The 144,179-nt window shown below is 34.9% G+C and overlaps 1 protein-coding gene and 1 long non-coding RNA gene across 2 annotated transcripts; both read right to left on the bottom strand.

Annotated features, from left to right (window-relative positions):
* Nucleotides 1-44,110: 44,110 nt before the first annotated feature.
* Nucleotides 44,111-45,104, bottom strand: LOC128242722 (uncharacterized). The gene is made up of 3 exons (XR_008262683.1): nucleotides 45,019-45,104; nucleotides 44,594-44,683; nucleotides 44,111-44,322 (listed from the first exon to the last, which is right to left on the bottom strand). It is a non-coding gene; the product is annotated as an uncharacterized LOC128242722 (long non-coding RNA).
* A 23,744-nt stretch (nucleotides 45,105-68,848) lies between these two features.
* Nucleotides 68,849-143,910, bottom strand: LOC128242901 (mitogen-activated protein kinase kinase kinase 2-like). Its single transcript, XM_052960324.1, has 17 exons — nucleotides 143,822-143,910; nucleotides 131,225-131,266; nucleotides 118,012-119,998; nucleotides 106,905-106,990; nucleotides 105,842-105,885; nucleotides 98,862-98,967; nucleotides 90,521-90,670; nucleotides 89,706-89,822; nucleotides 82,809-82,861; nucleotides 80,993-81,075; nucleotides 80,179-80,323; nucleotides 78,806-78,957; nucleotides 78,267-78,415; nucleotides 77,721-77,846; nucleotides 76,873-77,002; nucleotides 76,094-76,277; nucleotides 68,849-74,429 (listed from the first exon to the last, which is right to left on the bottom strand). Exons 3-17 carry the CDS (start codon nucleotides 118,028-118,030, stop codon nucleotides 74,201-74,203), a joined length of 1,773 nt encoding a protein of 590 aa, XP_052816284.1. The 5' UTR covers nucleotides 118,031-119,998; nucleotides 131,225-131,266; nucleotides 143,822-143,910; the 3' UTR covers nucleotides 68,849-74,200.
* Between the last annotated feature and the right edge of the window lie 269 nt (nucleotides 143,911-144,179).

The raw sequence follows: 144,179 nt of genomic DNA, 5'->3' as shown, positions 1-144,179 counted from the left end.
ACAAATTCCTGTTTGTCGTTCTCATAGAATGATAGTATTAGAGAGAAATTGGCACAAATATGAAACGTCATAAGACAAACTAAGTAACTCGGACATGTGTACACACTCATCTGTTCCCGGAATTGGGCTTGTAAAGTTGACCGGAATGTAACACATTTATGCGAACATGCTGCATGTGAAGAACGAGGTTATGTTCGGAAATATTTGAATGAAAATGATGTTGCTGCATTTTTAACGAATTTCATTTTCGTCTAAATATTTGAGACAAAAACAGGCTTGCGTAGGATTATATGTTGCAAAAAATACACTGAACTATCACTTGGGTTACAAATAGCAGAATTTGAAGAAAGAGAGTACTAAACAACGTTAAGTGGTTTGTAGCATTAACACCGTGCCGTGTTTGGAAATATTCGTATAAATTGTTGATGCGGTATTTAAGACGTATTTATTGGGGTTCTAAATATTGGACAAAACAGGCTTGCGTAGGATTGTTTGGGGAGATGAGTTTTGTGGGCACTCCCTTTAACCGCCAGTATAACATTGTTCGCTTAAAATAAGATTGCGATGAAAGCACTGAAGATGTTCCGTTCAAGCAGTTTACCATTCAAATCGCCATTTTCCATAAAAAAAAACTCAGGTGTACGCCGGCACAGTGTTTTAACATGTTTGTTGTTATACGAAGGTTAAAAATTAATTGCCAGCGAAGTGTTTTATTACATAAATAATTAAGATTACCAAGAGTAAAGTCATTAAATTTGACTGCCGAATTGAAATAACTACGCGATTTACTTGCAGCGTAGATATATTTAAATATTTCTGACACTGTAAACCGTCCAAATACATCCTATGTGTTTTTATGCACTTTATCTAAGTAGACGATTAGAAATAATATAAGTTATTTCTTGTTTTCTAATCCTCGAACATATTGTGATGTATTTCATTTATATTCATATAACGTATGTTTGTATGCTATTTGTCGAATGAATAAAGTTTAAACTAAATACATCCGATGTTGCCGTATGCAAAGCTCAAATATGCGCAAAATTTTAATGTCAACCACTAAGTATTCAGGAACGGTGAAACTCAACTTCGGAGCTCCTCGGCCATTTTTATCGAAAACAATCTAGGATGTTTGCCGGTACATCAGTTGAAGAAGTTCGTAAGTTTTTTTAATTATTACATTAATTAAATGTAGTGATTTGGGGTAGTATTAATTGATTTAGGTTTAAATTGAATGCCAGTGAAATGTATTATGGCAAACATAATTAAGATTCCCAAGAGTAGAGTCATAAAGATTTAACTGCTAAATAAAATTACTACGCGATCTCCTTGCAGCGGACTTAAACTTTTTGAGTATGTAAACCGTCCAAATACATCCAAGGTTGTTTTCGATAAAAAGAAGAGTTCCGATGCATTCACACGTCCGAGGCCATTTTCTCTTTTGTGAAACCTTTTAAATCCTCTGTTGCGGGGAGAGGAATCACGTGACTTCAAAAGAGTCTGCACATGGTTCACCAATAGTTACAACCGATTTGAACAAACAGGTAAGTGGCGCTTGTTTCTGAATAACAGTTTGACAGAAAAGATATGAAATTATTTCTTAGCCGATAAAAGAATATGTTATGTTCTGCTACTACACGAGTGGACTGCTTTAGATTTGCCTGTGTTTATCAGATAAAAAAAACTATTTGCGAGATGAAAAGTTTCGATAAGGTCTTTAATAAATGTTTTTTTTCGCATTCATACGGGAACCCGATTTCAAAATGAGGGAGACTTGCATCCATTATGAGAATTACTGCAGGGAATGCGTTTGTTTAAAGATTAACACTTGCAACCTAAAACTTAAATCAGAAATGATTTTCCAACGACAAAATATGTGATACACTAACTTATTTGGTATTAATTGTAAAAATAAAGTTAACAAAAACTACAATTAACAAGTCTTTGTTTTTGTAACTTTATCGTACAAAAAAACACAACAGCGTTGGTTGGTTCTGACAATTAAGTCAAATAGCTTTAATGTGTAATTTTGATGAAAATATTAGTTGTATCCCATTACTTATGATACTTAAATAATACAGGCATAAATTATAACATATTGGTATGTGTGTTCTTTTGTTTTCGCATCACATTAGATCCCATATCGGATCGATAATAAAGCAAAATGAATAAATAGTGGGCGGATATTTGACGACGTTAATCACTTATATGCGCGTTATTTTTCAAACGTTATCCTTCAAAACAAGGGAAAAACAGTTCCTTCACCCACTTCGCTTATGATTGAAACTTCACGCTCGCGCTGAAGTTTTACATTATTCCGCTTTTCATATACACCAGAACAAAAAGAAAACATAATTGGTTGGACAGAATAATGTTAACTATTAATACTTCATACAGATAAGGTAGTGTTTATTTCAGTTGGCAAAAACTTTTTTCAATTTTGCAAGTTGTGATACACGCTTCACATTTAACTGGAATTCTTTATCTTCCGATATGCTTTTGTATGGTCGTTCATTAGATAGCCCCTTTGTGCTCATTTGTCTTTAATAAAATAGAATCCATCGCTTTGGAATAGCAGAAAAAAGACAAATTAAGGTCATTGTTCATTTTGCTATAAATTGGATTAACAACATTATCCCTATTATGTGATTGTATCTGAGACTGCCTGGTAATGAATTGTTACAATTATTAGGAAATCGTGACAAAGTGAATTATAGCGAGATTCAAGCCATTTTCGTTTTTTTTTTCTTGCATCGAGAAATTACTGTAACAGATAAATATCAATAAAGTTTAAGTACATGTAATTGTACCGACAACCCGAGTTTAAATTATACACGAGAGCTTCAGCGGTAGAGTAGTGGATCACGTTACTATTTTGTACCCATCAGTGGTGCCATTTTTCTTTCAATCGATTCAGTGGCCTCCTTCTCGACTGGAGCTTAGCCATTGGGCCAAACACTGTGATTTGTTACATGGATGGTATGTGGGATAGGTAGTAGATACATTAAGCCGGTGCTTTAGACGATTATTATTTTATACATGCGACCCGGTCTAGACCTTATCTTACTGACTTTAGAAGCTACGTATCATTATACTATTTTAAACATGCTCTGCTAAATAACTTATTAAATTAATTAAATAAATTATTCTATGTATTAAACGAATCATATAATTATGTTACCAGCCCCACAACCATATTCAATATTCATATTAGAATGTAGTTTAGGCCCAAAATTCTGCTCCAAAGTGAGCTGAGGCATTGTCACATCTCCAAAACACCATGAAATCAATTAGGGCTAAGTATGGCAATTTTCAATGCATGAAATGAGTTTTTTTCTGATCAGCTGATGATAAGACTAAACTGCATCCTTCTCTCTCGTGTTTGTTGAATTGGTAAGATGTGATTGTTTAGCATATATTTGCGCTAATTGCCGCTTTCGCCTCTCAGTTGTTTTTTTGAGTGGCATGATGTCATTGTGTAGCATTTTTTGCAACAGTTGATTGTATTAGCCATGGAATTTAACAAACTTTCAAGAAAAGCTTTATTTGGCAGGGAAAATACGTGTATCACATGTCAGTTCCAATTAGTTAGATTTGAGAGAGTTGATTTGTCCCAAATTAAGCCATTCTAAAACTATCATTGTCTTGATAAATTTTAGCTTATAATGGCTTGATTTCAACAACACTTGACGAAGTTAGCATAAGCCAGATAAAATGCACCCATCGTCAACCTATTTTCATCAGATATGTTTTTACAGAGCAATGGACCTAAACATGTGTAATAATATATTTGTATAAGAGTAAATCTAAAGCCATGACTGTCCATGCTATTACTCGACAAGAACTGGCTTTAAATCAAAGACATGTACACGCGTAATGATCAGTGCACGCCTGTCAACAAAGCTGGAAAGCACCAACTTCAAAACCAGAGGATAGGAAGATGAATAACTACATTATCGCCAAAGTAAGCGACGTATTGTTAAGGTAGCCACATAGCAACGCATATATAGGTTTAAATAGAGATATGTGTGTAAGTAGAATCTCCGAGAGCACAAGCAATCCAAAACAGAGTTACTTCATATGTTTTGGAGATGCCGTTATCATACATTCAATTGCCATTATACCAGCTATGTAGGTGTTAACTGTCCTATCTATAATACCTTTAAGAACTTTAGTGTTACCAAATGTTGTTTTCAGTTCATCAGATAATAGAAATTCAGTGAGAACATGAGTACAATATAAACGTGCTTACAATAAACAGTTTTTAATGAAAATACGTCTACCTATTAAATCAAAGTTGTAAAGTACGTGATAATTTTACCACAGTCGTTTTCTAAGAATGATCATCATCAAAGTGCCTGCAAACAACACATATTAAATTGTTGGCACTTTGGGAAATCACTAGGATTATTCTGCCTCTAGTATAAAAGAAATTACAGTAAATATTATTTCGAAAAACGGACGCCTACCGAAATCCCATATATCTCCTTGGTAATCCCTAATGTATTAATCAAAATATTGCCCTTCCTTTTATTGGAAAGATGACTCCATTTTACGTGCTCAATTTTCAATTTATGTCATATGCTTAACGTCTTTACTCATCAAAGGATTGTGTTAAAACAAAGCAGGAAATGATTCTGCAATCGCAACAATAGGAGGAGCCAACATTTGGCGTTAAAATGGGTAAGACCTGAAAAACGCTTGTGGCCCCACTCGCTAGAACTTAAATGTTTATTTTTTTTAACGAGGTAACGGGGTTGAGTAAGAAAATCGTAAGCAGACATATATCTTAACAAAAACAGCCAACAGTTGAATGAGTTCAGACCACTTGACCTGCACGTTATTTTTGTGCGTTCTAGCGAGATTTCACATACTTTAGTGTTACTTGAAAGGGAGCGAACGATCATTGTTAACATCATTGCTTGGTTACAAATTTGATGTTTTGAGAGAGGGCCGGAAATATTGGTATAACTCGTGACCAAATCCCATTTCACGTTTGATTATACATTTATTAAATTGAACTACTTTATTCAAGTAAAAATTCAGCAGAAAAGCAAAAAATAACGTATAAATTGCTGGAAGTTTACCAATAGAAGAAAATTGTGCTTGTAAAATATCCCTCCGCGTATATCATGAACAATTTCATTAGCTAGAATAATCACTTACTTAGTTACATTCCAGGTAAATACATTTACACCCGGGTTTCTGTTTTTCGCAAGGACGTATTTGAGTTACGTTGTCGAGTTTACATCTGAATCACAATTATGAAAACGTGATAGTCCCGCTTTAATTTTTTAAGCCAATCTTGAAGACATTGAGCATTTAATGTATTCATTCACTATATTTTCGCCAAAAGGAGAATCGTCATTTCTTTTTGCCAAACAATACAAAACACAAATTGCACAACTTCACATGCTGGTTACAATTTGTGTAAAGGTTTGTGACTATGGCCTAAATACATTTAGAGCTAAGCGCGACAAAGGCCATTCATTATTCATTACAAACAATGAACTCTGCTGAGCACAGCCTTATGAAAACACCACATTAACATGCTTATGTTTCTTTATGCCGTAAACTGTATAAAGTTTCATGACTCTGGCTCAAATAATTACTGTGAAAACGGTTGACACAAAATTCAATGGCAAGTAAGCATTTTAACTTAATCTAGAGCCATAACGCTACCTTTACTGCAGGGAGCCATACAACAGGTGCACAACTTCAGATGCTGGTTTACATTCTATATGCCATATTTTCAAAGTCACGGGCCAGAACAAGGCACGTTTTGGGAGAAGCTTCACACAAATTCCCAGGCGCACAACTTCATATTCCATTTAAGGTTTTTATACTTCGCATTTGGAGATACGCGCGACACATGATTCCAGGCTATATAGGCTAATTTATAACCTAGTATAGGGTCACAACTCTGCAGATGATTGGTTCAGCCACACACGAAACCCCAGATGCACAATTTGAAATGGTTTTTTAACATTACTTTACAGATTTGGCCTTCCGGCTCATACACTTTTAGAGATATGCGCGGCACTAGATGGGATGGCAGGAGAAGGAGAGACAACTGTACAAAAATAAACATTTCCCCATCCCTTTGGAGATATAGTTCAAATAGTGTATGCACCCTTCAACACCAGACAGATTATTTTAAAGCAGACACGATTTAAGCCGATGTCTTGACAACAATCTTTATGCTTTCACTTATCTATTGTAAGTGTTTGATTATTAATACACCCCGAGGAAAACTATAACAACCTTTAACACTTATCGCTGTTGTTTTTTTAAGCTGAACACTTTAAATGGTCATGAATAGAATATAATCGCAAGTATTAACACAATTATCTAGGAACATAAATATATATTTATAATTGTCTTAACAAAAGTACAGTGATAAACATAAGAACACTGATATGAGTAATGCGTAATCCAGTATATAAACCAAGGTATTGATGTCACAGATCGGAGGGAAAATTGGTACGAACGTAAGAATCGAGTCCAGATTTTAAAAGTATGTTGTATTTGTCATTATAAAGAGATGTCCATGCACATTGTACATTAGTCGGATGCTTCGCCGTTGTACGTCCAACTGTAATGGAAAGAACGGGATCATGAAGAGATCTAGAAAAAGTTGTTAAACTCGTCGTAGAGTACATGGCAGCGTCTCTTTCTGCCGTGGGATATTTTTACGTTTATGGCCACAAGGATCTAAATAGTCAAATCTAAAGAAAATATATAAGTGTTTCGGTTTTTTAATGGAAGTGTGCATATCAAATAAAATGAATGAAAAGAAAGAATTGCAGATATTTTTAAGTTTTTACATCAAATGACCAGTGAGATGCTTAAATTAGGTCAAAAGACTTAAGATCTCTAATGTCTAGAGGCCCTGGAATGTACGTACAAAAATAAATGTTGTACATATTTTTACATTAGCAAGGCTTGTATTTTGAATGTATAATTATTGACACATTTTGGGACATGTGTGAGGTTATGGTCATACAAATTAGTTTTAATCCCCCAGAAGGCACGTGTTCCAATAAACTCGCGGTTCACTGACCGTTCAACGGCGGTAATCCCATTTATCAGTATGGCTATTTTGATGCCTGTGTGGTCTGTCTGTGGCTTTAATGTGCGTGGTGTTAAGACGTTCGTGTCTCTAGTTCATTGTCGTTTGGACCTTGTTGTGTGCCTCTTAACATACCCCTTGTGAGTAGCCATGCAAAGTTTTGGTTGTTACAATCATGTACAGCAAATGTGGAATAGACCTGGCTGTTACAGTCGTGCATAGCACTCGTGGTTACAATCATGTATATAGCTCGTTGTTATAATCGTGAACATCCCTATCTTTTCACACACCAACGTAATAACCAAATATAACGTTCTATCCGATAGTTCAAAAAACAAACCGCGGTCGAAATAAATCTTCTAACCGAGTGTCAACTGTCTGATTAATGCATTCATAAAGCCAATGTTCCGCTCTTTGACTAAAAAGCTAAACCTCTTAAGGGAAACATTTGATAGACACGCCATTGGATAATTATGAGGATATCATGCGTCATTTGATAAAAGTGCACGGATATGACCATATCAATAATCGTGCCAAAGGCCAACAAAAATGCGTACATTTTGTAATTTTAAATGGATGAATTGTACACAGGGCAAATCATTTGAAAATTGAAATATTAAAAATACGTTCAATCGTTTGTCTATTTTATTTCACAAAGGGATATCAAATAGCAAGTCACGCAAAAATATAATTATGTTCGAAATCCTTTTGAATTCGAGTAAAAAAGAACGTATGACTGATAATTGTGAAAACGTGAATAATTCGTACACTTTTTCGATTTGTTTTCCATTCGCCTGATCAGAAATAACGGGAAGCTATAGACCTTGACTAGCATTGTGTATCGTAAAACAACGGACATGGCATTGCATTAAGTTAAGCGGACACCAACCCAAACATCTAGACAATTTATTTGACGTTCTCTTTACCCAATACATTCTTGTACTCTGTATGAGCCCCTAGAGCGCACGAAATGAGAGACAAGTGTTATGGACGAAATATGCCATTTAAAAAATGTATGATGTATGATAGTGTTTACTTTTCAGATAATGTCACAAAATACCTCATTTGCTTCAGCTTTACTGCAAAGAAATTATTTCTTTACCACTCATTTTGTTTTTAATTTTACGTCTTTTTGTTCCTTACTTACAGTAAAGAAGATTCCGATAAACATCTTATTGAAAGAAAAAAAAGGGTCGCAAAATTCTATGTCGATCATACATGCAGCCATGCGGAACGAATGGTCGAATTTAGGTGTTTTTACTTGCTTCTTTTGCTTACAACTTTGTTCATGTTTATTTCTCAAAGGATGCTGTTATAGTTAATAAATACAATTTTTATACGGTATTACATTTCGGCGCTCGCTACAAGACCTTTTAACATACTTCAAAGCGAAAATGTATTATTTTAAAATACCGGAAGTCCGGGACCTGTTTTCCGACGCTTGCTCTATGGTATCATGTAATACTTCAAACGGGCAGATTAAAGAAAGCCATGGCCGCCTCAAACACGCTAAGCTTACGATTGTTTGTATCAGCATGCAAAAAAACTGTCCGTGATGTATCAGGTTAAGCTAAACTTGTTTTTGATTTTGATTTTGATTTATCATTTATAATCGATGGTATTTCCTTGTTTCATTTGTTCTTCTTAAGTTCATATTAGACTTTTGAAAACAATGAAATTAATTGTGTGTCTTTTCACAGTGTGTCTTGGAGAGCTTAAGCGCCGCGTAGACAGAAAGTTTAATAGATAATTTCTTAGATTTCATCGAAAACGTTGCAGTTGGAGTTATACTTTATCTATGTCCCTTGACGATCACTTATCCACTATTGTCATTCAAAGCTTGCGCATGTAGAAAGCATACGCTATCATAGTACTGCTAACTTTGTGTTACAGATCAAGGCTGTTATGTATTAGAGTAGTTATAGGAAGAATGCATTTTGTTCTTTTTAGTCTGATATGGATTAAGTGTTATTCAAGTACAGCGGTAGACATATGGATGAGTTATTAGTATTTTATTTATGTGTATAATGAACAAATAAGTATGAAATGTTCAAAGACTAATAAGAACCTTAATTTAGATGGTGTCTTTTTAATCATTAAATTATTCAGTCTTAAGCCCTTGACAGTTACAAAAGGGAATACCAAACAACGCGTCGACCAGTGGTACAATAAATTATGAAGTACACTTGGTTGCTTTTCATACATATTTGTGATTTCAAACCCGCTTTCGTATAAAACAAGCATCATGCATCTTAACGTTGCTGATCTGTAGCTACATAATAGGTTCAGGGACACATTCAAGTGTTCTCACAGCGTTCTATATGACATTTAATAGTAATAATAAAAAATGAGATAAAATAAAAAAAAAATTATGTATATAGAGTATTAATTGAAAAGCAGTATAAGCATAGTTCAGGAACAGTGTAGACTTAAGAACACAAGTAACCACATTAAGTTTGGCGCATTTATGGGACGTTAGCGTATGATCGAATCTTTTTGAAATCGATATATTGAATCTTCGTTTTTGGTTCATGATATCATACTGATTACTAATATGTAAACATAATAAATTTACAAAACTACATTTTACATCACGTTTTTGTAATGTGTACTCTTTTCTACAGCTGGAGCCAGTACAGTACAATCGGTTATTTCGATACTTGCAGTTTTCGTATACAAAACTCGAGCATATTCCAATATCAGCAGACTATTGAAAATACCATGATCAGAATATGCATCATTTATGCTTAGCTATTTGTCCGGACGCACCTTGAATATGTTATGTTGCATGATAAAAGACAAATAACTCGTGTCTAATATCGTTATGAATAATTAACGTATCAAATTCCTTTTACATACAAATAGGCCCTAGTTGTAGTATTAAGATATGATTGGCGATATAGCTGATCAAGATTCTTAAAATATTATTGTTCTGTATTTAAATATTTTTTAATATAACTTCATTACAATGATAAGTTATTCTTTGCTTTTCAAAAACGACTTCTAGGAATGCAAAATAAATGTTCACTACAATATAATGGCAGTCATCGGTTGATATGGCAGAAGCCAGACCACGTTCGTCTTCCAACAAACCGTGGTAACAATATATATCTTTAATTCACGGTTGCAGGTGATAGACACTGAACATAAATCAAGTCCAATCTGCTGTAATTACTATAACTTACATTTAAATTGAAATTACACTTTTAAACTTCTCCCGTATGAAGAATGACGACCCTCCTCCAGTATGAAGTATATGGACAACGGATAGTCTGTTATTTTGTTTATAGCTATAGATAGACGTTCTCCCTGCTATGTTTTACTAAGTCCTTAATGCAGTACGTTTACGGGGTGCCCATTGTCATATTTTTTCCGTATAGATTGATATGAGGAATACATGTTAAACATAGTTTGTCTGAATGCGTAGCGTAAGTTTCTATCAGCTTTGAATGTACGTACCATGGTCCTCGGTTGTCAGGAATGGCTCAGTGGCTTTATTTCCAGACAAGTGCTCCTTTTTACAGATTGGTATTAAAATATTTGTTTATATGACTGCGGGTACTGCTAGTATGCTGTTCGTGGCTAAGAAAGAGTATTTTTTCTTCTGACGAACTGAAGTTGCGTATGATTTAATGCTTGTTGGGTATTTGATATTTGATAGTACGGCAACCTTTAGACAAAATGTGACATAGTTAATAAGCTAGATGATACTTGTAAAAGAGCAAAGCATATACCAGCATGTTTGGCAAAATCTGAAAATGCCGGTTTCAGATTACTTACGTGTTACGCAAGCTGAAATATCTGCGAGAGAAAGAGAGAGAGAGAGAGAGAGAGAGAGAGAGGGAGAGGGAGAGAGAGAGACACGGCCCACAATTTACTGTGTTACTTAAAAATTCTACCATCCTTATATGACCCATTAATCTTTATGTCGAGATCAAAACCGTTTAATCGAAGAAAGCCTTATCGGTTTTATTTCCCTCAAGGTTTTAAAACATTTAAAGTACTTTCTTTGGCTGCACATTCGCTCATGCAATGAAATTATAAAAATATTAGAACACACCTTGAAATTCACTGTTCTGAATAAGACAGAATTAAAAGAAACATGGTGGAATAACTAGCTTATTGGGCCTTTCACACAAGTCCGAACCAAATATAATCAGTGGAATATATTTGTGTTTCTTCTTAACATATTTGGTACACGCTCAGACGTCTTTCACATTTGGACGATGTTTAAAAGACGATACATTCGATTATTTCTTTGATATTTCCTTTGAGGACTGCGTATCAAGATGTTTGGAAAGAAGCCTCTGTCTGTCTGTCAGCTATCAAAGAGTTCTACAAGTGTGTTTTCTTCGACGAAGCCGCCTTGAAAACGTTCAAGAATCTTCATCCCCACAACGGTGCTACAATCTTAATATTGCTGAATATATAGATGAACTATACAACGCTAGCAGCACGACAACCTCCAGCAACGGTTCATATTACCAGAGACCATGCGATAAACGCACTATTTATTCGAATAAAGGATCTAAAGGTTTCGCATGTGTAACCGCGTATTGTAATTCATCAACGACGAATATTGCGAACGCACACTTTGCCATACAAACTGTCACAAGCATCGGCCGACAAAATCTTCTACAGTGTGACAACAGTTTTACTGCATTCAGACAAGCTTCAGTCACGTGCTTATCTTCGGGTAATTTTACACAAACGGACTTCAGATGTGCACAAAATTGTGAAGTTCCACCACTTAAGACCGGGGCAACGTTAATCAACTGGTATCCGTGCAAATTTACAGAGAATACAACGGCAATTTGTAGCTGTGGTGAAGGTTACTATAATTTATCCATCCCAGAAATAATTTGCTGGTCTGACGGACAATGGACTCCCTTTACCAGTACGCATGCGTTTCACTACTCAGCTGCACCCAATGTTTCAAACGGCTACGTGTACCAGGAACTTGGTTCACTGTGAATGACTTGGCTGAATATTCTTGTCATGATGGATACTATCTCTCTCAAGAATCTCCTTTCATCTCCTGTGATCAGTATGGTAACTGGAGTAGCCATCAAATGTCATGCTATACTTACTGCACGCAGGAAACCATACCTGTTTTGGCAAATGGGGATCCAGAACCAGGTGATCTTTACAAGTACACCATGCAAGCGGAGTACAATTGTTCAAGCGGCTACAATTTGTGTCAAGGTAGGAATGTTGCTATTTATAATAGTTTGTTACCGTATGATATACATGTATATACATAAAATAAATTATAATCGGATTATAAAACATTTGACGTGAAAATAAACGAATAAAGATGATTCAATGGATGGAAGGTTAGCATGAAAATATACGAATGAAAATGATTCGATTGATTGTAAACCTTTAACGCGAAAAATCAGAATGAAAACGAGTCGAACGGGTTATATATATATATATGAGCCTTAGCATAGGAACTTAAGAATAAAAACGATTAGAAACAAACATATATTAGTAATCCTTTTTATGACTTGTCTCAACGGTTTTCATACCTTTGGTGAATCAATCCTTCCCAAGAACCGATATAAATATTGTTTTATATTTATGAAGGATGGTTTTTCGTTTGATTTTCCTTTGTAAACTTGTTAGTAATGCTGGATTCAATAAAAGGAAGATATAGAGGATATTTGTTTATTTCAGTGTAAGATCGTATTTTATTTTACGAGTGTCATAGAAAAACATATTTTCACGAGTGGCAAAGTCACGAGTGAAAATATAGTTTTTCTATGATCACGGGTCGAATAAAATACGATCTTACACTGAAATAAACAAATTTTCTGTTTCTTTTATGCTTATTTTCGGAGTTTTATTAGTTTTTTAATTTATTTCTTAATTACCCCCTTTTTTGAAAAGGGTGTTATTTACGCCGCTACCCGTGGGGCGCCCCTGACGCAAAATTATAGCTGTCAACTCGTCTATTTCCGGTTTGTTGAGAAAATGTTCTCTGCTATTCATTCCTATAGTTTATTATTCGCTCGTTTTTTAAGTGCAAAGCTTTTATGAATAGTAATCAATGAAGTTTTATAAGTGCACATATGTTCCAAAAAATAACGAAAACACTTTATTTTAAGTGGGGCATGAATCAACCAACATACATAACCAAATTACTACGCCGCTATTTAATGAATGAACATTTAGAAGGCCAAATGTGTTAGCAAAACAAAAGCGGATACTCCTTGGATTTTAAATGTTCTTCTTAGATTACGACTGCATTAGTTTCATAATAAATGAATAGTCAGTCATCTTACTGTCAGAGACCAGTCTGTTTCGCTTGAAAACAGATTTCTTTTCCAGGTAAAGAGTGAATGCCACGCTAGTTTGTTGACAAATTTTGAGGCGTGGGTGGGGTAAAAATTATCGGATTATCTGTAAATATTTGTGTGAATTCTCCGGGAAGCTCATTTTAAGAATTACAATGACAAACAGTTCAAAATACATTTAAACGATGGTATAAAATTAGATTAACGTTCGACCATTTGTCAACGTTTGTTTTCGTATGTAATTTGTTTGGTGTGAAAGCAAATGTTCGAATATTCAGCTTCAATATTAAGAAAATGTTTGAAAATCGGGATAACCGGTAATAAACGGTAAGTTGTTAATTTCCAAATATATATTTATTTAAATTGAAAGAATTTCTTTAATTTTTAAACATTTTTTGCCAACATCTACTGGTTCAAAGTGAAGTGTTCTGTTTTGATCAAGGCAAGTATTAAACTACAAAGGAATTTAAAAGTAGTTCTGAAAGTTGATATTTTCACTCATTATTTTTCAGTGAAAATCAATGTTCTTATTTCACTGTTAAACCCCATATTTCATCGAAAAGCATGAAATAAAATATTTAATGCTGGATATTCTTCTGTCTAGGAAATCCCTTCGTATCCTGTGATCAGAATGGTAACTGGGGACGTCCACAAATCGTATGCCTTCTGTACTGCACACAGGATGCCATACCTACTTTACCAAATGGGCAGCCGAAACCAGGCAACCTTTACAAATATACCATGCAAGCCGAGTATAATTGCTCAAACGGGTATTATTCGTTAGCAGGTAAAGCAGCTAATCCAATGTGTTTAAATCATAGTTTAAGACAAATTGTGTTGTATAAACAATTTGAACAACAAAACAAAGCTTTAAACGTTTTCTTTTCGCAAAGACAGAATAAATACAATCAAATTTGTTGATGTATGAAGTTATGTCGGAAATATTTTAAACCTTTGTGGCCTTTACAACATGTGGTTCTCGTGTATTGCATGTGATAGGTGAGTATTGTGTGTGTGCCTAGTGTCTATTGCCTCTGTGTATCATTTTGTTTTTTCAGTGAATATCTTGTTTATATAATATGTAAATATTGTTAATTGCTTGTGTGTCGCTTGTAATTGCCTTGGTGTCATTAGTTAATTGCATATGTATTTCTTCTTTATTGCATGTGTGCCTTTTGTTTATTGCCACCGTGTCTCTTGTTGATTACCAGTGTGTCTCTTCTTTATTGCCAGTGTGTCTCTTCTTTATTGCCAGTGTGTCTCATTTTATTGCCTTGGTGTCTCTTGTTTATTGCCAATATGTCTCTTGGTTATTGCCTGTTTGTCTCTTGATGACTGCATGTGTGTATCTTGTTCATTGCCAGTGTGTATCTTGTTTATTGGCTCTTTGTCTCTTGTTTATTTACTGTGTGTATCAAGTGTTTTGCCTTTGTATTTATTGTGTATTGCCTGTGTGCCTATTGTATAATGTCTGTGTATTGATTGTGTATTGCCTGTTTTACTCGAATGTATTGTCCGTGTATTTCCTGAGTATTGCCTGCATGTCTTGTGTGTATTACTTCTGTTTTCTCTTGTGTATTGCATATGTATTTCTTGTGTTTTGCTTGTATGTATTGTGTTTATTGCCAGTGTATTTCTTATGTAGTGTATTTATGTTTTGTGTGTATTGCCAGTGTATTTCTTATGTAGTGTATTTATGTATTGTGTGTATTGCCAGTGTATTTCTTATGTAATGTATTTATGTCTTATGTGTATTGCATCTGTGTCTCTTGTGTATTGCTTGTGTATTTCCTGTGTATTGCCCGTATGTATTGTGTTTTGCCAGTGTATTTCTTATGTTTGCCTGTATGCCTTGTGTATATTGCTTATGTATTTATTGTATATTGCGTGTGTAGGTCTTGATTGTATTGCCTTTGTATATCTTGTGTATTGCCTGTATGTCTTGTGATATACCACACCGTGTCATAAATATAAATTTGGTGCCGTCAAAAGGGTTGCAGTCGAACGTATTATACACTTTTCATTCAATCAGTGGTAGGTATAACAACACACAATGATTGTGTCTATGCTGAGCCTGGAAAGCTTGAATATTATTATTATGGTAACCAATATGGTGCGGTATTGGTTCAAGGTAATCAAAACCCAAGATCATAAATATATGTTCAGTTTAAAAAAAGATGTTACAAGATATTGAGAAAGGACCGCGATGTTTAAATTGGTCACTTGTATTATGATTCTTACAGATTTTTTTTTCATGTCTGGCTATTTCAGGGTGTCAATGATTTCCCTCTATTCTTGTCGCTTTTAAACAGCGTGTTAGGGATATTGTATTCAAACCCTTACAGGTAGGATTAATGGCTCTTCAGGGGCAATATTTTTCAGAACTTGTTTCACGTTTGGAACCAACGTTCAACCATATTTGAACTGTATTAATATTGCGAAATACAGAATCTCGTTGATAAAGTTACAAATGAGCTCATAAAGATAAAATGTAGAAGTAGGTAAATGGAATAGAATACCTCTAAATGAAGAAATTTGTACAGTATGTTATGCGGTAGAAGACGAATTCCATTTATGTTTGAATGTCAATTGTATGCTGACATAAAAAAGAAATAAATACCTAGATACTACCATCATCGACCATTTGTGTTAAAAGTTATTCATTTTTTTCAGTCAGAACATACGTGTTTCCTATAAAATATAAGTATTTTTGTGTATAAGGCTTTTGAATTAAGAAATAGAAATACCTAGTTATAGTAATTATTGGTAATACTTTTGTTATATATAATACTGATTAGAGTGAAACTTAAATATTTATCACAGTAAAATTGAAATGAGTTATGAAACTGGTAAAATACGTTAATTTATTTTTTCACAATACATATGTCTGCTTACTTATAAACATAAATTTTCAAATGATCAAGGGTAGTTATTGACCTATTTCAATGACAATATTTGTTTGAACTGCTTAAAACGAAATCAACTTTGTTCTGTTCTTTTCTGTTCTGTATGTATTGCCTGTGTTTTTCATGTGTATTGTATGAATTTCTTGTGTTTTGCCTAGGTGTCTCTTGTGTATTGCCTGTGTATTTCGTGTGTAATGCATGTATGACTTGTGTATATTTCTTGTGTTCATCTTAAGTATTGCCTCTGTGTACTTGTTTATTGCAAGTGTGTATTTTGCTAATTTGTTGATTGCCTGTGTGTCTGTTGTATAGTACCTGTTGGGATCTTGTTTATTTCTCGTCTATTTCTTGTTAATAACCGGTGTGTCTCTTCTTAAATCACACCGGCTTAACTCAGTTAAATCAAGGAACGACGGAATATAATCTGTCTTTATACAGGAAGTCCATATATCTCCTGTGATAAAGATGGAAACTGGGGAAGCCCACAGATTGTATGTTATCCATATTGCACACAGGCGAGAATACCAACATTAGCAAATGGGCAACAAAATCCAGGTGACCTATACAACTACATAATGCAAGCGGAATTGTATTGTTCGAGTGGGTACTATCTGTCGCCAGGTAATATATTCTTTGGAATTTGTTATATACAATTATTACATAGATTCTTATGGTTCATATACATGTTATAGAGCACACATTTTCCGTTTTCGTTTCATTATTTTACAAATGAAGAACCGGTCAAAGTGTTTACCTGATATAGAGATAACACTATTTCATTTTCATTTAGCTTACTTAGTGTGGTATAAATACCTCACAAACAAATCGATTATCTTAAGTATCTTATTTGTGACGAACATTCACATCGAACAGTTTACTTGAAATCGCCACCAACGAGCCAAACGATTTTTCCAATTTCATGTTTGAGCAGTATATTCAAAAGTTCAATTATTGAGAATTATTCGCCTTCATATGCAGACATTTATCAATATATAGATGCAATCAAGATGTATTTGCATATCACACGCCTTATTGAAATCAATCTAAGTTGGTGTTTTATATGGTTTTAATACATTCACTTATTAAAACGTTGTTTTTTTTTCAAAAACGCTGTGTACAGTATAATGTTTGCAATTATAGCGAAAAACCATATGCATTAAGCTGCATCCTCAAAGAATGAGTGTTTGACTTCTTTTTTTACTTTCTAGTTTTGGAATTAACTATTCTTTGTGTTGGTCTAAATAACTGAAAACGTGTGATACAGCTTGTTTATTGTGATATCCATACATGACATACAAATCGATTTTAAAAGTATCTCATTTTGGATGAACATTTACAGTTTTTAGGCTAAGAGCGTTGATTAGGCTTTTAAAAAACGAGTCTTTCGGAATAAAACATCAGTTTTCAGATATGAAATACTGCGATCTGATCCCTTGTCAGAAGTTAATGCAAATAATTTTATTATTCTCAGATAAACAAAAATTTAAAAAAAAACGTTTTCACAACGGTTTATCAGTGTGACTGCAGCTATAAAATGATGTAGAATTTTTGGCGGTATGACCTAAATGGCGTTGTTACCCTATTCATTCTTGACGTACACTTTTCCTGTTATCCAGGAACTCCTTACATCTCCTGTGATGTGAATGGTAACTGGGGAAGCCCTCAAATTTCATGTTATCGCTACTGTACACAGGCGTCAATACCTGCTTTAACAAATGGGCAAGCGAAACAAGGCCAACTTTACAAAAACACGATGCAAGCAGAGTATTTTTGTTCGAGCGGTTATTATTTGTCTCCAGGTAAGAAATTATTCGAACTCAATGTATATAATTATTTTCTAATAAGAATTGTTATAATTCGATCACTTAAGGGATAGTATGCATTTACGTTGATCTATCTTTATAAATCCGAAATCTAAAATCAGAAAAAGATACTATAATATCGTTCGTATATGTTACTTGCTATTCGACAAAAAAGCGGCAATTGTTATTTCTTGCCAGCTGTTGTGGAAATGTGTTAGTTACAAATGGAAGAACAAGGCGATGTGGTGTTATGCCCACCGGATTTTGATATCAATTCGTGCAATTTGTGCAATCGGTTTTAATACACACAGAGCGTAAACAACTCTCACCTTGCACCCTACAGGTCAATGTCATTAGTCTCCGAACATGGATATCAAATAAGAAAATTTAGGTCAACCCGTAACCGAGTACTGGCGTAAGCAAGCAGTTACGTTTACTATATGCTTCATATAAACACTAACCTGGCGTTTCACTTTCAAACAGTCCCAATTGAACAATGAAGAATCTGACTGCTGTAGAACAATCCAAGACTCTAAATACGATCACCAAAAAATATTACGTTGACTTATTTCACAAATTTTAGCATTTCACAAAATTGACTAAAGATATATGACACATGAGTCAAGACGGAATAAGGTTAAACACAACCAATTTAAAGAGTTCCACGGGCAATGTTGTTTTTTTCAATTTATCACACACGAAACTGTCATTGTTTGCAATACAGTGTCTACTGGTGTTAAGTTATTTTCAAATAGAGCACCCGTTTTTTTCGTTCATGCAACATTAATAATACATTGATACTTGGAAAAAAAGGACTTTTTTCTGTGTGGTCTTAAGGGCTCCTCGACGGCGGACACAACACGTGGTTTAAACATCCTACTTAACAGAATCGTTATGCTTCTTCAAAGCAGTTTATTTCCTAGCAGCTAAACAATAACCATTGTTATTGTGTGTACATGGGCACATCATAAATAATTAAAGGATGTATGTGCCAATGTAACATTTATTATTGAAAATGACACAGCAAGTGCTCGTTCCACATATCTAGATCATTTCCCATCGATTTTGGCATAATTGACAGCACTAATGTCCAATCGAAATTGTGTTAACATTCGACGTATAATCACCTGATGTGTACACCAAGATAAAGGCATCGGCAATCAAAGAAACTCCCTTGTTTGTTAAAGATATATCGATCATGTTGACACATTTATTTCAATAATATATTTTAACTTTGAAATTATATTTGTGCAAGTTATTCAAAGTAAGCATATTTAATTTAACAAAAGAAATCTTTTTCGTGACAACTACGACCTAAGTTAATAAACCTTATTTTATGTAAATAGTAAATTTTAACCATTAAAAAGCTCTATGTTTACTGCTCGTGCGCCTTAAATTATGCAAACGTTTTGCATCTATGTATTTCACCACGACGGACTTCATTTCTCTTCTCCAGGAAGTTCATATATTCCCTGTGATGAAAATGGAAACTGGGGAAGCTCTCAAATATCATGTTATCGGTACTGCACACAGGCGACAATACCAGCATTACCAAATGGGCAACCGGAACAGGGCCAACTTTACAACTACACGATGCAATCAGAGTATTATTGTTTGGACGGCTACTATCTGTCGCCTGGTAAGAAATATAATAATGAGCCATCAATAGTGTTTTTTATCAAATAAAAACTATGTTTGTCAATGCTGGGTTTAACCATCGTCATCAATCATAAATAGTATTGACCAATGTTTTGGTTATCCAACAAATTAAATAATAAGTTATATGCATATACGCATGGATTACGAAACATAGTCATCAATGCAGAGGTGTCATCTTGACACGTTCAGAGCCCTGACATCGCGCATTGTATTGAACTATGAACAATTAGTATCTTTACATCATGTAGACTTCAGAATTGAAATGAAGGTATATGGAATCATGATACTTCCTGATAGGGACTTCGATGTGTCGTATCATTTATCCCAAATTATCTTGATCATTATAATTCATCTCCTCTAGCGATTTAATAATGCAAAGAAAAATACAGGGAAAAGTCAAGAACCCGGGAAAAGTCGACTAAAACATTATTTACGTTGAATAATGGAATATTTAAGATAATATAGTTACGCGAGAAATATTTATAAAAGCATAATGTACAATCACACTGTCTCTTTTCAGGGAGTCCTTTTATATCTTGTGATCAGAATGGCTACTGGGCAAGTCCTCAAATTAAATGCTACCCGATACGATTTCACTATGCAAGCGGAGTACCAATGTTCAAGCGACTTCTACATTTTTTTCAGGTAAGAAATGTTCAATGACTGATAGCAATCATGAACACATAAGTGTTGTGGCCCGTGGATGTGTATCTTATCAAATTATTGCGCTCAGAAAAATTAGACACATATGAAATATATATTTACTTTGGCCGAAAGTATAGGCTGTTATATTGAAAATGAGATTAACATAAATATTAAGTTAAAATTAAACCAGCCATATATCATCCATCTGATCAGAAAGCATAATAAAATGAGAACATAATACAATATTCAATATTCTTAAAACAATAGTGTAAAGAAATTAGAATTAACCAATGTAGCAAAGTTGTGATAAAGAATTTTTCCGACAAAAATAACTAATATTATAAGAACTATGTGGGAGGGAGAGTGAAAACACGCGTCCGAACCGGATTAAAACTAAAGCACAAATAAGGAAGGCGCCAAATGAAGGAGGGCAGACAACTGAACCTACGGCAATGAGAAAGAGTTCCCTCCCTTAAAAATTAATAATTGTTTACAAAAATTAAATGACAACATAATGCTCTGGCACAAATATGCCTACTTTAATCAAATATCAATAGCAAGACTATTTTTCCAGGAGACCCGTTTATCTCTTGTGATGAGAATGGTAATTGGGGACAACCTTATATTACATGTTATCCGTACTGCACTCAGGAGACAATACCTTATGTACCAAACGCGGAGCCGAAACCAGGCGAGTGGTACGACAAAAGCATGCAAGCGGAATACTTTTGTTCTGGTGGCTACTATTTGTACAAAGGTATGAGTACTTTGAGAAATTGGAAACTGAAACAATAACATAGGGTTATAAAACAAACATGAAATTTATTGAGTTGCTGTGGTGCCTAATGGAATTATTCGGCTGCTATCTTGCAATGATCCCTACAAATTATTGAATTCCAAAATAATAACATAGTTTTCACTTTATGGATACGAGGTGTACTTTTAAATGTACGTTTTTGATACGAAGAATGTTTGATGTGTAGTTTTTACATGTATATATAATAATCGCTCACGGCGTGAGGAATTTATTCCGTACTGGTTGATAATGTATCCGATAGCAGGGCACTGACGAGGAAAACCAGACGCACCCACTTAAAATAAACCTCTCGCGTAATACTCAGTATATTTCCTCATATGCCTTTTGGTGAAACATGGTGATTTATCAGATAAAAAACCCGCAGTGAATACACTTCCCTTTGCTCAAAACTTATAGAAACGGAGCACCGCACTTTCAAATAAGCATCGATACTAAAAAATGTTGAAAAAAAAGATTATTTGTTTTTAATTTAAAGCCATATAAAATTTAGTGACGTTAAATTTGGCAACTGATATTGGTCAAATGTGTGACTGATCACAATATATGTCCAAAAATGAAAGCATACATTCATGTTTACAACAGTGTTCTTCAACGGTTAATTATATGACGTCTTAACTTGATTTAAAACTTTGATTTTCAATGAACAAGAAGAAATACTTTCACCATGCGCGTTATTAGTTTAAACATATTAATTTTACAACGATAGTGAAACAAGTTATTACAATATATTAATCACTCTCGTTGGCACGATTTTACGCCAGCGTGTGGTCTTGTGTTGTGGGGGAAACTGTAGAAGCCGGAAAAAAAACACTTGTCCGGCTTGGTGACCACAAACAAAACTCACATGGCCCAAGCCGGAATCGAACCAGGGTCGCCTAGGTGAGAAGCGATTGCGCTAACTATTGCGCTAACCGGACAACCATGCGCGTTATTATGTACTGTTGTTTAAATACAAATAATTATTCGTTGTTTAAAATAATACCCATTGTATTTCAACTTTTTAAATCACCTAGGCCAGTTACAAACTGTACAAACAAATACTTGTGACTCGATTGTAAAAACAAAGAAAAACGTAACTCCAGAAACGTACTGGCATTTTTGCCTTTCCACCACTTAAATGCCGTGCCTGATTTGCTGAGTATGTAAACAAAGCAACATATTTTTCTTTTTTCATCCTTAATATAATTTATGTACAAAATTTACAAATGGGATGCTAAGTAAATTAACTCATGAACTGAACCAACACATTAAATTTTAATAATGTATTGTTGCATGGCACCGCAATTTCCAAACATCACAATATGATGAGTATCATGCACCAACAATAAAAAATATCCTTATATTGTAGGTTGGCCGTTAATTCAGTGCGATGCTAATGGCGTATGGTCAAGCCCCGAGTTCGTGTGTTTCCAACATTGTAGTGCACCCACACCCGTCAACGGCGTACCAATGGTAAAGTTTTAGATCTGTTTAAATGCCTTCAATCGATGCACTTAATTATATTAACCCTTATCGTCGTTTTATCTGCTGTTAAGGTAAATACAATTTAGAGGATTGGCCTAGAACTGTAAAGATATGGTCTGTTTTTGTTGTTGTGTGCTGTATGTGCTTTAAGGGGCTTATATTTCTAAATGCACTTATTGTAAGAAATAAAGTATGGCAAATGGTAAGGAAAGTTAAAAGTAAGAACTGAGCCCTTCAACAAATGTTAATATATGCTCAAATAGACCATACTTTTGAAGTTCGTTACTAACTCGATTCAACAAAAGTCTGTAGCGTGATTGGTCGATTGTAGTCATCACGTAATGCAACCAATGATTTAAATGATAGTTTAAATATCTATAAGCCTGAGTTAATCCCTGTGTGCGAGTGGTTACGGTATCGGGTTGTTTTTTCTTGACTACCGCCATTGGTTCTCACCCCACTACAACTAGTTTTTTTTATATTTGTTTTGAATATATTCTACAATTTCGGTGTCAAAGATTGAAATAATTATAATATATGAGTCTTCAGATGAAATACCGGGAAAATTATTGTTGGTGCTAAAACATAAAAGCTTCCGTTCGGGTCTTCTTGGACTATTTCAAACTCGGCTTAAATTTAACAGTTCGTTTTTTAAATTTATATTTCTTCAGGGATCGTGGTCAAAAGAATACGAGGATGGACAAACGGCATTTTATTCGTGCCATGGGGGTTACTACTTAGAAACCCAACTTCCGGAGGCTATTGCAACTTGTCACGTGGACGGAACGTGGACATATGACACGGCCTGCTTAAAGCACTGCAGTGAACCATCTTCCGTAGATAATGCAGAACTTACTATCCATCGGCCTTACCCCTACACGTTCCAAAGCATAGCGTATTATACATGCAAACCGGATTATTTTCAAGAGACACAGAATTTGAAACAATGTGACATAGACGGTAATTGGAACGGCCTAGTCGCATGCTGTCCCAAATGCCATGATTACTCGAATGGTCAATGTGTTATTAACTCAATCTCTTTGAACTGTTGGAATGACGTGTTCAGAAAATAGAACGTAATGCAAAAGTGGATAAATGTATTTCCTTACAGCCAGTGTCATACGCATGGTTGTTATATGCTTGATTTCAAGCTGATGTTTATTGAACTTTGACTTTGTAAAGTTAATACATTTGTGTCCGTTCCAAATCAAACCTGTGTTTGGCATCTCAAACAAACACCTGACACGAAGTTTTATTTTCGCGTTTAAAATTTGGTGGATTAAATCGTTTCCGAAATGACGGTAACAAGTCAAGATGCATTTTAAATAATTTTCTACTTAAAAGTAACAATATCATACACGTTTTGGCAAATGGTGTATAAATACAAGAAGGCTACAACCCTTCTCCCTGTATCAATGACAACTTGTCACGTGAACTTACGTAGACATATAACACGGTGTGCTATAAACACCGCGGCGGACTACCGGTTGTAACACTTGCAATATATGTATTCACCTTCACTTATGAAAGCAAAGCATATTATATTTTTTCTCCAAGATATATGCTTATGACAAAAGCAGTTGGTCGAATGTTGCACAGAGTGACGATTTGTATGTTGTAATTTGAGGTGTCAGTTTATATGTACGTTGTAGATCAAGGTGTCAGTTTATATGTACGCTGTAGATTAAGGTGTCAGTTTATATGTATGCTGTAGATCAAGGTTTCAGTTTATATGTATGTTGTAGAAAATGGTGTCAGTTTATATGTACGCTGTAGATCAATGTGTCAGATTATATGTACGTTGTAGATCAAGGTGTCATTTATATGTACATTGTAGATCAAGGTGTCAGTTTATGTCCGTGGACGTTGTAGATAAAGGTGTTAGTTTAAATGTATGGTGTAGATCAAAGTGTCATTAAGTTTGTACGTTGTAGATCAAAGTGTCAGATTATATGTATGCTGTAGATCAAGGTTTCAATGTCTATAGGTATGTTGTAGAAAATGGTATAAGAGTATATGTATATGTACTTTGTAGATCAAAGTGTCAATAATGTGTACGTTGTAGATCAAGGTTGCATTTTATATGTACGCTGTAGATCAAGGTTGCATTTTATATGTACGCTGTAGATCAAGGTTGCATTTTATATGTACGTTGTAGATCAAGGTTGCATTTTAAATGTACGCTGTAGATCAAGGTGTCAAATTATATGTATGTTGTAGATCAAGGTGTCAGTTTATATGTACGTTGTAGATCAAGGTTGCATTTTATATGTACGTTGTAGATCAAGGTGTCAGTTAATATGTACGCTGTAGATCAAGGTGTCAGCTTATATGTACGCTGTAGATCAAGGTGTCAGTTATATGTACGTTGTAGATCAAGGTGTCAGTTTATAAGTACGTTGTAGAAAAAAAGTGTTAGTTTTTATGTATGGTGTAGATCAAAGTGTCATTTAGTTTGTACGTTGTAGATCAAGGTGTCAGATTATATGTATGCTGTAGATCAAGGTTTCAATTTATATGTATGTTGTAGAAAATGGTGTCAGTTTATATGTACGTTGTAGATCAATGTGTCAGTTTATATGTACATTGAAGATAAAGATGTCAGAGTAGACCAAGATGTAAGTGAACGTGTGAAAGTGAAAGATTACAAGGGATTTTTTATTATTATTATGTCTTATAAACAGGTGTTGTCTCACCAATCATACTCTTAAAATACATATGAAATATAATAATAATAATCATGCAATCGTTAAAGTTATATTTTTGTATATAAGGTAGAGAAAATTCTTCAAGAGATCAAGAGGAATATCTGTTAATTGGAATCTATATATATATATATATAGCATCACATTGTTTACCAGTCTATTTCAATCATTTTATCAATAAAAAGAACACTATTATAAACTCCCGCCTGTTACATCTCTGTTCTGAATAGAAAGGTCTTTATAAATTAATGCGCTGTATTCTTAACACTCTCATGATAGCCACAAGCCGAATGGACGCAGAAATACAATTAGCGCCAGAAATCGGCCCATAAAATAGGAGCTTCGGATTCTGTAACCCTTCTCACGAAATTACATGGAAAAACCATGGGAAGATACAATAAAATATTCTAAAATAGAGTTTCTCAGAGATGTGACTTTTGTTCAATTTTACATTGCCTTAGTTTGCGAAGTTTGCATAATAAACAAGAGATGTTTGTCAAACACTATGTCCCCCTGTGCGCCACGTCATCATGACTATTTGGACAACTGAATAGCATATGCATGGATTTGACCTGATGACCTCAAAATCAATAGGAGTCATCTGCATGTGAAGTTTGAGGACCAAAGGTTTAAACGGTGTCCAGGTATCACTCGGAAAGGTGTTTCGCATTCAATGCCACTGTGACCTTGCCTGTGACATTATGACCTCAGAGTCAAAAGGGGCAATTTACTGGTCACAACCACAACCATCATCTCTAGGTTGAGAGTCATGTGTGCAAGCATTGTCGAGTTATCATGCGGAAAAGCTTTTTGCATTCAAGGTCACTTTGACCTTTATTTTTGACCTTGACCTGATGATCAATAAATCAATACGGTTCATCTACTGGTCGCGCCTAACCTCAAAGTAAAGTTTTAGCATCATATGTCCAGACATTGTCAGGTTTTAACTCGTACAAGCTTGTTTTGCATGTCACTGTAATCTGTAACCTTGGCCTGATTACAATTAAATCGATAGGGGTCATCAACTAGGCACGCCCAACCTCAAAGTCAAGTAGGAGGACCATAGGTCGAGGCATTGTCAATTTATTTATGGGACAAGCTTTATTGCATTTCAGGGAGCAGTGGCCTTGACCTTTGAGCCGATGACCTGAAAATCTGTAGGAATCATTTTCTGGTCACGCCAAACCTCCTAGTCACGTTTGAGGACCACAGGTCCAGTAATTAGTCGGACAGGCTTTGGTTACCGACCTTCCGACTGACCGATAAACTGATCGACATGTGCAAAGCGATATACCGCTTAAGAGTGTATTAAAATGAACAAGGGGATATACCTTCGCAATAAAGAACCTCCGAGTCATAATTATTGTAAGGGGCACATCTTCTTATCGGTATCTGTATATGTTCCAAGTTTCAATTAATTCCTTCAAAACGTTTTTAGTTCACCTCCGGACAAAGTTTGTTTGAAGAAAAAGAAGAATCAGACTTCGAAGAATAAGAGAACAAAGAGAAGAAGAGTGACTATTACAGTAAGTCTCCCTTTCAGTGTGTATGAGACACGATTTTCTTCACTAATCCTGGTATAAAATAATTTATGTATTGCCACATGAAATATTAAACACACAAGGTCCCGGATTAGAGAAGTCTGCTTTGTTATACAAAATAAAAATGTCCAAGAACATTCTTTACAAATTCCTCAAGAACTTTCCTTTATATTCTATAAATATATGTTTTGTTTATTCTAAAACGGTTGTACACGTAATAAATAGGAAATTCTAGAACATTCGAAGAAAGTATTGACAAAACCATCTTAAAAAGTAAAAACAAATCATGGGAAACATAGTCATTTTTTGCAGATGAAACTTATTCATTAATTAAATATAAAAGATAACCTAAGCGCATGAAAGAATGTTAATCCGACTTTTCAAACGTTGTTTTGGGGATTTTGTCTCAAAGATTTATTTTCTAAAATGTCACCATTTGCATTGCTCCGCTCCACTGCGCGATATGTGTATACCCGCTGTACACGGGAAGGTGTTTCGTACAAACGTATCACCACCTCTTACATTCTTTTATCATTTCGCTTTCATGTGTCTTTTGGTGTGTCTTTGTAAATATTGTGAACGAGAAAAGCCTGCACCACATTTTTCACAAATGTACGGCTTGTCGCCGGTATGAATTCGCTTATGATTCTGCAATTCATATTTTCGAGAAAATAAAGCTTCACATATCTCACATTTGTGTGGTTTTTCTCCTGTGTGAATACGCGTGTGTCTACCTAAATCCACTTTTCGTGAAAAGGATGCGCTACACGTCTCACAAGTGAATGGTTTCTCTCCTAAATGAGTTTCTGTAACATGAACCCGTAAATTATGTTTTTTTGCGAAATTAGCGCCGCAAATTTCACATATATGCGGTTTTTCTCCAGTGTGTGTCCGCATATGACCTTTGAGAGAATCACTTCTTGTAAAAGAAGTATTGCATGTCTCACACTTAAATGGCTTATCACCTGTGTGAGTGTGCATGTGTGCCTTCAAACTATTTCTATAAGAAAAGGTCATTTCACATGTCTCACACTTGTACGGTTTCTCCCCTGTGTGTATTCGCACATGACTGTTAAAATGACCCCTTTGTGAAAACGCAGCGCCGCACGTCTCGCACTTGAAGGGCTTTTCTCCAGTGTGCATTCGCATGTGGACTCGTGCAGTATCTTTCTGGGCAAAGGCCGCATCACATATCTCACACTTGAACGGTTTCTCCCCTGTGTGAGTTCTCATATGACATTGTAAGGTACTCTTGTGAGTAAAAGCAGCATGACATACTTCACAACTGAATGGTGTGTGTTTTTTGTGCAATTCCATTTGCATCTAAATGAGATCCTGTCCGGCAAACAGCGAATTTTCCGCTCGATAGTGATCTCACTTGTATATCTGTAAAGAGTCATAAAAGTGTTGAGTGTTTATAAGATGCTTATGTGGAAAGATTGTCAGCCTTTTTTCTCTCAATTTTGACCTCCATTTGATATCAATAATGATATCAGTAATTACTGATAACTTTGGTTTGTTTGTAAAAAAAAAAATATTCGAAACACTATGAATATGATCGTTCTCTATAGACTTTTAATAGACTAATCCAAAATGTAAACAAAAATCCAATATGGCTGCTACGCAGTGAAACTTCGTCAGATTTCCGAAGATTAATTTATGAAACACACAAACTGACAGCTTAAGATTGCTTGTGTACACCTTGTAAAAATAGGTCCAAACATTACAATGAATACATTCACTTCTTTTTCTTTAATATTTGTTAAAAAAACACAATACTTTTTAACATGGGAGTAGGTCCCAGTGTTGACAAAATTAGTGTTCGTGTTAAATTTCGTACCGTTTTGTTCTTAATGTATATCATGTCTATGTTTGATATAATACAGTCGTGATTATACAAAGATACTCTGATAAAATTGTCAGATTTAGGAAACATCAGTAGTTTTCTTAAACACTAACGTTGTTTTGCAGTGAGGAAATTTAATATAATTCATTGTTTTATCAATAAAATTGTTGAAAAACACGCTGTAATATATAACAAAAACTCACATGAATGTTTTTCGGGGGTTTTAGGATGTGCTTGAATAGTGTCATAAGAACAATTAATAGTGAATGTGGCGATATTTATAGGTAAGTTATCTTAAACATGTGTTAAAACACTATATGTCATTTTAACAACTTTTGCTTTGACTATGCATTTTCTGGAATTATTGTTATCTCTGAAAGGTGTATTACATGTAGCTTACGGAATGCATCAGCATGTTTTATAAGCTCACCTTCTGATGTTCATTTGCTATTTAAAGCACTGTTTTAAAATCGGATATTTCACAATGATATAACTATATATGCAATCTCTTTCTTGCAATTTTTGACAAATAAGTGAGTTCTCTTAATCATGTGTTTAAACCCTTTATACAACTTTTGCTTTGACTATTATTTTCTTGAATTATTGGTGTCTTTGCCTTTGTTTGTATTACAGAATGGTTAAGCATGTTTAAAAAGCTGCCCCCTGATGTGCTTATGCTACTTAAGTCACTGATTTTAAAAACACAGAAATTTCACATTAATATAAAGATGTAAATCTCTTTCTTGTCAATGTTCGTTTATAAGTGAGACATTTCTCTTAAACATGTGCACAAACACTTCTTTTCAATATGTCTGTTTTACAACTTTTGCTTTGACTATTCATTTTCTTGAATTAGTTGTGTCTGCAGTTGCTTGTATTACGAAATGCTTAAGCATGTTTAATAAGCTGGCCTACTGTTGTCGCTTTGCTACTTAAGTCCTTGTTTAAAAACAAACAGATAGCTTTAATGATATAGTTTAAGTATCCTAATACTAAATTGTTCTTGCACGTGTTTGTCCATTTTCTCTTATGACAAATGCTTTGCCAAAGGAATTCTACACAGGGAAAAAACAGCTGTGACTTTAAAGCACAAATTTTACTCCGTAATTATTCAGTTTTTATGTTTAAATGTATAAAAAAGCCCTTGGAACAGTTTTACAAGCCCAACAGAGGAATTAAAACCTTGGATAAGGATTGTGTGACGTGTTTCAGTTAAGAATTTTAATGGCCGCCAACGGTGGGTGAATATAAATTGCAATATCTTCACTTTCAAAGGAAACAATCCAATATTTTTTTGCATTTTTATACTCTGAAAAGATGTATCTTATCAGAAATGTACAGTTTGTCCATGTTCGATTTTCTAAAAATAAAAAAGCATGTTGCAATGCTATGTACAAGTATGTATATTGATTATTGCACTTTTTGAAATTAATTTACCATTGTAGCTTGTAAAATTGGCATTAAACCGTTCTTTATGCAATGCAGCATTAAACCTCTATGTGGTATGAATGTCATTGTAGTGCCGAATTTCGAACGTTACGATTGCGATATTTAAGAAAATAGATGATATAGATATTAATATGATTTAGATATTAATACATTCCTATCCGCTTTTATAAATAACACAAACGAAAAGAAATCTCTACATGGATAATATTAACATTTAACAGACATTATACCTCGATTTGTTTCACTGGTAAAATCCTTTCGCAATGGCTAAATTACTTCTAAGGGAAGTAACTTAATTGGAGACTTATATAAGCTGGTCCTGGGACCCGGGATCACCGGACCCGGAATTGAAATACTTTGCAATTGTTATGTATGATTTGTTACAAGTGTTTAAAATGGTAAAAGCCGGAAACAAACATAATCTTGGCATATAAATTACTTCACTGCATGAATTGTGAGGTATTTATGATACAAATAAATGTCTAAGTGTTTTGGGATGCTTTATTTTAATTGGACATATCGGAATTATTGAAAATAAAAGGACGTCTGACATTGAGTGTATTTGCAGGGAGTGTGAAGTCAAAACAAAGTAAATATTATGTCTGGTTACAACATAATCATGTTCTTTCTTTTACTCATATTAACTGATATTGTATTCATGTTCGGCTCCAAAAAGTGACCTGTGTGTTCACGATAGTAAATATTCTGGGTCCGTCTATGAACAAACCGGAACTTCTAACTGGCATCTGTCGGGTTCGCTTATTGAGAAACATGGAAACCTTACTATCGGAGCACCTCGGTCATTTTTCATGTGAAACAACATCGGATCTATGCCGGGGCATTAATTAAAGTAGTTCGTAAAATTAATTATAATTATAATTATTATACTTTTAACGCGTAATTTAATTTAATGAGTTAAAAATGATACCCAATGAATTGTACTATTGCATAAATAATTAAGATTCCTAACAGTTAAGGCCTAAGGCTTCAATGCTGGGTTGAAATTATAGGCGATCTACTTGCAGCATAGTTCAATGTAAAGAATTCTTATCTTGTAAATCTTCAATTTACATCCAATGTTGTTTTCAATGGGAAATGTCCGGGGTATTCCGATGGCCATACTAGGTGAAAACTGTCAATGGGAAAGAAAAGAGGGTTGTGTGTTGTGAACTGTATTTTTATTGGTTGTCGGTTGTGAACTGTATTTTTATTGGTTGTACGGGTGAACTGTATCGATATTGGTTGCACGAATAAACTATATTGGTATTGGTTGTGTTGGTGAACTGGGGCTCTTTTCGCCCCATACTGCCGGACTCGTATATCATCTTATTGCTAATGTGTTTATATCCACATGCTCTACTAGTCACTGGCTTTCACCCAGTATATCACACTGCTATGGGAAAACACGTTAAAGGCTGTGACACTAGTTTAAAGCTGACAATGCTTACCCGCGTTTTGCCTCCTGGGGCTCTTTTCGCCCCGTACTGCCGGACTCGTATATCATCTTATTGCTAATGTGTTTATATCCACGTGCTCTACTAGTCACTGGCTTTCACCCAGTATATCACACTGCTATGGGAAAACTAGTAAAAGGCTGTGACACACGTTTAAAGCTGACAATACTTACCCGCATTTTGACTCCTCGGGCCCTTTTCGCCACGTATTGCCGGACTCGTATATCATCTGATTCCTAATGTGTTTATATCCACGTCTTCTGCTAGTCGCTGGCTTTCACCCAGTATATCACACTGCTATTGGAAAACTCGTTAAAGGCTGTGACACACGTTCAAAGTTGACCATACTTACCCGCATTTTGCCTCCTGGGGCCTTTTCGCTCCGTACTGCTGGACTCGTATAATTATCATCTTCAATTTTATTTTAAATATACATTTCGCTTGAACTTTGTGGGGATAACGTTTAAAAAGTAAGATATGTCTGTTTTCGAGGACTTGTTGTACATATTCAAACAAAGTTGAATTGTTATGCTGATATAACAAGTTGATGACTAAATGTTTCGGCTTTAATTGCACGAAGTAATGCACCAGTCAATTGTAAACAACAATTTGAAAACGAAAATAAGCCTAACGTTTTCATAATCACTAAATTGATTTTGAACTGCATAATTTATACAATCCAATGTCATTTATTATAATAACAAGGGACGTGATAAAATAATAAATAGTGTTTCTATTTGTTTATATAATAATGACTCTCTGTCCAAAACAGTATAGATTAGTTTAGATGTTATAAACTTTAAAAAAATATTGCTATTATAGTTTTAATTCCATGATTCAGAGTACATGACGATGTTTCCGCATAGTAATGTATTTACACTACTGTACTGCCAGACTGCTAGACTGCTAGCTCCACATCCATGTATAGGTAGGTATTGTTTGTGTGGGTGAAATGTATTGGTATTTGTTGTGTGGATGAACTGTATTGGTATTGGTTGTGTGGGTGAAATGTATTGGTATTGGTTGTGTGGGTAAACTGTATATGTTTTGGCTGTTATGGTAAACTGTATTGGTATTGATGTAGTGTTATGAATTGTATTGATTGTGTGGGTCAGCTGTATTGATAGTTTCAGGTTCGAGTGGGTGAGAGTTACCCGATATAAAAGTACAAGACTTCGATTAGATCAAACCAGTGTATTTGTTTAAACAATGCTTGATTGCCTTTTTGTGTCCCCATGGTATTTCATTTAAATGATTTATTAAAATTTGCACGACCTCTCAACTCTAGCGAACAAGTCTTTACAGAGTCCGTTATTAAATTCCAGTGCTTCTTTTTCTGAATAACAAGCTTTAACGATGTTTCTTAAGTGATGTTTAACGTAACTTGATTGAACATTAGTTACTATAAAATAGTACAATTTCTTGATGTTTGACTCCTACTGCTAACCTTCCAAACATGTTTAGTGGAATATGTTTGTTGTGTTTCCTTGTGAATTTCCTTGCACAAGGTTGGACGTCATTTACCATAGGACGATGTTTAAAGCAAGATACCTTCGACGTGTTATTTGGCATTTCTTTTGAGGACTGCGTATCAAGATGTTTGGAAAGAAGCCTCTGCCTGTCTGTAAGTTACCAACGAATTATACAGGCATGTTATCTTCGACAAAACCACATCGACGGCCTACAAGAAACTACAGACCCCAAAAGGTGCTTTAATCGTAACATAGCAGAACACATAGATAAAATATATAGCTCAAGCATCGCAAATTCCAGTAATTCTTCCTATTACCAGAAGCCATGTGATAAACGTAGTATTTATTTGAATACAGGATCTGAAGGTTTCACATGTGTAATCGTTTATTGTTATTCATCAACTACGCATATTGCGAACGCATACTTTGCCACTCAAATTGTCACAAGCGTTGGCCGTCAAAATCTTCTCCAGTGTTACCACGGTTATACTGCATTCGGACAAGCTTCAGTCACGTGCTTACCATCGGGTAATTTCACGGAAACGGACTTCAGATGTGTAAAGGATTGTCAACATCCACCAGTTAAGGCCGGCGCAACGTTAAGTAGCTGGTATCCGTGCAGGTTTACCGAAAACACAACGGCAAATTACGTGTGTGGTGAGGGATATTACACATTGTCCACCGCTGAAATAGTGTGTGGGTCTGATGGACAATGGTCCCCTTTTGAATGTACGGCTGCTTGTCATCATTCATCTGCGCCTCGTGTCGAAAACGGCTACGTTTTGCCGGGAACTTGGTACACTGTTGAAGACTTTGGCAAATACACTTGTGTGGATGGACACTACCTTTCTCCAGGAAATCCAAGAATGTCCTGCGATGCGAGTGGTAACTGGACAAGCCCTCAAATTGAATGCTACCCGTACTGCCCACAGGCGACAATACCTGTTTTACCGAATGGGCAACCGAAACCAGGTGATCTGTACAACTACACCATGCAAGCTGAGTATAGTTGTTCGGACGGGTACTATTTGTCTCCAGGTAATGAATACTTATATATTGGTAGGTTTCATTAATAAATGACAATATATGAGTTGTTTATGATTCAATACCTTAAGGAAAACCTAAAACACATATTTTTTAAACGAACGTCGTTGATGTCGTTCCCTTCATATAAGTAGTCTGAGGGATCATTTAAACTGAAAGCGGACAAAAAGCAGGTACTGATTATACCAGTTCCATCTGTAGTCATAGTATCTATTTTGCGGCAAATGCTGATATGTACGGGTATTTGTATAAATCATGCTTTTTTTTAAAGAAAAAAAATGCCTGTATTGAAAAAAAATCAGAAATATTTTCAAATTTGGCCTACTTACAATAAATTAATATTTGAATGAAAGCAGTTTTAGACTTGCCACAAAAGTGCACGACTTCAGTTAGGTGGGACTTCATATTGACGCGGTCTGTAAAGTAACAGACAGTTGAACTAATATCCTTGTGCGCGGTTTGTGTTGTAACTGAGAATTTAACTGATATGTTTGTGCGCGGTTTGTGTCGTAACTGAGAATTTAACGCGAATTTAACTGATATGTTTGTGCGCGGTTTGGGATGTAACTGGGTGTTTAGCCGATATGTTTGTGCGCGGTTTGTGTTGTAACTGAGAACTAAAAGCGAACTTAACTGATATGTTTGTGCGCGGTTTGTGATGCAACTGAGTGCTAGCCGATATGTTTGTGTGCGGTTCGGTTTGGAACTGAGGGTTTTACCGATATGTTTGTGCGCGGTTCGGTTTGGAACTGAGGGTTTTACCGATATGTTTGTGCGCGGATTACGATGTAACTGAATGTTTTACAGATATGTTTGTGCGCGGTTTGTGATGTACTTGAGTGTTAACCGATTTGTTTGTGCGCAGTTTGTGATGTAACTGAGGGTTTTACCGATATGTTTGTGCACGGCTCGTTTTGGAACTGAGGGTTTTACCGAAACGTTTGTGCGCGGATTATGATGTAACTGAATGTTTTACAGATATGTTTATTTTCCATAGGCAGAAGTTGCATTTTAATGTGTTTGTTTGTGTTTTTTTGTTAAATATTAGCATCTGTACAACACATTGAAAATGGTACAAACACTTATAAACGCTACGGATCCTACGACTGTTGACTTAATATCACAATACCAAATCGTGCGATGTGGCATTTAAACTGGTCTAGAATGTTTTGTCATAAACTGTTGCACGAGCTGTGTATGGGAACCAACCCATACATGGCAGTATTCATCAGGAATGGAGATTTGTTTTATAAATACGAATCATAAATGGCATATGTCCCTAACCGATACGGCCACATTTGGACTTATCAACAAAAGCCAATTATGAACTCCCACACTACTTTGTAGGTTCACCGTTTCTTCAGTGTAAAACTGACGGTTCGTGGTCTAGCCCAGTCGTCAAGTGTTACCGCTTCTGTGCTATGCCAACACCGGACAATGGAATAGCAGTGGTAAAATTATTAAATATTATTAAGGAGCACCTTGTGTTGTGTTTTTATCGTTAAGAACCGTTCCTCATTTCAAGATACCCGTATGTAAAGAGATAAATATACTTAAACTTAGCAGGGGATCGTTTCAGTAAACGTTCTTTGTCCTTCTAAAATTATCTAAAACATGTATGAACGTCACAAATGGCAAAACATCGTGTGTTCATTTTTATTTCCACAACATTAAGTCCATTTGTTTTTATTTTCAAACTAATAAGTAGCTGAATAATGTAAATATGACTTAAACCCACTTAAATATTTAGTGAAACGGCCCCCAGGCTAGATTATTGTTACGCACCAATCAAAAATTGCTGATAAAATCTGGACCGTGAAATTACAAATGGCTTTGTTGAAAGCTTTTCTTTCATCTCAATCGCTTTTAGATCGATTTACAAAAAAACGTACTCTTGATCACGTGACATCACGACAAATAAAAGTACTGAAAGAACGGAAAGTACTTCAGGGGATGGTTGGAGAGGAGACAATCGAATAAAATCAAAGATCTGCCGGAGATGGTTGGAGCGTAGACAGTCGCAATTAAAAGCCTATCAAAAATAGTGTATTCTGGAATATCCTTATATTCCAGATACCACGAAGGCTTCTTACAACTCTTTCTTAAATGATCATCACAGATCAATATATAAAATAACATTACATATAATTCAAAACGTTACAAATCTTTTCGATGTTCTTGACAGAACTAAATGACTGATCGAAACTTTAAACGTTAAAACCAGTTTAGTAAATCTTGCTTTCGACAACAGATGGATTAGATTTATAAACCAGTTATCCGGCGGAACTATGTTTTTTTCGGTAAACCCTGTCGCGGAACTTGTTCAGGCTAAACTCCACAGCCATATTTCCACGCCAAATAAAATGTATTGTAATCGGGGTTATCGTTAAGATAAGCGTAACCCTGCATATATTTCAGTATATTTGGTGTGGAAGAGTGGTACGTTTGGGTGACGTCTGCATAGTATGGTGAAGACTGAATGATACTTTCATGTTTCAGGAATCAGGGTCACTTCAATACACGTCCGGACAGACGGTCGAGTATACGTGCAGGGAAGGTTACTACTTGTCGACGTTTCTTTCTGTAGCCAGTGCAGCTTGTCACGCAGACGGAACGTGGACATATACCGCCGTGTGCTATAAACACTGTGGGGAACCACCTGCCGTACAAAATGCAGACATAACTACTCTCGGTCCGTCTCCCTACACCATTCTGAGCCAAGCATATTATGGATGCAAATCGGGCTATTTTCTTGAGACACACACTGTAAAGAGTTGTCAGATAAGCGGCAGTTGGGTCGGTGTGGTTGCCTGTTGTCCGCGTTGTCATTTCTACAGTAATGGCCAGTGTAAGCTCAAATTATGGGATTGGCAGTGTGCCAGGGACATTTGGAATTGACTTATTATCTTTCAAGTTTGCATGTACTGCTATATATGTATATATATGACAAACGACTGATTAATATATCAAATTAGATATGCTATGTCGAACTCTGTTATCTCGATATTCAGGTTACATGTATTTCTATATCTATATAAATATGTGAACAACGACTGATTTATATATCATTTCGTCTCTAAAGTATATGTTAAATGTACTGTACACATATATTGAATGATCGTTTTCCCCAACAACTTCGACATATCAAAGTTTTACTGTAAATTAAGCGTCATCTGGCTGGATGATTTCAGTAGAGTAAGATTATGAAAAATATCTAAGTTATTGACGGTATATCATAAGTATTATGGCCATGGCCAAGTGGATTCGTGTTCCAGTGAGCTTGTGTTTCACTGGCTGTTCCATGTCCAAGTGGATTCGTGTTCCAGTGCACTTGTGTTTCACTGGCCGTTCAATGGCCAAGTGGATTCGTGTTCCAGTGAGCTTGTGTTTCACTGGCCGTTCCATGGCCAAGTGGATTCGTGTTCCAGTGAGCTTGTGTTTCACTGGCCGTTCCATGGCCAAGTGGATTCGTGTTCCAGTGCACTTGTGTTTCACTGGCCGTTCCATGGCCAAGTGGATTCGTGTTCCAGTGAGCTTGTGTTTCACTGGCCGTTCCATGGCCAAGTGGATTCGTGTTCCAGTGAGCTTGTGTTTCACTGGCCGTTCCATGGCCAAGTGGATTCGTGTTCCAGTGCACTTGTGTTTCACTGGCCGTTCCATGGCCAAGTGGATTCGTGTTCCAGTGAGCTTGTGTTTCACTGGCCGTTCCATGGCCAAGTGGATTCGTGTTCCAGTGAGCTTGTGTTTCACTGGCCGTTCCATGGCCAAGTGGATTCGTGTTCCAGTGAGCTTGTGTTTCACTGGCCGTTCAATGGCCAAGTGGATTCGTGTTCCAGTGAGCTTGTGTTTCACTGGCCGTTCAATGGCCAAGTGGAGTCGTGTTCCAGTGAAATTGTGTTTCACTGGCCGTTCCATGGCCAAGTAGATTCGTGTTCCAGTGAAATTGTGTTTCACTGGCCGTTCCCTGGCCAAGTAGATTCGTGTTCCAGTGAAATTGTGTTTCACTGGCCGTTCCCTGGCCAAGTAGATTCGTGTTCCAGTGAAATTGTGTTTCACTGGCCGTTCCCTGGCCAAGTGGATTCGTGTTCCAGTGCACTTGTGTTTCACTGGCCGTTCCATGGCCAAGTGGATTCGTGTTCCAGTGCACTTGTGTTTCACTGGCCGTTCCATGTCCAAGTGGATTCGTGTTCCAGTGCATTTGTGTTTCACTGGCCGTTCAATGGCGGATGTCGCAATTTTTGGTAATTTTAATTAATGAGTGGTTGATCAGTCTCTGTGTTGTTTGTGTGTGCGTATGTGGTGTTTAAAAATGTGTGTCTTTAATTCATTGATGTTCAGGCCCTTGCTTTTTGGACTACCATGCTTTTCCCCGAGGTTTTCAGTGTATAACTTAAACACAGCGATTGAAATAGTATAACCAAATTATATTAATCCAAGCTCCAAAGAGGAAATTTCGCTCATAAACGTAAGCAGAGTCTTTGAAATATGCTCTTTGAAACCCAACCCATTCCAAATATCTAACTCTGACCTCGGTGATAAATTTAATATACAGCATTATTTTATGGAAATTGCATGTAAATGAAAGAAAAAAAGGGAGCTAGGAATGCAGTATTAACACATTTCATAAAAGCAAATTAAACACCTGCTTTACACGAGAGTCTCAACACATGTGTACTCGCTATGGCGACCTATATTTCTTACTGTATAATGTGTATAGTCTCTCAGTGACGACGTCATGGCAAAAGTGACCAATCAGCATATGAAAGTTATTCTAGTGAGAATCGTCACAACTAATATAATATATTATATCATTCGTCTATATTTAAATGAAAAACTTCAAAAACAAGCTCAGTAGCCAAAATGTTAAACATATACACGCCGTTTAAGGACAAAGTCTAAACGCAAACGAAATATTACGCAAAAAAATCACGAACAAGAAACATGGGAAAATAGCACAACATTCCAAACACAACACAATATATATTTACTATATAAAAAACAAGGTGTGTTATCTAGGCTTTTAGTTACCGCCTTGAAACGGCCAGTAAATGTAAATATACTGGGGGTTTAAACCAGTTTGTGTGCACAACATCACTCTTATCCCAACAATCCCAAATAAAGTAAAAATGTAAATGGTTAATCTTATCTAAGTATGCATTTTCTTGAGGAAATATTATGTTTCGAATAAATGGCTTAATATCACGTCAAATATATTCACGCTCTAATGTTTCTGGAGACATAAACTTGTCAATCAAATTGCCATTTAACACTGCACTCTTTACACTCCCAAGACAACAAAAGTTTTTAAAAAAATGTCAAAAAGGTCAATCTGTGAGAGCACAGCTTTAAGGTATTGCAATCATCTTTAAGGCTATTTATAGTCACACTTTTCCAATGTAATGGCCTGTTATATTCCCATGAACTATTTATTTATTTGGTTTCACGTGCAAAGCAATTGGTTGTTGAATACAAATATATATTATATGTAATATATATTTTTATAATAATATAGATGCTTTGTGGTAGTGTAAATGAAAATTGTAATTTCCGATTATACTTTATATGCCTGATGGTGATACTTGTTCGAACACTTCAATCTTTTTAATTATATTTCTATTGTGGGCGAAAGTCAAATAGCCAATTTACAATCCTTTATTACCAATTTTAATGGATGGTTATTTATTAATAAAGTGTTTATTTAGTGTAGTCCTTCTTTGTAAGTTCCTTGATGTTCTTGGAAACTTAATAAATGAGCTGAACTATTATATTCATTCTATAACCGCACATAGTTAATTAAAATGAATCGTTTTACTTTACCTAAATTCAAATGATCCAGAAGTGTTCTAAATAAGCATTCAATAATTCATTAACACGTCTTTTGTTACGTTTATAGCTTTTGTCAAAATTAAACAAAAGTATAATTATAATGAACAATTTTGTATTTTACTCGACACATGATTAATCACTTCCTATTTCCCTAGCGGTTAGGTTGATGTATAGGCTTTTTACCATAAGTACAGTTCGATCTGACCAAGTGACACATTTGTTTGCGGACAACTGGAGCATGTGGTGGGTTCCTTAGTTGTGTGTTCATTTAACAAGGCATGGTAAACCAAGCTTTCACTGACATGGCATAGCAGTTTTCTTGAATACGCAACGATGATACGTGGAGCATTTTTGTTTTTCTTCTTAGTAAAATATATGATCCAGTGTGAAACGCCATTTACAATAGGCCGATGTACAAAAGAAGATTCGTTCGATGTGTTCTCTGAAATTTCGTTTGAGGAATGCGTATCACGATGTTTGGAAAGAAGTCTGTGCCTGTCTGTGAGCTACCATCGAGTCATGCAGGTGTGTTTTCTTCGTCCAAAACGCCTTGATGACGAACAGGAACAGGACATTAGAGCCCCCAAGCGATGCTTTAATCTCAATATAGATTATAACATTGATGAAGCCGACAATTCCAGCTTGACAAATCAAACAACAAACAGCAATTCTTCATATTACCAGACGCAGTGCGATGAACTCAGCATTACTTCAGATAACGGCTCAGGGAATACAACGTGTGCGACAATTTATTGTAACGCAACAACGCATATTGCGAACTCACACTTTGTAACCCGGAGTGTCACCGGCGTTGGTCGACCGAATCTGCTTCAGTGTGAGGAGGGTTATACTGCATTCGGACAAGCTTCAGCCACGTGCTTACCTTCGGGTAACTTCACAGAAACGGACTTCAGATGTGCACAAAATTGTCAAGATCCACCAGTTAAGACCGGCGCAACGTTGTATAGTTGGTATCCATACAGGTTTACCGAGAACACAACAGCAATTTATGTATGTGATGAGGGTTTTTACACATTTTCTGTTGCAAAAATAATCTGCGGAGCTGACGGAAAATGGACCCCATTTGAATGCACGCCTGCCTGTCATCACTCTTCAGCACCCAAAGTTGAAAACGGCTACGTATTGCCAGGAACATGGTACACTGTAAAAGACTTAGCTAAATACGCGTGTCACGAAGGATACTACCTTTCTCCAGGAAATCCCTTTATCTCATGTGACGTAAATGGTAATTGGGGATTTCCTGAAATTACATGTTATCGGTACTGCACACAGGAACAAATATATGTACCAAATGGGCAACCGAAACCAGGTGACCTGTACAACTACACTATGCAAGCGGAATTCTATTGTTTAAGCGGCTACTATTTGTCTCCAGGTAAGTCCTACTTTGATAATGGATTTTTATCTTTAATAAATATCAATACAGTCGAAACCCGTTGGCTCGAACTCCCAAGGACCGGCTAAAATACCTCGAGCCTCGAATTATCGAGCCAGGAGAAACGAGCTGCCTTACGTTTAAAGAAATCGGTCCTTTACATCAAGTTCGAGCCAACGAGCGAATCGAGTCAAGTGAGTTCGAGCCAACGAGCAAATCGAGTCAAGTGAGTTCGAGCCAACGAGCAAATCGAGTCAAGTGAGTTCGAGCCAACGGGGTTTGACTGTGTATGAGTAATATTTCAATTCCTTAACACAATGGAAAGGAGCAATACTAAAATATAACTTTTATCAAAAAAAAACTTTTAAAAGTTAACAAAGAACCACAGAGGAAATCAGAGCTGGCTCTTGTGTTATCCTTGGTATTTGGGAGAATGTCATGGGGATTTATTAAATGATATAGTAACTGATATCTAAAATTTATTCCATTCTACGTAATGTTGTGAACCTTCTGCTATTTTTTTGTTTCCATTGCCGAAATAAATGTATCCATCTTTCTTACCTTGTATTATTTGAGCGGCTATAAGACTCCTCTGCCATTTCCCATAAAAATAACAAAAAAAACCGCGGATATATATAGACGGTTTACAATGTCAGAATTCTTTACATTTAACTACGCTGGAAGTAGATCGTAGAGATTTTATATAACAGTTAAACCAAGGGACTTTTCTCATGGAGATCTTATGTATATATGCAATAAATACTTTATTGACAATCAATTTGAGCTTAGTAATACAAAATACACGTTAAAACACAATTAATTAATACTATAAGTTATTGGTTTACGGACTACCTCTACTGATAAACCGGCATACATACGAGGTTGTTTTCGACGGAAAATGGCCGAGGAGTTCAGATTGGATTAAGCGGCTGTTATTTGTCTCCAGGTACTCCAACGATATCCTGTGACGTGAATGGCTTCTGGAGGACCCCTGTAGTTCAATGTTATCGGTACTGTACACAGGAGACCATACCTGTTTTGGCAAATGGGTATCCGAAACAAGGTGACCTGTACAACTACACCATGCAAGCCGAGTACTCTTGTTCAAGCGGTTACTATCTGTCACCAGGTATGGACTACTTTTGGGTACTATATAATTATTGACTGCTTTGATATTTTATGTTTTCAATTAACGGAACAACTCGGTTAACATAAGCTTTTTCAACAGTGTTTGTCTAGGGTTGACGAGATGCAATACTCCCCTCACCCACTATCACCCCCACCCCAAAGGAAGTCAATATATAGTATGCTAGTTACTTTACTTGTATTAGTAAAATCTTTAACCGACTTAACAGCGCTTTCACTTTTGTTTAAAAAATATTCAAATGTTCAGAAAAAAAGAGAAAATAATATACTGCCATTTTGTAACCAGATCGTCTGGGCGATACAGGCTTACTCAAACAATTGCTGTTAACCCCGTATTAGTATCGTTCAGTCAATGGCGTCACTGTTAAAAATGATTGCACACTAAAGTTTAATATGCATTATATAGCGAATTAAAGGGGCTGTACTCCGTATGATAAAATAGCGAGAAAAAAAAGTGTCGAAAACTGACATAAACTTGGCATTGATGTGTACAATGCATTGAAACTTACTAACTGAAGTACCACATAGTTTACAATTTATTTAAGTTTTGCAGTTATTTCGTATTTTTCCATTAAAAAAGATTACTGGGTATGTATACCAGGTAGAATTCATTCCTTATGCGTGATTGGCTAGTCGGTGTTATCACGTGATATTACCGAGGTAGGTGCATAGCTTAATTATGTCACCTAATAAATTAGAGTAAGCCGTCGTAGCTCAGTGGATACGATGCTGGTCAGCAATTTTGGCGACACGAGTCCGAACCCGGTCTCCGACACATTTTTTTTACATTTTGGTACTTTTTTTTACAAAAATGATATCAAAGCGTAACACTTTCTATTAGATAATTGTCCTGAGGTTCGTTACAGACAAAAACTTGCTTTGGTGCCAATCTGGTGTACAGTCCCTTTAAAGGAGTTATGTATAATCAGATATTAAAGATATCCATTACAAACAGTGGAAGTACTTACTTGATATGTTTCATAATCTAATCTAAAATACTTTAAAGGTACCCATGCAATTTTCGTTTTTAGGTTATTAAGTCTTTTATTAAATGAATGTTCTTGTTAGGACATCGCCATCTGCAGCTAATTGTATAAAACACGGATGAGATGTACACAGGTTATGATTTGGCAGAGTTGCACGTTAAAATGGTTCGATTGGTGAATAGTATTGAATAGTATTGATTGGCAAATCAATAAACATTTTGGCTAACTTTGACCAAACCAAATAAAACACAAGTTTCTACAATCGACTACTCCCAGCAAACAATTGACGTTGAAAAGACGTTGTAACAACGTCAGAAACTGGCGTTGGATAAACGTTGTATATTGGTTGAAAATGAAAGTTTTTTCGACGTCGAAATCACGACGTTGAAACAACGTCGGAGTTACGACGTTGAAACAACGTCGGAGTTACGACGTTGAAACAACGTCAACGTCGTGATAACGACCTAAATCTATAGTATAAATATGCATACCACACAGGTAACAGGTAATTAGGAATTACCGCAGCATTCACCTACATTCATTAACAAACAACTCGGAGAATGTACAAGTTTTATTTTCACAGCAAATCTGTACAGACACAAAGTATTAAATGATAAAGGCACACTAAATTAAATGACACATGGTAAATTTATAAGTTTAGAGATGTAGGTTAATTAACTTGTGTAAATAGTTCGTCGTCCTCCACCTCCTTGTCTGTCTGGAGCGTACTTCAGACAGGATCCAATTGCCCCATCAACCTCATGTTCAGTAGCAGTAAACACAGTGACACTTGCTGAAATACATAAGAATCTTGTCAAATAAAATTATATTGACTTAAAACTGCTGAAAATAAAGTATTGATATCAAATTCCACACAACAAAATTTCTCCAATTTTGGTACAATATTTGCTTTTTTTATTATCTTTTAATTGTTTTACTTATTTCAGTTACTAGAATCTGTGATCAAAGAGGTGAATGCACAAGACTATACCTGGTACTCACTTTAATAATAACATAATTAAATGATTACTGTCAAGAAGCAGATTTGACTTGGCAATTATTACCTTGAACACCTTGAAAAACTGCTTTTGGAAAGTCATTTTCTCCTTTTTCCCTTCCCGATAAAGCTAGGCATTACATCATCCGTCATAAACCTGTCAAAAAGGGGTACATAATAATATGAATTTGATAACAATATGTATAATTTTGCTGGATGACATTGAATTTAAGATAAACAATGGTAAATAACATGGGCCTTTCGGATCCTGATCAAAGATCAAAATTACACAAAAACTACTAGTATTTAAAGACATTATTCAAGAGAACAATTAACATTGTTTTCTCATACAAAAAAGTACAAATCGGCGCGATGTCAGTTGAGGGCGAATCGGGTTGAATTACATGTATGCTAAAATTTCATTGAAACAACCTGGTAAAACACCAGAAAATTATTGCTATAAACTGTTAAACATGCATTGTATCAACTTACCTTGTTGTATTATTCAAAATATGAACCGTCGAGTCTCTAGAGGAGTATTTGACTTTTTATCTCTCATCAATATTCGTACACCTCATGAGCAATATGGCGGATCGAAATGGGTTCAAAATTGCGCGCGTCTATTTTAAGATAAGGAATTAAACATGCATTTTTTTCGGAAGTATCTAAATGACATGATTACAAGCTATCGATATAATTATTTCTGCTAATTTTTGTTTAAAGAAAAAAAATGCCTGTATTGAAAAAAAATCAGAAATATTTTCAAATTTGGCCTACTTACAATAAATTAATATTTGAATGAAAGCAGTTTTAGACTTGCCACAAAAGTGCACGACTTCAGTTAGGTGGGACTTCATATTGACGCGGTCTGTAAAGTAACAGACAGTTGAACTAATATCCTTGTGCGCGGTTTGTGTTGTAACTGAGAATTTAACTGATATGTTTGTGCGCGGTTTGTGTCGTAACTGAGAATTTAACGCGAATTTAACTGATATGTTTGTGCGCGGTTTGGGATGTAACTGGGTGTTTAGCCGATATGTTTGTGCGCGGTTTGTGTTGTAACTGAGAACTAAAAGCGAACTTAACTGATATGTTTGTGCGCGGTTTGTGATGCAACTGAGTGTTAGCCGATATGTTTGTGTGCGGTTCGGTTTGGAACTGAGGGTTTTACCGATATGTTTGTGCGCGGTTCGGTTTGGAACTGAGGGTTTTACCGATATGTTTGTGCGCGGATTACGATGTAACTGAATGTTTTACAGATATGTTTGTGCGCGGTTTGTGATGTACTTGAGTGTTAACCGATTTGTTTGTGCGCGGTTTGTGATGTAACTGAGGGTTTTACCGATATGTTTGTGCACGGCTCGTTTTGGAACTGAGGGTTTTACCGAAACGTTTGTGCGCGGATTATGATGTAACTGAATGTTTTACAGATATGTTTATTTTCCATAGGCAGAAGTTGCATTTTAATGTGTTTGTTTGTGTTTTTTTGTTAAATATTAGCATCTGTACAACACATTGAAAATGGTACAAACACTTATAAACGCTACGGATCCTACGACTGTTGACTTAATATCACAATACCAAATCGTGCGATGTGGCATTTAAACTGGTCTAGAATGTTTTGTCATAAACTGTTGCACGAGCTGTGTATGGGAACCAACCCATACATGGCAGTATTCATCAGGAATGGAGATTTATTTTATAAATACGAATCATAAATGGCATATGTCCCTAACCGATACGGCCACATTTGGACTTATCAACAAAAGCCAATTATGAACTCCCACACTACTTTGTAGGTTCACCGTTTCTTCAGTGTAAAACTGACGGTTCGTGGTCTAGCCCAGTCGTCAAGTGTTATCGCTTCTGTGCTATGCCAACACCGGACAATGGAATAGCAGTGGTAAAATTATTTAATATTATTAAGGAGCACCTTGTGTTGTGTTTTTATCGTTAAGAACCGTTCCTCATTTCAAGATACCCGTATGTAAAGAGATAAATATACTTAAACTTAGCAGGGGATCGTTTCAGTAAACGTTCTTTGTCCTTCTAAAATGATTTAAAACATGTATGAACGTCACAAATGGCAAAACATCGTGTGTTCATTTTTATTTCCACAACATTAAGTCCATTTGTTTTTATTTTCAAACTAATAAGTAGCTGAATAATGTAAATATGACTTAAACCCACTTAAATATTTAGTGAAACGGCCCCCAGGCTAGATTATTGTTACGCACCAATCAAAAATTGCTGATAAAATCTGGACCGTGAAATTACAAATGGCTTTGTTGAAAGCTTTTCTTTCATCTCAATCGCTTTTAGATCGATTTACAAAAAAACGTACTCTTGATCACGTGACATCACGACAAATAAAAGTACTGAAAGAACGGAAAGTACTTCAGGGGATGGTTGGAGAGGAGACAATCGAATAAAATCAAAGATCTGCCGGAGATGGTTGGAGCGTAGACAGTTGCAATTAAAAGCCTATCAAAAATAGTGTATTCTGGAATATCATTATATTCCAGATACCACGAAGGCTTTTTACAACTCTTTCTTAAATGATCATCACAGATCAATATATAAAATAACATTACATATAATTCAAAACGTTACAAATCTTTTCGATGTTCTTGACAGAACTAAATGACTGATCGAAACTTTAAACGTTAAAACCAGTTTAGTAAATCTTGCTTTCGACAACAGATGGATTAGATTTATAAACCAGTTATCCGGCGGAACTATGTTTTTTTCGGTAAACCCTGTCGCGGAACTTGTTCAGGCTAAACTCCACAGCCATATTTCCACGCCAAATAAAATGTATTGTAATCGGGGTTATCGTTAAGATAAGCGTAACCCTGCATATATTTCAGTATATTTGGTGTGGAAGAGTGGTACGTTTGGGTGACGTCTGCATAGTATGGTGAAGACTGAATGATACTTTCATGTTTCAGGAATCAGGGTCACTTCAATACACGTCCGGACAGACGGTCGAGTATACGTGCAGGGAAGGTTACTACTTGTCGACGTTTCTTTCTGTAGCCAGTGCAGCTTGTCACGCAGACGGAACGTGGACATATACCGCCGTGTGCTATAAACACTGTGGGGAACCACCTGCCGTACAAAATGCAGACATAACTACTCTCGGTCCGTCTCCCTACACCATTCTGAGCCAAGCATATTATGGATGCAAATCGGGCTATTTTCTTGAGACACACACTGTAAAGAGTTGTCAGATCAGCGGCAGTTGGGTCGGTGTGGTTGCCTGTTGTCCGCGTTGTCATTTCTACAGTAATGGCCAGTGTAAGCTCAAATTATGGGATCGGCAGTGTGCCAGGGACATTTGGAATTGACTTATTATCTTTCAAGTTTGCATGTACTGCTATATATGTATATATATGACAAACGACTGATTAATATATCAAATTAGATATGCTATGTCGAACTCTGTTATCTCGATATTCAGGTTACATGTATTTCTATATCTATATAAATATGTGAACAACGACTGATTTATATATCATTTCGTCTCTAAAGTATATGTTAAATGTACTGTACAGTCCAAACTCGCTTTTCATAACTCTATTATCTCGATGTTCTGGTTATGTCGAATATTTTTCGAATACGTTAAATGCGACATGTTTTGTATTTTGGATATATTGAATGATCGTTTTCCCCAACAACTTCGACATATCAAAGTTTTACTGTAAATTAAGCGTCATCTGGCTGGATGATTTCAGTAGAGTAAGATTATGAAAAATATCTAAGTTATTGACGGTATATCATAAGTATTATGGCCATGGCCAAGTGGATTCGTGTTCCAGTGAGCTTGTGTTTCACTGGCTGTTCCATGTCCAAGTGGATCCGTGTTCCAGTGCACTTGTGTTTCACTGGCCGTTCAATGGCCAAGTGGACTCGTGTTCCAGTGAGCTTGTGTTTCACTGGCCGTTCCATGGCCAAGTGGATTCGTGTTCCAGTGAGCTTGTGTTTCACTGGCCGTTCAATGGCCAAGTGGATTCCTGTTCCAGTGCACTTGTGTTTCACTGGCCGTTCCATGGCCAAGTGGATTCGTGTTCCAGTGAGCTTGTGTTTCACTGGCCGTTCCATGGCCAAGTGGATTCGTGTTCCAGTGAGCTTGTGTTTCACTGGCCGTTCAATGGCCAAGTGGATTCGTGTTCCAGTGAGCTTGTGTTTCACTGGCCGTTCAATGGCCAAGTGGATTCGTGTTCCAGTGAGCTTGTGTTTCACTGGCCGTTCAATGGCCAAGTGGATTCGTGTTCCAGTGAAATTGTGTTTCACTGGCCGTTCCATGGCCAAGTGGATTCGTGTTCCAGTGCACTTGTGTTTCACTGGCCGTTCCATGGCCAAGTGGAGTCGTGTTCCAGTGAGCTTGTGTTTCACTGGCCGTTCCATGGCCAAGTGGAGTCGTGTTCCAGTGAGCTTGTGTTTCACTGGCCGTTCCATGGCCAAGTGGATTCGTGTTCCAGTGAGCTTGTGTTTCACTGGCCGTTCAATAGCCAAGTGGAGTCGTGTTCCAGTGAGCTTGTGTTTCACTGGCCGTTCAATGGCCAAGTGGAGTCGTGTTCCAGTGAAATTGTGTTTCACTGGCCGTTCCATGGCCAAGTGGAGTCGTGTTCCAGTGAGCTTGTGTTTCACTGGCCGTTCCATGGCCAAGTGGATTCGTGTTCCAGTGAGCTTGTGTTTCACTGGCCGTTCCATGGCCAAGTGGAGTCGTGTTCCAGTGAAATTGTGTTTCACTGGCCGTTCCATGGCCAAGTGGAGTCGTGTTCCAGTGAAATTGTGTTTCACTGGCCGTTCCCTGGCCAAGTAGATTCGTGTTCCAGTGAAATTGTGTTTCACTGGCCGTTCCCTGGCCAAGTGGATTCGTGTTCCAGTGCACTTGTGTTTCACTGGCCGTTCCATGGCCAAGTGGATTCGTGTTCCAGTGCACTTGTGTTTCACTGGCCGTTCCATGTCCAAGTGGATTCGTGTTCCAGTGCATTTGTGTTGCACTGGCCGTTCAATGGCGGATGTCGCAATTTTTGGTAATTTTAATTAATGAGTGGTTGATCAGTCTCTGTGTTGTTTGTGTGTGCGTATGTGGTGTTTAAAAATGTGTGTCTTTAATTCATTGATGTTCAGGCCCTTGCTTTTTGGACTACCATGCTTTTCCCCGAAGTTTTCAGTGTATAACTTAAACACAGCGATTGAAATAGTATAACCAAATTATATTAATCCAAGCTCCAAAGAAGAAATTTTGCTCATAAACGTAAGCAGAGTCTTTGAAATATGCTCTTTGAAACCCAACCCATTCCAAATATCTAACTCTGACCTCGGTGATAAATTTAATATACAGCATTATTTTATGGAAATTGCATGTAAATGAAAGAAAAAAAGGGAGCTAGGAATGCAGTATTAACACATTTCATAAAAGCAAATTAAACACCTGCTTTACACGAGAGTCTCAACACATGTGTACTCGCTATGGCGACCTATATTTCTTACTGTATAATGTGTATAGTCTCTCAGTGACGACGTCATGGCAAAAGTGACCAATCAGCATATGAAAGTTATTCTAGTGAGAATCGTCACAACTAATATAATATGTTATATCATTCGTCTATATTTAAATGAAAAACTTCAAAAACAAGCTCAGTAGCCAAAATGTTAAACATATACACGCCGTTTAAGGACAAAGTCTAAACGCAAACGAAATACTACGCAAAAAATCACGAACAAGAAACATGGGAAAATAGCACAACATTCCAAACACAACACAATATATATTTACTATATAAAAAACAAGGTGTGTTACCTAGGCTTTTAGTTACCGCCTTGAAACGGCCAGTAAATGTAAATTTACTGGGGGTTTAAACCAGTTTGTGTGGACAACATCACTCTTATCCCAACAATCCCAAATAAAGTAAAAATGTAAATGTTTAATCTTATCTAAGTATGCATTTTCTTGAGGAAATATTATGTTTCGAATAAATAGCTTAACATCACGTCAAATATATTCACGCTCTAATGTTTCTGGAGACATAAACTTGTCAATCAAATTGCCATTTAACACTGCACTCTTTACACTCCCAAGACAACAAAAGTTTTTAAAAAAATGTCAAAAAGGTCAATCTGTGAGAGCACAGCTTTAAGGTATTGCAATCATCTTTAAGGCTATTTATAGTCACACTTTTCCAATGTAATGGCCTGTTATATTCCCATGAACTATTTATTTATTTGGTTTCACGTGCAAAGCAATTGGTTGTTGAATACAAATATATATTATATGTAATATATATTTTTATAATAATATAGATGCTTTGTGGTAGTGTAAATGAAAATTGTAATTTCCGATTATACTTTATATGCCTGATGGTGATACTTGTTCGAACACTTCAATCTTTTTAATTATATTTCTATTGTGGGCGAAAGTCAAATAGCCAATTTACAATCCTTTATTACCAATTTTAATGGATGGTTATTTATTAATAAAGTGTTTATTTAGTGTAGTCCTTCTTTGTAAGTTCCTTGATGTTCTTGGAAACTTAATAAATGAGCTGAACTATTATATTCATTCTATAACCGCACATAGTTAATTAAAATGAATCGTTTTACTTTACCTAAATTCAAATGATCCAGAAGTGTTCTAAATAAGCATTCAATAATTCATTAACACGTCTTTTGTTACGTTTATAGCTTTTGTCAAAATTAAACAAAAGTATAATTATAATGAACAATTTTGTATTTTACTCGACACATGATTAATCACTTCCTATTTCCCTAGCGGTTAGGTTGATGTATAGGCTTTTTACCATAAGTACAGTTCGATCTGACCAAGTGACACATTTGTTTGCGGACAACTGGAGCATGTGGTGGGTTCCTTAGTTGTGTGTTCATTTAACAAGGCATGGTAAACCAAGCTTTCACTGACATGGCATAGCAGTTTTCTTGAATACGCAACGATGATACGTGGAGCATTTTTGTTTTTCTTCTTAGTAAAATATATGATCCAGTGTGAAACGCCATTAACAATAGGCCGATGTACAAAAGAAGATTCGTTCGATGTGTTCTCTGAAATTTCGTTTGAGGAATGCGTATCACGATGTTTGGAAAGAAGTCTGTGCCTGTCTGTGAGCTACCATCGAGTCATGCAGGTGTGTTTTCTTCGTCCAAAACGCCTTGATGACGAACAGGAACAGGACATTAGAGCCCCCAAGCGATGCTTTAATCTCAATATAGATTATAACATTGATGAAGCCGACAATTCCAGCTTGACAAATCAAACAACAAATAGCAATTCTTCATATTACCAGACGCAGTGCGATGAACTCAGCATTACTTCAGATAACGGCTCAGGGAATACAACGTGTGCGACAATTTATTGTAACGCAACAACGCATATTGCGAACTCACACTTTGTAACCCGGAGTGTCACCGGCGTTGGTCGACCGAATCTGCTTCAGTGTGAGGAGGGTTATACTGCATTCGGACAAGCTTCAGCCACGTGCTTACCTTCGGGTAACTTCACAGAAACGGACTTCAGATGTGCACAAAATTGTCAAGATCCACCAGTTAAGACCGGCGCAACGTTGTATAGTTGGTATCCATACAGGTTTACCGAGAACACAACAGCAATTTATGTATGTGATGAGGGTTTTTACACATTTTCTGTTGCAAAAATAATCTGCGGAGCTGACGGAAAATGGACCCCATTTGAATGCACGCCTGCCTGTCATCACTCTTCAGCACCCAAAGTTGAAAACGGCTACGTATTGCCAGGAACATGGTACACTGTAAAAGACTTAGCTAAATACGCGTGTCACGAAGGATACTACCTTTCTCCAGGAAATCCCTTTATCTCATGTGACGTAAATGGTAATTGGGGATTTCCTGAAATTGCATGTTATCGGTACTGCACACAGGAACAAATATATGTACCAAATGGGCAACCGAAACCAGGTGACCTGTACAACTACACTATGCAAGCGGAATTCTATTGTTTAAGCGGCTACTATTTGTCTCCAGGTAAGTCCTACTTTGATAATGGATTTTTATCTTTAATAAATATCAATACAGTCGAAACCCGTTGGCTCGAACTCCCAAGGACCGGCTAAAATACCTCGAGCCTCGAATTATCGAGAAACGAGCTGCCTTACGTTTAAAGAAATCGGTCCTTTACATCAAGTTCGAGCCAACGAGCGAATCGAGTCAAGTGAGTTCGAGCCAACGAGCAAATCGAGTCAAGTGAGTTCGAGCCAACGAGCAAATCGAGTCAAGTGAGTTCGAGCCAACGGGGTTTGACTGTGTATGAGTAATATTTCAATTCCTTAACACAATGGAAAGGAGCAATACTAAAATATAACTTTTATCAAAAAAAAACTTTTAAAAGTTAACAAAGAACCACAGAGGAAATCAGAGCTGGCTCTTGTGTTATCCTTGGTATTTGGGAGAATGTCATGGGGATTTATTAAATGATATAGTAACTGATATCTAAAATTTATTCCATTCTACGTAATGTTGTGAACCTTCTGCTATTTTTTTGTTTCCATTGCCGAAATAAATGTATCCATCTTTCTTACCTTGTATTATTTGAGCGGCTATAAGACTCCTCTGCCATTTCCCATAAAAATAACAAAAAAAACCGCGGATATATATAGACGGTTTACAATGTCAGAATTCTTTACATTTAACTACGCTGGAAGTAGATCGTAGAGATTTTATATAACAGTTAAACCAAGGGACTTTTCTCATGGAGATCTTATGTATATATGCAATAAATACTTTATTGACAATCAATTTGAGCTTAGTAATACAAAATACACGTTAAAACACAATTAATTAATACTATAAGTTATTGGTTTACGGACTACCTCTACTGATAAACCGGCATACATACGAGGTTGTTTTCGACGGAAAATGGCCGAGGAGTTCAGATTGGATTAAGCGGCTGTTATTTGTCTCCAGGTACTCCAACGATATCCTGTGACGTGAATGGCTTCTGGGGGACCCCTGTAGTTCAATGTTATCGGTACTGTACACAGGAGACCATATCTGTTTTGGCAAATGGGTATCCGAAACAAGGTGACCTGTACAACTACACCATGCAAGCCGAGTACTCTTGTTCAAGCGGTTACTATCTGTCACCAGGTATGGACTACTTTTGGGCACTATATAAATATTGACTGCTTTGATATTTTATGTTTTCAATTAACGGAACAACTCGGTTAACATAAGCTTTTTCAACAGTGTTTGTCTAGGGTTGACGAGATGCAATACTCCCCTCACCCACTATCACCCCACCCCAAAGGAAGTCAATATATAGTATGCTAGTTACTTTACTTGTATTAGAAAAATCTTTAACCGACTTAACAGCGCTTTCACTTTTGTTTTAAAAATATTCAAATGTTCAGAAAAAAAGAGAAAATAATATACTGCCATTTTGTAACCAGATCGTCTGGGCGATACAGGCTTACTCAAACAATTGGTGTAATGTCCGTATTAGTATCGTTCCGTCAATAGCGTCACTGTTAAAAATTACTGCACGCTAAAGTTTAATATGTATTATATAGCGAATTAAAGGGGCTGTACTCCGTATGATAACATAGCGAGAAATTTTTTGTCGAAAACTGACATAAACTTGACATCGATGTGTACAATGGATTGAAACTTACTAACTGAAGTGCCACATAGTTTACAATTTATTTAAGTTTTGCAGTTATTTCGTATTTTTCCATTAAAAAAGATTACTGGGTATGTATACCAGGTAGAATTCATTCCTTATGCGTGATTGGCTAGTCGGTGTTATCACGTGATATTACCGAGGTAGGTGTATAGCTTAATTATGTCACCTAATTAGAGTAAGCCGTCGTAGCTCAGTGGATACGACGCTGGTCTGCAATTTTGGCGACACGAGTCCGAACCCGGTCTCCGACACATTTTACATTTTAGTACTTTTTTTACAATAATGATATCAAAGCGTAACACTTTCTATTAGATAATTGTCCTGAGATTCGTTACATTACAAACAGTGGAAGTACTTCCTTGATATGTTTCATAATCTAATCTAAAATACTTTAAAGGTACCCATGCAATTTTCGTTTTTAGGTTATTAAGTCTTTTATCAAATGAATGTTCTTGTTAGGATATCGCCATCTGCAGCTAATTGTATAAAACACGGATGAGTTGTACACAGGTTATGATTTGGCAGAGTTGCACGTTAAAATGGTTCGACTGGTGAATAGTATTAAATAGTATTGATTGGCAAATCAATAACCAATTTTGGCTAACTTTGACCAAACCAAATAAAACAAGTTTCTACAATCGACTACTGGGTTCCAACTAGTATAATATACAACAACGCTATCTCCTTCATCATTTATTACAATATGAGTTCGTCCAATTACATGATAAGTCTTCGACTCATTAGCCCTCCCTACCAATCGAAGTCATATGAAATCGAAATTGTCATGTTCTTGTCTTGAAGTTGGTAAGTTTAATCATTCAATATATCTTACCTTGCATTATAAATTATTGCGTACATGCTCAGGCAAATTGTTTAAAACAGCAACTATATATAGTGTATTACTATGTTTACAGGTTGGCCATTTATAATGTGTTTCTCCAGCGGCGATTGGTCCACCCCACTTTCCACGTGTTACCCATACTGCAGCGTGCCCAACCCGGGCAACGGAAAAGCCCTGGTAAGCAGCAACAATACAATGTTAACTACAGGAACAAGCACAGGAGCCAAGAGGTGTTATGAAGACCATGTTTAATGACACCAGCCCTAATTTCTCGATACTTTTTAAGTCCATTATAACACGATTAAGCTCATCTCATTATTTTTTGTTTCCAGTAAATTGCGTAATAACAACTTCTTAGAGTTTTTTATACTTTAGATAGAAATTATCTCTATGATAATCACAATACACCATTTTTCATTTATGAAAATTAAATTTAAGTCAGTATTTTGGCTGATTGAAATAAGCTACTTAAGCCAGTTAAGCTTCAGAAGTTTGGAGAAATTGGAGCCTGGTTAAGGCCTTACACATTCTTAGTTTAAACAGTATTTATTTTTTATAACAAGTAAATACTTACAACATACACATATAATATATTGAATTGAGGATAAAGCCATTGGCTTGTATGAAACCTCTTTTCTATTTTCTGTAAACAATACTATAAATAAATGAATTAATTCCAGCAAAACACGTATATAATGTGTAAATTGGTATATCGATAGTTAGAGAAAATGAGATAATGAATTATTAAATATGTTTAATATATAAGAAACTATATATGTCAGTATAAATCTAGATGGAGAGATAATAAGTGAAATTTAAGAAGCTAATCCATTGACAAAGATAGTTGCAGATACAGAAGGTTACTAGTGCAATTGAAGTCAGATTATCATGTTACAAAATTACATAATTATTATACAAAATGTATGTGATCGCGTTGCAAATGTACTGTAGTGAATTGCTGAAGTATTTCGAGTTGAAGTAACATGATGGGGCTCTGTTTGTTATTGCAGTCAAATATTGAGACAATAGGTAAAAAGGGAAAGTGAGAAGAAGATAGAAAGTAAGGTAGTGAGGTCGCCCAACCCAAAGAATCGGTGTAGGCCTTGATGGAAATTCAAGTCGCAGTAGTTATTAAGTAACATATGGGGTGAAACGATCAGTTGCTTTAATAAAACGATGCACTTCGTTGCAAATAGCCACGTTTGACTGCTTTAACGAAAGTCACAAATGACATATTTTGTATGGTTGGCGCAGTGGTTTGGTTTTCTCCAGATGCTGCGGTTTCCTCCTCTCGGGCAACATCGTGCCATCAAGAGTGACCTAGCATAAATACCTTTCTTTGCAGGCGTTTTAATAAAGTACAGTTTAAGCTAAAACAATACATTTCGTATATATATTTACCCGTGTCGTATTCTCGTATCCATGTATGGATACACAGACATAGTATAAGCTCCAAAGCTCTGTCTCGATTATTTCGTGTGTTATTTTACATATATCACTTGCCCTATCTTTAACGTATTGTTCAGACAGTATTTTTTTTCATTAGGCTCAAAATTTCTATAATTGAAACGTGTTATTGAAATCGGTAGCGTTAAAACCAATACAATGTGTTTACTTATTACCAGTGTGTTGGAGTTTGCAGGGTATATTTACACGTATTTATAAGTAATTATCATTGCATAGCCATGAAGGTACTGCTTAGTGTCCAAAATAGAATTGTCTGAAATACGAAAACGAAAATGAACGTTGTGACATAAGTTATGCTTATACCCGATTCAAGTACTGTAAAACATAATGCATTTTAAAGAATTTATGAAGTACAAGCAATACTTGCTTCTGTGTTAGTTTAGTATTCATCTTGTCAACTGTATCGTGTTTTCTGTGGATAATATAATTGTTTATATATACATTGGAACATATCAATTTTGTAAACGGCATTACCTAGGATCATTTTAATGTCAAGCACATTATTTATCTATTTATTTATCTATCATAAATTGATGCATAAAAAAAACTTTCCAGTGTCGGTATTTATAGAGACGCTTTAGTCTTTTCCATACTTAAGTCAATTTTCTAGTTTAAGTATCTCATTGGTCAAATGATTTAAAAACGTAATTATTTCTGAAATACAATATTTGTATTTAATGAAGTGAAAATAAAAATATGTTTTTATGTTAAGAACCCTTTTCCTTTAATTTGTCTAATATTTTAAGAAATCGAGTTAGTTAGGAAATTACTTAAATGGCTTTATGAATACGGCCATTGGAAAGTTTCTATGACGTATATATGACGTCAGTGATGATTTGCTTCAGGTAACAGGACCGGTACAATACAAGTTGGGAGAGAAGGCCGAGTATTCTTGTAATGACGGTCACTACATGTCAACCCTTTTCCCAATATCGACGGTGACTTGCAACGTAACAGGAACATGGATATATAACACAGAGTGCTACAAGCACTGCGGTTTCCCACCTTCCGCAGATAACGCAGCACTAAGTCACCATGTTTCTCCCTACACATATCAAAGCATTGCAACATATAAATGCAATCCGGGCCATTTCTTTGAGACATCAAAAGAGAAGCGTTGTAACACCAATGGTGCGTGGTACGGCTTTGTTCTCTGTTGTCCTTTATGTCATGATAACGAGGATGGTCAGTGTGTGCTTAATGTAGTGGATACGAACTGTGTCGCCGACCTTTGGAGAAAACGAAAATAGCTGATCGACAAACTGCCACAAAGACGTGAATGGTACAACTGTTTACAAATGAACTTAGCAAAGCGTTTTTGTCTATTGTGTATTCAGCTTCTGCCTGAAATGGTTTTGTAGAATATAGAATACAGAAAAATATGTTTTTTACTGATTTGGTAAGAAATATGTAAAGTTGGGTCAAATTATTCCTTCGTTTTAACACTACTTTGGCTTCTCTGAAACTGAATGGTATTACGAAATTCGTTCTGATTCTTGTTCGTAACTACAATAAACGTTCAAAATATAATATATGTATATATCTTTATATAGACCGACTTCTGAAAACAATTTTGTGACTGCATTTTAGCAGGTCACCATAAATAAAATAAGCAGAGTACGTATTCACTGAGTTTATTTGGTTGTCCTGTTAGCGCAGTTGTTAACAAGTTCTCTTCCCATGTACTCTTGCTGGCATGGGCGTGTGAAAGATTTGTTTGTAGTTATCAAGTCGAACAACTGGGTTTACCCGGGTACTCCAGTTTCCCTAACAACGCAAGTCCACTTTCACGCGTGACATCGTACTGGTCAACGATAGTGATCGATGTTAGGTTGTAATTCAGTGTTTCACAATCGTTCTGAATTAAATAAGTTAATTCAAATATAATATTTTACGCTATATATTGACTAAAACAATTGAAGTCATTTGGGTTAATTAAGTGTTAAAGTGACAGTCTTATTCAAAATCGATACATACATATATATATGTAAAACAAAACATCAATTTTGTCTGATTTATGGAAAATATTATTTACTGATAATAAGATTGTAACCGTGTATTTAATAGCAGAAAGCGCAAAAATATTAAATGATTGGTGAATGCTAAAAGATTTTATGTGATATACTATTGTCTAATAAGGTAGAAATACCTTGTTTTATGCACAGTTCTTTCAAATTTAACTCAGTATCCTTCATAAGAACCATTGTTTTCGACATCTATTCATCCTTTTTGAAATATTAAAACAATATTATTAAATGTGGTAAATCTTTATTAAATGTGGTAAATCTTATTTGGGAGTAAGAGTGCATCTTTAAAGTGTTTGCAACTATACATCTGATATCTGGGCACATTATAGTAGGTAACGAACTAACAAACTGTTTACATAACTTTAAATGTGTTTTGGCTGCAATTACTTTTTTGATGTAGTAGTTGTTGTTGTTGTTGTTATTGTTGTTGTTGTTGATGCATATTGTATTTAAAAAAATGTTGTACGTTTTTCATATTGACTATAATAACGTTTGTTTAAGGCATTTCCATACTTTTCAGTAGAATAATATTTTGAGTAACATTTTTTCTTTTAATAAGCGATATCATGCGATTGTTCATCTGACTTATATTTGCTCTGTTTTCTCTGCTTATGTTTTCTGCATTGGGGGACAGCGAGTGTTCTTGAATCAAAATTGAAGTTGATTGGTCTTAAGTTTTGGCGCCGTTATTTCGATTGATCAATAGCTACGTCATTACTGCTGATGTGTGTGTATTATATTACTGCTGCAAATTGAAACACAAAATGTATTATTTAATAAGGTGGTTGTCGTCCGTTAATTGTTTTAATTGGTTATTTATCAATTTCGGAGAAATGTAAGCTTTAATACTTATTTGTGTTCAACATGTATACTAAGAACATAATTGAACTTCTAGGGAAATGCGATAAACTCATTTGATTGAAAAGTGACCGAATACAGGTCGAACACAAGCATGTGGCTTTTTTACGGTTTTGGCGGTCAACCCAACAATATTCACTCTTGTGCACAGTGGTAAGAAATTGGCTTATGGGGAGCTTGAGAAGCATATAGTAAATTGAATTTTTTACCTTCTGCACCTGATAATACGGCAATAAATGTGTTACATTAAATTGGTATTTTGTCAGCATCTGCATTAGCTGGTTGAAGTTCTAGTACAAAGCTTGCCCCTGTTGTTTCTTTTTCCAGGGCCTCTAAAGTTTAGGGGCCGTATTCAAAATCGTGCATATCCTCACCCTTAATAGACACGCCTCACTGACTCCATTTAGTCCACTGGCCAGTTATTTTTACCGTCTAACGCAAAACTTGGATTTCACTAGAAATCTAAGGTGGTTATTGAATGCTTATAACTTCCGACTAACATACAGTTGTATAGATAGTGTTTTTCTCGGACATTTGCACCAAAACTGTCGGTTTCTTAGCCTCTTAATGTGACACTCTTATTCAAAATCAATACATAAACATATATAACAAACATCAAAGTCGAGTGATAAATTTTTAACAACTTACTAAATTATACATTTATGGAAAATATTAATTACTGATACCAAGATTGTAACCGTGTATTTAAAAGCAGAAAGTGCAAAATATAAAATGATTGGTGAATGCTAAAAAAAATACTGTGGTCTACTGTAGTGTAATAATTTGTAGCCTCACATTAAATTCGGTATCCTTCATAAGAACCATTGTTTTCGACATTTCTGAATCCTTTTTGGAATATTAAAATAATATAATTAATTATGGTTAATCTTATTTGGGAGTAAGAGTGCATCTTTAACCCTGCTTTGGGCAAGCATCTATCATACTCTAACAAACCCCCGACTGACTATTATCATCACCTGCGACAACCCTGATTATCTTTCTATGATTGATCTTTGTTGACCTAATATATTGTGAACCATGAATTATATCCGTGTGACATGATGTACTGATTGTTTATTTGAATAATTCAAGGACTTCATTCCGAGAAAACACAATAATAGTACAAAGACTACAATGGCAAGCCTTTATTGGGACAATGTTTCCCAATGGGAGATCCTCGCATACGGATTCAACCACTGGAACATATCTCAAACAACTGGACCAATGTGACATTTATTTATCTTAAATATTTAATGTTAAGCACGTATCGCGTATACGGGGAAATGAATAGACAATAATTCATTCTGGCTTGAATATTTCAATATTATTTATCTTTTTGACATTTACGTTCATTGAATATTTTCAAATCCCTAGGTTATGACTTCGGATATTCAGGATGTTTTCATAATGTAAATACCGATGAATGGTCGCTTAACATTTGAACAATAGTGCGATAATAAACAGAAATATTAAATGATAATAGAACAAAATGAAAGGAGTAACCCGATGACGATGGTAATAAGCTTTATACAATCAAAAACCATACCCAAACAGCTCACGGTTTACCATATGGTTGCACGAAAGATAATTATATAGAACATCGCATATAGAAGAGACATGAAATGGGCTGCGTAAAATTACCTGTCCATGTACTAGTAGATACTACAACTTGTCCGTATACAGGACATCACTTACAGAACAGACAGAATGGGGTGGGGGGGGGGGCGAAACATTGTCTGTCCATGAACGAGTAGCTACTCCAACTTGTACTTATACAGGTCAACACTTACAGAACAGACAGAATGGGGTGGGGGACATTGCCTGTCCATGTACTAATAGATACTTCAACTTGTCCGTATACAGGACATCACTTACAGAACAGACAGAATGGGGGGGGGGCGAAACATTGTCTGTCCATGAACGAGTAGCTACTCCAACTTGTACTTATACAGGACAACACTTACGGAACAGACAGAAGGGGGGTGCGTAACATTGACTGTCCATGTATGCGTAGCTACTCCAACTTGTACGTATACAGGACATCGTATGAGGAGCTATTCCAACTTGAACGTATACAGGACATCGTATGAGTAGCTACTCCAACTTGTACGTACATAGCTACTCCAACTTGTACGTATACAGGACATCGTATGAGTAGCTACTCCAACTTGTACGTACATAGCTACTCCAACTTGTACGTATACAGGACATCGTATGAGTAGCTACTCCAACTTGTACGTACATAGCTACTCCAACTCGTACGTATACAGGACATCGTATGAGTAGCTACTCCAACTTGTACGTACATAGCTACTCCAACTCGTACGTATACAGGACATCGTATGAGTAGCTACTCCAACTTGTACGTATACAGGACATCGTATGAGTAGCTACTCCAACTTGTACGTACATAGCTACTCCAACTTGTACGTATACAGGACATCGTATGAGTAGCTACTCCAACTTGTACGTACATAGCTATTCCAACTTGTACGTATACAGGACATCGTATGAGTAGCTACTCCAACTTGTACGTACATAGCTACTCCAACTCGTACGTATACAGGACATCGTATGAGTAGCTACTCCAACTTGTACGTACATAGCTACTCCAACTCGTACGTATACAGGACATCGTATGAGTAGCTACTCCAACTTGTACGTACATAGCTACTCCAACTCGTACGTATACAGGACATCGTATGAGGAGCTACTCCAACTTGTACGTACATAGCTACTCCAACTCGTACGTATACAGGACATCGTATGAGTAGCTACTCCAACTTGTACGTATACAGGACACTCCATACAGAGCGGACATGGGGGAGACTGCGGAACACTAACTGCACGTGTACGTGTATTTACTTTAACTTGTACTTATATATATACTGGACATTGCATACATAACTATTTCCTCGTGAGTAAGTATGTTTAAATTGTTTATATGTGAACGAGCCTGATCAACTATGTACGATGTAGCAAACACATGTACATAAGTTATATCCTCTTTATCGGCTAGGAACTATATACGTGACCTTGTACACATACCTGCATTACGAACCCTCAGCAAATATATGAATACAGCTTTTTGCAACCTTTCTATTACCGGAAATGAAAACATGTGCTTACACCTTTTTCTACTTAAAAAAATTAAGGAAGGTTGTTCAGACAATTTTAGACTCGCATGCGTCCATGTCGGGAATCCAGTCCGGATCGCCTTGCTTGTAAGTGAGTGCGCTTACCGGACAACATAACAACGTTTACAATTTAAGAAAACTACTTAAACTAAGCTTAAGCTGAGAAATAACTTCAGACGTTTAATGTTAAAAAACTGTCTTTTTTGACAAGTTAAATTCATATATGTAAATGTACTTACATGTTACATATAAGGAGGCCCTTTCAAAACATACGATTTCTGAATTAGTTATTACATCTCTTTATAGCGTTTGGTGATTCTTTTAATTAACCTATTCTTATTATAACTAGGTTATTGTTAGTAAACGTCAAATACAAATTCTGTTCCGTTTAATAAAACAGTTTCTCACTCAAACTGAGAATCGTGCTTCAGAAGGAGTTTCCAGTATGTACAATACCAACGTTAGAAATATGCTTTCGGAGCACCTCGTCCTTTTTCAATCCAAAACAAACGCGGGTGTATATGGGCTGTTTACAATGTCAGAAATCTTTATATTTAACTACGCTGCAAGTAGATCGCGTAGTTATTTTGATTTAGCAGTTAAATTCACTAATCAATGACAATTACTCTTGGGAATATTTATCATTTTTGCAATAAAACACTTCACTGGCTAAACTTAGTAAAACAAAATACACATTAAAACACTACAACTAATTAACACTACTATACAAAATTTTACGAACTACTTTACTGATATACTGGCATACATCCGTGTTAGTTTTCGATGAAATCCCGTATCGCACCGGCATACATGTACATCCGTGGTTGTTTTCGATGGAAATTGACCCAAGGAGTTCCGAGTGCAGACATATGTACGCATTCAACAATATGCACACGTTTAGTTATATAAGACATGTTCATTCATTACAATCTAACCAATCCCAGAAACACACGTACGTTTTGTACTTTTCGCAAGATCGTGTTTCATTTATTAAGCGTGCAAGAATATGTCTTCCTACGTTCAGCCAATGCATATAAACTAATATTTTCACGACCGCATTCTATTATAGGGTTGTCGCAAAGAAATGTCGGTGCATAATAACGAAAAGTGGTCTAGCAAATGAAATGCAACGGGTGCTGCCTTGAAAGTCGATTGGCTGTGACAGGAGGAAGTATCATGACCACTAGGTGTTTCGTATTTAAGTTAAAATGTACTGTGTCATATCTTAATGATTAAGAAGGGCGGGTCAAGCAAAGTTGGTTATTAAGATATTATATACACATCTTTACATCTTACACCTGCCAGGGTTATAATGTTAGCAGAGGTCGGCAGTGTTTACAGAGGGATGACGAGATGCACTGAACCCCGCAATAGGGGGAAGGTGGAGCAATAATCAGTATTTTATATCGAACAGAACTTACTTTATTTCTTTTATATAATCATTTTCCGCAAATTGTTACAAACCTCGCCATTGTCGTCTGATTATTTCCAAAATGTAATCAAAGCAAGCCCCTTAACGGCACAGACGAAACGGTAGAAGGTAAACCACGTATTGCATCGTACAATTACGCTAGTGAATAACTGTACGCTAGCGGGTATCAGTGCGGGGACATCTGTGACAATTGTTTGGCGCTGATGTTTACAATATATAACATAAGGAGTAAAGGGAATGAGGTATAATAAAAAAAACGTCCTAAGTATTCACGGAATCTTATGTCAGATGTACAGTGATTCCGTCTCAGGGACACTGCTCCATACAGTGGAAAGTTCAGGCATTTTAGAAATAATACATTGGGACCTGTACAGATTTTTGATAATGCCATCCGTTGTAAAAACACAATATTTGTTTATTCTTTTTTAGTGTATTATGTAATTAAATAGTTAAATGACATGAAGTAAATTCTTAATGAATACGAATGTGCGGAGTGAGCGAAAAGAACGAGCCATTCTTAAGCTTTAAGAAATTACTTCAGGTCATCTAACTGACTTTAACACAACCTCATTTGCTGATACATTGGCAGCGCAAAATGTATCGGATGAGAGGCAGTGGGCGGACCTTTAAACACCCGCGAAAGGTGAAAGTCTTAAATATTTAAATCCAGAATTTAATGAGTGCCTAATTGCAATTGCATTTGCTTAAAATGTAGGTTGTATTTAATATGATTGCAAGTAGAACTTATTCTTGCTATCTCATTCTTACAAATATTGACTATCATGATCACTTTCTGATTATCTGTTTACTTGCCTTTGTATGTTTATTGGACTGATTTTATTATTTGACCTTATTATATAATCAAAATAAATACTGGTTAAACCAAAGGCATTCACTATATAACAGAAACCGACTGCGATATAAAAATTAAACTCTATATGTTATCGAAGAAAAAGCACTTTGTAAAACGAAAGCTTTTAACGTTGAGCATTGACATTTACCAGAAGTCATACAAAGTCCCAATAAATACGATTTAAGAGGTCTAGAAACCATTTAATGATATTAATGTAATTTGTCTGAAAGATTCGTCCGTAGTGACCTTTATGTGTTATTTCTTATATCTGGATGAATTAGTTTGCCATTTACTGGTGTTTTGTATATTAAATTAATGAACTGAAAAGAAGTATTTACAGAAACCGTGTTTTATGGTATGTTCGTGTCGTATATTATATATGTGGGGTTCTGTGGCTCTTCTATATCACGGATACGAAGCAGTGGCTCCAGCTTTGTAAGGAGCTGTATATAAAAAGAGACAATGATTATGACACATCTGAGCTCCTTGGCTTTTGGCTCCAGCTCAACCCAGAAAAATGGTACTTATGCTTTTTCCGGCAATCAGGTGGTTATATTCATTTCCAACAAAATAAAAGTACTCGACAGTACTCCATTTATCTTATTGAAACAAGCTTCTTGAGTAAAATTCAGCTGAAAATTGATGAAAATGTTCAACTTTCGTTTGTAAACATGCACGTTCGGAGAATCGTTTTTATTACTCCATAAACCTTATGATGACAAAATATTCGATATAGGTGTGAAGATATTTATATGGCACTGCATTACCCGATTTCTCAAATAAGCCCTCATAATCGTGATATTAAGTAAACTGACGAGTCATACGTACTTTTTATAATGATGTGCGCACTTCTGCTCTAGCTCGGAAGTGTAATTGGCCCTTTTGTTTGTATATACAGCTCCCAAAAGAGCTGGAGCCACAGTTTGGGACCCATGTTTATGGAAAGCCAAATCTACATAAACTCAAATAATTAGAGGTCTATTCAAATAATAAGAGGCCCATTTTCACACTTAAACGGTCTTCAATTGAATTTGAGTTATTGAGACCTTCCCAGTTCAATTGAAGCTACATGTAATAATATCAATTAAAGTGCCCTTCAAGTAATTTGGGGAGCTATCTATTAATTGACAATCTCATTAGTTGATGTTCTTATGCACCAGTCAATTGTAACCACGCCCCCACCCCTCAAAGTCCGGGATATACCGGGGATACCAAGGGAAATGGGCGGTGTTTTACCTTCCAGGTGGCCCCGCAGTGCCGGGTGAATGCGGTGGTTTTGTCTTCACGCCATAAATAGCGGGGAATGGTTCTACCTAGGGTCCCTGGGGTGCGAAGGCTTTTGACGGAGATTAAACCAGCAGTTCTTCCCCGAAGGGCGGGGATTTTACCCGGGCTTGGCAAGGCCGAAAGTGAAAGTCCCCGCTAATCCTCGGACCTGAGGCATTAGACATACTTGTCGTATTTTGTGGAGGAGCCTGTTACCCGACAAACATTGCAGGCATAAGAAGTTTATGTTGTATTTTGTGGAGGTACATGCTAATCGACAAATAGTTCAGGCATAAGACATGTTTTGTGGAGGACATGCTACTCGAAAACCATCTCAAGCATTAGACGTACAAGTTGTATTTTGTGGAAGAGAATGCTACTCGACAAACATCTGGATAAGACATACATGTTGTATTGTGTGGAGGAGAATGCTACTCGACAAACATCTGGATAAGACATACATGTTGTATTTCTGGAGGAGAATGCTATCGAAAAACATCTCAGATATTAGACATATTTTGCGGCGGAGCATGCTACTCGACAAACATCTGGATAAGACATACATGTTGTATTGTCTGGAGGAGAATGCCACTCGAAAAACATCTCAGATATTAGACATATTTTGCGGCGGAGCATGCTACTCGACAAACATCTGGATAAGACATACATGTTGTATTGTGTGGAGGAGAATGCTATCGAAAAACATCTCAGATATTAGACATATTTTGCGGCGGAGCATGCTACTCGACAAACATCTGGATAAGACATACATGTTGGATTGTGTGGAGGTGAATGCCACTCGAAAAACATCTCAGATATTAGACATATTTTGCGGTGGAGCATGCTTTTCGAAAAACTTCTCGAGCATTAGAAATATTTTTTGGAGAAACATGCTACTCGACAAACATCTTAGGCATTAGACGTACATGTTGTATTTTGTGGAGGAGAATGCTACTCGAAAAACATTTCAGGCAGTAGACGTATTCTGTGGAGGCGCATGCCACATACCAAAGCTTGTATGCATTAGACATGTTTACATAGCAAACATATCAGGCATTTGACACATTTTGTGGAGGGGCAGGTAACGTACCTTACAACTAAAGCATCATTAATATTTTTGGATGAGCATGCTTCGTAACGAACAACATAATTATTGCACTAAGCATACTTTGTTGAGGAAAATTTTCATACCATACACCTAAGGCATTAGCCATTTTTTTTGAAGAGCTTGCTAAAATTTTACAAACGAAACATCAAAAGCATAAGCCTCTTTGTGGAGAGCATGCTACATACGAAACATCAAGGCTGCAAACATACTTTGACGAGACGAATGTTACGTACAAAGCATCTATGGTGTTAGACTAAATTCAAAGGCATTAGCAACACATTGTGGAGGAGCGGGCTACCTACCACACATTTTGACATAATATGTACATATAAGATATAAGGCATACATCTTGAGGAGCATGCTACTGAACTTCTGAACAGATAACTGAGGCATTTTACATACTTTGTGGAGAGACTTTGTAGAGGACATACCTTCGAACCACATAGAAAGTATACATACAATGTACTCTAGTTAGAAGCACTCTTCATCAAAATATTTAAAGCACTTTAACGCTTGGTATGCAGCATGGTTTTCCAAAAGGTATGTCTAGTGACTAGACATACCTTTTGGAAAACCATGCTGCATACCAAGCGTTAAAGCCATTTGAAATATGTTTGTAGGAGCATGTTACATATGAAACGTTTAAGGCGTTAGACATACTTTGTGGAGAAGCATGCTACATATCAAACCTCTAGGGCATTAGGAACTCTTTGTTGCGGAGCAAGTTACTTAGGCATTATGCAACTTTATTAAATGTAAAGTTTTCTAATCCTACATTAACTTTACTCGGTGGCATCAATGCCACGATGCGGAAATTGACAATAAAAATAACATGAGCTTACCTGGCATCAACAGTTCTCATAACAAGAGCACCACAAGAGAATAACACAGCTCGTCCATTTCACGATGATGTGGCATTGCTATGCCATGTATTCAACTAGCTATCAATAGTTTCGTTTTACAAGGATTGCAAGAGGATAACAATGCTCGTCCATTTTTAAATCAAGTGGCGTTGCTCGACCATTTAATTTACCAGGAGTCAACAGTTCTCACCACAAGAGCATCGCAAGAGATTGATCATGCTCGTTCGTTTTTAAATCAGGTAGCATTGATCAACCATGTTATACAGTTGAGGGATGTGCATGTCATATACACACATAGTTACAAGTAACACTTGTGTAAATAACTGACGGTTTGAGTTATGGCTAAACATAAAGATTAAGCACAAGGACGACACCAATGTTATCCAAGGCCTTGTTTAAGGAATGTTTGGCATGATAATCCCCTGCTGTGCAACTCCTGCTAATCGCAATGGTGTAACAGTAGGGGCCAATTTCCTGTGTATTGGTTTATTGGCCATTTAGGGTCTATTTATATAATAAAGCATCGAAAAATGCACAGCAGGCTACTATGATTGGAGATCTGATTGGCCAATAAGGCATAACATTTAGATCAATTAACATAGGTTGTGTACTAATACGCGGTTTTGAGGGGGGTGGGTGGGTGGGGTCACTTATAGAAGGCTTTAACTAGGCATCAAGACGTACAGTTTATCCACTGTACAGGCCAGCAAAAGGCAGTTAACTCTATATATACTCTTATATGTCAACTTCGAGTTTCAAAGTAATTTGAAGGCAAATGAACACTAAAATCATAGTTTTTAAAATATTTATTTTCAGTATTTTATAATGATATTTTTTATGTCATGGGTATAAAATTTGCACACATAACAAATATATTGATATACTCTTAACGGTTTGAAACATAATGAATCATGACCATGTCCTCCAAGCATCTCTGGTCGAGTTAACTGGCATAAAATATGAACAAATAATGACATCAAGTAGAAATAAGTAGAAATGTAAACAAACTATACACATAAGTATGTCTAAGATTTAAAATTTAAAAAAATAGCAAATCAGTTAACAACAAAATGAAAGTTTTGATTTTCATAATGAAAAGACATTGATTATTAAGACTTTGATCCTCAATCTACATCCATACTTTTTGAGGGTCTAATAGGTTATTCATTCTTCATTTTACGGAAGAAATTAACAAAATCTTAATTTTAAGCAATTAACAACATGAAAGATAGTGTTATGAAATCAAGAAAATCATCTTAAGGCGCCATAAATTTGTTTCTCCGTAAATGTAAAAAAAATATTTTTTTCATTGAAAATATTACAGAATTATTTTCCCGATTCACGATCCAAATACAAACAATAATTAAGATACTTATTATAAATGACTATTAGGGGATCTTTACCATGAGTGTACGCAAAAATATTGGAAGATCAAGAAAATCAGTTCAGTGTTTAGTGTGTTTCAAACATTGTTTAAGTTTTTTTTTTTTTAAATAAAATAAACTTTTCCTACACTGACAAAAAACAGCTCTTAAGTTTCAAATAGATCCTATGAATTCTCATCAATGTTAATTTGATGTGTTACGTGCATGAAAAAAGATGGGCCAATGAACGTTGCCATGAATGCGATTTTATATGTAAACTTTGCATACAAGTTTTGCACTTTTCCAGTGGAAATCAACTGTATAGCACATGATTTTGATTATGTAAACAAACTATGGTATAATTATAGAAAACAGTTTTAAACAGAAACAAGATTGACATCCAAATAGCACATATTAAAGAAAACTATAAGAAACTAACTGAAAAACACAACAGACTTAAAATTAAAAGCTCAATAAGAAGAATGCTGAATTTACATCAAACTTAAATAGTCAATAAGATTCTGGAAAATCATCATGAAATAGCTGAATATCATGAAATTTTATAATATCAAAATATCAATCAAATTTCTTTTCACAAAATGTTGGGTGGTATTCAGTAGATTTGCATTCAACTGTTTTTCAATACTAAATGTGTAAAGAAAATTCTTGTTAAGTAATAAGGTGTTTTAATTTGGCAGTTCAGGTAATTAAGGCACATAGTAAAATTTCGTGACAGAATAACTACCAACTAACAGAATTTGCATATTAAGTAAATGTTTCTGAGACTGTAACTTAACTTAGAACAAGAGCACTGCAAAGACAACGGCAATGCTTGTCTATTCTTTTTCAGTCAATAAAGAGACATAACTCAATATTCAAGCAAGAGTTATGGGCCTTGCTGTACATGTTTGTACTATCTCTGGCAACAAGTGTACCAAGTTTCATTTGAATATCTTGTACAATCTTTTCAGTTGTGGCCGATGTCAATTGTTTTGCACATGGACGCCACCGACGACATTAACGCCAAGGCTTATGACAATACCTTGACCTTTGTTCTTCAAAAAAGAGACAAGTAAACAACTGGTTAACATATGATTTGATTCATGTGGCTCATTTCAGACAACAAGTTGTGAACATATGCCTTCGGTCATTGAAATTCTTCATATCAATTCATAATGGATGCTGTGAAGAATTCAAAAATAATATACAAGCATTTCAAATTTTCCTACAGATAGTATGCAGCTATTCTCCTCAGATTATGATTGCAAGTATTGCCTGGTAATAAAGATTGTATTCGGGTCAGCACGCACAGGGCTGATTGCAAAACATTTCACCTCATTTTAAAGTCAATACAAATTTTGGTGCTCACTAGGTAAAGCATATTTCAATCTCACACTGAAATAAACAATTATCTTCTATTTACTGGATTTTTTTTTTCCCCACTGTACTTTATCTATTTTAGCATACTCTCTACAGTAAAATTCGGTAGCAAACTTCATCCATGTTGTATAAGTTCATTAATTTAGTCTAAATCAACATTTTGAACAAACAAGTGCCTCATTATGGGATCAGAATGACCTAAGATTACTATTTCAAATACTATTCTGTAACGGAAATTTGTACCTGCCAAAAAAATGTGCATATTTAATTACTGGGTAAATTGCATAGGATTTAATCAAGGAAGTGCAAAGTGCTCACCAACATCAGTACATTTATCACAGAGAGTTCGGAATCCAAACAAGAACTAAAGAAAGATAATTACTGATTTTATGAAAACCCAAATACAGCTGAACATAATATTGTGGGGTTAATGTCAAAATGTACCAATCCACATTAAAATATAGTATGTTTTGGTAACTTCTGGAATTAACCCTACATATTACACATGTACTGGTATGTTACATGGAAAATACTAAAAAAATCAATCATTTAAAAAAAAAAAAACAATAATCAAAAATTTAAAAAAAAATTAAGATGCAAATTTATTTTTATTATATTACAGAACTTTTATGTTCAAATGTATTATTGAAAACCATTATTTGTTTTTATAACAGATTTTTTCCCAATTTTATAAAATCATAACTATTTTTACTATTTATAGAAAAAGCACTTCTTTAAAGAAACACAAAATTCGAAATACTACTGAGTAATTGTATTTAAAGAAAAAAAATCACACTCATTCGCTAGCAGTATCATCAAATTATCATATAATGTTCCACTGAAAAATATCAAGCTCTGAAATGATCCATTAGACTCAAAATGCATGCATCAATATATTATATTATTCCCTTGAACAACTTCAATTCTGAAAGACATTACCAACAGCACATAGAAATTATTCTGTAAGTAGTGACAATCCGGTTATCCAGTCAACATGTATTCCACGCTAGAACTTGTATCATATACCAACAATCTCTTTTTGAAGAGTCCGCAAACCAAAATCACAGCACTTGTAAGAACTACATGTACACTGTCCATTTAAGCCACAGTCCAATATTTAATAATGTAATTTTTGGATGCTAGGTGAAGCCATTTTTTAGTATTTTGCTATCAGTTGAAAGGTGTTTATATGTAGAAATAGAATATGAAAAGATAATACCAAATAAAATACCACCAAGCTTTTTCGACCTTAAAACTATTGCAAAATAAGCCATTTTATGACCAATTTCAGTTTTCATCAAATAAATACCAAAAGTTACAAATTGCAATGATAGTATCTATACTGTATTTTCAGTCTTTTATACCACACACACTTGTTATTTATCAGCAAGCACTAACTTTCAAATGATACTCAAGTTATATGGGGTCACCAAGCATCATACTTCTACATTGTTGCAAATCGCTGATATTATGAGCAGTGTATTTGTAAGTCAGTTACCTGAAATTGTATTTGTTCAACCAAGGGCAACTGCAGACAACTGTATAAAACTGGTTAACTATTTGATTTGGTCAAACTTATCCGAAATGTTTCTTGATTGGTCAATATTTATCCAATAATAACTACTAACCAATCAAATCGTTTTAAATGTTTCTTGATTGGTCAATATTTATCCAATAATAACTACTAACCAATCAAATCGTTTTAAAAAGTCAACTAGCCAAAAGATAACCTGTTAACAAGTTATCAATTTTTTTTATTCCAAATGCTGCCGCAGCCAATTGAATAAATTGAGTTAACTCTTAGGTTTGGTCATAGTTAGCCAAAATGTTAAGATTTGCCAATAAAAACAATAATTACTATCATCCAATCAAATCATTTAAATGAGTCAAATGGCCAAACGATATCATGTGGACAAATAATCAAAGTTAAACACAATTAATTGCCAGGCTGCCACAGACAATTGAATAAAACGAGTTCTCTTATGTTTGTTGAAAGTTATCCAAAATGTTTATTGATTGGTCAATAGTTATCGAATACCGAATATCGTCCAATCAAATTCCTTAAATGTGCAAACTGGCCAAAAACAGCCTGCGGACAATTACCAGTTATATACAATCAGCTGCAGTTCAATATCTATTCAGCAATTTTGAATCAATTCCATGTTTAGTGCAAACTGGCCAAAGAAAAGCCTATGGACAACTTATCGAACAACATATCCCAGTTTATACAATCGGCTGCAGCTCAATGTCTTATCAGCAAATCAGTTCCATATAAGTGTTCCATGCAATAGACACTTAAGTAGTTGATTCAAGGCACATAAACTCACATTGTCCATTAAATATCGAAACTTAATAACCCTTCATTCCATTTCGAAATATCACATCACTCTCACTTCATCACAATGTTTACACTAATATCACTTCCAATTTCCTTCCAAGTTTATACTTTTCATTTCATTTGAAATGTCATCTCTGTTTGATAATATTTCTCACGAATTATGTCTCTGTTGGAAGCATATATGCGCTCATTCAGTTCAAAGCTATCTTATGCAATTTACATTTATACTACAGGATGTCAAAAGACAAGTTTATTGCAAAATTAAACAAATGAATGCTTCTTCGTTCCCTGTTCACCATAAAACCCATCACAGGCACTCCACTTAACTGGTTAAGTAATATTCCAAGTTTTACAAACCCACCCTGTCCAACATTCATTTCCACCATCTCTCCTTGTGAAAAACAATATAACCACTTCCTCATGCTGATGAGTCAGGATTCATCAAAATGCATCCCAGTACACCTATTTACCATATATCTATACAGATGAAAATGCTTCCCAGTTCACCTCTTTACCGTTTATGCATACGAAAAAAAAGCTTCCCAGTTCACCTCTTTACCGTTTATGCATACGAATAAAAACGCTTCCCAGTTCACTAATTTACTGCATACCCATATGGTTCAAAATTCTTCTGAGTTCACCTTTTTACCATAAATACATATGGATAAAATGCTTCCCAGTTCAATAATTTACTGCATACCCATATGGTTCAAAATCCTTCTGAGTTCACCTTTTTACCATAAATACATATGGATAAAATGCTTCCCAGTTCACTAATTTACTGCATTCCCATATGGTTCAAAATCCTTCTGAGTTCACCTTTTTACCATAAATACATATATGGATAAAATGCTTCCCAGTTCACCTTCAAACCATATATGCATATGGACAAATAACAATCACAGACACTGATTATGTAAAACTCCCTATTTTACAAGTATACGAGGATCACGTCAACACCAACACTTTCACTTCCACCACATATCATAAAGGAACCACTTCCCAATATAATTTTGTTCCAGTATAAATTAATTAAAATCACTAGACTTATGTTTCCCTGTTCACCTATTAACCATTGGGTGTAATAAAAGGTCCTCGGCTGTGGGTCTCTGTCTAGAATCACGTTTAAACACAAGTTTTAAGAAGTCATGCACATAGTCTGTAGTACTGTCGGGTAAACGGTACTTTGGGAAGTCCGCCGTTGCTATTTTATAAATGGCTGCCATGGTTTCAAGCTCAGGCCATGGAGGTTTCTTTGTCAACATTTCTACCACTGTACAACCAACACTCCTGAAATGAGAAACAAATTTAAGTTATGCAATAAAAGAAAGCAACTTCATTCCTTCAGTTCAAAACTTTTGCACTTAGGCTTAAGTGAAAAAAAAGAATTGTTTCTGGTTACAGGGTTCTCAATAAGTTTAGTTCAATCTTCTCAAATAATAAAGAAACCAACTACTTATTCTACTTAAAATCCATTCATTTTTCCCAAATTTGAACCAACCTAATTGCCATTTGAACATTCCGTTTTGGCCAGCAGCCTGTCTTTACAGAGAAAACTATGGTATACAGTCTGAATTTTTCTGACATGGCAAACAGTACCCTTCAAATTACACCAATTCTCATTTTAGGTCAGATTACCATTCCATTTGGCTGAAAGACTGCAGTTACCTCCTTTGATCACCTAATTCATTCATTAAAAATAAATAAAGTTTTTTTGAAAAAAACTCAAATCAGCAGTAACAAAAATTATTGTTATTTGAAACAAACCTATTTTTTTTCGGCCTTAACAGAAAATTAGAGACTTAGCACTTTCTAGTTACCTAAACAAGCGAATGCATGAACAAATATTTTTATATCAAGATTAATGTGTATGAAGATTATAGTATTGGAGTATTACTATACCATAAATGACTGGGTATTAGACACGTTTTTTCCCTCACTTTCCGATGCAAAAAAAATGCCTGCGTATAATAACCAGTAACAATTTTTAATTTTTTGAACTTTTTTTCTGAGGTCGATTTCAAGCCGAGAGTTTGTTTAGATTTATGTAGAAAGGGATGTTACTCGCGTCATATTGATCGATTATATACGGGTTAAAACGGCTGTTGGAAGATCGGTATACGGTATATCGTAAGACGTTTATAATTTTAACAAAAATATTTTTCGATTAAATATTTTTCGATTAAAGTTATTCAATATTATTTTTAATAATAAATTGAATTGAACAATAATTAAACTTGCATATAAGAAAGCAAAGTTGGGTACTGTCAAAATATTTTTTGTCAGTTGTATGATAAGGTGTGAAAAACTCGCATTGCCTTTTGTTCTGTTTAACATACCAATACTACAAATTGATGCGATAATGGTCTTGTTTTTTTTCACACATTTACGGGAACTTTATTTTTTTCTGTAGGTGTTGACATTTTAAGAACAAACCCGCACAATATAAGGTTTACAGTATGCATAACTTAACTTCATTCTCGACAGGTTATCGTTTACGATATACTGTCAAAAAGAAATCTTACATATTTTCATAAAGGGCACCTTTCAGTGCTACCCAGAAACAAATGGTCACAATCAGTTCTTTTAAGTGCCTTTCCTAACATAAAATGAATTAAAATGAAACACATTTTGCATTATCATTGTATGGTTTTCAAGATAACCATCGCCATTTTCACGAAAAAAATATTTTTCGTCACTGTCAACAAACATGGTGGCCGAAATTGAATGACGTTTTTGACATATTTTCTATGCGTCTTTTAACCAAAAACATAGATTAAAAGTTTTTTTCTCCAACTTTTCATAGAATTTTTTCCCTGCGTCTAATAACCCCTATCGTCTTATAACCAGTCGTTTACGGTAACTAAGGAAATAATTGTGAGACACAAATTACTGATTATTTCCAAAATTTGGAAAAAAGTTTGAGCAGAAAAGAACAACACGCATGTGCTTACCATAAGTCTGCCTTTCTGCCATAAGTCTCGCCATTGATCACTTCGGGAGCCATCCAGTACGGGGTACCCACGACCGTGTTCTTCTCCTGCATACCACTGCACGTGACAATTGTCTTCAACCGCTTACTCGTGCCAAAGTCTGCCAACTTTATGTTGCCAGAGTTATCACGTAAAATATTAGCACCTGCAACACATAGAATGAATCCATTAGTCTATAATTATAATAATAAAAAAGTAAATTTATGCTGAACATTCGTCTTGAATTTCAATTTGATATGTTATAATATATATATCAAGGAAAAGAAACATTTACTATTCTTATAGTTAGGTGACATGCTGTGAATGTTGTAGGAAGGTGAAGACATAAAATTAGAACAAGCATAACATTAGCATGGTTAAGAAGTAACAAGAGATCCTCGTAGTGAAAACCAATGCTGATCTTAGTTCGTTCAGTCAAGCAAGGGGCATAACTTGACAGATATTGAAGCCAGAGTTACAGGCCTTTCTTTACATATGTGCATTGTCCCTGGCAACATGTGTACCAAATTTCACTTGGTTCTTTTGAAAGGTTTCAAGCTATGTCCAATGTTAAAGTTTTTATATACTGATGCCAAATCCGACAAAATGGCATGCTATGACACTACCTCAACTTTATTTCTTCAAAAAAACAGACAAGTTGAAAAGACAGGCACATTTTTGGGTCTGCCAGACATATTCAAAGATATTAGCAACACCCCCACACCCCAATTATTCTACAACTACCCCCAGGCCCCACTCACCTTTAACATCCCGGTGAACTATGGAATTTTTATGTAGATATGCGAGCCCCTCGAGGATCTGTCGGGTATATCGCCCCGTGACCGGCTCTGTCAAGGCCCCATACTTGTTAATCACGTCAAACACAGAACCCTGAAGCAAATGAATTAGAATTAACATTTTGAGTACTAGATGGATAATGTTTGAAGCAGAAACAAATTACTTGGCTTGTTGATGCGCAATAATGGAGATTGGTTAGTTTAAATATTTTATATATTGTTTACACCGAATATTATTCAATTTTTCGAAACCATCAAATGATATTATTTCTACTAAACAACAGAACAAGAAAATGTTTACAATAGAAGCTACATTGTTTTGTAAAACAATTAGCAGTCATTTATTTCTGTGAAACATAATCCAGCAGATCATTGATAAAATAATAAAACTGCTAGGCATAAACAGTTGTTTTTTTTACCAAGCTAGCACCAGGTTTTTTAAGAGTGCATTAATTTTAGAGAACAAGCTACAGTCGAACCTGTTGGCTTGAACTCCTAAGGACCGGCGAAAATACCTCAAGCGTCTGAAATTTCGAGTCAAGTGGGAATGCTTACATAAAATATTAAGAAATTAGTCCTTTACATCCAGTTTGAGCCAACGAGGAAATCGAGCCAAGCGAATTTGAGCTAATTACTACTTTACAGGAATATCCATTTGTAATATCAATTTGAAAAAGTGATCATATCCTACAATCTCTTTTCAATTCAATATTACAAATAAATATTTCCGTGTAGTAATTATACTTTGGAAATTGTTAGAAGATGGGGCCATTCTGTATGCATGTGAATTTGGAAAGCTAAAGTACACTTACCCCAGCCATGTATTCCATAAATATTGTCATATCCTGTCCCTCCGATGAACAACCGTAATACTGAACTATCCGCTCATGAGCAAAGTTACGTAACAAGTTAATCTCATTTTCTAGGGCGCGAACCTCCTGCAAAGGATTATAAAGAAAGACATTGTTATAACTGTAATAAGGCATGTTGTACTAAAGGTAAACAACTTCTACACTACGTAATGAACGTTTGTATGATTTGTACAAAAAATTATTGTCGCTGCTGCCAGCTCCTTCACCACCATCATCATCTTTGTCATCATCATTATCATAGTCAGCACCAGCAGCACCACCACCACCACTTACGCTACAACCATCATCATCATAGCAGAAGCAACAAAATAATCACCACCAACATATGTATGGCTCACTAATAATCATCATCAGTAGCAGCCCAAGCATTATTGCCATAGTAACCATGTTCTATTTTGCAGCATCATTTACAACACCATTTCAAGTATCAAATACAATATAGATCTTTTAACTCTGTTTTAGTCCATCTCATAACAACAGACTCACCTTGGAGACTTCAGCGTTGACGGTGACCAGTTTGACCACCTTACATGCCAGCTCACGCCCCGTGTCATGGTCAAAACACAAATACACCTCCCCGAATGCTCCGCAACCCAGTCTGTTGCCTTTACGCCAGTTTCTCGGGCACTGGGGTGCTGTAATAACCACAGTGATAAATGGATTATGTCTTACATCAAAGGATACCTAAGCATCAGAAAATTGTATGGTAGAAAGGTTATGGTTCATATAAACCTATTCACAACAAAAAATACCAAAGCTCCACCTGACTTCATTTTTTATTGCCTTCTAGCATTTTTATTTTACTAGCGTTTTTTTCCATTCTGGTTCATCTTTTTGAAATTACAGTTTGTTTGTTTTTTATTTGGAAAGACACCTAAATGTATTGTTTGTAATTATTCGGTCTTGATTAAAATTAACAACAGCACACTATACAATCTTTGTATGGAGGGCTCTAGTTATTGTTAATCCAGACCAAATGAAGTTGTTTTGATGTAGGTCAATTCATTATCTTTAAGTTGACTCACATTTTGAGTATGCAGGGTTATACAATGGGCTCCCATCCTGACTGCTCCGTTTGAATAATCGGCCCTCGGGGGAGTCCTCGGGCTCTGGCGGGAAACCGGAACTACTGGAGCTTGTACTGAGGGTTCCCTCGCTGCCCCGCGACGCCAGAGATCTGAAATATAGATCATACAGGAGTAGCTGGTTATCTTTGAAAATCTTGTTCTTTGGTCAATAACGAACAATTAAGAGTAAGTTGCATCTTCATAAACAAGCAATATGAATTTGTTAAAAAAGCAAATCAGAAATAGTATAGTGAACATTACAGTCTCACTTAAACTTGAAGTTATTACTCTCTTGTTGTTATTTGTTGGTAATCATGTTAATTTATCTGTCCTGTTGTGCATCCTATGATGATACTATTCTAGTCAAGGCCATCAAACCCATAAACCCCATTATCAATAATCACCAACCAATGTGCATACCAAGTTTGGACACTATATACCAAGTTGATTGGAAATGCCCACAATTTTTCTTCTCAAGGTTACCTTGAACTTGACCTTTGATCTATTGCACCCCAAATCACTAGGGGTCAGTTATTGATCATGACCAAATTCAATTCCAAGTTTGAAGACTCACAAAAGTTACTGATTTGAAACGAAATTGTGATGCCGACATCGACACCACAGGACAAAGCAATCCATATGTAACGACCATGCTTTGCAGTGGAGACAAAATTGAAGCAAATCAGTGCATTCAAGGATAATGCATGTAAATGGTCAGATTTACAAGTCTTATTTATCATAACATTTGCTTAATAGATCCTACAATAATATCATGGGTAATTGCTTAGAAAAAAAAACATGGTTGAAAAATACTGACAAAAGGTAGATAGCTGACAGTTTGTTTACAAAAAGCAGATTGTAATTTGTTTGTTCCTTAAAGGCCTACAGTAAATAAGATTTTGAAAGACAGTGATGAATTACGACGACCAACACAGGTGAACAGCCCCTAGCATGCTTTCCATCATAGCTTACCACAAACCCTGATGATAGTACTTGCCACAAATTAATAAGGATATACTGTTTTTAAATTAAATGAAAATCGTTAACCATATTTTACCTCGAAAAACAAGACTAAGGGATGGATCAAAATTGTTAGAGATTTTTCCTTCCCTCCGTGGGAAAGAAAAATCCCCCCAAATTTTGATCCATCTGGCTCTAGTCTTTGCTTAATGTTTTTAAATATGTGTGAAAAAGAAAATTAAAGACTAGATTGCTTTGTACAATAAATCTAACTTATAACCAGGCATGTACTCCATACAATACAGTGCTTTCAGTAATTAAAGATATGGGGAAGGGGTACGGGTCCTACAGAAGAATTATATGTATGTTACCTGAGGGAAATAGTTTGAGTGTCCGTGCGCACTTTAGCGTTCATGGTCATTCGGGGATAGGTACGGTGGGATTCTGAGTTGGAAGCTGCAGCGTGGAACGGGTACGAGTTACGTGGATAGGTCCCGAACCGTTGATCCATACGATCTGAAAACAGACAAAAATCTTGTTTAATAAACATCGATCATTTTACTTTTCTGAATTATTTTTTTTTTAACAGATTTAATTTATCATTAATTATCAAATATCAATTGTTTATTTTCAGATATAACTATCACACTTAAAGCTGCAATCTAAAAGATGGACAGTTTTGACAACCTTTTTATTTTTTGTCTTAGAATGAGCCAATTTTAGCGTAAATATCTGGAAAGTAGTGATATAATACTGGTGACAAAATATCAGTTCAAAGCAACATTCTTGCTCAAATATCATTTAAATTTACACAAAAATGAGTCAAGGACATGGTCAAAAACATAATCCGGACTAAGCGAGAATTGGGTAACACACAAACTTGAAAAGTTTGAATTTATACAGAACCCGCATGTTAATTTACTAAGTCAGGGGAATTACAATCACGAATTTCACTCAAAATTTTACATCTTCATGACATTGTATTTTTAGGTTTTGTTTTTAAAGTTTCATACAGACATACATTATTTCTGATATATAAGATTTCTACCAAATGCATATATAATTTCTACTGATTACATAAGTAAATTTCACCGATGACGTAAATAATTTCGACCAATGACATTAGTTAATTTCACCCACGACATAAATAATTTCTAGCGCTACCCGCTTATCATAATCACATACCATACTCCTCTGGAGGGCCGTCGGAGAGAATGCTGCGCCGTGTGTCTCTTCTACCCCTGGGAAATGTCTCCCCACGATCACCACTGAAACAGACAAAATCAAATACAATTACAGTTGACCAATACAATAAAACATAGTTTGATCAGATTCATAATAGTCAAATATACTGCTGACTGTTCAGAACTTTGTTAAAGTTAACAACGCTGTAACATTATAGTTGTTAACTGCTCTGGAAGTTAAATGGAGACCCTTTTGATCTGCTGTGGTTCTAACAATTTTTGAGACAACTGTTTAAGCTGTTCTTCTTGACATTTAGATATGTTAACACATCATCATATAGTTCACGATTAAAAACTGGCAACGATGTCGTTAATCACGTTAACTTATACAAAGTTCTGAACGATCGACCCAAAAAGGCTTCTTTTCGTTATTTAACTATAATTAAGCAAGAAATTTAAAATCAAATTGGCTTTAACAATATAACACAATTTGCTTGAAGAATACCAGTTTCTGTTTTCAGTGCATGGCAACTTTTCTGACAAAAGTGGGTAACTGTAGAAACTTCTCCCCCTCAGTACTTTAATAGTTACCTCCCTTAGCTAAAGACACTTCACAATATTAGTCATTGTGTGATCATCCTGGTGATATATGACTATACTGGTGTCAAACTGCTTTTTTCCCCGAGCTGTCAGACTCTACCAGTATGGTTTATCTACAGATGTTCATTCTATTTTTTTTGTCAGATCCTTTACTGGTTCTTTATTTTTGTTTATTTATTTTTGTTACTTCCAGTTTCTAGAAATTTTGATACATTTCTAAAAACGTGTTGCGATTATGTTACTAACAGTTTCACACAATTCATGAAAGAAATGTTATACAAATAATTTAACAAGTAATATTAGAAGTAACACACTCAAAACGCTGTTGAATGACATAAATCTTAAATTGTATGCATGTTACAAACAGCATTCTAGCCTTACAGTAAATTAATCCCATGGAAACATTCAACATTAGTTCAACACACGACCTTGTCAACATAAATTTTTAGAATAATGGACAAAATATTTTAATAGCATCGCCATAATTAAAGACTTCCTAAAAGGATATTTCTTATTACAAGATGAATATAACAATGGTTGCTTTATTTTCCAGAATAAAGGGTAAGTCTTCAGTGATTTTTTTGGAGTAATTTACTGCCTCCTAAAGGCTGTTTCCCCTAGCGAAAGTGTTCATTTTTCCCACAAATTCATGATATTTTCCCAATTAATTAAATACAGATTCTGTGAATGAGTAAAACAGCAATGAATTTATCAAAAAATAAATAAAATCTTGATAAGACTAGCTCTTTTACTGCATAATGTATGCATACAAAGTAAAAACATGTATATTTGATATGATATTTGATATATATAGCATAATTTTGTATTCCCCCGCCCCCCCCCCCGGTCCAGGGAATAGCAGGAACTTTGACTTTCAGTCCAGCAAATCCCGGGTAAAATCCCGGGCCTGCATGGACAAACTACTGGTTAAATCCCCCCAAATGCCCCCTCAACCCAGGGACATCCTAGGTAAGGTCCATTCCCCACTATATTCGGCGCAAAAACAAAACCACCACATTCACCCAGCACTGCGGGGCCACCTGGAAAGCAAAAACATGGCTCCTTTCCCCCGCTATTCCCCCCGGACCTGGGGGGGGGGGTGCAGGGGGGATAGGTGGTTACAATTGACTGGTGCATTACTGGCAGCTGGCATAAAACTAGAGTCACCAACTGTCAATTGGCTTAACATTCAGGGACACAAAACTAGAGTTACTTACTGTGCACTGGCATAGCAACTGTCCAGGGAGTTGTTGCTGTCCGACAGTAAACTCTGCAAATAGAAAACAGAAATTATAATAGTGATAGTGAAATATTTTGTTTACCAACCAAAGTGAGAGATGCATTAGAAATAAGATTATGGCATCAGTTTCGTTATATTCGATATGTGAAGAACTGCACGTATTGAAATAGTGATAATGGAATTCCATTGGTGTTGACTATTATGACTGTCTAATATGTAATCACGTTTAATCACATTTAACCACATTTAACCACGATTGATATAAATGGGTTGACTGCAGTTAAAGGGACTTGTTCAAGTTTTACTTTAACCATTATATATTTTACAACGATTGTGAAGGAAGTTATGATTCCTTATACTATATCACTCTGGTTGGCACGATGTTGCGCGAGAGTGTGGTCTTGTGTTTTTGGGGAAAACGGAGTACCCTGAGAAAACCCACTTGTCCGGCTTGGTGACCACTAACCAACATCACATGCGTTGAGAATCGAACCTGTTCGCCTTGGTGAGAAGCGTGTGCGCTAACTGGACAAACGTTCACTCGTTCACGTTTTATAGTGTCAGACATCAGAAAAATAATTTGATTTGGAAAGGGAATAAAAAATGCTTGTAACAATTAATGATTTGATATCAACAAAATTTAAAAAAAATAATGATTGTTTAAAGCTGCACTCTCACAAATCAAAAAATTTGACATCTTTTGTATTTATTGTCTTGTGGAATCAGCCAATTTTTGTGTAAATGTCTGGATACTAGTAATATAAAACTGCTGACCAAAGATCAGATCACAGGTTTTCATATTGAAGTTGAAAAAATGATGTTTAATATGCCAAAAAAACTCATTTTTCTTTAGGCATATAAACGCTTTTAGCTATTAAACAATAATTGAAATATGATCTGATCTTTTGTCACCAGTCTTTATCACTGGTGTCCAGACAAATATTGGCTGATTCCAAAGACATAAAATAAAAGAAGTTATCAAAACTGTTGATCTGTGAGAGTGCAGCTTTCAACAGTTATTTAAAAATATGATAAAAAAATTCCCCATTTTGGCAGAAAAGAATTATTAAAGTAACACAATGACTTCAGGCTTGGATATACAAAGTTCTTTTCAAATGAGTATGACTGCCAGTTGCTATTTACTGTTGATACAAGTAAGTAAATTAACTCCATTTCAAACAAAATCATATTGCCATCATAAAATCTCTGAACGAATCCCTTTAAAATGTAAAGGTAACACCGTAACAAAGAATTTGATTTCCTCAAATAAATAATGCCATATTGTTTTTATAAATTTAAAACGATCTAACACAATCCATCTACCTGGATAGAAAAATGCTGTAATGAACAGGTTTCTCGGTCTGCATATTGTTTTCTTTCCATTTCCCTTAAAGCTTTACACTCCTTTTAACCACAAAATGAGGTTGATAGATCAGTCTCTAACATTTAAAAACTTCTTTTGTCTTACTGAAGCCAAACAATATTGCCTTAAAAGTGTATCAAAGTAGTGGACCTAAATTACCCAAGCGACAATATGGTAAAGCGAACATGCACAAAATACGGTATATTCGATGAAAATATGCAAAATTATTCTTGGGGGATGATTTCCAAACCCCCAAAATCACATTCAAAGCCTGTATATTTCTAGGTCTTGGGGATGAGAGGGCCCAATCTATGATCTTGAAATGGGGATGAGAGGGCCCAATCTATAGTGCCCCCCCCTCCCCCCACCCCCTCCCTCCCAAGGTATGCATCCTCTCACACCAAATCCTGGATCCTTCCCCACATGTATACAATGATGGCTGTTACTTGGTTCGAGATCAAATTGCCAGGTGAAATAACAAAATGTTTTGATATAATCACATAAATATTAAGTGTTATCATTATATATTACGTGTGTGTGGTTTAGTCCCATTGCGGTGCATTTATGTCAACAACAAAAACAACTCAATAACAAAGAGATAGGGTTACCAAACAAACTTACAATTACAAAACAAACTTGTAATAATGTGTGAAATTAAATTTTAGAATCTTTTTGGGCTTAGCTAAAATATATGACTATCAAATTTCATTGAAAGAGACTTTAATGAAATTTGTATTGATAAATAACCTATTTTTGTTTATATAAACATTTGTAAAATGAATAAGATGGTTATCAAAGTAAGATGTAAATTGTCTCTACCTCTACAAATAACTTGTTCCATCTATCTCCTAGTCCCGCATTGTAGAAGCAAGTCAAGTATGTTTTGTTTATTTGGTTCTGAAACGTCTTTATATTGTTTAAATGATAAATGTTTAGTTTTTGGAAGCCTTATAAATCTGATTTTTGTTGTTGATATTTTTTAAATCAAAATTGTACAACTTGAAAAACTTTGTGAAGAAGAAGATCGATGAAAATTTGTATGGTGTTAGAAAAACTCCCCCTGGACTCATTTTCACTGAGGATGTCATGTAACATATAAATAAGGCGTAACATTCTGTTCCCAGTTTCCCGACCAACCATTATTTTTTCCATCTGTAACTCTTGGATTTCTTTCTTACTGTTAATTTTTACTATTCTTGATTCATGCCTAAATATATTGTTTATATTATAAAAGAGCAATCTAGGAAACACTAATACAGAACGAATGTTTTTTTTAAGTGTGACAATCATATAAACATCCCGACCTACTGGCACTTGTGTCTTAAGGAAGTGGGAAACAGAAACAAACATTTTAATATTTTTCGGCCTTAAAAAACATAATTTCGACATATCTGACCGATACGCATGAATGCTACCTGCACTGAATAACAGAAATTACTAATTATTCTAGAATATTAATGCCAAGTTTATACTTAATTCATCAAGGTGTTTTTTTGGCAGATTATTAATGTCAAACGTATGATTATTACCATGATATGTATCATAATTACGAATGCTAATATATAACTGATGATGCTTGAATGTTAAAACATTCTGAAATAAATGTTTTTATACAATTTATTCAAAATTATAAAACAGGGCCAGTATCCACTTGTATGTTGAATTTAAGTTTTAATATCAGACTCAGAAAACCAATATTTAAGTCTTTTTTTGTACAAGTGCTATTATAAGAGCAAAGATATGATATAAATTTCTGTATCCATCACAAATAAACTGTTTTACAATTAGGAACACATCTTTTGTCAAAATTAGTTACATTTGAGATATTTTGAAACATTTAAGATTATGAAAATGTCTGAGCCTGAGTCTAAAACTAAGTAATAATAGACTCAAGACATTAGTGAATACACACCCCAAGTATGATTTTAAAGGGACTGTGTCACAGATTGGCACCAAAAAAAGTTTTGCTCTGTAACGAATCTCAGGACAATTATCTAATAGAATGTGTTACGCTTTGATATCATAATTGTAAAAAAAGTACCAAAATGTAAAAAAAAATTGTGTCGGAGACCGGGTTCGAGCCCGCGTCGCCAAAATTGAAGTCCATCGTCTTACTCACTGAGCTACAAAGGCTTATTCTTATCGGGTGACACAATTAAGCTATACACCTACCTCGGTAATATCACGTGATAACACCGACTAGCCAATCACGCATAAGGAATGAATTCTACCTGGTAGACATACCCAGTAATCTTTTTTAATGGAAAAATATGAAATAACTGCTAAACTTAAATAAATTGTAAACTATGTGGTACTTCAGTTAGTAAGTTTCAATGCATTGTACACATCGATGCCAAGTTTTTGTCAGTTTTTGACATTTTTTTTTCTGCTATTTTATCATACGTGAGACAGCCCCTTTAAAGGCTAAAAAGGTTGAGTAAAAAGAAACTTCTGCTGCAGCACAATTTCACACAACTCTCAATGTCAGTTTAACACTTTTAACCAAACATTCACAAAAAAATTCAACTGTTACAAATTTATGGCTTTATAGAGGTAATATGTATACTGAGGTATTCTTTACAAACGAGGCATTAATGATGGTAAAAAATATCAGCAATGTGAAATAATAATGTAATAAATATGACTTGGGAACATTCTCACAATTCAATATGCGTCATTTAAGACTACAAAATTTATGCAATATCATGCTTTCTCGTTTAAGGCCACATATTTACCAAATGGAGCAAAAAATACTTAAGTTGTACCTGGGAAGACTTTCTCATCCTTAACACATCATTTCAGATTTATCCAGGGTCTAATCGTGACTTCCGTAAAACTTTTGTGTGTATAAATGAATGATTTGTTTACCTCTGTTTGTAATTTAGATACTCGTTTAGGGTACTTGTCGACAGTTTTGGAGAAAAACATGCATAATTCAAAAACTATTAATGCAGATTACATATAAGCCTGTATTAACATGAATGGCTTCTATCAAAACAGTCAGTATCGTGAAACAAATATTTGCTCATACCAGTTTAAGAGTAAACATCGTTTTAACAGATATTTCATGCTATTTGTTTGACCAGAAATGGCATGATATCTCTTTTTAGTGCAGTTGTTAGCACATTTCTTCTTACTACGGCGTCCCTCTGGTTTCGATTCTTAGCCTGGACTTTGGTAAGTTTGTTTGACGGTCACAATGCCTGACAAGTTGATTTTTTCCAGGAACACCAGTTCCGAACACAAGACCATACTCAAACATAACATTGTGTTAACGAGAGTGATTAATATGCGACAGTTCTTCCCACAACACACGACCACACTCTCGTGTAACATTGTGTCAACGATTAAGACTAAGTGTTTAATAAAAACTTGTTTCACAATTGTTGTAAAACAAATAAGTTTAAACAAAAGCTTAAGCTTCTTTTTAAAGATATTGCAATTGTTTACTTAAACAAAATTCGGTACATTATGTCCTACATGTTCTATAACACATTAGTACTAGATTTGGAACACAATTTTCGAAAAAGGTTATAAATAAACAAAAAATATTGTTTCTGGTATATAACTTTCATTCCCCTATTTTTCCCATTGAGAGCTCACTCCTACGCAGTGCAAAATTATACACGCTATAAATCATAGGAGCACAAGGTCGGATAACAAATGGTGCATCGTTGTTTATCTTGACAACGCAGTTATTGTGTACGGAGATGGCTCGGGTACTGTAATGCTTACCAAATTAGGATAATTATCTCGTCTTTATATGCTGATATGTTTGTAATCTGACCCGATGTCACCCAGCGTCTCGACTTAAACCTTTATGTCACGGCGAAAACTTCTGTCTAGGACTCCGGTATTAAATGGTCATAAAAGAATGTAATTCAACTTCATTAATGTTCCATGTTCTTTAATTAGCCTAACTTTTTATTGATAGAATCCATCTACTTTTGTTTGTATACTTTTCATTTTGTAAAATTGTTATTGATAGAATCTATATCTGTTTATATACTTTTCATTTGTCTACTTTTTATTGATAGAATCTATATTTGTTTATATAGTTTTCTTTTGTATACTTTTTATTAATAGAATCTATATTTGTTTATATATTTTTCATTTGTTTAAAGTTCTTATTGATGTATTTGTTTAAGGATTATTAAGATATTATCTAGATTTTAGATTGACCTAAAATAAGAAGTGAAACATACTCTACAATAACTTTTAAAACCAATTACGCAGTTGAAACTGTTTATGTTCAACCTTACTGAACTTAGATTAAAACAAACATTAAACATCCGTCGTCTGAACGATTAAACATGTTTGAATTTCATGTCTTTAAAATGTTATGACCTCGTTGACTTTAATTTGGCAAATTGTCCAATTGTAACATTATTTTTGTATGTAAATTACTCCTGTTCTAGGCGATCTGAGCTTATAAAATGCCTCAAGTTGACACGGAAAGGAGTAATTGAAAATGTCATAAAATTTTGCATTATAGCAGAATGCTGTTACAAAATCATTAACATTTATCACTGGCGTCTAGGACATGCTTTTAACCCACCCCCGCCACCCTTCAGAATTGACTAGTTACAACTAGAAGTACTGTTGGTGATTGTATTAAAATTGCTTTTTGGTATTATGGAAATTATGACATACTATCAGTTTTCAATTTACGACTTCTATATTTCTGGTGAAACATACAGGTGTAAAATATTATTTTCGGTAACAAAAGTTTATTAACTTATAAATGTGAAATTTTATGTGTTTTGTATTTAAAGTGAAATGGAGCTCGATTTTGTCAGAAAGTTAAAAAAAAAACTGTATTTTCAAGTTCAGACTTGATAATATCATCAACATTTCAGTAAAATCATCCACCCACCTCTTGCATTATTTACACAGGTTTTCAAAACAAGCAACTAAAATGAACTTTTCATTCTGTTTTTTTTTTTTAATTTATGACTTTAATCAGATTGTTTGAAAATCGCATCTCACATCTATTATAAACCAAAACTGCAGTTTTTCAACCAAGAATATGAACAGCTAAGCAACACCCAAAAATACACATTCACAAGCTTTTTTGAGGGTCAGTATCATCAGTTAACAGTTGAAAATTCCCTTTTTATGTACATGAAATTATCTCCCAAGGATTCTGGATTAAATGCTCCAGTCTATTAGCTATTTCGCGCCCTTTAATCCACATCGGGCCCATTTTATCCATACCAGGCCACTATTATCAATATCAACCCCATAATATCTATATTGGACCCCTATTATCCATATCTGGCCCCTATAATTATCCATATCTGGCATATTTTATCCATAATAAGCCCCGATTAACCATATCGGACATAGTCGCTTACAATCAAGTCACAAGGAAAAAAGCACAATCACAGACCTACATGGATATGTTAAGACTAAATACGGCCTCAGAATAGAAATAAAACGGGAAATCCTTCGATCCGTCTGAAAATTATGCGGGCAATACCTAATACGATTATCACAGAGTAAACTTACATCTTTTTCTGGAATGAACTCTCCATCACTCGTGATAGAACTCGTTGACACGCTGTGATTATACGACCTGTCATGTTCCGGAAGAGAGCCAGGGGGAGGACTAGGGGAATCCCTGGTCTAAAAATAGAAACAAAGATGGTGGACTAGGGAAAGCCTGAATCTAAAAATAGAAACAAAGATTAGGTGAACTTGGAAATCTTGAATCTATCAATATAGAGTTAATATCTGAAATAAAACATTTAAAGCTAAATGAACTGTTCTGCCATAAAACATCAACATATGAAAAAGTTTTTGTCTACTGTTACTCTAACAGATACAACATCTTAACATGAAGATAGTTAATATTACAGCATCTTGTGAGTAAAATTCAGCAGAGAATAACGTTTTTATTTGAGATTTGTGAATATCTCTTATAACATGAAAAAATAATTAAATGCATATTTTAATAGTTTATGTCATTTTAACAAATGATGTTCCTTTAAAAGACCATCCCCAATTTCATCTATAGTTTGTCAGATTTGGGCAATAGAATAAGGAGTGAGCAGGCAAACTAAAATTAAAAAAAAAAAAAAAAAAAAACCAGGACAAGGCAATTTCTAACCTGCATGTTTTTGTTTTTTTTCATTTTTCAATTATATATGACATCAAAAGAAAACATTCAGGAATTTAAAATAAAAATAATTGGGGAAAATAGGAGTTGTCGCTTAAACCCTTCTATTTTTTTTGCACTTTTTGATGAAAAAAGGTCATGTAGAATCTGAAAAACACTTTCAACTTGAGTTGGCCTAATACTACGACTCAACATTAATATTTACATGATGAGATTTCGATGTTGTGATTCGATGGTTGAAGGGCGGAGATGAAGAGTTGGTGAGGAGGAGGCGGAGACTACTGATCTTGTCGTTCTTATCGACCACCTGTACTGCGGAGTCCAGGCTCCCTTGGTTCGTTATCTGGCCGAATATCTGCAAACATATACAAACAAGATTAAAATAAGTAAATCAAAATTACAATATTATTGTCATATGGCTGTCTGTGATACTTGATTCCCTGGAGATTATTGGTTCGAAAATGTTATCGTTTAGGCTTACCCCTGTGAAATATTAATAAATTGTTCATGAATGATCCATGTTCTTTTCTTGAACTGTTCATGAACCAAGTGCATGAACTAATCATGAATGTTAAATGGCCGCTTTCACAAAAATTCATGAAAAGATTAGTTAATGAATAATTCATGAATAGTTCATGACTTCATGGGTGGCCACTCTTACAGATTGACAGTTTTGACAAATTTTCTTTTTTTTGTCTTGATCTTAACAAAAGTGCCCTAGAGTGAATCTCAACGCCTGCTGGTTGATTTTTAGTCAAGAAGGGGCATAACTGTATCTATGAACATTTAAACAAAGTTTCATTTGAATATTTTTAACATTTTTTTTTTATTTAAACGTTGGTCGAGGTTAAACATTTTGCACTACAAGGCAGACTCTTGATGACACGTCAGAACAATGCTATTATAAATAACTTTACATTTTCTGCGTAAAACAATTTATTTAGCATGAAGAATTGAAATATATCACAAACTCTATCCCTTATATCATTAAAACAATTTAATCATCATCAAGGATCAATTTCCTTGGGCAATTAGACAGTAATATAAATTCCCAAAACAACATAATAGAAACCAAAAAATTTGGTTTTCAAGTTAAATTTCATCATTACTCGATCTCATCAATCATCATGATTTAGGTTTTAAATATTTTTCTTGAATATTAATATTTATAACAGAATAGAACAGAACAGAACAGAACAGAACTTTGAATTAAAATTTCAAGTTAAAAATTTTCAACATCGAAAATATTAAGTACCCTCAATTTTTTAACAAATTTATTCATTCATATTGCCTTTATTATTTTAATCTTTTCCTTCCCTTTTCCATATTTTTAGTGTAAAAACATAGTTTAAGTTTACTTGAAAATCAACTTAAAAAAATCACATTTTTTCACTTATCACTCAGTTGATTTTTTTCACTGACAATACTTATTTCTTGATGAATATATTGCCTAGGATCAAAAAATTTATTTGACTGGAGTGTAATAAAAACAGAAGTTCTCATGGCAGACATCACTCAAAGAAGAAAAACCTTTTGTGCTTTTGATATGAATGAAATTATTCAAATATTAGCTTAAATCTCATTCAGTAAGAAATGGAGCACTGTTAAATCCACGGTTATGATAACATGGAGCTTATGCCTACTATAAACATAAAATTTACATAATATTAAGTAATCATAACATACTTAAGACCATAAGTGGGGGATTTTTACCGACACATTTTGCCATTTTTTTTGGAAATCATCGCTTTAGAACAAACACAAGCTTTTAATATAAGTTAAGTTAAAAAAGGAGCCTGTGATATTGTTGCCCGAAAAATTACACAATGTTAAGCGCCGGGTTTTGAGATTTAAGTTAAGATCATACAGGTCTGAAGGGGAGGTAACTATTCAATAACAACAAACCCCTGCTATATATTCATAATATATCAATTTTATGATATTGAAATTCAACATACATCAATTTTACACAAGCCTGTTATTATGTGAAAGTCAATGGCTTTAGATTTAACACATGCTGTGCTGTTTATAAAAAAATGATGCATACCCCTACCACTACAAAAGGTGATATTATGCGGACCAAAAACATCCATCAAAATCCATATTAAATCTATTTTAAGAGCTTTTTAAAACTTGTCTTGTAAATGGAGCTATTCCCTTGAACCTTGTTCACGAATGTAAACAACAAACTTTACATTTAAGTAGTAATTGCCATTACTCTAGCTTAAACATTTGTTCAGTGGTCCCCCTTAATTAGTTTAAGGCCCTAACCCTTTGCTAATTATAATAAGTGCTCCCATGGAGTCAGCCGAGGAAGAAACAAAACTCAACAGCCTAATAGCAGAAATAAATAATAAAGCCACGCTCGTATTCGAAAATATTGGAAAATAATCGCTTTTTAAATTTATATGCTTTCGACCAATACTTTAAATGCTAAATAATGAGTTTAAATAACTGTTAAACTCAAAATTTTCAAATGATTCAACTAAATGTACATATGAAAATCCATTATTTTGTTCATGGCTGTAGCTTTTCAAAGGGGATTAACTTATTACTATGTATTTCCAAAAATCAATAACAAAAAGGGAAATAACTGAGTCATGGAAGTTTTTACCATCTGGGATACTCTTGTTCAAATTGTTCCTTTAAATCATTCTTTTAATTAACTTTAAGATACAGCAAATGTATATTTCAGTTTGTATCAAAAAATATATGAGGGGGTGGTAGATATCTTGCCAGGTTAATTGTGTCTGATATGAAACTTTTTTTTTCTTTTCTTCATAAACATATCATTACAACTGAAGCTATATAATTTATATTCCCATGCTTGTTAACAATGAACACTATTAATACATGTGTGAGTATCAAGAGCAATAACTCTAGCTGAAACATCTCGTACAGTTGTGCCCCTTTTTGACCTTGTTGGAATCCACTCTATTGTTGTTTTTTCTTTCATACGTTCCTTCAATTAACCTAAAATCATACTGCAAATGTAAATTTCAGGCCATTTCAAAAATATCTTAATTAAATCTACAAAATATTTTAGTTAACCTTTTGCTGAAAGTGTTATATAAACCATGGCAGACGTTAGGCATACACAGACACAACGTTTAGACTTGTCTTCCAATTAACCGAAATTCTTTCCCCACAAAAAAGGAAAAATAACACCAAAACTAAGTGATCAATTCGTATCCATTACCGTCAAAATTGCAGTATATACATATAAGCCTTCAAATCAAGGTCGGTGGTGCATGACATGCTTGTACAAACATTGCGAATAATATTTGTGTCACGTTTCCTTTTTTTAAGTCTATAGAATGTATTTTGTTGCAATAAAATGTAAGCAATCTTAAGTGTTTTACATTTAAACAGCAGTTTTGGGGCTGTATTAATTCAGCAAATAACCACCTTTAGATTTTACATAATTTTAAAATTGTATTAATTGGTCTGTAATGCACCGGTCGATTGTAAGCCCAGCCACCCCAGGTCCGGGGGTATACCGGGGGAATGGACAGTTTTTTTACCTTCCAGGTGGTCCTGCAATGCCGGGTGAATGCAATGGTTGTGTCTTCACGCCAAAAATATGAATGGGCCTAACTTAATAGTGTCCCAGGGGTGCTGGGGCATTTTACGGGGATTTTACCAGTAGTTCGTCTCCGCATGGCTGGGATTTTACTAAAGCTTGGCTGGACGGAAATTCAAAGTCCCCGCTATCCCCGGACCTGAGGGGCTGTGGTTACAATTGACTGGTGCATAAATATAACTGGCCAATAGACTGTATGGAATCACTAAGGTGTGTCTAAGGAGGACCGGGATGATACAGAATATGACCCGTTTTTCTTCTGGAATAATACTCTACATATACTATAATGCAAAAATACTCTTTATCTATAAATAAAATACTGAGTCTTATTAAACTTTAAAATCTATCATACTTTGGCCTAAAAGAAATACCTGTGTTAGGTGCCACCCAACCCTACGAGGCAATACCCCTCGACCCTAAAGTTTTATTACCGTAAATAAAAAAAAAATCAAGATTCTTATTTTTAGTTGATGTTGACCATGAAATTCATACGACAAAGTATTAATTATCTAAAGAAAGATCTACCGAAATGTCATGGTATTTCTTGCATCTGGAATTTTTTTTCAACTGTGCTTAATTTTTTATTTTTTTTTAAAAACTCTCTCCCTACCTAGCTTTTTGTACACCATTGCGCGAAATTCAGATAAAAAATTCAAGGGCCTAATCAAAATGTGTACTAAAACAGCAGTGCCGTAGAGGGAATGCCAAAGCTTGTCCGTTTATTTGTTCCTTTTTTTCAGTCGGACCTGGGGGCATAACATTAACATTATTACTGCCAATGTGTACAGTCGGACCTGGGGGCATAACATTAACATTATTACTGCCAATGTGTACAGTCGGACCTGGGGGCATAACATTAACATTATTACTGCCAATGTGTACAGTCGGACCTGGGGGCACAACATTAACATTATTACTGCCAATGTGTACAGTCGGACCTGGGGGCATAACATTAACATTATTACTGCCAATGTGTACAGTCGGACCTGGGGGCACAACATTAACATTATTACTGCCAATGTGTACAGTCGGACCTGGGGGCATAACATTAACATTATTACTGCCAATGTGTACAGTCGGACCTGGGGGCATAACATTAACATTATTACTGCCAATGTGTACAGTCGGACCTGGGGGCATAACATTAACATTATTACTGCCAATGTGTACAGTCGGACCTGGGGGCACAACATTAACATTATAACTGCCAATGTGTACAGTCGGACCTGGGGGCACAACATTAACATTATAACTGCCAATGTGTACAGTCGGACCTGGGGGCATAACATTAACATTATTACTGCCAATGTGTACAGTCGGACCTGGGGGCACAACATTAACATTATAACTGCCAATGTGTACAGTCGGACCTGGGGGCACAACATTAACATTATAACTGCCAATGTGTACAGTCGGACCTGGGGGCATAACATTAACATTATTACTGCCAATGTGTACAGTCGGACCTGGGGGCACAACATTAACATTATAACTGCCAATGTGTACAGTCGGACCTGGGGGCACAACATTAACATTATTACTGCCAATGTGTACAGTCGGACCTGGGGGCACAACATTAACATTATTACTGCCAATGTGTACAGTCGGACCTGGGGGCATAACATTAACATTATTACTGCCAATGTGTACAGTCGGACCTGGGGGCACAACATTAACATTATTACTGCCAATGTGTACAGTCGGACCTGGGGGCATAACATTAACATTATAACTGCCAATGTGTACAGTCGGACCTGGGGGCACAACATTAACATTATTACTGCCAATGTGTACAGTCGGACCTGGGGGCATAACATTAACATTATTACTGCCAATGTGTACAGTCGGACCTGGGGGCATAACATTAACATTATTACTGCCAATGTGTACAGTCGGACCTGGGGGCACAACATTAACATTATAACTGCCAATGTGTACAGTCGGACCTGGGGGCACAACATTAACATTATAACTGCCAATGTGTACAGTCGGACCTGGGGGCATAACATTAACATTATTACTGCCAATGTGTACAGTCGGACCTGGGGGCACAACATTAACATTATAACTGCCAATGTGTACAGTCGGACCTGGGGGCACAACATTAACATTATTACTGCCAATGTGTACAGTCGGACCTGGGGGCACAACATTAACATTATTACTGCCAATGTGTACAGTCGGACCTGGGGGCATAACATTAACATTATTACTGCCAATGTGTACAGTCGGACCTGGGGGCACAACATTAACATTATAACTGCCAATGTGTACAGTCGGACCTGGGGGCATAACATTAACATTATTACTGCCAATGTGTACAGTCGGACCTGGGGGCATAACATTAACATTATTACTGCCAATGTGTACAGTCGGACCTGGGGGCATAACATTAACATTATTACTGCCAATGTGTACAGTCGGACCTGGGGGCATAACATTAACATTATTACTGCCAATGTGTACAGTCGGACCTGGGGGCATAACATTAACATTATTACTGCCAATGTGTACAGTCGGACCTGGGGGCATAACATTAACATTATTACTGCCAATGTGTACAGTCGGACCTGGGGGCATAACATTAACATTATTACTGCCAATGTGTACAGTCGGGCCTGGGGGCATAACATTACCATTATTACTGCCAATGTGTACAAAGTTTCATTTGAGATGTTTTTTATAGTTCAGGCCATAAAAGGTTAAAGTTTTTTCCCATCAACAACAACGCCCACAATCATGACATTATCAACTACCTTGACATTTTTCATCGAAAAATAGATGACTTTGTAAAAACAAAACTACAATCTTTGAATTTATTTCTTCAAGAATATATCAATGTCTTGCAGCCTTAAAAACTTTATAATGTTTATCTGAAGGAAATCTTTTTATAACGTAATAGTTTAAAGGATTCGGAAATTACTAAATTTTACATTTAAGCCGGGCAAGTTTTTTCAATTAAATGTGAAATACAGTTAAACATTCACACAGATGTGATAACCAGTTACTAAATATATGTTCCATTCAAACCTGGCCCTCTAAAGAAAATTTAGAAATTAAAATCAACAAAATATGTAAAAAAAATAGTAAAAAATGCTATTATTCAAAAGGTAACTTAGTTCATATTGAAATCTGATTGAAGAGATCTGAGCTATTTATGCATCTTAGCCATCAAACAAGACAATTATGTGCACTGTTCATTATGTAGCAGTTGAATGAATTAATGTCAGGGGTAATATTTATTCCCGATTAAGAATAACATGAATTGGAATTTATATTTTCTTTTCAGTAGTTAAGCTTCTAAATCCAGGTATTCCTACATGGAGGCAAAAACTGAATCGGCATGCACCGAATTTTGCATCAAGATAGTACGCATTTATTCTCCTTAGAATATGATTAAAATTATTGCCTGCATACTTTTGAAAAATCGTATTAACGTTACAAATATTACGGACTTGAAATCAATTGTTCCACTTTCCAAGAATAAAGAGTTTTCACCTATTTTTTCTGACTTCTTCCCCCCACTTATTATCTATCCCAGTGTATTATCTGCGTTAAATTTAGTTTTATTTTATTGAATAATCTTGAATGATTTGCACCAAACAAGCAAAAAACTGATCCAGCCAATTAGTGCACATAGGGAAAGTAAACATACAAAAAACAGTTTATAAATCTTGATCGAGTTCAGCTTTGCACACAATTCATTATCTGAAATTCTGACTTAAATGACACTGTAATTAACGACATTCATTCATTTTTCTACTCATTTTTTTTTAACATTGAAAACCTGTCTGTTAGCAGGTAATTATGACATTCAAGTGCCGCCAATTGCAAATGCTATTCAGAAAACATAGCAACGACATTGCATATACACATATAAATGCAAACTTCCATTCCTTTTGTGAGATTATCAAGAGGGCAAAATTAAACAAGAGGACCACAATGGTCCTGCATCACTCATCTGAGATAGGTGATAAAAAAAGTCACTGCTTATATACATTTAATTTGAAGAATTAAATTCACAGAGTATGAAATCCCTTGAACCCTTATTATTTAAAAAAATAGACAATTATTCCAGTGTAAAAATATATCTGTGACATTCTAAATAATGAATTTTATAATGTAGCAAGATTTGCTCCCCTTGCTTCATAATTGAACTATGAGATTTTAGTGGATCTGCATGAAACTTATTTATTTTATGATTAAATCATAAATATCAAGTGGAAAAGTTGCTCACGGTTGAAGTTAAAGCAGGTATTGATGTTTTTTATTGTATCATTATTATACAATAGAAAAAATATTTCAGATAGATTTTTAAAAGTAAAACAGATATTTGGCCATTTTTGTAGTTGTTGTAGTTCAATACTTATAGTAAATTTGTAGATGGACACCCAAGCATTATTAGATTCCTGTGAAGTTTCAATAAATTTGACTTAGTAGTTTCAGAGATGACAATTAAAGCAAAATAAAAAGTCGGCCACTTTGGTGTTGTTGTTGTTGACAAATTGCAACATCTTGTATCTTTGTAGAAAGTCACCATTAAGGAAGCTTCCATTTAAGTTTTATTGAATTTGGCCTGATGGTTTCAGAGAAGATGTTATTCAAGCAATTTTTGACAGACATAGGGACATACGGACGCCGGACGAAGATCAATCCTAATAGCTCATCTAGAGCACTTCGTGCTCAGGTGAGCTAAAAAATAACTCAACCTGAGTGACAGGAATTGCTACACAAATGAATTATTGCCATTACTACCTGTTAAACAAAGTTTTTTTTGTTTAATTGACATTCAATAAAACCGTTTTTTATGTTTAAATATTTAAGTAAAGTTTTTACATGAAATTAACAATGACTACTTTATAATGACAACACCAATCTATGACAAATATTTTGAATCCAAATATAGACTTGCTATAAGAGCATTTAAGACATATCACATTATTTTCTTTTTGATGTCACATACCTCTCCATTAGCCTGTGTGAAGGAGATGTTGAGACGGCAGTTGAACAGCTCTTCAACCTTCGCCACCAACTGCTCATACGTGACTGGCCGATGAAGCAACACTTGCCTGCAAATAAAACAGTTAGAATTATTACCATTTTATAAGGTCAATGTTTATTATGCCTGTATGCATATTTCTTGAACTATCAGCCATTGATATGATGCTTTAGTGTTCAGCTCTTTCATTCACCAATGGAATCATGGGACACTGGTTCAAATTTAATGATTAGGAAATCTCCTAACAACTAAAAATCCATTAAGCAGATTACAACTGCCCAATTTCCGGTTAGTCAGTTAAGTCCTTAATTGGTTTTATTAAGTTGAGTTATTGAGAAGCTCATTCGTGTGCAATGGCTAAGATAAAGGCATCCCCGCATGTCTTTTCCCGCTGAACACTTAAAGAAGGTTTGCATTTAATTTTGGTCTTCAAAACGACCAGACGGCACCAGGCTGCCAACCTTATCAATTAGAAAACCAAAACTAAACACTACACTAAACTATTACTTTTTTCTGCATTTTCTGTAAATGTGGCAATTTCATAAATATTGAATGGTTTAATTTACATACTTATACTGTTCTATACTTTTCTATTACAAACAAAAACTAATAAATGTGTTCAGTTATACGTACCCTCTTAGAACTGTTAGAAAATCATTCGCTGAATCAGAAATTTCTAGTGATTCATTGCTGCGATTCAACGCAAATTTCTAATAAAAACATATTTTGTAAACATCTTTCCACTGGGGATTTTCTGAGCTGAATATTGGGCAAAACATTTATTTCATTGTCAGAGTGAGTCAAATATCTAAGACAGCCTTCGTAGTTTAAAAGCTGTCACTTCGGGTAGGAGGAAAATGTCACAAAAAAACATCTGTTACAGTTAGTTGAGGAACACTGTTTACAACCATCTAATTTAATTATAGGACTAAATGCCAAAAAAAAAAAAATGTTTGTTTTTGCATGAATTAACTGCCCCTGAAAAATAAGGTACGTAGAATTTTTGTTATTTTTAGGTAGTTACAAAGTGTATAAATATCACTGTCATATTCAAAACTGATCATATGGTCTTGATTTACTTATGTATGGCTGGCCTAACCATAACTAAAGAATGCTCGCTCTAAAACAAAATTCAGCGTCCAAAATTTTATAGGGTAGGTTTAAAAACTTGATTTTTAAAAAAAAATGTAAAAGCAGGGTGTTCTGGGTAGGAAATTTGTCACCTGGGCACACTTACTATTCATGTCTAGCAATTCCAGGTGTCAGTTTCATTAAGAAGTACTTTTCGGTAAGACTGTCTATAGCTGTTCACACACTGATTTTAGCTTAATTATAATAGGCTGATAGGAATAACACCTGGATCATTTTCTATGGGGAAACCAGTCAAGTCGATTTTGGAGAGGCCATGACAAATTGTACCTGGAGTCACAGGCTTGAACCCATGACTTTGATGATGGGCAGATGAACTCTTTCAGCGATCAGCTACTAGATTGGCCCTTAATTTTATTCTTGTTTTTTACAAATGTTTAATACTTCGTTGTCACAGACTGATAAAAATATGGGTCAGTTGGGGGGGGGGGGGGGGGCAGTTTGCAATACCCTATGGACACATTTGGGTCACCAAATTAAAAAAAAAAAATTTATATATAATATATACATTAGGGTTTATTAGTATTTTAGAAACTCTGTTTTGATCCTGGAGGTTGTATTCGACTCCTGTGGATGTTTGCAAATTTAGATTTCACGAGGCGCAATCTGAGTGAACTCAATATTTTGCAAAAATCCATGAGAGTTGAATATGACGTTTACAATCCAAACAATGTACTATTATAATCCTTTTCTTATATCATTACCTAACTGCAGTTAACTCACATACAAGACACAATATTTTCATAATAAATGTCATTTTAATGATGCTGACTCCTTTGTTTTGTGATGTCATGTTAACATCACGCAATGATACGCTTATGATGTGACGTCAGCAGTGTGGAATACGGCCGTATGGCACTGGATTGAAATACAGACAACCATATTTTGCAATATCATGTATCGCATGTGGTTTGATGACGGGTATATAATTAATAAATATATAAATTTAAATTAAATAAAAAAAAGAAAAATTATACTCACATGGCTGTAAAAAACACAGACAGGTCAGTCGGGTAACCCAAACCACACAAAAAACAATTTATATAATAAGGCCTAATAAGAGTAATTCCTGTTCCTCCTCAGCATCTAGCCAAGTATCAATCATGCACTTTTTGTTCTTGGTGCAATTTTCTGTGAGGATGTTTATATTTTGGTTAATCTAGCCAGGATAATCCCCCAAAATCCCCGGAAATATCCATCTTCTGTAATGTTATTGTTAATCTTTTTCTCAGTTAATCCACCCATCTCATGTTCAAAGGGAATTTTAACAAACTCAACACATGACAATAACATTTGTGCCTGCATTCCATCGAAACAAGAACAAGAGAACTGCAAACGGATGCCAACACCAGTCTGTTTTTTCCAGTAAATAAAGGGGCCTAAATTGGTTTTTATTCAAGCCAGAGTTATGGGCCTTGAACACCAGTATGTTTCCAGTGGGTAAAGGGGCATATATTGATTTGTATTCAAGTCAGAGTTATGGGTCTTGAAACACCAGTATGTTTCCAGTGGGTAAAGGGGCATAAATTGATTTTTTTTCAAGTCAGAGTTATGGGCCTTGAAACACCAGCCTGTTTCCAGTGGGTAAAGGGGCATAAATTGATTTTTATTCAAGTCAGAGTTATGGGCCTTGAAACATAAAAAAAATCATCTGCATATATTCACTGGTAGCATGTGTATTAAGTTTTGTGTATTTTTATAAGTTAATTGAAGCCTAGGATAAAATATTTGCACAACAATGACACAAGTCATGTGACAATACACCACATTGACATTAAGGCTATCACAGCATCTCAACATGTTTTCTTCAAAAAACACACCTGATATGCCTAATTAAGCAAATGCTGCATATTTTTTGCAAATTTAAAATGTTAAGTTTGCATTTTCAGTTGATTTTGTTTCAATAAGGTAATAAAATTATCACTTAAAGTCCTCTAGCTAGCTCGTTGGTGTCAACTGGTACATTATTATAAACTAACTAAGCAGAGGAGGAAGGAGACTGTTCATTGATTATAACTGATATAATTGATCAGACAGTTGCAGTTATTCTGGTAAATAGAAAATAGCATTATCATGACAGTTAGAGTCTGTGCTGCTTTGGTGGGCCACCCGACTGATATAACCACAGAAATATGTCATCAAAAGTATGTTTCCTGATGTAAGCATATTCTTATTAAGTGCATTATCTGCTTTTTTGCTCTGTAGGTCAGGCCGCACTAGGCAACTTCTTTCTTCTGCCAAAACTTTTTTCAACAAGGCATGTAACTTCCTCTGAATTTTAACTGCAGAATGATGTGACCGTTCAACATCATGTTTGCAATTTGTTACTTTCATGTGACATATATCTCTCAATGGTTTCTCAGTTACAGCCAACACTGAAAGTTGTGCTTGATGTACATCATAAGCTGCCACAACAATGAAAACCAATGAAACCTCATGCTATGATTTTAGGGGTGACACCAGGCTTAGGCGTTAAAGGGGCCGAACTACCGGGGCACAACTTTGGGACTGCTAAATTTTGCGAGAATAACCCCTCCCACCCTTAAATCGAAAGTTATATGGCTTTTAATACATGATGTAATAAAGGGTTTAATTGGGGGTCGTACCCTACAGATTTTTGCCTTTTTTAGTTTGAAATGATGCATTCAAAAATAATATATTTATATTTCTTCTCCAATAAAGACATTGAAATTTTCACAATGTAACCCCAAAAAACTACTTAATTTAAATGACAGACATCAGACAAGGCTAAGTCATTACAAAGTCAATGCATATATACAGCCAAGCATGCAAATTTTAATGATGCCACTTAAACTAATGACAAGTGCCTATATGCTCTTTATGCAATAACATGACTTTAAATTCCATTTTATAATTCATGAATCTAACATTTGAGGTTTATGGCGTTTTTTATGACAGCTATGAATCCTACTTGATCATCAGGAAATACAAAATTGTCATACGAAATATGCGACAAGACAATACAGAATCATGAATACCGAGTGTAACATACTAAATCATGATTAAATTTATGAATTACAAGCACTAAATCAATCATAGATGTCATGTCAAAAGAACATAGCTAAAATAAAACATGTTATTTTAAGAAACAGAGATTGTAAAACATCCCTAGACTAGCTCCAGGCATCAAATATGGTCTTCGCGGTCCTAAAATTAATCTTACTTTTAGGTTATTGGTTAAAAATAAAAGATGACAAGTAACTGATTATGGTGAAATTAAGTCGGATTAAGAGCATCCTCAATAATGACCTTTGTATATTAAAATAACATATAAATTAACATCATGTCAATGAAAGACCCATAAATGTTCAATGCCTTTTAAATTACCTCAACAAAAAAGGAATGGCAACATGAAAATGGTTGTCCAGTTAGCGCACCTTCAATTTCAGGCCTAGGTGCATGTGAGTTTGGTTTGTGGTCACCAAGCCTGACAAGCAGGTTTTCTCCCGTTACTCTTTTATTTCCCCCACAACACAAGACCAAACAATCACGTAATGTTGTGTCGTCAAGTTTGATTAATATGATGTTGTATTAACTTGTTTCTCAATTGTTGTTAATAAATTAATAAGTTTAATGCACTAGTCAATAGTAACCACAGCCCCCCCAGGTCCGGGGAATAGCGGGGACTTTGACTTTCGGTCCAGCCAACCCCGGGTAAAATCCCCGCCCTGCGGAGACAAACTGATGGTAAAATCTCCGCCAATTGCCGCCGCACCCCAGGGACCCTAGGTAAGGCCCATTCCCTACTATATTTTGCGCGAAGACAAAACCACCGCATTCACCCGACACTGCAGGGACACCTAAAAGGTAAAAACACAGCCAATTTCCTTGGCCATCCCCGGTATATATACCCCCGGTCCTGGGGGGGGGGCGTGGTTACAATTGACTGGTGCATAAACTAAACACTAAACTAAAATGAAAACTGTCGATGGATGCCAAACACTTGTTTTTATTTCATGTTTGCAAATCTCATAATGAAATTATAAACACAGGCTTAAACGCTTGTTTAAGTAACTCAGGTTGTGGGTGCAGTTACTATTACAAATACAATGGGCCCGTAACCCAGGTTACCATAACGTTTTTAAAGGTGTGCCATGTACCAACAATTTTTTGTTTACTACAAAAATATGACCGAATGAAATCCTAGGTCTTCCAAATATAACAGTAAAAATTAGCATCATCATCCTATTTGGGAGTTGAACATTAGAGACCATCCCTGAGAGACATCTAAATCCTCTATAAGACCATTAAAGCTGCATTCTCACAGATGTGTCTCCAAGAAACTTGGAGTAATATAAAATCAGATCACAGTTTTACATATTTACTGTCAAAAATTGATGTTTTATGCTGAAAATCTCATTTTCTGAAAGCGTTTAAATAACGCTATTAGCCAAAATACTTCTATTTCGAACATATATGTTAAAAAATTCAAGCTGATATTTTGTCACCAGTATTATATCACTGGTTTCCAGATATTTACGCAAAAATTGGTTCATTCCAAGACATAAATTTAAAAAAAGTGTGGTGCATAAATTGCATGAATGTGCGTGCTATGCATGCAGTTTTATGCCTGAGAACATGATTTGCTAATTAAGAGTTCAATTAACAGTCATGAAGCCTGTCTTGTCACTGCATGGTTTATTTAAGGAAGTAAGAATATTTATAAATAGATACGCATGATAACCAACTTATTTCTAGAGATACAACCGCAAGAGAACTTGCCTGATATACTTTTTTTCTTGCCGGAACCAGTGTTTACATAGCCCACATGTGCAGCCTGACAGACATAGTGCACACTGTTACTTTACAAGATGGGCTTTCTAATGAGACATCTATGAAACAGATTTATTGAATCAGGAACTAGAAAAAAATGGTAGGAAAATATCTGTCATTTGCCAATTTCTAAATGAATATCAGGCTTCATCACAATGATGTTCATTTGATGGATAAAACACACCAATTTTTCAGAAAATGCCAAAAAAAATAGAATAAACAAGAGTTGTCAATTAGTCACATCAAATGCCCCTGATTAATTGGGCCGTGTAAGATGGATAGCAAGTATTAGTGCATAAAAGCTGTTTGTAAAAATTATATGTCCCCCTTATGGCAGCCAATTTGTTATTTTGCATGAAATGTCTGTAGGCCAATTTAAGGTCATGACCAACCTCTCTAACCTGTTTGAGGACCATACTCAGGTTCTCTTAATATTGATACAAGATTGTTAAGTTCAAGGTCACAGTGTCTCTGAATTTTGATCTGCCGACCTCAAAATCAATAGGGGTCATCTGCTGATCATATCCAACCTCCTTACCAAATTTCAGGACCAAGCCTACTTCAGTTATCAATTAGACAAGCTTTTGTGTTCAAGGTCACCACGACCATGACCTTTAACCTAGTGACTTCAATAACACTAGGTTTCATCTGCTTGTCATAACCCCCCCCCCCCCCCAAACCAAGTTAGAGGACCATAGGACCAAGCATACTCCAGTTACCAATCAGACAAGCTTTTCATTCCAAATGCCACAGAAACTGTGACCTTTAGCCTAATGACCTCAATAACAATAGGGGTCAGCTGCACCTCATGACCTACCTCCCTACCAAGTTTGAGGACTCCACTCTTGTTATTCTTGTTATCAAGCGGACAAGCTTATTGTGTTCAAGGTCACCACATTTAAAAGTCAGCATATTGAACACTGGCATAGTATGAGCGTTCAAAACTGTGATGGATGAGTATTTCAAAAGATAAATTATGTTTTAAAACTTTAAATAAGTACCTTCTTTCTCCATTGTACTCAAATTTGATTCGTAATGTCTGCTTCTGAAAGAAGAAAAACAAAATTACCATTTTATAATCGTTAAATCACAACACTTCTCACATCAGGAGTAGTCAACATTTTTAAACAGCAGTAAATCTTTGCTAATTTGCGAAAATTACCAAAATTACGTTGGGAAAGTAATACTTTGAATTTTATCAACCAAATCAGTCATTAGCAAAACCTTATTATGTGAACCAAACTATATACCCTGCCTTTCATGGCTTAAGGTTTCACTTAAGAAGGATTTGGTTCTTTTAGCCCCACTTTCACTTATCGGTGATTGTAATGCTGATAAGTAATTAACTGGATATTTGATAAAAATAGTGATACTGCAAAGAACACTTATAAAACAGCATGATCGAAACATCAAACAACTAAAAACATTCTTGTATCTTATTATAAAGAATTTCCTTGTTTTCATCTACACATTGTTTAACTCTCAGCTCAGGACTGTAAAAAGTAGAACGAGTGTAACCATTCTATAACTACTGTGCACATTAATTATAATGCTGATCATTTACACCACATACTATTTATTGGAAGTTGTACATGACAACGGAGTACAAATAAGTAACACCCCCTGCAACCATTGCAATTGAAACTTAGAGCACTCATATTGACTAAAATAAAAATGTATATGTGTATCGGTCTGGTACTGTCCGGGAACAGTGCTTATTCATATCTACTGAACATTCAATGTAAGACTTTCACACGTAAAAAAGGAGAACTGTTACGATCGTGTTTGTGGTTCGTCTAGAAACACATGTATACTGTCAGCCCCTTATACAATTAGAAAGAGCATTAACAAATATTGAACGCTGTAACAGTCATCTAAGAAAAATAAAAGTTTCATGTGAATAATTCTAAGACATTTTTTTGTGTTATGGCGATGGTAAAAAGTTTTGGCTCTATGATAATGCTGCATCACCAAGACTCTATCAATCATGAGACTTTGACTTCTTTTTTCGAAAACGGACAATCTTAAGTTTAATGATTTGCAGTTGAGTTTATAGTGTGTTACCTTGGCGATATTGTGTTGTACAGCGCGATTTCCCATCTCCAAACCCCGCCGCAAACCCCTTGCAATCTCCTGAATGACATCTTCCGCTGAAATACACCGACATTGCATTTTAGTATACAAATTATGAATAAATATAAGTTTGTTTTTCCCATCACATTGGAACCAGGTCGGTACATTTCTTATTGGGAAAAAATTGGTCATTTGTCTAAAATCTTGCCTTAAAATGAACGAGAATACTATAGACAAGAAAAAATTACAGTGAGTCTGATATTTGTTTGTTTCTTATAAATTCGAGAATACACCAATTTATCCACACCAAAATATTGTTTGTTCCATTTTTTTTTTCATTTTGGGGAAATTAGACATGCAAAAAATTATTAGGGAATTCAAATTTAAATATTTAAAGTATGTGTTTTGGCCTTGGAAATGGGGTCATAATTCAGCCCTAAATTGTCCAGAAAAAAAGTATTCACTCCCTATAAATTATGTGAATTCCAAGGGTTTTTTCCCCGAAAATAGGTAGCTAGGTGCCCCTTCCCATAAGACAATTTTTAGATACCAACAATTTTAAGTTATTAGGGCTTAAAAAAATAATTTGAGTTAAGGGCTGTGGTCCCAAAGATGTTTACTGGTAATTAGGAAGGGACACAGTTTTCTAATTATTTTTTAAATCCATTTAAAAACAGCATGTTTACCATGACATTTCAGGCTTATAATCGTGTGTTAAATAATTATTTTTTATGTTTTTGTTTTTTTAATCATTTTATGGTTGTAATGTGAAAATTAACACATTAACATATTAAAATTATGGTCAATAACAACTCAAAATCGGAAATTTGAAAAAAAATATCTTGAGTAAAAAAACAAAAACAATCATGGTTGAGCCCTGTTTTGCCAGGTATGGCAGAGCTGCCCTAAACACAGGTTTTTTGGGTTTTTTTTGTCTTATAAGTACTAAAATTTTGATGCCCCAAAAACAACATAGTTTGGAGCTTTACAGCGGACCTGTTTTACCAGGTATGGCAGAGTTGCCCTAAACAAATAGGTTTTGTTTTCTTTTGCCTTAAAAAATCTAAAATTTTGATGGTCCCAAAACGCCATAATTGGAGCTTTACAATAATAAGGTACATGTTATTAAGGTAAAATGAAAAACTTTAAGGTGCCTTGACTTACTGTTCCAAGATAACTTGAACAATTCTCATGAATACTATTAGTTCAGAACAGTCACCTCACTGCATTTCTGAGTAATTTGAACAGATTTTTCACAGCCAAATTTACTTAAACATGCATTAAACAACAAATAAAATTCTAATTAAATTATATTGCAGAAATTAGCAAAATATCTTTCCGAAAATCGGTCAAAATTCATTATATGATTTAGTCTCTAGACAACCTGTCTGTGTTGTAAACATGGAGAGAACATGTTACCTTCATCTTAATGTAGAAAACACTTGCCCTGTACCTTTGCCACATCTGTTCAAATAATAACTATGAAACCATAGACTCTTATGGCAAAAAGTACATCAATAAAAAGCTGTAGAAAACTCAAAATTATTTTTTATTAAGGCCTCAATAAAACAAGCATTTTCAGTGAAAAGATATCCCCCGCCAACGATGGCTTGTTTGTGCTTGATGGCTTGTTTGTGCTTGAAGGTTAAAAAAAATCTCAGTAAGAATAAGATAAGCACATTGGTTTTACTGAGAAACGGCTGCAAACAATGATTTTTTAATAAATCAAGGGCAATAACTCTAAGGAAAATTGACCAATCCAAAAGAAAAATAGACAGGCATCATCACAGTATGTTGGTTCTTATTTATTCCAAGTGTCATGAAATTCTACCAGCTAGTTGCATAGAAAAGGCTGCAAACATGGATCTTTTAATAAATCAAGGGCAAATAACTCATATAGAAATTACACAATCCAAAATATAAATAAACAGGCATCATCGCAGTATGTTGGTTCATGTTTATTTCAAGTTTCAAGAATTTTAACCAACTAGTTACTGAGAAATGGCTGTAAATGAGTTTTTCAAAAAATCAAGGGCAATAACTCCAAGTACAATTAACCAATCCAAAAAAAAAAATGAACAGGCATCATCCCAGTATAGTAATTCATATTTATTTTAGGTTTCATGAAATTCTGCCAGCTTGTGACTGAGAAATGGCTGTGAATGTGCATTTTCAAAAAATCAAGGGCAATAACTCCAAGGACAATTGACCAATCAAATTTGTTTTTGGACGGGCATCACTCCAGTATAGTGTTTCATCTTTATTTTAAGTTTCATGAAATTATACCGGCTAGTTACTGAGAAAACGCAGGTGACGGACGGACGGATGGACGGACGGACGGACGGAAGGAAGGACGGACGGAACGAAAGACGGACGGAAGGACGGACAGACAACGCCATTTCAATATCCCCCTCCCTATTTCATAGGCGGGGGATAAAAAGGTTTGTTTCTGATTACATACCCAAACAGATTTGGTAGTGTGTTTTTTTTATTTTATTTTATTTAGTTAGTAATTTTTAATGAGGCATCTTAAATTACTATCTGAGGCTATTTTTGTTGTCTTATATTAAATGGAACATGTAGCATGTATCCACTGCTTAATTGTTGTTTAAAAACAATCTAGCGAATGCCATATTTACTGATGAACATTTTTGGAAATGACTTATTGGTGTTATGGGGTCAGTAGTGTATCCGGAAACAAACTATTTTTTGGCCTGAATGAACAATTGAATGGCAGGAAATTTATGAGAAGTGTGTAAATGAGGCACTTATTGAAACAAGAATGTTTCATAAGGTAGAAATACCATGTTTTCTGCACCTTATTAACAAATTAAACTTGGTGTCCTTCATAAGCATCATTGTTTTCGACATTTGTTCATCCTTCTTGGTATATTATAACAATTAAATTAAATGTGTTAAATCTTATTTGGGAGTAAAAGTGCATCTTTAAGCATTTTTCCAGATTCTTCTTAAACACCCCTGAATATTGTTAATATTGCTTTTCCACAAGTTCTTCAGCTGCTGTAAAACATGTATTCATCAAGTGGTAAAGTGCTATTTTCATGTGGGTTTTTTCCAATTTTTTTATATTACTCCCCCACAACCCCTTAGAAATGAATTGTTGTTGAATATGTAGGAGGAAGAAATTAAACTATTCCGTTATTAAGGTTTGGTTTCAGGCCAACTAATTGTTCTATTTTTTAACAATTTAAACAGTAAAAACAAAAGAGTAAAAATTAGTAAAAAGGGTCCAAAAAGGGATATGCAGTCTATTAGTAAAAAATAAATGAAAATCTGATATGAAATTATTAGAAGAATTAGTATAATTTAAAGGTATTGTTTGAGCCATGCTAAAAAAGAAAAATCCCACCTACTGCCGACCTATATTTTGTTCAGGCCGTATCCAGAAACAATCCCTTTATTAGGCCATAAATCATAAGGAGAGCTATAATATTTTTTGTTAGGCCGTAACCAGAAACAAACCCTTTTTTTAGGGAGAGCTAAGTATTATCTCACTACCAGACTGTATTGTTTTAAATGGGAAGTGTTTCATTAATATGAACATGACATCTGAGTCACTTTTGTAGACCTTGCATGAATGAAAAAGTTCAGGCCTAGAGTTACTCACTACAGTGAGATGAATGATTAATGTGCCATTATTGTATACTATTTATTATAACTTATTTACATACAAAGTGTCTGAGACCGTAACAGTGACCTGAACTAATAGTGTTATAATAAATTAATTCAAAAAAGTCACCTGGTAATGTATTTAAGGTGGGAAAAAAAATTTCCGAATTGCTCTGACTGCCCAAAAGTATAATACATTATATTATATATATAAAAAAAAAAAAAAAAATATTTTTAAAAGTTTAGTTACATTCTAATATCATTTTGACACAGAAATTTATTGCTGTTTTGCCAGGGTATTTTCACATCTTTTCAGTGCAAGAAACATAGGGAAATATATCCCATAAGGTTAAAAGAAAAAAAAAACTGTCACAAAAAAATGTCTGCTGGCAAACAAAATTTAAGATCAGGTGCAAGGTTTCCCGCAAGTAAGCCGGGAAAACAGAAACAAACATTGTTTTTTCTTCTGCCTACCTATCCTACCTGTTTTTTTTAAAGGATGTAACCCTAATACCTAGGGTTCTCAATAAGTTTCGGTTAAACCGTCTCAAATAGTGAAGTAACCGACCAGCTTCTACTTATTCTACTGAAAATTCATTCAGTTTTCCAAATCTGAACCGGCCCTATTGCCATTTGAACCGTCCATTTTGGCCGGCAGCCGGTTCTTATTGAGAACACTGAATACCAAACAATTTTTTTTGGCCCTATCTTTTTGGAACATGGTGACCTTAAATATCATATTCTAGCACAAGAAAAAAATTCTATAAGGGCTCATAGCATGTCAAGATTATTAATAATACCGGTTCATATTTCAGAAACTATAGAATATATCTGATGAGAAAAAAAATATATACCTGGTTTTAAAGATTTCCCCAAACACTAGAGTCTGGTCTTCGTAGTTGATGATAAATTTTGATTTATGACACATTTCTGGCAAGATAGCAGATTCAATTAAATTTAAATCATTTCTGTGGATAAATCTTTTGAGAAATGTAGGTTGAGTGAGCCTGCCCATCTTTATTACTGAGTAGCTATAATATAACCAATAGTTTTTTGCATCTAACACTTTTTCAATGAATTTATTCAAAATTAATACTGCCCACTCAAAGGTTTCGCCACTCAAATCAAAGTTTTTATGCAGTCATAATTTCTGTGAAGTTTTACAAAACTTGAACAAACATCAAAACTGTCCTTGTTTGTTTTCACTACAAGATAATATTTTGACTCCTACACATTTTGCAATCAAATTCATCCATTTCAAATATGACATGGAAAACCTATGTAACTTTTCATTTTAAGGATTACTCCCATAATTAGAGGGTTAAGTGCAAGAAAGTTGTACCTCCATATAGAATAAGAAGCTGTTACAAAAGTCTCGCCCTAAGCCCTCAAATTGTAAGACAAATAAGGCCATGCCATTTTGTTAAGCATCTGACTGTGCGCATTAAGAAACCAGTCAATTGTAACCACAGCCCCCACCCCACCCCCAAGTCCGGGGAATAGCAAGGACATTGACTTTTGGTCCAGCCAAGCCCGGGTAAAATCCCCACCCTGCAGCGACGAACTGCTGGTAAAATCTCCGCCAAATTCCCCTGCACCCCATGGACCCTAGGTAAGGTCCAAATATTCCCCGCTAATTTTGGCGTGAAGACCAACGCGTTCACCTGGCTCTGCGGGCCGCCTTAAAGGTAAAAAGATGACCCATCCCGGCTATCCCCAGTATACCTACAGACCTGGGGGGCCGTGGTTACATAAATTAACTGGTGCATTAGGCAATTGAAAAAATAAGTTTGGTTAGGGTTACATCATTTCCAAAATCAGGTAGAGTAGGTAGGCTTTTTTATTTATTTATTAGGCTTTATATAAGACCATAATTGATTAGTTGTCATTATTTGAGAATGGTGTAAGTCATTTTCTGTATTTAAGCTTTCAGGGTTTAAAACTACATATTGAAAAACACACACAAATAAAAATAAAAAGTAAATCATTTTTCATTTATTTTTTTCCAACTGACTTTAAAAACGTAGGGTCGGGTAATCGGCCAAGTTTATTTATTTTTTAGGCCTAAGTTTTGTGGTCTGTAAGAAATAAAAAAAAACATCTTCAGTTTCCCATGTGGTTTGAAAGATGTTTACAAACGATCCAGTGTTCAAACCCTATGTCGATAAGATTATTCAGATTTTCTATAAACCTCTATATACCAATGAAATGAAAAAAAATTAAGCATCGATTAAGTGATCAACTGATGATATCACAAAATTTTACTTTTTTACCATAACTTTACTATTGTAAGGGTACCATTTAACGCATGTACTTATAGGTTTTAATGTGAGGAGAGTCCTCATGGCAATCAAACGTATGATGTCTACTTCATTAAAACATCTGACATAGTACATTGTCTTATCAACTGAGTGAAATTTTGTCTTGTTGGGGGTGCAGGGGTGTGTGTGTGTGGGGGGGGGGGGGTCAAAATGACTGTTTATCTTTATTTTTCCAATAGGTAGATAGGTTTTGCGAATTAAGGTAGACGCTGAAAAAAAAGAAAAACAGTTATAATGGCCTAACAAAGAGGAAACACATAACATTTATAATATAATACTATAAACCAGGGCGATTGTGCTCAGAACTTTGGTAAAGATAATAACATTGTAAACGCCATTTTTCAAATCTGTTCTAATCACATGACCTTCACAAGCTAAATATACACACAATAAACTGGGAAACATCAATTATGTGCTATTTTTGAACCGCTAAACTTAGCTGATGTATTATCGGCCTCATGCGTATTGACAATTCTAGGCTTGTTTTGAGGAAATACGGTATTTGCCGAATTTAGGATCATCCAGTGTCTAGTCCCTTTAAACGTTTTTCTTAAAAAGATGGTACAAACAATTTCTTTAGCCACTTAACCCTTGCAATTTTGCGTTACTCAGAAGGTGCAGTTTCTTAAATATAACCATCACTTAAAACAGAATTTTGTGCAGAAGCAGAAGTAAATTAACCATATGTGCCTAACAGTGGTTCAATAATATGAATTATAATTATTTTATCTGTACAGATATCAAACCTAATCTTACAAATTGACAGCATTTTCCAAATGAATTTATTTAAAAATGTTATAATTGTTAGCTAGCAACCAATGTATTTTATGAATGCCTTTGATACGCAAAGAAGTTAAATCCGAGTAAATAATTTGTTCGTTCCGTAATTACTTTATCTCAAGTTGTTTAAGATATTTTTTTCATTTTGTTAATACAAGTTGTGTTTTTTTTCATTACAAACCGTCTACTACTATTTATCACAATGGACAAAATGCCTCCACAAAACATGGTGACATTACAATATTTACCTGTGACAGGCAACCAATTACGTAACCAGGTTTGAAGCGATAGTGTGGGAGTGCAGGTAAAGATCAAGATGATTTTTACAGTCCAACTTTTATGACTGACATGCAAGTAAAACTGAACAAGATCATTAATTTATACGACGTTTATTAGCTTCGTAATAAAGTGCGTAATTTGTCATGAAAAGTTTGCTATAACATTCCTTATTTGATAAAAAGTCTAGATGTCTAGCCTCATGATGTAAAAGGTATCTTTATCTTTTTATTTCTTTGAGAAGAAATACATCTTTATTTTTTATAATGTGTTTGATGAATAGAATGATGAAGGGCCACAAAAACGGTGGATTATCGTAGTATGTCTGCGTTCAAGGAGACACAAGAGCATTTGGAACGAATGAAAACGCACGTCTGTTTTTTTTTGGGTTAATCAAATAAGGGACATAACCCAACAATTATTAAATGCAAGAGTTATGCCCCTTCCTAAACATTTACTCATTGTATCTGGTAATAATAATACAAAATTTCATGGAAATTATCCCAAACAGGTAAATGTTATGACCATATTTATAAGTCAAAGTGAAATTCCCTGAACTTTTTTCAACAATTAATGGGCTTTTCAAACTTGACAATAACTCTTTAATATTAGGCCCTTACTATGTATTAATGAGCATGCTGTCAATAATTAAAATTAAACATGCGTAAAGTTTTATGTAGAAATCTCTCTTTAAAAACTAGACAAGCTAAAAATGGTATGTTCCCTTGTACATTGTTTTTTTTTAATACAATATATATATGACCTAACAAACAGGTCATTGTGGTCACAGTGGTTGGAGGTTTGGGCAACAAAGTAAACAATGCCACCAGACTGACCACAATTGTTGTAAACATCAAAGTTAATCATGTTTCTTTTGAACCCTTGAAGTTTAATTATAAACCATATATTAGTATTACAATAAGATTAACATTAGCTGAAAAGATAACTTAGTTTAAAGCCCTAAATTTCGCTCATAAACCGTGTCGTCAGTTGTTTGAGCCCCACATTCGGAACATCTAGTTTTAAAAAGTACAATATGGTATTATTATGGAACCCATTTGTAAGTTTATGAGCAATTTTTTATCGATCTATATCAAGGATGATAAAACCACAACTAAAATGCAATCCATTTGTTTAAAAAAACTAAACATGTACATGTGAATGACAGATATTTTAAACCATACTAAGATACTTATGTAAATTGCTAATATAACAATTATCATCCCACATTCAAAACGTCAATAACTCAATATGACCAAGCAAATTATTTGTTACAAATTTTTTATGTGATCAAGGGTCGAGGCCTTAATAAAACAAGTTCCGCTTTGTGTTGTCCTACCTGACGAAGCAGGTGCTCACTGTACTGTTTCCAGTGAATGTTGGTTAATTATATTTATTATTTTTTTAAATTGGTTATTATATTTATTTATTTTAAAAAGCGGTTTATTATATTTATTTATTTTTTAAATTGGTTTATTATATTTATTTCTTTTTAAATTAGAGTGTTTTTTTATATGTAGTTTAAAATCCTTTCAACCTTTATACTGAAGATTTCTTCCAGGCCGTTCCCCAATGATGACAATCAAGTTCTTCCAAGAAGCCCAATAAAAAAAAAAATGAAAAAAAGCCTAGCCACAGCACGTTTTGGATAAATGAGTTACTGTCAGAGTACATAAAATATGATTTTAGACTCATTGCAAGAGTACCATAAAGGCCCTAAATCGATCTCCTATCCTTAAACCACTGTGCATTCACTCTTATACACAGCCCCAATCTATAACTTGATGCAACATGCATTTCTAGTTCTGAATTATGTGTCAGGGGTATATAAAATATGATTTTAGGCTCATTGCAAGAGTACCATTAAAGCCCTAAATCGATCACCTATCCTTAAACCACAGTGCATTCGCTCTTTAATACACAGCCCCAATCTATAAATTTGATGCAACATGCATTTCTAGTTCTGAATTATGTGTCAGGGTATATAAAATATGATTTTAGGCTCATTGCAAGACTACCATAAAGGCCCTAAATCGATCACCTATCTTCAAACCACTGTGCATTCGCTCTTATACATGGCCCCAATCTATTATCTTGTTGCAATATGCATTTCTTATTTAGTGTTGAATTAGTTCTGAATTATGTTTCAGGGTATATGAAATATGATTTTAGGCTCATTGAAAGAGTACCATTAAAGCCCTTCCTAAATTGATCATCTATTCTCAAATCACTGCGTATATAATTTAGAGAACACTCTAAATATTTTGTCACTTAATGATTCAAATTCACTGTGACTCCGGTTCTACACTGAGTATCAGATGGTCCGGGCCAATGAGTAATTTACAATTAAACAACCAGTGTACAAAATTGTGTCATTTAAAAGATTATTTGTACAGAAACGTATCATTAAACAGGAATTTTCATTTTTTGAAAACTAGTTATTTAGTATCAAATGGACTATTAATTCTTTGCAAAAAAACACACAAAAGACATTATTAGTTGAACTGTTTAACACTTTAATTTTGTTCCATTTCGGCAGTAAAGTGGAACTGTTCGTAAAATAAATGTATCTTGCAATGGATTAAGTGAAGATGAAACACTTAAAAGGGATGGGAATTAATGGCTGAAATATTAGGTCCCTTTAAATTTAAGCTTGGGGGGTTGGGGGTCCATAGGGCCTTTTTACGTTATAGGCCCCTTGGTTGGTTCATGGCAGATACCTTGTTTGGGGTCACAGAAGGGCTTCTCTTTTAACTCCTGAGTTTGAAGCATTTTAAGAGCGTTATTATTTGCCTTAAAACTTTGTTGCTTAGAAGTTAATATATATTTCTTTTAGTTGTTAAATCTTGGGACATCTGCTTACAATTCTCACTCATGATTTTATCAGTGTTATGTGCAGATTCAGTGTGTTCCTTTTAATTCATAGCAGCATGCATTCAAGGATTTCTAGGGCATTGTTTTTGTTCCTACTTTTTAAATTAAACATGTATACATGATTGTGCTTAATTTTAACCTGCCACTAATGTACAATCATAAGGCCATGCATTTTTTTTTTTTTGCTTGCAGAGATTGTTGAAATGGAATTCATTCATTTTGAAGACTCCATTTTTAAAGCCTTTATATTTTTGTATGCACTGCACTGCTAGATTGAACAACTTTTTCATACATAAATCAATTGTTGTCAGCAGACAAATGTGAGAGAAAAAAATACAAAATATAAAATAAACCAATTTACAATGTAATAGTGTTTCGTTATTTTTGGTTTTCCAAACAATTCGTCAGCAATTTGCCAGGAACTTAGCCCTTTGCCAACTGATCGTTTAGTAAACCACAAATACAACTTTCTTAGTGTTCAGCGCAAAATACACTTTGAATGCCGTCTACACTAGCCTGAATAAAACAAATAAATGACTAAATAGAAATTTGACATTTAACTTGTTTCATTACTAAGTGGAAATTTGGCGGTTGTAATCTGCTTTATGGATTTCTGTTTGTCAGAGCTGTTCTATATGATTGAATGTAAATATGTCAGGCGATCTCATTGGTAGAGGCAGAAGCCTGACCACTTGTGTTGAGAATCGGTTCCAGTTTGACAATCGATGATCGGTTCCACTCAAGTAACCAATCATCAATCCGTTTTTGACAAGTACCTTAATTGTAGTGTAATTGTTGTACAATAACTCGTAAACTTTGCTTATGGTAGTGTACGTTTGAAAGTTATTTAGTGTTGTTGTTGTTTTCGGCCATTTTGTTTATAATATCCACTGAACACTTCTGAATGTATAAATGGACTCAAAGGAGAGCATTGGCCAAAATTACCTGATCTTAAATAACAAGAGGCAAAAAAAATACACCAGTTCAATTGATGATCGATATGACAAAAAACAATCGCTTGTCCCAGATTTTAGGTCTAACCAATCAATTTTCAATATTAATCGATCATCTAAACCCGCTCTTGAACACTATGTGCATTTTGAGGGATGAAAACCAAAAAGTAATACTATAAGGTGGAATTGAATGTTGAAACTGATAGATCTCTTTGTTTTTAATATTTAGAACATAAAACTACTAAATAAATCTTAAAAGCTTACCTGATTCCTGTCCAGCCATTTTGATATTGCGCAATGATCCGTCTTTGATTTAGTGATGCCTATGTACAGAGGTCTTTGACTTATATCCAGAGGAATCACGAAGCCTTCCTTTAACAATCCTGATAAAAAATTAGCACTTCTTTTCTGGGACTGGACACTGCACACTGATCTAAGAAATCCAGATGTGAATGGACACAATAAGAACACTTTACATGATTTCCAGATAAAACCATAATTTGATTATCAACACTGAGTGGCTAGAAAATTAGTTCAAGCAAAAATTGCGTTTTAATTCAATATGTTACCACAAAAACCGCATCATTGAAAAATAACTTGAAAACAACAGTAAATTACACGTTCAACGAATAAATCAATCTTCATTAACACATTCATGCTAAATTTCATGGATAACCATGATTTTAATCCATATATATTTTCATCTATCCAATGTCACCAAGGAATAAATAACTCTTTTTCTCCATATTTTTTCTCCGTTGTAATTTTATCACCTCTTAACATATCTTCAAAAGAGCATCCAAAATTTGAACTTCACCACGCAATTTCACTTAAATCCTCAGTGACTCAAGATTTTTTCACTGCCTCTGTCATATTAATTTTCATCCAAAATATCACAGATTTTGTAGGATTCTCCTTTTAAAAGGCTTGGTCAAGCTATTAGATGGTTGTCAACACTATGGCTTATTTCACTGAATGAGATCCTTGAAAATGTTACGTCTTAACCACACTGTTATATCCTGACCACAAAGTTTATATCTCCTACATGTAGTTTAGTTCAATGTTTGCAAATACCTGCTGACTTCAAAGAAGCGAGTCTTTTCTACTTTTGGTATGTTGAGTGACTTTCATATGGTCGAGTATCATCTAATCGCCATCCTAAACTATTGCGTTTTATCACTTCACTATATGGTTTATCCATTTAAACATTATCACACCATATATTTCTACGTTGATATTTTTTCAATGTTTTATTACTCTCCATACGACCTCAATACTGATTCATTCTAAACAAATACTAACAACTTCCATGTATAAACTTCCTTGCACCGTGCACTTCACAAATATAACACAGAATCTTGCGAAATATTTTCCTTCACATCTGATTTCTTAAAACTTTATCAAATGAAAAATAATCTCAACATCCATGTTTTTCATTCCAAGGATATCAGGATATCTTCTCAATTTCCGTCTACGAGACTAAATCAGTGTGTATATTTTCTTCTACGGTTACATCACTATCAAACCACATGGTATAAAACATTCTCCCTCTCGGACTTGTACAAATACAGCCACTTCACCAGTGATTCATATAAACCACACTGTTCAGCTTATAAAACACTTGTTGAAATAAAACCAATGTAGTTTCTTTTCGGTGAAAAAACCAGTGATCCGAAAACATACAGCTTATATGATGTTAAATCCAATGTTTTTGGTAATTTAAAGATTTTGCGGTAACAAGAAGATACGCATCCAATTGTTAAAAACACAAACAATTTGTTCAATTTATAGTGTCAATGCATCAAAATCCTTTTAAAGATAACATTGATTCGCAGAAATTAACTGATTATGCATGGAAATCAGCATACTATATTATAACTGCAGTTCAACTTGGGCTGTTTTCTTTAAATTCATCATTAAAAGCTACATTATTTCGTTATTTCGTCAATGACAACAAAAAAGTATATTCTTTCTGGTTCTTTTCACTGAAATCACACCAGTATTTTTCCCTTTTGTTTTCAGTCCAGCATTTCCTTCATGCTAATCTATGGCTCACATATTACCGTACATATGATACCTAATGTACTTTAGGTAACCACATTCGGTTAACTGAGAGGGCTTTATCTTTGTTTTATCACAGTCGCTTGTCTAACCAACGTCACTGATGGTGGGACAGCAAGGGAATGCTGATCAGCCTGACCGCAGTAGGCAAGATTGTAGGGCCTTCTTGAAAAATGCAGCGTAACGTTTTCTGAAAGTATAAAACAAATTATTGTTAAACATAATGCAAATGAAATCAATGTTCACCAAAAAAATGTAAATTCACCTGACTTGCAGTTTTTACACAGTCAGCATTGTGAGTTGGATTGTCTTACACACAGTTTAAGAAATATTTCCTGAAATGCATGTACCCAGTGTTTAAGAGTGATTCTTTTATAATGACTTTCATTAATAAATTTACTCCCATATATCAGAGTGGTTAAAAGATGACTAATCTGAATGAATAAGTCAATTGTAACCCCCCCCCCACCAGGTCCTGGGGTATACCCGGGATAGCAGGGGAAAAGGGCCGTGTTTTTACTTTCCATGCAGTGGGGTTTTTTAAGCCCCAAATATAGCGCGGAATGAGCCTTACCTAGGATGTCCCCAGGTTGCACGGGCATTTGGCAGGGATTTTACCTGCAGTTTGTCCCAGCAGAGAGGAGATTTTACCCAAATTAGCTGTCCGAAAGTCAAAGTCCCCATTATTATTCCCCAGACCTGGGGTGGAGGGTGGTGTTACAATTGACTGGTGCATAAGTATTTTATTACTAGCATGTGGGTAAATTACACTATTCACTTATACAGTATTAGCTAGTTATTGAATGTTGTATTGAACGTTGTCCTTGACATTACAAAGTACAAAACAGTCATGTCACCCACAACCTGAATTATTGAAATCATCACTCGCCCTGATCCGCTAAGTGCTTTAATAATTTAATTACACAGCTAGGTTGTGGGTGCAGTACCTCATACATATAACACAAGTTTGTTTTTGTTTTGATTTTGCAAATATCGGTCAGGGTCAGTTTTCCCTAAAAAATCTCATAAGTCATTTCCTAACTTAATTAAGTCGATTTCCTAATTCAAGTACCTCACTCATTATATTATATAATAACTCAACTTGTACTAGCAGCTCAACTTTGTACAGCTGTCTGCAAACAACAGCTGCTTCTAATAATATTATGTTTTGCTCTCGAAAAAAAATAAAACTTCTATTTTTATTATGAATAATTAGAGCTATCTCAGTTGTGATGAACTTATTACCTCCGAAAGCTGACTGGACACAGGAAGGGATAAATGTCGAGATTTGGAATTAAAAAATGAACTGTAAAAGCAATGGCCGGAGCACAACAACCTCATGATAACCAATAATAGACCGTCTCCGTGGCCCAGTGGTTAAGCGTCCGCCTACGGAGCGGGAGGTCGTGGGTTCGATCCCTGGCCGCGTCATACCGAAAGACGTTAAAAATTGGTACAAGTTGCTCCCTTGCCTGGCGCTCGGCATTTAAAGGGTAGTGCTTGGAAAAGTGGTGTACTCAGTACTCAGCACTCAGTACTGGTTAAACCCAGGAAAGTTGTACCCCTTGTATCGGTGCTTTACACCGAGCACGTAAAAGAACCAAGGGGTCTCTTCGAAAAGCGCTAGGGTATCGCACCCGGACTTCCTTGTATCCAACAACTCCCTCTTCAGCGTGCTGTCCCTTCAGTAAAAAAAAAAAACTGGACCCCGTTGGAAATAAGTGCTTGCATTTTCACAGGTCTAAAGAAATACATACATACATACAATATCTCTTATGATTTTTCATGAGTATAGGTGAAATTATGTTCTACAAGCTTAACACAAGATTTATTCAACATATTTTTCAGTCAAGGGCCATAACTCTTGTTAGACTGTTAAAATGGTTCAGAAAGGACAGGTGAACAACAGCCCATGCTGACCAACATTTGTATGAAGTTTTGTGAGTGCTAGGTATAATAATTTTGGCACTACATGTGGCATATACATTTTTCAGACCATTTTTTCACTAAATCATGGGCCATTACTCTTGTAAGATCAGAAACAAAGTAAAAGAAATGGCATTAAGTACACAAAAGTCCATTCTGACTTACATTCCTACGAAGTTTCAGGAGTGTAGATGCAATACTTCTGGTGCTACAAGCACACAATTTAGTGTTTTTTTAGATAATTGTTTACTAAGTCAAGGGCTATAACTCTTGTAAGACAGATGCAGAACAGCCCGTGCCGACCAACGCGCTTAAAATGAAGTTTCATGTGTGTATGTGTTATACTTTACAATGTGATGTGATGGGATGCAACAGAAAAAAATCCTATATTTTGGTATAATTTATTTCATTGCATACGGGGCTGATGAAAGAAGTGCCATGGTGTCATGAAAAGCAGTTGAAAACATTAAGATGGTGAATATTTAAATACATGTACTCATTCAAACTGGTCTTATTCTTAGAATCATGCAGAATTCCAATTTTGACAAGTCTTTACTCCCACCATTTTCATTCCATCTTAAATGATTTTAGCAGTAAATCTTCCTAATGTAAAGTGCAAGATCTGCTTCCCAAATTACCAAGAAAAAGTCCTGACATACCATACAATTTGTTTCGTCATCTGAGTGATTCATGCAGAATGATCATACATAATTTCTTCCTGAATTTTTGTATAATTCAATTTTTCATCATGCTGAGAATATATATAATGAGAGCTCTTGACAACATATGAATTATCTCTAAACTGTGATTACGTCCCAAGAGACTATCTAGTTTTATAAATGCTATCACTGATTCAATGAAATTTTTACCCAAAAGATTTTTGGTTTTGATTAGGGTACCCTGATAGTTCAGGTAACTCAGGTTGGTATTTTGTAAGGTAAGGACAAATATTGCGATGTGTTTTTTTCATCATATTGGGAATGGGGCTTAAGGGGCTAAATTTTAGATTGGGAATTGCATGATAAAATTTGACTTATTATGGGAATTTTGTATTAATTTTGCCTAGAAAAGAAATTGCTTCAGATATAGACAGAGAAGATAAAGGAATGTGATGAAGTTTGTTTCTTTAAGAATACACCATACAAAAATGATTTAGGGTTCATTGCAATATTTTTGTTTGGTATTTGTTCCAAACAAATTTGGGAATACTATTTTCTAGGGATGCAAACAAATGGCAAAATTGATATTCGAATATTCGGTAATTCTTTCGATCGAATATTCAAATACCAAAAAGATCCTTTAAGAATTGTGGTAAACAAATATTCACTAATGTAATAGCCAGGGCCCTTGACCCTTCTTTGTCGTATTAAGTATACATGACGGACACTTATTGTTCCACAAATTAGCCTCTGAATTTCCCTATTTTCAGAATATATCTCAAGAAAAAGCGATATATTTTAAACAAAAAAACCCAAACTATATCAATTCCTCTGCATTCACTTTTCTTAACAATGCAAAATAAGGAACACAGTTTAAAGCACATAACTAGCACATGTCCTTTGAATCATCAAGGCGATTTGCACAATATCGCCAAGCTTGCTTAGCAGTGAAGACAACACATTGGTATAAAGGCCGATCTAAATGTTCCCAAAATAATTGGAATGTGTTTGATGTCACTAATGTCTAACAGCCAGTAAATGCAAAATTATCGAAGATGACAGTTGTAGACAAAAAGTTTATTAATTTATTAATTCAACAAAAACATCGAATATTCGAATACCGATTTTGACATTCGAATATAAAATGTTCGATCGAATATTCGTTTGCATCCCTACTATTTTCACAATTAAAAAAAAAAAACAAGCAAATTTGTAAAAGTAGGTGGAATATACCTATATTAACATGTAATATGGCTGCAGTGAAATGGACCGTTATGAACGTTGGATATAAGTTTGAGTTTGTTTGGAATTATTTGAAATAAAAGTTTTGTATATAGATTTTTGTAAGATTTGACCTAGTGACCTAATTTTTTATCACATGTGACCCAGTTTTCTTTTTTTTTTATCACACATGACCCAGTTTTGAACATGTCAAAGAGTTCATCAAGGAAAACATTCTGATCACGTTTCATGAATATTAGACCATACATAATGCCTCTAAAGTGTTCCAAAGATTTTTCTAAGATTTGAGCTAGTGACATGGTTTTTGACCCCATGTGATCCACTTTTACAATCGGTCCATATTTCATCAAGGGGTACATCCTGACCAAATTTAAACATAATCTGACCAATCATTACCATGATATGGTTCCTGACAAAATTTTACCTAGTGACCTAATTTACGATCATAATGTGACCCAGTTTTATATACGTCCAAGAGTTCATCAAAGAAAACATTTTGATTAAGTTTCATGAATATTTGACCATGTATAATTGCCTCTAGTTTGTTCCAAAGATTTTTCTAAGATTTGACCTAGTGACCTTGTTTTTTACCCCATGTGACCCACTTTTCAAAATGGTCTAGATTTGATCAAGGGAAACATTCTGACCAAGTTTGAACATTTTCTGATCAATGCCTAACAAGAGATATGGTTCCGGACGGAAAGAATGACGGACAACGCCAAAACAATATCCCCCTCCGGAAACCTTCGATTTGGCGGGGGATAAAAATATGGTTTGCATTGGGAATAGGGTCACATGTCAGACCTGAATTGGTCTGCAAAAACACTCTCTTTTGGAATCATCAATGAGTTACTGATGATGGATTTGTCAAAGTGCTTCCACTGGATATGACACATTTTCAAAAATAATGCGGCAAGTATAACAGTGTATAATTATATATATATATATATAAGTATAAATATTACAAATAATAATGTTAATGAACAGTCTTTAAAATCTTAAGCAAAGGCATTTTTAATCTCAAGAAAAAATATACTTGAGAAGTAAATCAATAATAATAAATTGGACTCAGCTAACGGTTTTGCTCTAGAATAACTTTCATGCAATGATAAGTTGTGTATCAATAGAAGCTGAAATAAGAGAGTTAACGATATATGTTTTACTCCCTTTTCAAAAACATTTAGCTGTCGTTTTTTTCCCTGCAGAATTATGAGAATATAATGGCTATTTCCACATTTCAGTAACTAAGTAGTCTGCTGCACGAAGTATTAAAATGCAGTTAACTGCACATGAAATAATGCTGGATGCAGGTTTATGATGATTTATATTGGTGGTGAGAAAATGATGATTTAACCACTAAATACATGGGGTGCCGAAATCACTGGGTCTTATCTGCATTTTCAATGTGTTTACTTTGAAATAATAAATATCTTGATCAAGTACTCCATCATTTCTCAAAATGATAAGCTATATAACTATCTTTCAAAATGAACTTGATTTACTTTAAAGCCCCTTTAAATCCAGCCATCAGTCACTCTTGCTTAGACAACATGGAATTTGGTTCAAAATTTATCCAAGGGTAATGTCCAAGTGAATTTTTTTCTTAAAGTAAATGTCAAACATCAAAACAAATATTCTCATGTCTTACCATTTTAACAACTTTTTTATTTTTTTCTTATTTTTATTGGCATGAAATTAACCATTTATTATGTAAATGTTTGAAAACCAGTGATAAAAGAATGCTGAAAAAAAGGATTTGATCGCAGATTCCATATTTTTGATCAAAAAATGATGTTTTATGTTGAAAAACTCACTCTTCTTAAAGTCTTAGAAATGCTTATAGCCACTAAACATTAATTTTCGAACATAAAGATGAAAACTGCGATCTGATCTTTTGTCAGCAGTCTTATATCACTGGATTCCAGACATTAACACAAAATTTGCTAATTCGATTCAAGACAAAACTTTCAAAAGTTGTCCAAACAGTCAATCTGTGTGAGTGCAGCTTTTAATGTCCTTATGTTTTTACAGTGCTTTTTTTTACTTTAAAGGAACACAACTTAAAAACTACTTTAAACAATCAATATTGGGAAATGAGCATCTATCAGTATTAATAAGTGGTCAACATACTATTTGCAAATACCTTTATTTCAGTAAATAAACAGCCGTCCGTTAGTAATCTGCTGAAGTGGTAGTTATAAACAGTGTTAGTGGGTAGTTTACACAATATATTGTAGATCACTAAACTGTAAATGATTGTGAGTATGTTCTTACACAAAATAGATTGTTATGAGACAAGTGTGTTACATCAAACCATTTATTTTTGTAAGATCATACTAACAACCTTTAACCATCATGAAATGTTTTTACATTGCACTTTAAAAATAAATACTTTTTTACAATTGTTTGCATGGGTAAGCAATTACAATTGTTTGCATGGGTAAGCAATTAACTATCTACATAAGTCAATAAGTAGAAATTATAAATGGACTGATATTGATAAAGTTCACAGAAAACATTTGAAGAATTTTGTTTATCTTGATAAAATGTTGACAAGGTCTAAATGTATCAATAAGTGTTAACATCTGTTCAAGATAAAACTTTTTTATTTTAAACACAGGCAGATAATGTTTTTTTTACATCAAATCAAAATGAATGACACTAAGCTTTTTGACAATCAAGATTTTTTATTTTTTTTAATTATGGTATCAGACGTAGAAATAAGCCTCTCTTTTCAATGAGTCACTAAAAAGTGTAGGGTCGGGAGGATAAAATAGCGTTGGTCGGATAAGTGGAGACGAACTGGTTTCTTTACGCCTTACAACTGAACACTATAGTCTTAAGCTGAGCTAAAATTCTAGAAGGTGCCGTGGTACTTTCTGGAAATTAACATCACAATAATACAATAACCTGTACAATTATAATGCACAACCAATGCAGATATTAATTCTTTCTAAAAGTTGCTGCATCATGCTTACTAGCTTAATCGAATTTCAACAATGTCACCAAACTTTCCCTAATACTTCACTAATAAGACTGGAATTGAATCTATTAGACAAAAAATCACAAAAAAGTGCAATTTTCATTGAGAGGGAGATCTTGAAGTATTAGCTTAAGTAATTCTATATCATGAGTGTCCTTGGTTTAAATTAAATGAATTGTTATGTATTTTATATATTCTTATTGAGTTGAATAAGATACAGTCTGTGCATCGGCAATGAGAATGTGGGTCATACACAGACATCTGTGCGTCCCAAATGAGAATGTGGGTCAAACAAGGATGTCTGTACGTCCCAAATGAAAATGTGGATCATACAAGGAAGTCTGTGCATCCCAAATGAGAATGTAAGTCATACAAGGAAGTCTGTGGGTCCCAAATGAGAATGCTGGTTATACAAGGACGTTTGAGCATCCCAAATGAGGATGTGGGTCATACAACGAAGTCTGTGCATCCCCAATGAGAATATGGGTCATAAAAGGACATCTTTGCATCCCCAATGAGAATTTGGGTCATACCATGAAGAATTATGTGCGTCCCAATGAGAATCTGGGTCATAAAATTACCTCTGTGCATCCCTAATGAGAATCTGGGTCATACAAAGAAGTATGTGCATCCCAAATGAGAATGTGGGTCATACAAGGAGGTCTGTGGGTCCCAAATGAGCATGTGGGTCATACAAGGACGTCTGCAGGTCCCAAATGAGAATGGGGGTCATACAAGGAAGTCTGTGGGTCCCAAATGAGAATGTGGCTCATATAAAGAAGGTCTGTGTGTCCCAAATGAGAATGTGGGTCAAACAATGAAGTTTGTGTGTCCCAAATGAGAATGTGGGTAATACAATGAAGTCTTGGGTCCCAAATGAGAATGTTGCTCATAGAAAGAAGTCTGTGGGGCCCAAATGAAAATGTGGGTCATACAAGGACGTCTGTGTGCCCAAAATGAGAATGTGGGTCATACAAAGGTTGGTGTGTCCCAAATCAGAATGAGGGTCATACAAAGAAGGTCTGTGTTTCCAAATTAGAATGTTGGTCATACAATGAAGTGTGTGTCCCAAATGAGAATGTGGGTCATACCATGAAGTATGTGTGTCCCAAATGAGAATGTGGGTCATATAATGAAGTATCTGTGTCCCAAATGAGAATGTGGGTCATATAATGAAGTGTGTGTCCCAAATGAGAATGTGGGTCATACCATGAAGTATGTGTGTCCCAAATGAGAATGTGGGTCATACCATGAAGTATGTGTGTCCCAAATGAGAATGTGGGTCATATAATGGAGTATGTGTGTCCCAAATGAGAATTTTGCTCATACAAGGAAGTTTTTGTGTCCCAAATGAGAATGTGGGTCAAACAAGGAAGTATGTGTGTCTCGAATTAAGTATGTAGGACATATTATAGTAATGTGTGGGTCCCACAAATAATTATGTGAGTCTAATAGTAATGTGTGGGTCCCACAAATAATTATGTGAGTCTAATGATGAAGTCTGTAGGTCCCACTGTAATGAGATGGTCCTACAGACTTATCTGAGGGTCAATAAGTCTGTGGGTCAGACATTGTTGTCGTCTGTGAGTCATTCAAGTTATGTGTATTTATCACACATCCAATTTAGTAATATGCAGTCCTTAAATAAAGTAATGTTTGGATCACACAAAGTAATAAAATTTATGTTGGTCAGACAAACAAGTATCCTGGTCAAACAAAGAAATCATTAGGCCAAAAGAAGAATTTTGTAGTCACACAAAATAGTCTATAGGGTCACACACAGTAGTTTGTGGGTCACATGAAGTAGTCTTAGGTGCACAGAAAGTAGTCTATGGGGAGCATCAAGAAGGGTTACATCATTTTGTGGAAAACAAACACTCGTATCTTTAAATATATATTTTACCACAATTCTAAATTCAAGAATCGTGTGTTCATGTTGTGTCAATAATTATAAGGCAGTACAATAAGCTTACACTGAGCTTAAGTACATTTTAACCCTAACTTCTGTACAAGCTTATGTTCTATATAAACGAAATTAACAGTGTTAGTATTATATTGAAAACAAAGTTAAACAATATTAAGTGTAATTTAAAGCTGCTATCCAAACAATTTTAAACACATGTTTTAGCTGTATGATAATGATATAATTGTTTTCTCAAATTTCATACTGCAGTACAGAGGAATGTGCTGTAGATTGGTACAAATTCGTGCTGAACTTGTTTGTGGAATATTGTAGTTGTTTATACGTGGTGTATTTTCTGCAAGGTTAAAAATAAGGCCTTACTTAACTTTAGGTTTATTTCTGGTTAGGGCCTAAAAAGATTATGAGTCAATTGGTAGGGATTTTTCATTACCTTTTTTAAGCATGCTAAACATTTTCTTCGATAATATTAGTTCCTCATATTTCAGGTCAGATTAACATTTATATTTTGTTGACAGACTGCAAACCCTTTCGGACCCTTTTTGGAATCCATTTTTTTTTTTATAATTTTTGAGAAAAAGAAACTGGTTGATGATAAATGTAATTTAACGTAGTTGATTGGAAAACCGAAAAAAAACTCTATAATGCCTAATGATTATATAAAAAGATTACTCAAATCATAAATTTTTCATTTTACATTTTTCATTTTTATTTAGCAAAGTAAATATAATGTTTGTAATGCCATGGAGACAAAACAAGTTAATTTTGAGTTAACAAAAATAAATCCTCCCAAAATTACATGAGCTTACAGTAGTTTAGAATAAAGAAGTTGGTTTAAATAAATAAATTAGGAAAGTCTGTTGTAAATGTGCTGGCTAAAAAAAATAAGTATTTAAGTGCAGCTAGCCTTAAGAGTTTAAACTGATTATGAAATAATTCTGAATTATTATACATCACGCGACCTGCCCATGGTAATTTCTCATATACCCATCATGGGCAATTTCTTACTGTCACACTGACAGTACCATTTTGACCGGTTGACATTATTACTGTCACATAGCACGCGTGCCTAAAAATAGGCATGTGGGGTTTCCCAAGTCTGAGGTGGTAAGCGCTTATTAAAATGTGTTGTAAATCTGGTACCTTCCAGTGTTTGCCATAATTTCCAAACGACATTTGCAGAATAATGTCAGCTAATGTAAACAAACAATAATTACAGAATAAATTGATTAAACTTGAAAGTTGTGTAATGGTAAAAATCTTATATAATTATGTATATAAATGTAACTGTGTTCGGTATAATAAAATAAATAGTGCATGGCTTCCAGTGTGACAGTACAAATTGTCAACATTCAGGTAAATACTGTTACCCAAAGCTTCGCCTCGGGTAATAGTATTTCCCTCATGTTGACAATATGTACTGTCACACTGAAAGCCATGCAATATTTATATATTATTGACTTATCATTTTATCATGTGCTTACATACAACACTTTTACCAAAATCTTTTGTGAGAAAGTAATAAACATAACTTAAAAATTCAGGCAGATGTTGGTTATTATTATGTGACAGGGAATTGGGCCTACAAAAATGGTTTGGTTAGGGGACATCCTTTTCAAAAATAGGTAGGGTAGGTATAGCCTTTTTCTATTATTATTTTTTTTATTATAAGAAAGCCATTTTCAACATTGGAGAATGGTGTTAAAGTAATCTTCTGTATAAAACATTCAAGGTTATAAACAGCACATTAAATTAAAAAAAAAAAAATCTAAAAAAACGGTAGGTAGGGTCGGGTAACCTGAACCAAACGGGGTTATTTAAGGCCTTGACAGTAAATGACGAGCAACCATGCATTATATCATAAATACAGAAAGTACATTGCTTAAAAGCTTACATAATTTAACTATGTTTTTTTTAAGAATTACATCATGTGTTTGAATTATTTTGGTTAATATTTATTTTAAATGCTATTTTAAAATGGCTCTGTGTCTACATGAGTTCAATACATACATTTTTTAATGCTTGTATATCCAACTTTATGCCGTCATAAAATGATCTTCACATTATTATAACAATAAAATCCACTGACATTATTATCGTAAATTTAACATACATACCCTCAAATATATAAAATATATTTTGTTCACTATCATCTCATAAAAGCAACATGATCAAACGTCAAAAATAACTTTAGTTCATTGAAATATCCAGCAGCAAAGCAGGGAACCGAAGAAATGACTGTGTGACTCAAATTTAGTTATTTTATTGCTAATTTGTAGGTTAAAATGATATAATATATAAAGACCCACCTACTTAGATTAAAAGAGAAGATTATATATCACGGATCAGTTTGGGAGGGGGGGGGGGGGGCGGTTCAATGATTTGGCTTTGAGAGGGCATAATTTGACATGCATCATAAAAAATGTATGGTCCTTTCCCCAAATTAGCTGAAAAAAACCCTGCTTAAATCTATTAGGTTTTGGTTTCTTCCAAATATGGGTCAACTCATTTAACTGCGATTCAAAGATTGTTATGTGGTGATAACTTAATGTTGAGACATCTGAGCTTTAAACATTGTTGTGAGGTAATACCTTAATGTTGAGAAAACTGAAATGCAAAGATTGTCATGAGGTAGTACCTTAATGTTAAGACATCTGAGATTCAAAGATTGTAAGGAGGCAATACCTTAATGCTGGGACTGTTGTCTGTATGCCGAGTTGTATCATTCTGAAAATAAAAGAAAACTGTATCAATCGCTATACTTGGAAAGAGGGTCAACTGACCAATGAAAACTAAAACGTGATGAATATTGGTTTAAATAGCTTATAAAGTGTAAAGATGATGTAAACTTCTGCAGTGAAACAAAACAAAGGTTGCACTGCAATATTCAAGTGATTCAAATACCCATACGCCCCCCCCTCCTCCACCCCCACCTCCATCCAAGACATTTCCATCCTCTCCATGCAAGACATCCCCCCCCTCTCCATCCCAGATATTCCTCCATAACCCTCAAAGACATTCCTCCCCTTCCACCCAAGCGAAGGCCTGCATTTGTACCTGCACCCAAGCAAGACATTTTGCAAACACCCTCACTTCCTAAATGACAATTTTTACCCCCTTACCTCAACACACTTTCCCAATGATATTTTGCCTCCCCCCTTTTCCAAATAGCATTCAAACATAGCTTTTTATTTCCCAGAAACGTTGACACATATGAGTCAAGCAGTTTGTATCTGTGCACAGAAGATGTAATCAACACCTACAACATCAGCAAAATTGTGAGATTCCCCTACTTAAGCTTGGAAGAAAGTGCTGACACATTCCTGACAGTAACATCCATAGATTTCAGCATGCAGCATATCATGATGTTATTGATTTAAAGATTGATCATTTTTTCATGTGTTCATGCTGTTTGAATTCAAGAAGGCACACCAGCAAATTTCATAAATCTACTCAAATGCAAACTGGGCCTCACACAGTTTCCCTTTCAAAAATACCTCATATATGATTTAAAATACCATTTCCAAAGTACGTACAACAAAAAAGGAGGCCTCCAACTTTATGCTAATTATAATGCTAGGGGGATTAAAATTGTTTTGTCCGAGTTAATATTTAATAGGTGATTCATGCTCGGATTAAGACATTAAAATATATATCTTCACTTCTAATATTCTACAGGTTTGATAAAAATGAAAATGTTTGGGCAATATTCTCTTAGCCTTCAAAGAAACAGATAAGGGGGATAATAGCATGAATACATTTTAAATTTGCCAACAATGATATCAAATCTGACATCTGCTTGTATCAGTATAAACAATTTTTTTTATTAGAACAAACCATAACTTGGATAAAGTTTTTGACTGTTTTGAGAACTACTGTTTTGACCAAATCGAAGATCGTCGATTAACCAGTCTAGAATTAACTCCTAAGCAGTGATCTCCCTTGATGAGCATAGTGTTTTATAATGCAAAGGGAAGTATTAAAGCGCTGTGTGGTGTTTTTGATCATGTCAAGCAGATCGTTCATTTACGTGTATTGAATGTACTTAAATGTTCATTGAATATAATAATTGAAAATACTTTTATGTTTTGTATTCAATGCACCAGTTCACTTTAAAAATCCCCAATAAATTTCATTAAATGAAACCAAGGTGTAAAATACACCCTTAAAAAATTACACAAGTACACTTCAGTAAAAAGGTTATCTGTAGTTTAGAGACTTATGAAAGAAGTTGACCAAATAGCCCCCCCCCCCCAAAAAAATAGATACTTAAAACTTATACAGGGAGCTTTATGAATACAGTGTTTTAACGAATTGTCAGTCCTGAAAAAAATAGCCAGGGGTGACTGTTCCAGTAGGAGGGATTCATGCCCAAAGTTAGGGGTCAAAAGACTTAAACCCTTTTTGAAATTGATATTTCACTGTATTTGCTACTGTTTTTGATGCTTGTGTCCCAGCAAGAAAAACAAAAATCTTAACAATTGTACAATAGTCTGAAGTTAAATGCTTTCAATCAAGATTTCACGATTAATACTGAACTTTAAAAATCTATAATTATTACACATGAACAGATTAATGATAAATTATATTTAGAAAACAAACTGTCTGTTATAAGTGCAACTGCCAAATATTATTATTAATATCAAAGCTATCTTTTAATACCTGTAGAGTATAATAATTCGTTTGTTTAGTTAAAGTATGATATATTACTTAATTAGGAGAACTCCTGTATACCTGTACGTTCACAATACTGCAGCAAATGCAACCACAAACATCAAAGGTACAGAAATACACTAAGTATTTACATATCCTTAACACTAATATGTTTCCATAAATAACCTGATGAAAAAAATCTTTGACTATTCAACCATATCTGTATTACAAATTTATATCTTTCTTATGAATCATTCGCCTTAAAGGACACTGCCTTTTTTTGAAAACTAAGTTCAAAGTAGACCATCTTAAAGCTGCACTCTCACAGATTGATCGTTTTGACAGCTTTTTTTTTTTTGTCTTGGAATAAGCCAATTTTGGCATATATGTCTGGAATCCAGTGATTTAAGATTGCTGACAAAAGATCAGATCACAGCTCATCATATTTACATTCTAAAATTAATATTTTATGGCTATGAGCATTACCAACACTTTCAGAAAAATTAAATTTTCGGGAGTTTACCAAACAATTGGATCTGTTTTATGATGAATTAACTAATATGACTGAACTGTAGGCATTGATGCCAAAATCAGCCGAATCTGAGACAAATAATAGTGTCAAAACGGACAATCTGTGAGAGTGCAGCTTTAAAAAAACAGCATTCTGAAATCAAATTATGGTCAATGATCTCTTTAAAATGGTTATATAGAATTAAATCAAGCTTGATTTTTTTCTGATTTTTTGTAATATATGCCGTACATTTTAAGTTTTCCACATTTAGTCAGCAGTCATTTTATGAAGCGATGAACACTCGAACTCATTTTAAATTGACAGGCGGTTGAAAAGCTTCCATAGATTTCTTCACATATTTAACAATTACCATTTATCAAACATCATTATATAAATCACATACTTCAATGGAGACAAGTCATCTACCGAGACAATTCGTCTGCTGGGACAAGTGCTTTGACACAATAATCACAGACTCATCTTGAAATCATCATGATTTAAGATACTTTTTTGTGCACTTCATGTTTAAGGCAAATAGTTATTTAGGCCAATATAAATTATTTGCTAGATTTTCATCTAAAAAAAATTTTTTATTTGGGCAGGGGTTACCTTTTTTTCTTAGAGGACTGTTTCACAGTTGAATATGTGTTCATGCTAGCAATTAATTTATAGTCGCCTTATGCTCCAAATGCCAATAGGTATGGGGTTTTCCCAAATGATGAATAAAAATTCCCAATCAAAAAACTGTGTGACCTTGAACTTTGAGGTAGGTTCGAGGGTCTTGCAAAAACTCTGAGTGTGACCTTGAACTTTGAGGTAGGTTCGAGGGTCTTGCAATGCGATGCACCACCTTTATGCAATGAATGCATGTGTCGAATACTTTAAATAAAACCCCTCCCTGCATGACAAAGTTACAGCCAAGACAAAGAAAACTGGACGATCGGTGCAATTTTAATATGCCCGCCTTTGGTGACACAAAAAAACATATACATTACCTCTCCATATCAAAACTTGTACTTACTATTAAAAGTAACCCTATTTTATTACATGGCAGCCTGAGATTTAGAAAAAGTCCCAGGTTCTTTTCTGTAAACTTTGTAATGATAAATCTGACCCAAATTCATATCAAACCAGAGAAACAAAGCATATCAAAGAGGCCAAAACACATCAACAGTCTACATCTATAAAATTCCCCTACATTTTCTCATGATAAGTCACTTGGTGCTATGCTCATTGGCGTAGCTCTATCTATATGCACTGTAGTCAGCAATTACAACATAAAACAGCAATTTGAGTGGTACGATCATGATCTTGATATATCATTTTAAAGATTACATATAAGCTAACTCAAATATGCATATTTTTCAAAATTCCCTATTTTTTTCATAAAAAAGGCCCTTTGAAACGATTTTTTTTTTTAAATTGTCCAAAAACTTATGTAATAAAATGAAGCATATTATAAAAGTGTATGATTCCATGCATGAGCATTATTATGTAGATTTATTTTCAGTCCTAAAGATGCTGGAAGGTGGTAAGTTGATCCCTCAAATTAAAGGGGCATTCAACACTTCCCCCAATTTTAAAAAAATATTGTAAGTGTAACAGAATTCAGTATCTTATTTCATTCAGCTTTATAACTTGGTTAAACTTTAACTCATAAACCAAAACACAGCTTATCAAATAATTTCCTTAAACAGTTTCAGAACACGTCAAAATGGGAATACACAAACATTGAGCTGTTATATTGTTCCAGAAAATGGGTCATGAGAGTTCAAGTCCTTGTTCAATCCCCTCACTGAGGATCAAGAGCATTTGCCCCTGTTCACCATTCTGGCAGAATCAAGAGCAGTTGCCCCTGTACACCACCATCCTGGCAGAATCAAGAGCAGTTGCCCTTGTTAACCACCCTGCCAGATTCAAGAGCATTTGCCCTTGTTAACCAGCATGGCAGAATCAAGAGCATTTGCCCCCTGTACATCACCCTGGCAGATTCAAGACCATTTGCCCCTGTACTACACTCTGGCAGATTCAAGAGCATTTGCCCCTGTACACCACCCTGCCAGATTCAAGAGCATTTGTCCCTGTACACCACACTAGCAGATTCAAGCGCATTTGCCCCTGTACACCACCCTGGCAGATTCAAGACCATTTGCCCCTGTACACCACCCTGCCAGATTCAAGACCATTTGCCCCTGTACACCACCCTGCCAGATTCAAGAGCAGTTGCCCCTGTACACCAACCTGGCAGATTCAAGAGCATTTGCCCCTCTACACCACCCTGGCAGATTCAAGAGCATTTGCCCCTGTACACCACCCTGGCAGATTCAAGACCATTTGCCCCTCTACACCACCCTGGCAGATTCAAGAGCATTTGCCCCTCTACACCACCCTGGCAGATTCAAGACCATTTGCCCCTGTACACCACCCTGGCAGATTCAAGAGCATTTGCCCCTCTACACCACCCTGGCAGATTCAAGAGCATTTGCCCCTGTACACCACCCTGGCAGATTCAAGACCATTTGCCCCTCTACACCACCCTGGCAGATTCAAGACCATTTGCCCCTGTACACCACCCTGGCAGATTCAAAAGCATTTGCCCCTCTACACCACCCTGGCAGATTCAAGAGCATTTGCCCCAGTACACAACCCTGGCAGATTCAAAAGCATTTGCCCCTCTACACCACCCTGGCAGATTCAAGATCATTTGCCCCTCTACACCACCCTGGCAGATTCATAAGCATTTGCCCCTCTACACCACCCTGGCAGATTCAAGAGCATTTGCCCCAGTACACCACCCTAGCAGATTCAAGCGCATTTGCCCCTCTACAATACCCTGGCAGATTCAAAAGCATTTGCTCCTGTTCAACCCCCTAGCTGGATGAAGAGCAAGTGCCCCTGTAAATCCCCCCCCTAGCAGGATGAAGAGCATGTGCCCCTGGAAAAAACATCTTGCTGTACCCACAAGGTTTTATATTCTAAACATTTGAAACATTTCCAAAGCACTGTTTCTTTCAGTCTGTTTCAAAAACTGGCACAATGTTTAAACATTTCCATGGCAACTAGTTTCTGTTTTATATCAAAGTATCCTGTCATTTCCAAACTCTACGGCCAGAAACTCTTGTTTCAGTTTGTGAATTTCCTTATCGCGATATAACAGCATGCTTCGATAAAAATCTAACATGTGCTGTTACCATTCCAATTGAAAACTAATACATTCAAATCATATATCATTAAATGCCAGTAACAAAAACTGCTGTTTCAAATCATCAGCTGACGTTTCAGGTTAAAACAGCAACTGGATAAACTGAACACTAAATATGCTATTGAATTAATATCAAAAAGTTGGAAATTATTAATTAAACAAGACACTAGTGTAGATGTTTTTTCCAACCAATTTATGGCAAAAAATTGGCCCCATTCCCATTGACGAAACCTATTAAAAATCCTAAATGTGAAAATAAAACATTTATTTAATGTTTGCTTTTCAATTTATTTAAAAAAAAAAAAAACAATTTGGTGAAATGGAAGATTTGGTGATTTGGTATATTCTTGAAGAAAACTTTTTTATCACATTTTTTTCCCTTTTCTGCCAATTTTTTTAAGCATTCATGCTCATTTCTTGGCATAATTGGAATTCTGAATCAATGTTAAAATAATCTAATCCTAAATGCTCCGGCCATGTTCCCAAAATGGTGAGAAAAACATTGCACTACATGTATTTTTTTTAAATGAAAACTTATAACGGTAATATTTAAACTACAGTGTCTTAAGTTGCTTTAATTCAAAGACAATTTATCAATGTTAAAAATTTTACTTTTTTGAACTGTTGAGCAGTTGAATAGTGAAAATGTTCATGTCACAGTATGAGTAACCCTAGTAACATTGAAAGCCAGTACAGACAGAGTATGGTTCATATTTCACTTCAGATTTATAATACAAATTGTCAATCAATTGCATTTCTGATCTTTTACTTGGATATTGTAAAACAAATCTTTTAAAAGGAATGAAAGTATACCAAAACAAGAGCACCGCAGAGCGATGGTAAAAAAGGGGCATCATTCTACAATCATTAAAACCAGAATAATAAGCCTCGCTATACAAATGTGTATTGTCTCTGGCAACATGCGTACAAAGTTCCATAAGAATATTGTGAAGGACTTTCAGAGTAAAAGCCAAGTTTTTTCAAAATGTCGATTATGACAGCAACTACACAACAATTTGGTTTACTTAAACCCAACAATTTGTTTTACTGAAAATTATTTGAGGCAAATTATTAGCGGGGTTTAAGCACAAATATTCTAAGTGACACAGATAAAACCTTTCTGACTTCACCGCTTGTCATCAACAGTTAAGGAAAGACCAATATTAAGGAGGCAAGGATGAGTTAGTGCATTTTACATATTTACATTAACAATAGTGTTCAATTTATATTGATTAACCATTATATTATTTTTGCATGGATTAAGTTTTTTTATTAACACCATCATGAGGCTTCTATTATAATACGATATATTAAAGGGAGGTAATGAAACATAAAAATCTATTATTATAAAGCAACTTAATAACTTTGTTTCTTAAAGGGACTATACACCAGATTGGCACCAAAAAAAGTTTTTTTTCTGTAACAAATCTCAGGACAATTATTTAATGAAATGTTCTACTCTTTGATATCATAATTGTAAAAAAAATATACCAAAATGTAAAAAAAATTGTGTCGGAGACGGTGTTCGAACCGGTGTCGCAAAATTTGCAGTCCAGCGTTGTTTCCCATGTGCTTCGAAGGCTTACGCTAAACAGATGGAATTTTTAAGCTTAGATATACTAACTTGGTAATATCACGTGATAACATCGACTAGCCAATCACGCATAAGGAATGAATTCTACTAGGTAGACATACCTAGTAATCTTTTTTAATGGAAAAATATGAAAAACAGTGCAAAATAAATCAATTGTAAACTATTCGGTACTTCAGTTAGTAAGTTTCAATGCATTGTACACATCAATACCAAGATTATGTCAGTTTTCAACAATTTTCTTTTTTTTTCCTATTACATCATACGGAGTGCAGCCCTTTAAAATACATAATGTTAATCTAATGTAAAAAAAGTGAAATTTAAAAAAAAAAACTTACAATTTTGTTACTTTAAATAAGAGTTTGCCAGTAGCAATTTTTAGTACAATCGATGGATGGCTTACCTTAAACACACACAAGGAACAGTTCTTTGTACAAAAAAAATACCATTAATCTTGCTAACTTCTCATTCATTCCGTATTTTGCTTGAAGCAACTGTACATTCATGTTTTTTTATGACAACAGATGCATTTTTCATGGTCCAGATTCACCCTAATTCTCTACATAAATGACAGGATAACTAACTATTACACCAATCTTTCATTAATAGCTTATGTCAAGGCAATGTTTACTGCAACCACATGTTAAAGGTCTAGTAATTATGTTGACTTGCATTCAATACAGTTTTCATAGGTAATAAGCCTTTTTTCCCAAGGATTGTCACCATTCAACACACAGTACTTGTAATTATGAAAGGAATATCTTAATCCATTTTTGGGGCCAAATTATGCACCACAAAAAGCAACTTAAAACTGTCTAGACAAGAGCACCGTTCAGAACTGCAAACACTCTGCAGTTATTTTTTTCAGAAATAAGGGCCATACTATTTACAATTACTGCTGTCAGAGTTCAGTTTGTTTTCGGCCTTTTTGGGGCTAAAAATCGTACCCAAATCCCATTTTGAAAGTTATTACTTTTCCCCTACCCAGGTAAAAAAATCCCCTTTAAAACAAAGCAAAAACATTTTGGAGGAGAATTGACTTCTAAACATTTAGCAAATGCAGCATTAAGGTGGCATTCATGAATATGATCATAGGTCCTTTGAATAAAGGTTTGAAAACAAATTGATCATTATAAGAATCATGTTAGTATTTTTCCCCTTTTGGAAAATGGTGATATTTTTCTCTTTTCAAATGGCCCTGACACCATTCCCTTAAAAATGGAAAACTCAGTTGTTTGCCTTACTCTACAATAACATGTGCATAGTAGGCAAGATGTGTACCAAGTTTCAATTGACTTCCTTGAATATTTTTGCAAATTTGTTTGATCATTGAATTTGCAAATTTGTTGGATCAAAAAAAGGGGGCATAACTCAACAATTATCGAAGTCAGATTTATGGGCCTTGCTTAACATGTGTGTTTTATCATTGGCAAATCTGTTATAACTTTCAGTTGAATGTTAATTTTTTATAATAACAGCCAAGGTTAAATTTCTGCATGACACCTACCAGGATGCAGGCAACGCCGCGGACAACAAGGCTATCACTGTGACTGCATGTTCTTCGAAGAACTATAAATCAATACATTGAGCAGAACTTAAAAAAAAACATACTGTGATACATTATAAACATACTGTGATACATTATAAACATACTGTGATACATTAAAAACATACTGTGATACATTAAAAACATACTGTGATACATTATAAACATACTGTGATACATTATAAACATACTGTGATACATTATAAACATACTGTGATACATTATAAACATACTGTGATACATTATAAACATACTGTGATACATTATAAACATACTGTGATACATTATAAACATACTGTGATACATTATAAACATACTGTGATACATTATAAACATACTGTGATACATTATAAACATACTGTGATACATTATAAACATACTGTGATACATTATAAACATACTGTGATACATTATAAACATACTGTGATACATTATAAACATACTGTGATACATTATAAACATACTGTGATACATATTCCTTTTCATTTGATACGGAAGAAAACCCAACTCATTCAAAATTATCACTCTTCTATTTAACATTGCTGTTTCTCACAACGGGAATACAATGAACTAATAATACCTCAATTTCTATGTATAAATTTTTGAGTTTCAGCTGGAAAACACCCTCAAAATAAGATTCAGGTATCAGTTTGGGCACAGGACCCTTAAAACACAAAGTGATCAGATTTTTTTTATATAAAATTTTAAAAAATCTTTATATTTATGGTTTTAGCAAAATAGTTATGGAAGGGTGCTCCACCCTGTTCTATTTTGGTGGCCCTCTCTACCCTCATGGAGACCCGCATGGGCTCCCTCCTGCCGTCAAAGAATTAAATGCTTAAAAGACTAAATATTAGTCACAATTTTTTTTATTAGTACCTGTAATAAGATTATATGTGCAAACTTTACATATTCGGTGGTTTAAACCTAAAATTACTTCAATAAAACAGTTCCTAACACTTTTGGTGATATTCATAATGTTCAAGTTCTTAAATACAGCCCGATACAATGTGCCCTTTTCTCCTTTAGTACTCTGTCTTCTGCAGCACCCTATAAGTTGTCCCCAATGAAATATTGAGACTTTTACGTCTGGAATATTGCATTCATGTGCATTATTTTCATATTGTTCCTCAGTTACTGATATTCACAAAAAGTAAACTTTAACAATTTTAGAGGGGGCGAGCGCCGGGTGTCCCTCAGTCTAAACCCCTAGTTCCCTGTCCTTTTTAAAAACCTGGCTAAAACCCTACATATTTAATTATCATCAGTTCAGGTTTCAGTAACAGTTTCCCAGAAAATGCTCATAGATCATCATTACTTATAAAACTATGAATATATTTGATGTAGTGTTGATGCATGGCCACAAGTGTTCAAACACATAAGTACAAAAACATGTCAAACCACAAAATGTTATCTTGAGTAGTAAGGCCTAAAAAACACATTTGGTTTGGGTTACCCGATCAGACCTATGAAATAGTCGATGACCCTACCATTTTTATAGAGTGTTTTAATATGTAGTTTAACACCTTTAATGATTTATAAAGAATATTACTTTAACACCATTCTCCAATATTACAATGTTCTTATATAAAGCCTAACAAGTATAAAAAAAATAAAAAGCCTACCTACCCTACCTATTATTAAAAAGGATGTAACCCTAACCAAATCATTTTTTGGGGGGGGGGGGGGGGGCTAAGTACATGTAGCTAGAAAATGGGCTTAGAATTATGTTGCAGCCAAATTTTTACAAAAGAATAAACAACATCAGCCAAAAGATGATCAAAAGCAACAACATATTATTTTTTTCATAATTGAATAGCATTGAAAATGGACATGCTGTATAACGACGTCATTTGTAAATTTATCTACGTGCTTAAAATCATCAAATTAGTAAAATTTATGATAGAAATAGAATAAAACATAAAATTTTGAGGTCAATCATTATGAACTTTATTCAACTGGTTTAAATTCAAATCTTGGCACGTTTCATCAACTTTAAAAAACTTGTTAAATCAATTGTGATATCCTACATACATACTTTAACAACGTAATTGTACGTAATTATTTTCCTATTGCAAAACGTGAAGTTTCAGATATTCTAACAAAAACTGTAATCACTTCTACAAAGTACAAAAACTGTGAGTATTAACATTGAAACTGTTTGATGAAGACAATTCAGTTTGCTAATGAGTAAGTAGAATTACCAAAAACCTCAAAAATAATGAAGTGAAGAATTGTCAACGACAGGCTTAACGATTTGATGACCAAAAAATTAAAGAAATCAATTTCTTATCAACAATTTTTTAAACAGTTTATAAAATAACAAAGCGTCCATGACAGCTTTTAGCAGATGATAATGCTTTGTTGTTTCAAAACACTTGAAGTAAATATTCATAAATTTATACAGTTGTCACCACACATTAAATTTATCATTTATTCAGTTTCTTTAATTTTCCTGCAAAACTGAGGTGTCATCAACATCAAAGAAATATAGTCATACAAGATTGTTTTCAACTTGTGTGTGGTCAGATGTTTGTTTATAGTATATTATATGTACAGTATGTGAAAAAGCATAGAAGAATACCTTTGATGTCATAGTTTCTTCTTGACTGTCTTCAAAGGACTCAGGTATTCAAAATATAGCTCTAAGTACAACATCATGTCTAATTAATATCATGATGTGAACAGGAGCTTAGCTCTGCTTGGTCACTTGTTTGAGGTTGATTGTCATTTTATGGTGACCAAAGTAAACTAGGCGAAAACCAATTATACCAAGAAATGAACAAAAATGCTTTGCATATTATACAGAAAAAGTTAAAGAAATATTATCAAGTTTGTTTCTTTAATAATACACCAACTCTTTCATACACAAACTGTTAAGGGGTGTAATTTTTTTGTGAAAAGATAAAAAAAAAATGAGAATTTTAAAGCTTTGGGAATGTTTATGAAACATTTTGGGATTATTTTACTCCAGCAGTTCAGGTGATCACGGTGCATATCAAATAATATTGATGGGTCGTATACACATGTAAGCTGTCATTGTTGTAAATATAACAGTACCCGGGTCATAAGCATCAACACACTTAGGATTTAAATTTCCCTAGTGACACAGAGTTCAAAATTCAAGCGCCCAATGCTGGAACATTGAAACAGCCTGCATAAGGCCCTGCACATTTGTGACAAACTGGAATGTTCAAATGTTAATCAGAGCTGAGCAAAAATAAACAAATGTATAACCATTCTGTCATATGAATAGGTTTTCCACGAAACACTGAAATGATGTGCATGAACCATCTTTCCAGGTAGCTAAGACAGTAGAGCAACTTGATTGTTTTCTGATGGTCATCAGTGCAAGTCCTTTGGTGAACTTTGAAGTGTGTGCAAATTAGAATTACACACAAACAAACAAGTAGTGAGTCATTCATATCTGCCAATTGCCATATCAGTATATGTCATGAACTAAAAGTAAAAAACTAATCCTGCAATTTCCAAAAAAATGAATGTTATCAACAAAAAGAGAATTTTTTCAGGTGAAATAAAATACAATTTCAAATTTCTTATTTAATTAGTCATCAGTTGCTCAAAAGAAATCGAGTGATTTCACTTAAATTCCTATACAATTAAATAAATATGTAGGTCAACAACTTCAATAAGTTTTCTTTGGCGTAGGTCAACTGTTCTAAAAAGTTCGTTTAATGTTTATAAAACGCAGCGACAACAGCTAAAACTCATACCCGTCGTAGTTAAGTTAAAAAAATATTAAACTTCACCATCATTACCACAATTAATTAATCCGTTCTTGTCCAATTCTTGAAAATATAACTTGTAATTGTCTCGTAATGCTAGGGAGCATCCATCTTGGGTGACGTCATTAAAACAGGTGCTCCAATGTTAGACACGAAACATTACCAAAGAATTTTAACCAAAAGCATTTGGACAGAATTATTTCCCTTGCAATATTCAGCTAAAATTGTCGAATGACCTCTTGCTGGTCTACAAGATAATAAACTACAACTGTAATTGTATCTCAGGGTCACACATTTTCATAAACCTCGTTTTAAAGCATTCCTTCTATTATTTTCGGAAATCAATTAAAAAATGTCCTGTAACTGAATTCCGTTCGATGGGTGCACCGTA

The sequence above is a fragment of the Mya arenaria genome, chromosome 8, assembly GCF_026914265.1.
Source record: "Mya arenaria isolate MELC-2E11 chromosome 8, ASM2691426v1".
NCBI classification, from domain to species: Eukaryota; Metazoa; Mollusca; class Bivalvia; order Myida; family Myidae; genus Mya; species Mya arenaria.
The sequence above is the reverse complement of the archived record's forward strand: the minus strand, read 5'-3'. Positions and strand labels throughout refer to the sequence as shown.

What these genes read in the sequence shown, in the direction of transcription:
- LOC128242901 (XM_052960324.1), bottom strand. An exon ending in TACAACACAATATCGCCAAG is followed by an intron (nt 105,886 to 106,904) that starts GTAACACACTAT and finishes TTCTTCTTTCAG; the next exon opens with AAGCAGACATTACGAATCAA. An exon ending in TAACCCTGCATACTCAAAAT is followed by an intron (nt 78,416 to 78,805) that starts GTGAGTCAACTT and finishes TGGTTATTACAG; the next exon opens with CACCCCAGTGCCCGAGAAAC.